General features: G+C 31.0%; 2 protein-coding genes and 1 long non-coding RNA gene across 10 annotated transcripts; 1 reads left to right on the top strand and 2 right to left on the bottom strand.

Annotated features, from left to right (window-relative positions):
• Window positions 1-35,975: 35,975 nt before the first annotated feature.
• On the bottom strand, window positions 35,976-69,628 carry LOC107439937 (uncharacterized). Its single transcript, XM_087164611.1, has 13 exons — window positions 68,465-69,628; window positions 62,040-62,118; window positions 61,268-61,397; window positions 57,800-57,861; window positions 55,201-55,272; window positions 54,180-54,317; window positions 53,475-53,528; window positions 49,764-49,912; window positions 48,461-48,508; window positions 47,734-47,804; window positions 44,870-44,947; window positions 42,390-42,486; window positions 35,976-41,091 (listed from the first exon to the last, which is right to left on the bottom strand). Exons 1-13 carry the CDS (start codon window positions 69,483-69,485, stop codon window positions 40,304-40,306), a joined length of 2,787 nt encoding a protein of 928 aa, XP_087020737.1. The 5' UTR covers window positions 69,486-69,628; the 3' UTR covers window positions 35,976-40,303.
• A 7,117-nt stretch (window positions 69,629-76,745) lies between these two features.
• On the bottom strand, window positions 76,746-103,900 carry LOC107439938 (double-strand-break repair protein rad21 homolog). Of its 8 annotated transcripts, none has more exons than XM_087164609.1 (7): window positions 103,686-103,900; window positions 102,909-103,128; window positions 98,865-98,943; window positions 91,033-91,219; window positions 82,477-82,581; window positions 80,318-80,431; window positions 76,746-77,717 (listed from the first exon to the last, which is right to left on the bottom strand). In XM_087164609.1, exons 2-4 carry the CDS (start codon window positions 103,122-103,124, stop codon window positions 91,056-91,058), a joined length of 459 nt encoding a protein of 152 aa, XP_087020735.1. In that variant the 5' UTR covers window positions 103,125-103,128; window positions 103,686-103,900; the 3' UTR covers window positions 76,746-77,717; window positions 80,318-80,431; window positions 82,477-82,581; window positions 91,033-91,055. The 8 variants fall into 8 exon arrangements, with proteins under 8 accessions (XP_087020735.1, XP_087020729.1, XP_087020730.1 ...); XM_087164603.1 differs by having other exon boundaries at window positions 98,850-98,943; window positions 103,686-103,832; XM_087164604.1 differs by having other exon boundaries at window positions 80,204-80,431; window positions 98,850-98,943; window positions 103,686-103,821.
• On the top strand, window positions 92,145-93,881 carry LOC147809901 (uncharacterized). The gene is made up of 2 exons (XR_015433873.1): window positions 92,145-92,565; window positions 92,760-93,881. It is a non-coding gene; the product is annotated as an uncharacterized LOC147809901 (long non-coding RNA).
• Window positions 103,901-144,179: the final 40,279 nt, after the last annotated feature.

Raw genomic sequence — 144,179 nt, 5'->3', positions numbered from 1 at the left:
ATTGCAACATTTAACCACAGTTAACTTGGAAAATGTTACTTTTTTTCAGTCATGGAATGGAAAGTAAAATATGTTTGAATACATAATTAAAAAAAATTTTTTTTAATTTTTTTCCTCACAGTTTAATAGTCAATTCTAAATTATGAATGTTTATTATTGTGTAACCCGATAAAGCTTTTATTATTATTATAATTAGATCACTTTTTTGATTACTCTTTTCCCCATATTTTTTGAACTTCTTTTTTATCTTAAGTATTTTTTTTTCTTTTCCTCATACTTTCTGCTTTAACTTTTTTTCAGCTCTTTCAATCTCTTTAAATTTTCGTTCTTTTTCTGAAGTTAATGCAAAAAAGTAATTTATTTATTTTTCTTTTGATTTAACCTTCCTCTTTTTTCCAAATTTTTGGCCACTGTAAATGTGTCTTCCAAATTTCTTTTGATTTTCCAGTACCATTTCTAGAATTTCTCACTGGATAATAAATTAGAAAAAGGAGTTTCGAAGTTTGTGTAAAATCCATCTCTCATTGACTTATATCTAGTGGGTCATCAGCAGTACTTACCATTTACTTGTGGAACCGATTGTTTTTGCAAACTAACAATGCCTCAAGAGGACTTATCTCAAAATCAATTTTCAAGATACTTTCATTATCAATGTTAGTTGTCTCAGCTTCAGTGCCAAAATTTGATTAACCAAATGTTCTTTTAGAAATAAATTCTTCAATATTGAGAAAAGCACAGGCTATTGGATATTTGGGAGATTAAACTTTTCTGTCAGTGTTCCTTTAAAAATTTGCCACATAACTTCTGAGATTTCCATCTCAAGCTTCTGAAGAAATAGTGCATCGTTACTCTCGAAGCATGTTTTTTGTTGATAAGCTGTCTCGCTCATTAACTCTTGGTGTCTGCTTTGCATGCATTCGTTAAACTCAACGTTTTCTACATCAAATGGAAAAATATCACATTTCATAAAAGCATTTTAACTTCATCAGTTGATGCCTCAAAATCTTATTTAAAAATGGATGTAAAAATTTTCTCGACATATTGTTTTACAATTCTTTTGTTTTCAAGATCTAACGGGAGATTTCAATGAATTAGGTAGAAAATTGAACCAGAAAATTTGTTTTGATAAACAAAACTTGCTCAGTTTCAAATTGATGTGAGATTTAGACTTATCCAGAACAAGCGAAATAGGGAATTTGATAGCATTTTTAATTAGCCATGAGTAGAAGCATTTACAATATATTTGTAAAATGTTGCTGCCGTCATCGTTTCATTTCATGAATCGCTTTTTCCAATGAAATATATAGCAGGGACTGATTCTGTAATATCTCACAGAATTCTTCAGTAAGGAAAAACTACCAAGGGAGGTACTTTTTCTTTTCTGGGTACTTTAGAATATAAATCCTTATAATTTTTAGGGCCAAAAATTTTTCCCGTTTAAGGGCAGTATTCAACTCCGCATTGTAAATGCAATCACTTTCTAAAAGAATGCCAGGGCTACTTCCCTCCTAAAGATTCTTCTAAAGTTCTTAAAATCAGCATTTCGAATATTATTCTCTAAGGGAAGTTTTGCTTTTTGAAATTATCTTCGCATTGCACTGAGTCATCGGTGGATGTCGCCTTAAAAACCCTTTACCTGGATGATTGTCTTTAAATGGATTTTTCCTACCAGTTCCCGTTTGGACATTAAAGACCGCAATAAGATAAAAATTTGGCTAATTATTGGCACAAAAGCATGCAAAGAAATTTTCCATTCAAGCTTTTATTATTATTTTTAGTCAGTAAACATAGTTTATTAAGGTGTCTAAGGTATGATGTAATAATTATGCACTACATTTACAAAGATAATAAATAATATAAAGATAAATTTCAATTTTAAACGGAATTTTTTGATGTCCTTAAATTAAAATGTTAAGGCTTGTAGCAATAAAAAAAAAATACTGCATTGATTTTTTTTACAAAGTAGTGAATTGTTATTTTTTCCATCTAAGAACCTGTGTCTCTAACTTATTTTAAACTTATTTTAATATAGAGTGAAATAATTTAATATGTTGTGTAACTAAATGGATAATCCCAAGAAACGGAATCGAAAATATAATAACGTCATTGCTTTAAAAAAATAATGGATGATAATAAAAATAGGCATGTTTTGAGCGTCCAATAATAAAAGTCACAAGTTATTCAAGCCTGACAAGTCTTGAGTATGGGCGATTATATTTGAACGCTCGAAACATGTTGACTTTCGCTTCCCTCTTCATATGTTTTGAAGCCAGTTGAGTTTTTATCGTCAATTATACTGTTTTACATTTGGGTCTTGATCATTATTTTGATAAGGATTTTACACTCGTTAAAGTAAGCATATGCATTTTAATATTTTAACATGATTTATGTGGTCTTAAAAATGTAAGAGCATCAATATTGTAAAAGTTATATTTAACTTTAAAAGTTAAAATTTTGAGACCAGATATTTTGAGTTAATGAAATTAAATATTTTATCTTTTAAGCTTTGTGCCCCCATTTCAGTATCTTGTACGAGCTCTGTTTAAAAAGAAAGTATCAGATATATGTAAGAAAACAAATTAATCATAGTAGCAGTATTTGGTGGTAAATGTAGCGTATCGTAATTGAAGAATATGCTGTGCGACATTTTATGGTGAATTTGCGAACGTAAGTTTCAGAATGTATCGAAACGTAAGGATGCTATTTGTTAATCATTTTTATCCAAAGAAAACCATGTAAACTAAATATCTAGCAGAATGAAGCGATTTTTTTTAAAAATGAATCATACAATGTGCAACATATTATTTCAATATCTTATTCTTAAACATAACGTATTTCAATGTTTTTAAAATGGCACTAAACATTCAGCAATTCCTTGAGTTATAGAAAAAGGAAACATCGTAAATTATAGAAAACCTTGTAAATGTGCATTAGAATTACTATACAATCTTTAATTTTATTTTTCAAGTACTTTTTTTTCTTCAAACTTTCTTGCTTAGAAGACTCGATTAAAGCTGTAAAAATGATTATCCCTAAAATTTTGTATTCAGCTATAATAAGTTATGTTAATTTAATTTTAGTATGAAATCCTCGAATAAATATAGCAAAAACAGCATAATCTATATAATATCAGATAAAAAGTTCCAGTATTTAAATTCTAAAAACTTAGAAAATCATAAATAATTTATAAATCGATACAAATTTTCTTTTCAAAGGGGATTAAAATATTATTATATTTTTTTTTTGCTTTTTGGACAGAAATCAGCTTAAAAATTGTCTATTGCCTAGAAACTTCGAGATATTTACTATTAACAAATAATTAAACCTCTCCCATCAGTCACAAACATTATTTCAATTTTTTTTACAGTCAGAGCGTGGTTGCCTAGCAACCTAGTAAAATTACGCATTCCTCTTTTGAATTAGTCAATGGGTTATCTTAATATATTCATTTGCGCAGGCGACTTTTTTTGGCGGTTTTCTGGACTATCGCCAAATATATAAACCTTTATTGCAACCCAATTTACCACCCAATTTTTTTAAAATTTTGTCTACCCCCCCTAATTCAAGTGTCTAGATTCCAAATATGTAAAAAAAAATATATGTTTATTCAGAGAAAGTACGTTTTTGTGTCTGATTTCGTAACTTAATTAATAGTTAGCACTAATTAATTAGCATATTTGAGGTCACCCCCAAGAACCATTAAGATTGACACTTAGTTCGTGAAAATCCGATCATTAGAACGAAAGTTATTCAGGGTGATTCGTTTTTTTTTTGCGGACTGTACACCCCTGATGGCAACCATTTTTATGTACTTTTGAAAGAGTTACATCACAAAAGATATTTTCACGCCACGCAAGTACTTTTTTTGGTATTAGAATATTATATTGTAACAAAGTAATTTTGTTTAAACAAATAAAAATTAGTAACCGAATATGTAAGTGGACACTTTAATTAACATTTCAATAAAAAAAGATTAGTTTTGCTAATTAACTAGCATTGTTTTTAACAAATGAAGCTGAAATGGCGTCTTGGGGACAATTGTAACAATAAGTAAAGGGACGATTGTAACAGCTGAAAATAAATAATCTTATGTTTACAAACCATTACTTAACTCTTTAAGAACCACCAATAGTTTCCTACATCATTTATATTATGTTGCATGTGCATTATTTTATTTGTCACCTTTCACAGCATAAATTAAAATTTTTAACCCCTTAAAGTTAAAAGTTTAACCCTTTAGGTTTCTGCTCATTATTATTTTTACTTATAAAATATCACTACTATTTTGATCAATAAAAAAAATATATCACAACTAGGACTGGGCGATATTAGAAATTATATATCGTGATATATCGTCAGTTTTGCATCGCGATATAGCGATGTATCGCGATATAGTATCTTTGAATTTCATTTACTTTAAGGCACAGAAAGTCAGATTTCTATCAAGACTTCATACGCATATTGATTTAAATCAATTTATAAATTTGAAAATATATATGTTTTGCTAAAGTAAGATATTAAATAAATTGACTAAGATGTACAAATCTTACTTAAAATATTTATTGAAAAAAATGTGTGTAGATACAGAATGAAATATTTGCACTTCTTTATCGTTTATAAGGTATAAGCAGTCTTAATTTAAGCTAACCCCTAAAACACCCTTAATGAAAAAAAATATTGTTATTAAACAAAAGCTGATTTTAAAATTTCAAAACATATTTTAATTAAAATAAAAGTTAGATTGACTAAAAGCCGAAGTTTAAAATTAAAAATGTTCGAATTTTAAACTAAAACGTAAACATAAGATTTGTAATAATTTCTTAAAATTTTCGTTCTCTGAAAGATTTCTCAGTTTAAAAATAAAAAGGGAATTTTATAAAGATATCTAGCTGAAATTATTGAAAGAAAATTTAAAAAATTAAAAAAAAAAATTGTTAAGAAATTCATTATACACTTAAAACAAAGTGTTAAAAATATTTTTCTTTTTTTAAAAAAAAGAAACTTTTTTTAACAAATCAATATTTGCTTGTACTATTATGCGTAAATAATTACAGAATTATTAAGTTCGATCGTAATGTTCAAATTCTGAATGAAGAAGTAAACACAAGTTTTGTTATATTTTCTAAAAATGATCACGCAAATAACAAAAGATTTCTTAGTTTAAAAATAAAAAAATAAATAAAAGTGAAATTTATCAATATATTTACCTAACAGCATAGAAACAAAATTTAAAAAATAAGTTCGTTAAAAAATTATTTGTATGCTTAAAACAAAGAGCTAAATAAATTTTAGAAAAAAATGCTTCTTAAACACTATTTTTATTATTATTTCATATAAATAATTAAATTAAATAAAATAATGACCGAATTATGAACGAAAAACAAAGTAAGGCAAAGTTTCTTAATTAAATTCTTAAAAATAAAAACAAAAGAATTGTGATATTCGGTAATATATTTAGCTAATTAACTAATAATATAAAACGAAAATTAAAAAAAAATAATGATTTTACTCTCTAATAAAACGAAGTAGTAATTGATAAAAAAAAAGAAAAAAGAAATGAATAAAATTCGCAAACTTTTCAAATTCTTTTGAACAAATAAAGTTTATTGACTTATGTCCAAAAAATAAGTTTTGTTTTAACTTTATTTCTAAAAATAAAAACAACTCAAGATTTATAAATTTAAAATCAGTAATAGAAGCCCATTAAATTATTAGAAGTTTTATCCGAAAGGTTTTTAATAAATTAAAAGAAAGTAAAAAAATAACCTAACAAATTTATTTACTTTGTAATTTAATTCCTTATGGGTGCCTTAAATTAGATTTCCGATAATTTTCACATTTAAAAATATAAAAAAAGTTTTGTCAGAAAATAAATAAGAAATTTACCTAATTAATGAAGAAACTTTTCTTTAAAAATTCTTTTCAATAATAGATTGCGTTCGGAACAAGGTTACGACGGCGATCACGAAGTTAATCCCATTGAAAATAATCTACAAGAAACGATTTCAAATCGCGAAGGTGCGAAAACGAACATGTGATATAACGATATAAGGTCTCAAAAGTGATTCTGATTCTACCGCTCATCAGTCAAGGCCGTCTCAACAAAACGAAACAATATCGTCTTCCACAGCGCGAGTTGGCATCGGAACGTAAGAGAAAGTCCTTGCGTGTATCGCTATATCGCTATATCGTTATATCGTCTTCTTCACTCGACGGCTTAAATCAGATTTCTGATGCATCGCTTGGAATGAGAGTTGCTGTATCGGTTTGCCGATATAGGCGTTAAATCGATATGTCGCGATATATCGATTTATAGCCCAGTCCTAATCACAACTATGATAATATGTATAATTAACTATGTTTTAGTTGAATTTATGAACTGTTACAATTGACCCCGTAAGGGGGGACAATTGTAACAACTGCACGACTGTCAAAAATTGTTAATAACTAATATAATAGTATTTAAAATCAGGTATTTATTTTTTTTCTAGTAGAGGATAGTCTACTTTACTCGTCTGTCAATTAATACTAATAATATATTGGATTTTTTTTTAGTTAAAAATAGTTAAGTAAAAAATGCTACAATTGACCCCACTCTCCCCTATCTTTTTATAGTAAAACAGCAATAAATTGATTGCAAATATTTTTTTTCCGAAGAAAAGAACAAGTTTAATAGTACAAACAAAATAACGAAGGGAGAACTTGAAAAGGGAATTTCAAAAATATTAGCGAAGAAAGATGTATTTCTAGTATTCTATTTTAAATTATTACAAGTGAATCATTGAATGTGAATAAATGTATTGAAATAAAGTCTTGCTCAGAGGTTACAAGTGAATTATTACAAGTGAATATATGTACAGTAGGGAACCGATTATCCGGATCGATCGGGACCATCGCTATTCCGGATAACTGATTTTTCCGGTTTTCTGAATCGCTACAAAAAGCCGTTTTTTTTATTGTTAAACCCAACTAAAAATAAAAAATGTTGGAAATAATCTTAAAAAGAAGAAAAAACGATGAAGTAATACACTAATGATTATTTTCCAAAATGATGGTAAGGTAAACATCTTTCAAAAAAGATAGAAAAATCCTAAAATCTTACGAGGAAAAAGATTTTTTTTTTTTTTGAAAATGGCGGAAAAATTTATTGAATTTCGTTCCGGTTTTTTGGTTTTCCGGTTTTCTGATTTCCGGATAACGGGTTCTGTACTGTATTGAAATAAAGCCTTGCTCAGAGGTTGCAAGTGAATTATTACAAGTGAAACAGTGGATTTGAATAAATGTATTGAAATAAAGCCTTGTTCAGAGGCTTAAGTTCTGTTAGAAATTAAACTATTATTTTTATCTTCAAAAACTAAATTACACTGGTTATCATAAATTAAGGAAAATTCACAAAAATCGCGATAACTCAAGAAATTACACATGGAATTTTATGAAACTTACCCACAATATACAACACATAGTAAGGTATTAAACAACATAAAAAGAAATTATCAGACATTAATAGTAGTATAGAAATTAGCACATGTATAAAATAAACAAATTGGAAGTATCGGTTTGCAATAGAAAAAGTACCTTTAATATGGAATATGATTGCCTCTAGAAGCAATACAGCACAAACAGCGATGTGTGATGCTTTCAATTATGCGGTCTATCAGTTCAATAGGAAGTGAGAGCCATTGCTCTTGTAAAGCAGTTGCAAGCGTGGCAAGGGTCTGAGGGGGCGGATTGATGGCAGATACACGCCTCCCTAGAGCATCCCAAACGTGCTCGATAGGATTCAAGTCCGGGGATCGAGCTGGCCACTCCATGCGAGTAATTGTTTCCTGTTGAAGATAATCATCAACAATGCGAGCTCTGTGTGGTCTTGCATTATCGTCCTGTAACAGGAAGCAATCACCAATTGCCCCGGCATATGGGCGCACATAAGCATCAAGGATGTTGTCTCGATAAACCTGAGCATTCACGGTTCCCCTTGGAAAGACATGGAGGTATGTGCGCCCTCCTAAGGATATGCCTCCCCAAACACAGACACTGCCTCTTCCGTATGCATCTCTTTCACGGATGTTTGATGGATGATAACGGGTCCCAGGTTCTCTCCATATCAAATAACGTCTACTGTCACTTTCTAGACTAAACCTGGACTCATCCGTAAAGAGAACAGGCCTCCATTGATCTGACGTCCAGTGGACATGTTGTCGGGCCCACTGCAAACGGTCTCTCCTATGGCGTGATGTGAGCGGCACGCAAATGGCTGGTCGTCTCGCATACAGACCACCTTCGTGGAGCCTTCTGCGCACAGTTGACGTTGACACCAACCTTCCGGTGGCTGCAGCAAGAGAGGATCTAAGATGTGTCGGAGTAGCGGTTCTATTCCTGCGTGCACTTAATGTCAAATATCGGTCATCGGCACTGGTCGTAACAGTTGGCCGTCCTTGACTGAACCTCCTAGATGCCGAATCTGTGGTTTGAAATTGCCTCCAAAGTCTATGAACCACAGATGGACTCACATTTAGCCATCTGGCCACTTCTGATTGACTCTGCCCTGCCTCTAGTCTCCCGATGGCTCTCCATCGTAGTTCTTCAGGCAAATGATGCCTAGAGGTCATTATTACGAATTGGCTATCTCAGATTTTCAATGTCGCAATCACAGTAAAATTTGTGTGCTTTCTCTCAAACTTGGACTTTTATGCTCCAGGCAGATGACGTAAGCCGAGTGCAGCGCCACTAATTTGCATATTGCAATTTTACTCAGCTACTCTTAGTGGACAACATATGCAAATTTTGCACGGTTTGGCTTACTTTTGAAAGAGTTATCGCTATTTTTGTGATTTTTCCTTAATTTATGATAACCAGTGTACTTCATTTTTATACTTTCGAAAGGGCAACCCTGTGAACTACCTCAAAATTTATTTTTTGTATTAATATTATTCTAGGTATTTTAAATAGCACATTGAATGTAGCCTCAAAAGTCAAATATTAAATATACTCTTTTTTTATATTGAGTATGCGAGAAAAACCAAAAGTCGGAGATTAAAATTTTAAAGGTTTGGGAAAGCTCTTGAACTAAAAATAAAATATGAACAAAATAAAATCTTTTTTTTTTTTTTTTTTTTAAATCCTTATTACCGATTTTCACCCAGTCGGATACCTAGAAAGAAAAGTTGTTGATGTTATATTCTAAAATTACCAGTTTATCCAACAAATTTTAGCTATAAACTACTTTGCGCTTTCAAAAAAGCAGAAAAAATGTGAAGTTGTTTTAAAAGAAATTCTAATTAACGAAAAAGATATTTAAGTATTTTAATATCTAAACTATTTTTTTTTATGCTATCTTAAGTGAAAAAGGCAAGGTGAAATTTTTTCTGCATGCAAATGCAAATTTTAGCCTAATTCTTCAGTAAAAACTTTTTAAATACAAAAATTAATTATGTTGCTGTTGCAAATAATATAACGTGACCTAAAAGCCTATTAAATGTCTTCAAAGCTTTTTTATTTAATTCTACTATGAAACCAAGTTAAAAATTGATGGAAGTACAGATTTATCATTTTCCCCCTAAGAATATTCTGTTTCAAAAAAATAATACAATGTTATGCATTATATAAAAGTTACATCGAATCTGAAGATTCCTTAAAAAGATGAACATAAGTGAGAGAAAAATCAAGCCCAAACAGTATCAGTCCCAATCACTCATGTTTTAAGGCAGTGGTTCTTAACCTTTTTAAGCCGCGACCCAAATTTGAGAAATATGTTCATGTCGCGACCCAAAAAAAAGTCAAAATTAGGCTGAGTAAGCCACAATGACTTCTTCTAGGAGGTGTTGGTATTGCTTATTATTTGGTGTATTGCTAACTTTTTTGGTTCGACTCAGCGCGACCCAAGAAATATGCTTCGCGACCCAAAATTGGGTCGCGACCCATAGGTTAAGAACCGCTGTTTTAAGGAACTGTACACAAAAAAATAAAATCAAACAGGCATGAAAACCAAAAACCAAAGGGTTACAGAAACTTTGTCTTTACATTCTTCAATTAAAATTCAAATAACATTCCTAGATTCGATACTACAGAGTGAAAGCCAACAAAATAAAAAAATTAGCAGCCAGTAAAAAAAAAGAAAAAAATACATAACGAATTGACACAGCTGCGGTATCTCCGGTAATAGAGCGTTAGCCTCTTGTTTGAGGCGATTCAGGTTCGAGTCCCAGCGATGGTTAACGATACGAATTTTGCTCCGGCTGGCACAGTGACAACGTAAAATATCTTCAGCGGTATATTTATAGATTAGAATCCCCTGGTCGTTGGCTTAACCATACGAAGTTTTCTTATCCATAACGCACAAATACGGATTAGATGTTCTCCACGAATGCCAGTTTGTCCCAATGCTTGTTCCAGGAGATTCCTTGTCTTCTGCGTTCGGTACAGAAGACGATGCGGTTGAACTTATCGTAATAATCGTTGATAATCGTAAGGTCAAAAATGGGTCGACTGCTTAACGCCGGATATAAAGTAAAATATATGGACAAGCATTGTTCAGATAATTTAATCAGATTTTAGTGACCCCTAGCAGCCCTGTGACATTTAAATACAATTAATAATAATTAATACAAAAAGTACTTATCCATAATATTCCGTCAAGATCTGAGTAGGGCGTTGAGACTTCGGCAAAATTTCCGGCGCATCTAACGCAAAATTTCCATCCATACGAATCTAAAATATGCCAAATAAAAATAAGGAAAAACATTCAATTTTTTAATTTGTTTGTAATTAGAACTTTATAACAAAACTCATTAAGGACAAGGCATATATAATTTTCAATCAGAAATATCTTACTACACCAAAAATATTGTAGTAACTAACCCACTTAAAATAACTTATGCCTTAGAGAAACAAAATTAACAGTCGCAATTGATAACTCGGCAACTTAATTGAATAAATCCAACAATTTAAATTTAACATCGTTAAATCTATCAAATAATTAAATATATGACTCACAAAATTTCCTAATTAAGGAGCGTTAAAATCTTAAATTTCAAAGCTTCAATTTTCTGACATGAAGAAACAATGCGAGGAGAGAAAAATACGTCAGAAAATGCATGTATGTGTATAGATTTTTGCTGTCATTGGTTAAAATAGCATTGACGTCACAACAAATGGTTAACTGGCATTAAAAGGTTTTTTTTTCGAATGAGCATAACAATTCAAGTGATTAAGATTTTTCTTTATTTAAACCACGTGGTCTCAGAAACTTGCGTTTGACAAATTTAAAGAAACTGGAAATTTGATACTCCGCAGAATTTTAACTATGAATGATGAATCCACCACTGGGACTGAAATTAACTTGCAAATTTCAACCAATAAATCTCTGAAATTTATAACCCAATGTAAATCTATTATACTACACTCAAATATATAAATTTAAAATTAAAGATTTTAGAAAATATGCGACGTACCTAATCGTTAGCTCAACTTTTATTAGATCTTTTTTTTTTCTTAAAGAAAGTCGAACCTGTTACATATATATTTTGATTAAACATTTTTTACAGCAAAGGGATTAGGTAAAGATGATTTCAACAAATTTGGCCCATAGTTATAAGAGTATTTTGAAGGTCTAAAATTAAAATTTCAAGAACATAGATATAAAATCGGTCCAGTCCTCGTATCATTTTATAAAAAAATTATTACTTATATAGAGTATGTAGTTTGATTTTTGTTTGAATTAAAGTAATATTTTTCGGTTCTCGTAGCACTAAACACAATATTAATCGTAATTTTTTATTTATTTGTTTATTTTTCGATTTGTTTGTTGCCTTGATCACTTTTTCCTACGTATTTATTAACTCGCTTACCTGCATGTAATGTTGGAATCTTGCAATCGAAATTTCCATCACTTTTATACTAGATAGAGTTCTCAAAACTTTGTGCATGACTACAGACAAAATGTATCACCATTTTACTCCAGAATATCGATCGTTATTTGATATTCAGACCACTTTTCGATAGACTTGAGAGCTCAAACCTCATCTGGAACATACAATTTCATTACTAAACTAATATTTGCTTTTTAGGTATTGCAGTTATTTTTTAATGCAAAACTCATTTTACACAAGTTCCATAATTTATACAGTCAAACCCCGCTATAGTGAACACTGTTTATAATGAACTCCCGCATATAGTGAACGAGATGTTCGGTCCCGTGCCTTGTTATACACGTATAATGTTATTTTTTGTGGATATAGTGAACCAAAAAAAAAGGAAGTTGGATATAATGAACTTTTTTCTGTCTTCGACTGATTGTTTTCTTCGTTTTTTTTGTAACAATTTTGAAATTTCTACTTCAAAATAAATACATATACCAATCCAATGTTTAAAATCATCTATAGAGGGGAATGTAGCGATAAGCATTTTTTTCTTGTTTGCTTCTTTTATCTCACTTTCCATTCCCTAAACAAACCAAGCAGATGTTTCTAACCCAGGCAGATGATCCATCTGTAAGGTGTCAGTGGGATCAATATGCATTTTCTGTCAGAGGGAATGAGTAATTATTCATTATGGTCAAAGGGTTGAACACACTAATATGTGTTGATAAGGCCCTCATTTCAACTCCTTTTTGCTCTCAATTCAGTTAAAAAAAGTCTGCAAACAAGAGTCTCAAATTGAACTATGGCGACCAGAAAATAATGATAAAATGGGCATTATCAGAAAAATTGAAAATGGATGTATTCAAGTTGATATTTGCAGACAATATAAACTATCCAAATCTGCAGTTTGTAACATATGGAAAAATAGGCAATTAGTAATTTATGCTGATGAAAAAAATTTAAATGTCAGAAAAAAGTTGAAAAAAGCAGATCACAAGGATGTTGAAGAAGCATTACTAAAGTGGTTCAATATTCGAAGAAGCCGCAATCTTCCAGTATCTGGACAAATGTCGATGAATTTGCTAAGTGATTTTATGAGACTACTTTTATGTGCTTGATCGAATGGCAAATTAGTCAGGTTTAAAAAGCGGAATAACAGAAATTCAGGAAAAATTATCTGAGAGTCAGGAAGTGTTTCCTTATCAAATGTTGAGGATTGCTCACCAGCTAAAAATTATTTTTTTTCACACACAAGACGAAGAGTAATGAAAAATAACAAATTTTTTAATACTACATAATATTTTTCAGTCATTTATTTTAATAATATTTGAATATTTGAATAATAAAAATGGAAGGAGTTTGGGAACCATTAGTTAATTTGCCTGCGTAACGGATATAGTTGACCCCCGGTTATAGTGAACCAAAATTTCGGTCCCTTGAAGATTCACTATAGCGGGGTTTGACTGCACTTATTTTATTTACGGTCCTAAAATTGCATCGTAAAGTCACAGCTCTTATATTTTAAACACAAATTGGGCATCATTTGGCTTGGAAATTGATGCCTCAAAACAGTTACACTAATGGGTTATTAGCGGCGGTCATATTTAAGAATGATCTGAGGACAATTCAGCTTAACTACCACAATTTATATCCAAAGACAGATGGTAGTAGTAATCACCATACTCGAGTTGGGTACTGATTCACTGTATTGATTCGGTGATTCGAATCACCAACATGCAATTGATTAGAGTCAATAAGTGATTCGAATCAGTAATTTGAATCAACTAATACCGTTGATTCGAATCACTTAGATGTTTCGTTTTGCTAAACTCTACTCCATACTACTTACAAACCGCCCAAACTTGTGTTGACTTCTTTTAAATTTTTTAAACCCCCGGGGACAAAACATATGGGAAGTATATTCCAAAGAACTAAGACAAGATCAGAGATGGGGCAGTACGACCAGACAACTGGCTTTTAACACGAGGAATTGAACCCAAGTCTAAGACGGGGTAAGCTAGTACCTCAACGTTTATTTCTTTTTATTTTTCCGTTTTCATTTTAATGGAAACCATATTCCAGCTTTTTCATTTTCAGTTTATGCATGCATTAAAATCAAATTAAGAACTTACACTAGATGCAACTCTAGAACGGTGAATTCAACTATCAGACGTTAAAAACTCCATTTTAAGACTAATTCTGATAAAACGATATAGAGAAAAGATTTTATTCACTAAATATTTTTTAAATATTTAAAAGTCTTTCGTTAATTTATATGTTTTTAAAAATGCCAAATAAATTTATTCATTTAGTCTCGAGGTTCCGCCAAATGAAGGTCGATTATTTAGGGTTCCACAGTCGAAAAAATTGGAAACTACCGGATTAGAAAACGGCCTTCGATCAGCAAAAAAAACCTTTAATGTAACAAATGCAATTACAATTTCAGAGAATCAAAACCTTTAATAACTTATTTAAAAAAAAGTATTCCTTTGTATTCTTGAAACCTAAAAATGTGAATACATTATGGAGAGAGAAGTAACTAAATTGACTGATTAGTTCTTAACATATTTCAGTCTCCGATTTCTAAAACTCCGTTTTGAGAAAACAGAATTCGAATATGACTTGCATATACCAAACGGAGTCAGCTTATAATTGCTGAAACCTAAGATTGAAATTTTTGAAACAATTATCGCATTGTCTTAAAACCTAACAATTTCAAATTAAATTTCATTTCTTCAATGAGAAACTGCTATATTCATTAATTGCATGCTTAAACAACTGCATTTAATAGACTTCAACGTTAAAACTTAAAACAGAGCACTAAAACAAAGGTGTAATGTTACATTTTTGATTTTGATAAAAATGAGTTCAACATTTATTTAAAATCATTATATCTATAAATATTTTTTAGAGCGAAACAGTGCAAAAACTAATTCAATTGAATAAATCTTAAATTTAACTTAATCGTCATAAATAAAAATCTTATTTCTTTTTAAACTTAGAAAATAAAATGTTCAAGTTTACAAAACTTCAATTTCATCGAAACACGCGTAAGATTTGTTACCAGATTTTTTTTTATTTTAAATTTAACATCGTTAAATCTATCACATAATTAAAGAAACAAAGAACTCACCAAATTTCTTTATTAAAGAGCGTTAAACTGTAAAATCTTAAATTTCGAAACTTCGATTTTCTAAAATGAAAAATCAACGCGATGAGAGAGAAAATACGCCAGAAAATGCGTGTGTATGTATAAGATTTTTGTTGTCATTGGTTAAAATAGCATTGACGTCACAACGAATGATTAACTAGCAGTAAAAAAGATTTTGTTTTCTTTTTCCGAATGAGCATAATTCAGTTGATCGAGAATTTTTTTTATTTTTTTATTTAAACCACGTGGTCTTAGAAACTTGCATTTGACAAATTTAAAGAAACTGGAACTTAGGTACTCGGTAAATCTTAATTATTAGAGCCCGGATTTTGATGACCTAAAAAATCTCAACTAATGCCCTTAAAAAGTGCAAAAAATGCCCTTAAAAAGTGCAAAAAATGCCCTTAAAAAGGACAAAAAATGCCCTTAAAAATGCAAAAATTGCGCAAAAAATGCCATAAATAAAGTAAAAATATTGAATTAAAAAAATGTTTTGCTCTTTAAAATTATTATGAGTCATTTAAAAAATATAAAACAATGCAATACTTGTTCTACGCTCATTAAAGTTTGAAAAATATGTTTTATATCCTAAAATAACAAAAAAAGGAAAATATATTGACACCAAAATATTTTTATTTTGTATAGAAACTTTAATAGATATAACAACTTCCATCTCATAATATTACTAAATATCAGAATTACATTGGATTATTAAATGTTTTTCGATAATTTGAAATGTAAACGAGCGTCTCTTGTCTGAAAGTAAATTTTCATTCCTGCAGAAGCTTCTTTCAACGTCTACTGATGTTATAGGCGTGTACTTGAAAAAGACGGTCTCACTGACAATTCTTCTTCAATTTGAAAAGATTTTGCTTCACCTGTTAATATCCTATAGATTTCTTCATTGTTTGGAAGCCAGTGTAATAATGAAAATTGATAAAAAATAATAAAAATTGGAAAAATTAACAAAAAACTTTAAAAAATGCAAAATACGCCCAAAAATTTAAAGAAAAATGCCCTATAAATCTAAAAAAATGCTTTAAAAGACAAAAAATGTCCAAAAATGCAAATGTCATCAAAATCCGGGCCTTATAATTATGTTAGACCGTAAAATGATAAATCCGCCACGGGGACTAAAATTAACTTTCCAATTTCAAACAATAAATCTCTGCAATTTATAACCCAATGTAAATCTATTATACTACATTTAAGAATATAAATTTAAAATTAAAGATTTATATGCGACGTACCTAATCGTTAGACTAACTTTTATTAGATCTTTTTTTTAAGAAAGTCGAACCTGTTACCTACATACTTTAATTAAACATTTTTTACAGCAAAGGGATTGCATGAAGATGATTTCAACAAATTTGGCACATAGTTTATAAGAGTATTTTGAAGGTCTAAAATTAAAATTTCAAGAACATAGATATAAAACCGGTCCAGTCCGCGTATAATTTTTAAAAAAAATTCTTACTAATATAGAGTATGTAGTTTGATTTTTCTTTGAATGAATGTAGTATTTTACGGTTCTCGTAGCACTAAACTCGACATTTATTGTAACTTTTTATTTATTTGTTTATTTTAGGATTTGTTTCTTGCCTTGATCACTTTTTCCTACGTATTTATTAACTCGCTTTCCAGCATGTAATGTTGGAATCTTGAGATCGAAATTTCCATCACTTTTATACTAGCTAGAGTTCCCAAACTTTTGTGCATGATGACAATGCAAGTTCTAATCGTTTCATGATGGCTACACACAAATTGTGTCGCCATTTTATTCCCAAATATCGTTATTTGAAATTTAAACCACTTTTCGATAGACTAGGGAACTCAAACTTCATCTGAAACATATAATTTCACTAATAAACTAATTAAATATTTTGCTTTATAGGTATTACAATTATTATTTTAATACAAAACTCATTTTGAACAGGTTCCAAAATTTATACTTATTTTATTTACAGTCCTAAAATTGCATCATAAATTCAGAGCTCTTATATTTTAAGCACAAATTGGACATCATTTGGCTTGAAAATAAATGCCTCAAAAGAGCTATACCAATGGGTTAATGGAGACGGACTAGGATTCATATTTAATGATCTGAGGGCATTCAGCTTGACTACCACAATTTATATCCAAAGGCAGATTGTAGTAGTAATCACCACACTGGTGTTGGGTACTGATTCGATTATTCGAATTATTCACTGATTCGAATCAGTAATTTGAATCACCAAGGTGAAGTAATTCTACTGATTCGAATCACCTAGATGCTTCATTTTCCCAAACTCTATTCCATACTACTTTACCAACACCCCAAACATTTAGAAAGAAAGAAACAAATTATATTTTTTGCTTTATTCCATTTTATTTATTTTGGAAATTCAGCCTGTGGTAACATTTAAAACTTTCAATTTGACACATTGAGTTTTACATGTCTGTCATGAAGTCAGAAGTTTTTATCCAAGTACAGTAAAATAATTAATTTAAAGATGTTTTCTCCCAAATATGAAGAAAAAATTTTTTTAATCGATACTAAAATAAGAAATGGGAAAGAAACAAATATACTGTAAAGGAAACATAAATTAGCTATCTGACGGCAACTATTTTTAAAAACTACATTTAAAGTTTTTTTTTTCATTTTGATTAAAATCAATGCAAAAATTGAATTAACACATTTTATATGAAAATTTCGAATATTTACTTTTGTTAACAAAATGTGGTTTAATACGACAAAAAATATATTGTATTTGCAGAAAAATGACCAAAAAGAAATAGAATTTCAAGAATAGCAGAAAATGCGATTTTTACTTTTTTCTAAGCTACATATTTCAAAGTAAACTCAAAAATGCGAAAAAAATATTTTTGAAAAACTTCAATTTACCTAAAAAGTAAATTATACAAACACTACCGGAACTTTCAAACAATGGCATTTGTGAAATGACAAATAAAAATGACTTTCCGAAATTCGAATCTTAAGACAAGATACAACGACTGAATGCTGAATTGTGAAATTCAAAATTCGTAAACAAATTCAATTTAATTTAAAGTTAAATAAATGCGGTAAATGTTAACGATATAAAAACACAATCTGAATAAATTGATTTTTAGCTTTAAAAACAAATCAAACAATATTTAAAATCAGTTAATTTACCTCGTCTTACGATGAATGCTAACACTGCGTAGTTGTGCCTAGATTTATAAAGTGACGAATTCGAAAGTATTTAAAATCTAAGTCACTTAAACAAAACATTAAAACCTAAAGAAAAGGGAATATTAAAAAGTTAACGAATCTTATCTTTAATAAAGACAACCGATTTAATTGTTTTCTTGACTTAAACCTGAAGAAAAGTTGAAATACAAAATAGAAATGGAAACGCGTCATGGAAACGCTTATGTCAAATTCAAAAAATTATATGAACCGTATGAGCTCGCCAATTGGCGGCATGATTGGCTCCCGATTTGAAAAATAATATTTTTTTTTATTCATTGAATTCGTCTACTTTAAAGGTTACAATTTTCTAATCCCCCTCATCAGCAATTTGGATTGTTAAGCGAGAGGATTAACTTAATTGACTTTCTGAATTTAAAAAAAATGGTACTTCTTAATTATAGATATAAACCTAGCTTGCAATCTATATAACTTACTAAACATTGCTATGAATGCAATTAGGTAATAGAAGTGATTTGATTAGTTCTATTCCACAAATATATGCGGCAGTGATTTCAGAGCGAAAGTTCTTTCCTTGTTTGGAATGTTTTCTTCTTTTCCAGTTTTAAGCTTTATTTTAAACTCTCTAGATTAGTGGTTACCAACTGGGCGCCCGCGGCCCACGTCCGGCCCGAGAAGCCTTATTTTGTGGCCCGCGAACTAAAATATAGTAGTTGTTATTTTTTTGCGGACAATTTTTGTAAAAATCTTTATGGGTTTGAAATACTTTTCCTTCGTTAAAAAAAAGCCTAATTTCTTCGTTTCTGTGAAATTTAACATACCAAGAGTGCAAAAAAATTTATTTCTCAGGTAAAAATCTACTTCGTATTTTGATTTGTAATTCAATAATTTTGTTTCGTACAACTTGTTAAAAATCTGACAGTAATATTTAATGTTCCTTCAAACATAAAAGAGTCCTATATTTTTGATAAAGTTGCGGCCCGCCATTTGACTGGTATTTTTAAATACGGCTCCCGGCCTCATGAAATTTGAAAACCCCTGCTCTAGATGGATAAATCATAAAGTGTCACCGCTGTTGTTTTAGGTGTTCAACTTAGAGTTACATTTTGTTTCAAAAACTATAAGACGTAGAAACTTTAAATTACGAAATTGCACAAAAAATTTACAAGAAATAAGATGGAATAAAAGAAAAATAACATTTAACAATTAGTTCCATAATTATTAGCATAGGCGTAGCGAGTGGGGAGGGGCATGTGCCCCCTCAATATTTTGTGCAAATACAAGTTTTTCCTGAATTAATTGCATTATTAAAAACATATATATATATATATGTAATTTTTAATAGCTCGGCAAAACTTTAAATTATTACATCCACTATCCCATTATTTCTATTTAAATCTTCTCCCGCTTATTATTATTTATAAATTCTTTTTTTTTATACTTAATTTGCCATCAATATTTAGTTTAGATTCATCAAAGCTAAAAAGTCACTTATAAAAAGCGAAAGATATTTTTAATTATTGACTTAATAATTGTCTGCTTTAAGAAGGTTTTAGGGTATTTTTGTCCCATGTACTAATTCCTGGGTGCTGGTATAACAGGGCTCGAAAAACAGCCCGTCCGCCCGTCCTCGGCGGTCAAAAATTCCCTGAGGACAACGAATTTCTCGAATGCGACGTCCGCGCGGACGGCCATTTTCCTGTTAATTGACAATCCATATAACTTGCCTTTGTCATTTAAATTATTTCATAAACGAAACACTAAGATACTATTAGTAACCTAGTATTTCTTTTATTACTGTATTATGTAATTCCAGTATTAGTAATCCTAGTAACTACTAATTCATTGTGCAAATTATATAAATGTTTTTAATAAATAAGAGAAAATTATATTTTTATTTATTTAGAAGCGACGGGTTAGTTTAAAAGGAGGACGGGTACAGTCCGCAAAAAAAAAAGATATCACCCTGAATAACTTTCGTTCTAATGATCGGATTTTCACGAACTAAGTGCCAAACTTAATGGTTCCTGGGGGTGACCTCAAATATGCTAATTAATTAGTGCTAACTATCAATTAAGTTACGAAATCAGACACAAAAACGTACTTTCTCTGAATAAACATATTTTTTTTTTACATGTTTGGAATCCTGACCCTTAAAATAGGGGGGGTAGACAAAATTTTGAAAAAAATGGGTTGTAAATTGGGTCGCAATAAGGATTTATATATCTGGCGAAGATTTAAAAATATGCCAAATTACCTCGCCATAGAAGGAGAAATAACTTATAACAACCATAAAGAAACTAAATGATTGACAAGACGGGAAAACATAGTGCTTTTCGTTGCTAAGCAACCAAAAGAATTTTTCGAGTTGCTTTCTGGGCAACGAAAACAAATTGTTTTTGTTTTTTTAATCTCCTTTAAAAAAGGAAATTTAAATCAATTAATAAATTATTTTTGATTCTCCAAGATTTTAGAATCTTGACGTTGAACTTTTTATCTGACATTATTTATTTTTTTAAAGCTGTTTTAACGTCATTTGTGTGACAGTTTTGAATTAAAACCAAATTTTCATAAGTTATTATAAATTTATGAAGAGTTGTAGGGTTAGTTGCTTTAGCTCCTAACGTCGAGTTTCTTAGGTAAGGGAAAGAAGAAAAAAAATGATCAAGCAAATGAGGACCCGAAAATAGATAGCTATTTTGATGCATAATCACAAAATTTTATAGAATTAACGATACTTATTTTCGATAAAATTGTAAAACTTAGTAAATGTTATATGGCATTTTAAAAGCATTTTGATATATATATATATATATATATATATATATATATATATATATATATATATATATATATATATATATATATATATATATATATATATATATATATATATATATATATATATATATATATATATATATATATATATTCTGTTCTTGGATCTTTAGGATGTCAAAACGCAAGAATTTAACAATTTTTAATTACTTTGAGAAAAAATCACGATCTGAAATTAGTGAGGTGACAGCATCTAGTACCAATGTAAGTTTTTCAGTTGTACAGAAATGTGATACTTCCGTTGAAGTAAACGTTTCTAGCATAACAAAATCTGATGTATGTGAAAGTGGCTCTCAACGTGTTACTTTTCACCCATATGACACTGGACTTTTTTCAGAAGATATTACATTATGTTCTTAAACTTAAAATATCAAATCAAAATTTAACTAAACAATGTTGTCTAAATAAAAAGTCAAAATTGTCTAAATTGTCTAAATTGTCTAGCTGTCTAAATTAGGAAAATAATAGTGCTCTATTACAGATTCGAATTTCTTTTAATAGTTTCAGAAAATTATGAACACCCCCCTTGGAAAAATTCTGCGTACGCCACTGACCTCCATTGACTTCAATTGACTGTCATTTCACAAAGATTTCCGTTTTAATCAGTGTCATTTTCTTGGTTCGGAAATGCCACTTCTGTTGGCGTCATGAAAACACGGATCTATGAATGAATGAAGAGGTCTTTAAAAAAATGATCCCAACTAATATAATTATGAGTAAAAACTGATTTACCAATTATGAATGACAAAGCTATTTTAAATAAATAAACAATTACGTTTTTTGTTTACATTTGAATTTAATTTTAATTAATAAAAATTAATTAGCGTTAAAAGATGAGAAGATGTTTGCTTGAGATGCTTGCTTTTTTTTTCAAAAATAAACTTTTTTCTTCTAATTTAACTTACAACTCTAAAAGTAAATCATTGATAGAATCGTCTTCAGTGTGCTCCGATTGCCGCATGAGGTTGTATCGTCAAAAAGAGCTCTCTAAATTAGAGTTTCACATAAATATTTGGAATACATTTTAATATCCTTATTTTTGTTAAATTTTTTGTTTTGATATTTTTTCGCGTTTCCTTATTTGACCTCTTCCGCATTAGTTGCAGATGTTTGCGGGTCACTTGGAGAGGTTTTAAATTGTCTCTCCCAAAGGTTTTCTTCAACACTAAGTCTATGGAAAAAATTCCGTGCCTCCCCAAAATGATAGTAAATAGAGGTGGTCTTTTTTGGTCACTGTAATTTAAACAAATTTATTGAACTAGGAGGCTTTGGCCCCTGCTCGCTGGCGCTCGCTGGCGCTCAAAATCAAAAATTTCTCAAAGAGCACAAAATTTATTGCCTGAAGCTTTTTCAAACACTTGAATATAGACTTATCAAAATGTTGAAGCTATTTCCAGCATTTGAATTTAGACTTATTAGATGTTGGTGAAGGGATTTGAAGTCATTGCAGTTAGGCTTTTTAGATGTTGAAGCTATTTCCAATGCTATATGAATTTAGATTTTGTTGAAGCTGTTCCAAGCATTTAAATCTAGCCCTTTTAGAACTTTTTTCCCCCAGCGGGCCGCGGCAAAATTTTCAAACCTTGACCGGTCTGCGGCGATAAACAGATTGGGGAGCACTGCTTTTAGCTGTTGTTAACACGTTGAGTACCATGTGGGGTCACCGGTGATCGGCCCTGAGCAGGGTTTCCGCTACGGTAGCTTTTTTCGCAAAATGCGAAAAGACCCCTCAAAAATGCTAAAATTCAACAAAGCATTTTCGCATTTTTGCTAAAGGATTTTACTAAATTCCATTAAAAAAAAAGCTTCCGCGAAAAACCATGACGCTAACATCCATGAAAAAAAACTTGATCAAACAAGAAGGAGAACAAATCTAAATATTTAATTTCAGTACATTGTGTGGCACATAGGCTAGCATTAGCCGTGAGCCAAGCAGCGTCTGAGAATGCTTATCTGGTAAAGTTTCAGGACATAATAAAAAGAATTCACTCTTATTTTGAATGCTCCCCTGCAAATACCAGGCGATTGAAGAATGTTCAAGATATCCTTGAACAAAAATCAAGGAAATTCATAAAGTTATCAACAACTCGGTGGTTGTCTTTGGGGAATTCAGTTACAGCTCTGGATTGCAACTGGCAAGCTCTTGTTAGTGTTTTAATGGAAGACAAACGTCCTGTTGCTCAAGGGTTGTTAAAAAATATAACTACTTTTTTGTTTTTAGCAACCACTGCCATCATGAATGATATCATGTTCAACATTAATAAATTAAGCCTCATATTTCAAAAATCTAATTTAAATTTTGAATATGTTCAATCAAGTGTGAAGGCTTGTATTTCAAGTTTAGAAGAAATAAAAAATGGCACCGGCACTCATTATATGAGTTTTTTAGATGATGTGCCTAAGAAGGAAAGTGAAAAATTTGAGTTTCAGGGCCATATAATTTTAGATGGACTGAAACAGGGGGAAAGATTCCGTAATTTGATGCACAATTTTTTAAACTGTATCATTGAAAATATTACTGATAGATTGGGAGATTTGGATAAAATCGAAATGTTCAATATATTTATACCTAGCAGGATGCCCCCATAGTTCGGAAGAATTACAGCATTATGGTGTAAAGGAAATCCGTTGCATTTTAAATTTGTTTTCGGAATCTCCCAGAAAAGATTTTCAGTTTACAGAAACTGAATTGCTTTGTGAATGGGGATTATTTAAACACATCTTAATGCAACGATGTAAAAACATGTCATTTAATGAATTACTTTTATTTTTATGTACCAATGATGTGTCTGAACAGTACCCATTAATAACTTCTGTTATAGAGTATTGTGCAACAATACCAGTGCACACTGTTGACTGTGAAAGGGGCTTTAGCTGCCTTAATTTGATTAAAACTAATATTCGAAACAGGTTGTAAATCAACCATGTAAACAATTATTTAATGATTAATATTGAAGGCCCTGAAAGTGCATTTAACTTTCAAGAAGCATTTGTAAAATGGGCAAACATGAAAGAAAGGAAGATAGTTAATTATAAGCCAAAATGTTTTGATAAATAATAAATGTGTTTTTTTTTTTGTTATAGGTATTCTTTTTGATATTCTTGTACATTAAGCTATTCTTTGTCAGATAACTTACAGTACTTGTTTGATATAAAGTAATTTTATAAGCCTAATGGCATTTTAGCATTTTGCTAAAACTTTTTTTCAGATTTTAGCTTTTTGCTAAAACTTTTTTTCAGATTTTAGCTTTTTTGCTAATGAATTTTTAGACTCAGCTTAAACCCTGGCCCTGAGTTTGTTCGTAGCGCCACAGGGGTCACCGGTGTGCGGCGAAATCAAGATTATTAGAAACACTTCGAGTAAGTTTTTAATGCTTTTAATTTTTTATATTATAATCGTTACTAAAATGGTTTGAAGAAATATTTTATCAAAATATGCAAAGCACACTGAGAAAATCATTTTGGCCAGACGGGCAAACCATGTAAAATTAGCATGGCATTCAACGCGTTAAAGCTATTTCACGAATTTGAATATAGATACTTTAGAAGTTATTAAAGCTATTTCCAGCACTTGAGTTCAGATTTATTCGATGTTATCGAAGCTAATTCAAGCTCTCGAATTTAGACGTATTAGATGTTGTTAAAACTCTTTCAAGGACTTGAATTTTGACTAATGGGATGCCTGCAAATGACGTAGTGTGGGTATCTCGATCCTGATTGGTTGTTGAAATGTGGCATTTGTTTACGTTAGCAACTGTTCTTTCCATTCGATTTCGAGTAAGCCAAGCCTGACAAGTATCAGTTCTCTCAAGAGACACATACTATATTCTTTCACAAAGATTCTTTCTCAAAAATTTCAATTCTTTCTGTATATATTTATACAGAGACTTACAAAGACGTTGTTGAAGCTGTTCCAAACATTTGAATTTAGAATTAGTTGTTGTTGAATTTGGATTTAGATACTGTTGAGACTATTTCATGCGCATGAATTTGAACTTATTAGATGCTATTGAAACTATTTTAAACATTTGAATTTAAAATTTTTAAATGTTGAAGTTATTTCAAGCATTTGAATTTAGAACTAGATGTTGTTGAATTTGAATTTAGATACTGTTGAGACTATTTCATGCGCATGAATTTGAACTTATTAGATGCTATTGAAACTATTTTAAACATTTGAATTTAAAATTGTTAAATGTGGAAGTTATTTCAAGCATTTGCCAAACATTTGAATTTAGAATTAGATGCTGTTGAATTTGAATTTAGATACTGTTGAGACTATTTCATGCGCATTAATTTGAACTTATTAGATGCTATTGAAACTATTTCAAACATTTGAATTTAAAATTGTTAAATGTTGAAATTATTTCAAGCATTTGAAATCATAAGACGTTGTTGAAGCTATTTCAAGCATTTGAATTTAGACTCATTTACTTTCATTTATACATATATTTTGATTAAAAAGCAAACACAGATTCGGTTATAAAAATGATAAAACAAAGGCGTCGTACACATAACTATACGGCCCATTAAATATCAACGAATCAGATACCATTGTCCGTTCAGAATGGGCAGTTCATGGAAAAGTAACTTTCTTACTATAGTGGACTGTGGAAAGAAAATAAACAAAACTGCTTCGTTCGCAAAACATCTAAGTTCAGAATCTACAGACCATAACGGAAGACTGACTGATTCCACGAAATAAACCTGTTACTCCAAACCGTTATAGTCCGATGAAAACAATGAAGAATTAGTTGGGATGTGTGTGTTTGTGGAGTAATAGCTTTTTCTTTTATTGAGTGGAGACATAAGTCTTTTTAGAGTTGGAAGACATTGTTACTGCAGAAGGCAATTACGCTTGATTCACGCAGGCGTTGAAAATGGTTTCCGCTATAATTCGAGAGTTTAAAAACGAAATGATTTTGGTCACTGTCACGCTTCAATCTACCAACTGTGAAAGTTGCCGTTTTGGTCTGAAAAGTAAAAGTATTTGAAAAAACACTTTTTTTCTATATATAAAAAGCTCGGTGTCAATGGATTTATTTTTTATTTTTTTATTTTAATAACCGTCGTTGAACAGCCGACCCAATTTTGGGTTTACGACTACTAATGTTCAACTCCGTAGCCTTGCAATTTTGAACGAAATTCAGAACTCCTGGATCAAGTAATGGAATAAAATTTTGCCTTCGTGGACTTCTGTAAGGGGTTACTAATCCGGATTTGCGTTACATGGAGAGGAAAACCTCGAGAATCTTCCATGGTTAGCCTGACTGCAAGGGGACTTTAACCCATGATCTGTCTACAATAAATAGTTATTGATAATTTGAAAAAGAGGAAATGAGCAGTGTATTTATCTGATGATACCTGGTTGTCAAGGTTTTTTACTTCCTTTTGTTAACTATAATTATTTTATTTCATTTTATAACTGTTGTTGAACAGCTGACCCAATTTTGGATTAACGATTACTAATATTACCCTCCGTAGGCCTTGTAATTTTGAACCCAATCCGGAAGACCATCCAGAACTCCTGGATCAAGAATTGGGAGAAATTTTGCCTTTGTGAAAGACTTCTTAATGGAACTAACCCAGAATTGCGTTACATGGTGCGAAAAACCACGGAAACCTCCCACGGTTAGCCTAACGGCAAGGGGACTCTAACCCATGATCTGTCTACCCCTGAGGATATTTTACGCCAGCACTAAGCTCGGTGCAAGCAAGATGCGGAATTCGTATCGACCAGTCCTCGCAGGGATTCGAACCCGGTTCACTTCATTTAAAGACGAACCCTCTATTCCCTGAGCCATCACGGCTTCGGTGTCAATGGCTTTTATTTTATTTTAATAACAGTCGTTGAACAGCCAACCCAATTTTGGGTTTACGACTAGTAATGTTCAACTCCGTATCCTCGTGATATTGAACCCAATACAGAAGAGAAGGATACACCTGGATCAAGTATTGGGAGAAATTTGCCTCCGTGGTGAACTTCTTAATGGAACTAACCCGGATTTACGTTACATGAAGAGGCAAACCACGAGAGCCTCATAAGGGTAGTCTGACGGAAAGGGTATCCTAACCCATGATCTGTCTAAAATAAAAGGCTATTAATAATTTGAAAAAGAGGAAATGAGCAATGTATTTATCTAAAGATAGCTGGTCTGTGTTATTGGATTAGCCACTTCCCGACGATCAGTGTTATATTTATAGGGCAATTTCCTTCTTTCCTTCCCTTTTATTCAAAAGGCCAAGAATATCAAAATGATTATTTAAAAAAAAAACTTAGAAAAAGGAAAATATATTTTTTTAGGAAAAATTCGCATTCAATTCAAAATTGCAACAAGACCTAGTTATTATTGAAGCTTTTCTTTTAAAAACACATTGTTTTTATTTTAGTTAATGTATCAAACAAATACAAATTAGTTTTGAAAATTGGCTATCAACTCATTTTTTTCCCCTGAACAATTCACGTAATACAATCAATAGAGTTAGAAACCGTTATTTTAACAAAAGAGGAAAATATAATTAAATTTTCTCAAATAATTTTCCACCACTAACAAATTGAAATAGTTTTTTTCCTTCTTCCCTCAGTCTAATCGCCTATTCATAACACGAAAGGAAGTTTAAAATCTTAAACAAGGTTTTTCATTTACTATTCGTAAACAAAGGGGAGCAGAACGCCTGACTGATTCGCGCTCTAATCACTGTTTTAATAGAAAAATCGTTTTATTTACTTTTTCCTTAGCAGACGATTGTTTGACGCTATAATTTAGAGATATTTCAATTAGTTTCTTGATAAGAGACAACTTAATAATGTTCTTTTTTGATGGAATATATAGTGATAAAAAAATATTGTTTTTATAATCGCAGTTAATCATTTTTGTTGAACCCCATACATTGTTCTTTATTTAATAATGTGTGATAAAAATACTATTTTGTTATCATAGTAATTATTTTTGTTGAATCCGATTATTGTTTTTCCCAGAATATTGCGTGGTAAAAAATTAAATGTTGAATTTCATTTATTGTTTTTAATTAAATTTTTGTTTTATTTCAAATGACAAGGTACAAATACAGTCGGACCTCTATTTAACGAATTCGTTAAATCCCGATAATAAGTTCGTTATATTGAAAATTCGTTGAATTGAAAATCACCTGCCGAGATACTTAAACGACACAAAACAGGTTTTAAATTCATTAACACTAGACATAATTAAAATAGCAATGGATACCCCTTTACCTTGTAAACTATTATCTACTATTTATTTAATAAATCTTAACCCTAAAAGAAATTTGCATTTTAAGCAAGAACAGAGCAAAACATTATCCAGTGTTACACTATCATGCTACATACATTTTTAACCAAAAGCTAAATTTAGGAATAAAATTATAGCTGCATTTATTATAGAAGTAATTTTAAACACACATTTCCACATGCGTTAAGTTTAATTGCTTCTGATAAAATCCGTTAATTTTGTCTGAGTTTTTCGTTTGAAATGCAAACAAAAAGGGAAAGAGATTTTACTGCTTTCTCCATAAGTTAAGTGGCTTCGTAAATCAATTCAAGGTCATTTCCCCCATCAAATGAGTTAACAAGTTTGAAATGTTCGGAAATATTTTGGGAAATAGGGAAAGTGGATCTCAAAGAAAAGTTCGTTGAATAGAAAATTCACTTCGCTGTTTGGAAGTTATTTTACGAAGAAATTTCCAAAATGTTCTTGGTTCCTCGGAAAAAAAAATTGCAAAATAGAGAAGTCCGTAAAATGGAAGTTCGTTAAATAGAAGTCCGACTGTATTTAAGAAGATAAAAATACAAAAGTATGTACATGAGATGACAATGCATGACCAAAGTCATTGCTCTAAAAGTTCTTTTGCTTTCCTACACCTTGAGAACTCAGTGTGTCCACTCTGGGTCCAAATCGGAGCAAGTGGCCCCTGCACATTTCTTCTCCAGTATGATAAAGTACACAAAAAGGTGTGGCTGAAAGGAATATGGGTGGTTTTTATTTTATTTTATAACCACCGTTTAACATCCGATCCAATTTTGGATTTACGACTACTAATCTTCACCTCCGTAGCCCTGTAAATTTGAACCCAGTTCAGAAGACAAGGGAACTCCTGGATCAAGTATTGAAAGAAATTTTGCCTTCATGGAGGACTTTTTGATGAAATTTACCCGCATTTGCGTTACACAAAGGGGGGAGATTTCCGTATCCTGATCTGTGGCAGAATGATCACCAAGTCTAGGCAAACCTAGTCAGCGGCTCGCGAGAGACTAAAAAAAAAAATCACAGAAAGGGACCAACTCGAAAGATATATATCGTAAAAACCCACGGGCAAACATCTACATGTTTTTTTTATAAAAAAAATTGCAAGTTTAAAATCTATTTGGCACCTTGGCGATTGTAGTTGGCGCAACAGATCACAATACGGAAATATCACCATGGAGAGGAAAACCATGAACGCCTCCCACTGTTAGCCTAACGGCAAGGGGACTCAAACTCATGATCCGTCTACCACTGAGGATGTTTTTACATAGCGCTGTGGTCGGTGGAAGCCGGTAGTGGAATTCGAGTCGACCAGCCATCGGTTTAATTCGAACTCGAATCACACCATGCAATATTATTACACTTGTATTGTTTTCAATATAACACGCTTTTACAATCTAACTTTGAACGAGATAAACAACTAATAAATTCGGAAGACTTCGTAAGCTTGCTGTAAATGCTACCTAAAGAATAACAAACGGTGCTATTTTACACAAATATAGCCAAATTAGGGATAACACTCAAAGCTTTGTTAACCTTACACTTTATGTTGAGATATGCTCGCGACCTGTTAGAATTTATAATATACAGAAAATTCCTAGGAATGATAAAATTAGGTTTAAATTTAAACCAAATCACAATAATAAACCTAGAATATTAAGTTTCATTAAACATTTCTATTACCTAATATTTATAATAAAAATTAAATATTTCAAAATTAATATAAATGTTATTGGTATTGAAATTCGAACCATCATAATGATTTTTGAAGGACATAGTTTGCAACTGCGAATGAAAATGACATTTTTAATTAAAATAAAAAAAATTATATTTTAATTTTTTAACTGTTCAAAAATTATTGAATTTATTTAAAGACAATATTGAAGAAATGTGCAAATAAATTAATTACTTTACATACAAACTCAAGCAATCTAAATTAGAAAATAAAAACCATAACAGCCAAAGTTGTTGGTGCAATGAAGAGAAAACTTAAAAAAATTTTATCATACTGAAATGATATTGACATTAGTAATCGACACTCAATAAGTATTTAAAACACTGGAGCCTTTAAACAATGAAATAACTTGGACTGAATAAAAATCGAACAACTTTGTTTAAAAAATTCGCAATTGGCGTAGTTCTGAAAACAAATCAATAAATATTCTATAAAAATCATTTCAATGTCTTCTAGAAAACAAAATAAGGACTTACCCATTTTATATGTCACAACTTTTTTGACGTGTCATCAAAAACATATTTTTAAATCAGAATAAAACGGAACTCTCTAAATTCAGTTATTACTTTTAGATAAACAAAAATGAATTTAATAATCACCAACACAAAATTCTTAAAAATTACAGGCTTGAAACACGCACACTCAACCACAAGATTATAACTTCTTCGAATTAGACACTCTTTAAAGGTGATCATTTTTGAAAACATTCTCTTTTCGAATATTCAATTTATGAATGAATCTTCGATTAAACGAGCAACCCTAAATTTTTTTGAACATGAGCGACTATCACAACAAAATTAAAGAATTTTAATGAAGTAAATTTTTTTAAATTACAGATGATTACGTTCAGTTATAAAATAGCATTAACTTTTACACTCAGGTTATTAGTACAACATACATTTGCAGGCTCGTGTGCTCAATTACGGCTTATAAACCTTTGTCAAGCAGAAGAGCAGATAGCACAATAGAGAAGGACATCCAGGGTTACGGAGGGATTCGAACCCGCAACCTCTACGCTTAACAGAGCGTTTGGCGAGCATACCGCTCGGCCCCTTTTACACTCAGTCGTCTCCAAATAAATAAATAAAAATGCTGATGCCAAATCTGATTGATAACTTTTAAAAATCGTTTGCTTTTTGCTATGAAAGATCAGTCCCGCAGTGAACTGATAGCTGAGACACGCTTCCCAGCAGATCACCGAAGTCAAGCATCACTGGCTGTGGTCAGTGTGCGGGTGGGTGACCACTTGGATCAGTCTGCGTAGGGACCGACGGTGTGCGGTATTGGTCCTCGTTAAACTGTTCTGCTGTAAAGTGCTCGACTTTGTGTGCAGGTCGTTGGAATACCAAAGCAGGGGAGTCATCCCTTCTGCAGAGGATCAAAATTGTGATGACATGTCCTCGGATCATCCTCAGGGATGTTTCCCAGACCGTCGCCAATAGCCCATTGTGCAGCTCTAGTGTGACGTAAATAAACAACAACAGCTATGAAATATTAAATAGATGTTCCTTTTTATGATTTTCTACTTCAATATTGACGTTTTCTCTATTCACATTTATGCGAGTTGTAAAATTAAGTTTAACATTTCACACAAATAATTTCAAAGATTTCGCATTTCAAACTAATATAAAAGTGTCTGAACACAATATATTTTTTTCTACTTCCTAATGGCAGGCATGTGAGCTTTTACGTTCTTAACCTCGGAAGATGCCGGAAGTGTTGCTCATTTAACGTTACCCAGTGGTCACCTGTGAACCTAAGTCACGGAAGCGAGCAACATTACCCACGCCACTCTGACACAGATACACGTTCATAGGGTGGGCCACATTCACACAACAGAGTACAATACATAGAAATATCCATGCCCAGAACGGGATTCGAACCCGCAGCCATTGACTTCGCAGTCAGGCACGCTAACCGCTCGGCTGAACACAATATATAATTCAATGCAAAATGCATTACATACTATCAGAAATTTGTCAACACTTCTTTCTGAAAAAAAATCTTTATAGTGCAAGCATAATCAATATTAGTCCAAATGTACGCAAAATGGAATAAATCATTTTATTTAAATTTAAAAGATAACAAAAGATGCTTAGTTTATGGAATTCTTCACTCAAAAATTGAGTTATTTTTCTTCCTCTGCAATATTTTTGAATAAATAAATCTTTTCAAGACTATTTGTGGCCATAAAAGTTGAGAAAAATTTGAAATTTGTAACATTAATCCTACAAAAAATGTAATCATGTACAGTGCACAATATAAAAAAATGGGGCACCCTTAATAACTTTTGATCTAATGGTCGGATCCTCACGTTCTAGGACTCAATCTTAATGGCTGGAGGGAGTGACTTCAAATATGCTAATTCATAAATGCAGACGATATTTTAAGCTGCGGAATCAGACGCAAAAATGTACTTTCTCTGAATAAACGCACCTTTTGTTTTAAAAAAGGATTTGGATTTTTGACCCTCAAAATATAAGGGGTAGCAGCAATCAGGGATATATGGCCCCCATAGTTTGCGCTCGGATCCCTTAATGCTAATTTTACTTCTTACGTATTCTGCCATATCTGGAAAACTTTTTGAGCGAATTGAGAACTTATTGCACACAATTATAAAATTCGTTAATCCAAAGATAATTCCATGCGAAAATAATTTTTAGTAAAATATTTACTATTTTATTTAGTAACAGTCATAAAATGTTTGAATTGTAAGGTATATAGATTTTTGCACAATTTTAAAGTATCTAATTTTACATGGAAAAGTACAAAATTTGAGCGAAATCGGTTAAAAAGTTCCCGAGAAGAAAAAAAACATACCTTTTTTTGACGGATTCGAATTTTCTGACCTCCAAGATATAGGAGGTAGCCGCAATCTAAGTAATTTAGTCCCAACAGTTTGTTCAGAAGAAGGGTTCGAAATTTGGACCCCTTAATGTTAATTTAAATTTTTTGCGTATATCGCTATATCTCGAGAACTTTTTAAGCGAATTAAAAAAAACTTAGAAAATTTACAATTATAAAATTCATTTGATTAAAAATAATTCCATGCAAAAAGCAAATTTTAGTAAATATTTATTATTTTATTTAACAATAATCGAAAAAATTTTGAATTGTAAGGTACACAAATTTTTCCTCATATGTAGTTTTAAAGGGCAAAATACACAATTCGGCCGTAATCGATCGAATAGTTACTGAGAAATCGAATTTTAAATATACGGCTTGTTTAAAATTCGATTTCTCAGTAACTATTCGACCGATTTCACTCAATTTTTGTAATTTGCCATGCAAAATTACGAACTTTAATATGACACAAAAAATTTTTTACCTTTACAATTCAAAATTTTTTCGATTACTACTAAATAAAATTATAAAAAATAATAAATGTTTACAGATTTTTTTTTTTTTTTTTTTGCATGAAATTATCTTTAGACAAGCGAATTTCATAAATTGTTGGCAAGAATTTTTCAATTCACTTAAAAAATTCTCGAGACATAGCAAAAAATCAAATTAACAATGAGGGCTCCAAACTTAGAACCCCTCTCCTGACTAAAATATTGGAGTCACATTTCCCAGATTGCGGCTACCCCCCATACATTGGGCGACATAAATCCGAATCAGTCGGAAAAAAAAATATGTTTATTCAAAAAAAGTACGTTTTTGTGTCTGATCTAATTAATTAGCATATTTGAGATCACCCCCTCCAACTATTAAGATTGAGTCTTACGATGTAAAGATCCGATCATTAGATCAAAAGTTATTCATGGTGGTGCTTTTTTTTTGTTTTGCGCACTGTACATTTGCATTTAAGGATATCTGGCCTTGGGATTTCATGCAAAAAAAAAACTGAATGTAATGGAAGAATGCATTTGTTTTACAACATAAAAACAGTAGCTTAAATTTAAATAAATAAAATTGCGCACCAGAAAATTATAAGTTTTTTAATCCACTTTCTTAAAAAAAAAAAAAAAAGATAAGAAAGTAGTCTATTTTTTTTAAAAATATTTATTTCAGTTTTGTACTTAATTTTTATATTGTATCGTTCAAGATTTAGTTTAGAGCTTTCATATTAATTTAATTAATGTAAATAAATTTAATCAGTGATTTGTTGTAGTGTTTCACCGAATTATCAGTGATGTAATAATTTTTATTAGTCATGTAATGTAGTGGACTGTGAAACACAGAAATTGGTGGTTGTTCCACCAGTGAATGTTATTAATAACACAGTAGCTTTGCTAAATGTCCAAAATATATACTAGGGTCTAGTTATATACTAGTCATTACCTGGTACATATTTGCCCGGTATGCCCTACATCAATGTTTTTTAAAATCAAGTGTCCCTGCCGAGTACGCATTTAACCGTCACTCCGAACACTGATGTTTCTCCTAATCTATCCTCAGCAGATATTAAAATATCGAATAAATGCAATAATATCGACGAATAAATTAATATGAAATCGGATATAACAAATATTTCGGACATTCACGAAAGCAACAATGTGATTGTTGTCATTCACTTGATTTCGGTTATTTCATGGTAACATATACACTTAGTGAGTGATTTGTTGATTTAGAAGCATTAATAAATTTGGATTATGACATTTTAACAGCTCTTTACATGTAATTTTATAAAATTAGAACTTACTAAGCGTTATATATATTAGAGAAAATAATGTTATATAAAATACCCAATGACTGCAGTTATTCTAACAAACCGGACACGCCTGCCTTGCCGCTCACCTCCAGAGACTTGAGATCCTTCCCGATCCAAACTGTGTCTTGTGAGGGGAGGAGTCCCCAGTGAATGCTGAGCATCTGCGGCTCTGCCCCGCAAATACTGGCAACATCTAAGACATATACTTAAATCAGGGTGCGTAGTCAAATCTTTCACCGAAAAATAAGCACATTTTAAGTATTTTTTAAGCACTCAAAAAATATTTTTAAGCTCTCTATACATCAACAAAATGCAAAGTAATTTTCAAAGACTTTACATGATCATGATAAAATAACTAGTTTTTGACAAAAGAACTCTTTTCTTGATTATATTAGCCATTAAAAAACGACCAAGAAATTTTCTGATTTGATTTCAGAGGGTGGAAAATGAAGCTTGACATTGAGAATGTCTTGCAAAATGCAGCAGAGTTGCACATGATAGTGCAAGAATCGCACCGAACCCAGCTCACTATACATACATGCGGAATCGCAAGTATTTCATCAAACCTGTAAAATGATTGGCGCTTTTATACGCTATGAACCGTCGGTACGCTGAAATGGATAGTGGTTGAATGGATTGTGAAAACGTTGAATAGAAGAATGTGAAAAGCACGCATTTGGCGAAAAATGGCAAGGTAAAGAAAAAAAATCTTTTTCGAAAAGGGAAATTAAGCACTTTTTAAAAACACCCAATGAAAAAAGCTTTAAGAGCTTTTAAAAAACGAAAATTAACACCTTTAAGGACTATTTCAAAATACTATGCACCGTGTAAATGCTGGGGAACAGTTGCAGGCACTGCTAACTGACTAATTTTCTGTTTATATTTCTATTGTTGACATTTTATTTAATATTTCTTTTCTCTAATTGTTTTTGTATTTCAAAGTTTCAATGTTCCTAAATTTTTTTATTATTGATTGTTATTCTTTATAGGTCTGTGCGGAGTGTTTTTACACTCTAGCGAATGATGTACACATCAAGTGCTGCTGCTAGAAATAAAAATAAAAACAGTTATTCTAATTTCTTTAGAATTTCATTAAATTTGTTTCATAGTTTTTGCTTTTTAGTATTCAATTATCAAAAATTGATAAATTAAATTGATTGGAAACTTGGTTATACTAGATTGCAATCAAAACTGTTTAAAATTATAATAATATTTCCCTTTTAAAAAAAAAAATAACAGTTGTATTTTTCAATGAAATTTATGAAACAAAATTAGAAAACTGTATACAATGTATTAAAGACCAAATTAAACAATTCATTTAGGTTTATTTTGTGCGTTTCAAAACTTGCAAATAAGCATGCATACAGAGTTTTTTAGAACAAAAATTATTAAAATCAAATAGGCAATATTTACAAAATTAAATTTTGATTTATATAATTTTTTATTTTAAATTCATTGAAGATTCTAAAACAGAATTGAACTATCAGAAAAACATACAAAGTTTATGATAAACTAAATATTAAATAATAATTTGTATTTGATAGCTCATGAATGCACAAAAATAAAAGGTCCAACACATGGAATGATTTTCGAGGCATACAAATGCAATAAGTTCATTAAATCATTATTTATATAATTCGCAATATATTTAGATAATTCTTAGTTTAAAATACTTTTTTTTAATATTGAAATAAAACCTGACATTAAATCTTTAGTTCACGTACGTTTAAAAATGCATTTCAATTAAACAACACATAATAAGTGCAAATTATAACAATAATTTTTCATTCCCAAATACATGAATTATTACACACTATGAAAATAAAATAATAACAAGTCTGGAATAGGTTTAAAAAAACATCTTTACATTTAAATAAAATCTAACATTAAAGCCAACATTCAAATAAATTGTTTAAAAAGCATTTTAACAAAATATTAATTGATTTAGCTTTAATTCTTCGTTTAAGAAGTCAATAAGTTTAAAGTATATTGGAATACATCTTAGTTACAAAACTAGAAAAAAGAAAATATTTTTGAAGAATAGTGACAATTTAAGGGTCCACATAAAGCTTAAAAGTAGCAAAATAATCTATAATTTATTCCTGATCAATTTGAAAATTCACTATTGTTTGCAATCATTGTTTAGATAACTTCTCAACAAAACAAAAAATTCTTATTGAAAATAAAGCCTTGGTTCAAATAAATTGTTTAAAAATATGTTTAAATAAAATACAGCACGTGTTTTTATTTTAGTTACTTGCAGCTTATGTACAGTGAATAAAACTTTTTAATTTTTTTTGTTTTTCTCCCTTTTCTTTTTATCCTTTTTGTCTTTATTGTGCATAATATTATTGTCTTTATATATCTATGCATAAAGGATTTTCAGACCAAACACACATTAATATCATTTTAAGATTTACCAAATCAAAAAGTAGTTTAAAAATCTTTATCTACTAGTAAGAGGATTGAAAAAAAAATTGACTAATACAGAGTGCAATATTTAAATGCAATATTAAATATTTAATTCAATTATGCTAAACATGCAATATTTAAATAACTACATATTAAAATGATCTATAATACCAGAATAAACAATTTTTTCTTGCACATTGAAGATTTCATTGCAAGAAATGTATTTCAAAATAATTTATACTTGTATCCATTAGAAAAATATATCTTTCAATAAAATACAACAGCATTTTCGTAGTACATAATTCTTTTAAGTTTTATCCAGTCTTACTTCACTAGATAAAAGAATATCCGTGACTGTCGTATTCTAGAATAAATCAAATATTCCTTACTATCATATTCTATATCATATAATATTCTTTGATTCAGTATTCTAGAATATGATACTATCATATTATATAATACTATAAATAATAATAGTATGATATTATCAATCAAGAGTATTATCATATTCATGAACGCGGGATCAAAGAATATTTTTAAGTATTGGGTAAAACAATGTTCTTGAGCGGGTTTGTAATTATTGCTGAAAATTGAATCAAAAAATATTCTCAACATAATTTATTAAGGAGATGCCATAAAGACATTTTTCACAAAAACTTTAGTCTAACGGAAAGTAAATTATTATTTTTTATAATTTCTTTTTTTTTAAAGCACTGTTAATAGGTTTGCAATTTGTGTCTTCCCAACTATAATTCATTGGCATCTATTTTAATATGAATTTGTTGCTTTGATTTTAGGCCAAGGTTAAGCCCCCCCCCCCCCAAAAAAAAATCTAAAAAATAATTTAGAAGAATTTTTAAACATCAATGCTCTAAGTTGCATATGATGTCCTTTTATTAAGTAAAAAAGAAAGTTATTGTTATTGCATTTTATAAACTACTACAATAAATATAAAAATATAGTTTTAAACTGAATAACTTAGAATGATTTTCAAATGCCACAGTTTAAAATAGCATATCACATTTATTGATAAGAGTAAAAAAAGTAAAAACAAGAAGAAAAAAATGGATTTCAGATTGTCAATTATTACAGATAAAATAAAAATAATCATTTCAAGTTAAATAACTCAGAATGATTCTCAAACAGTGCAATTCAAAATAGCATACCATACCTAACAAAATTTTGAAATGTTATTTTAGGAAATTTTTACATTAACAAAATAGATGATAAAAGAATTTATTGATTAAGTTACAATTTTAAGTTTACTAAAAAACATTCAATCTTAAATTACAATTAGCTACTCTTTTTCTACTTACAATTATCTCTCTTTCTTTCAGTGTTGCTTTAAAGTAAAAGAATATCAGCAACTAATAAATTCCAGATCTTAACTTTGTTCAATAAAATAAAAATGGCGAATTTATCAAACAAGAATTTACTTGATAAATATTCCAAGTAATGATGAATTAATTAAATAAGTTTCATCTTTTTTTAAAAGATGAAATACACTCGATTGGGAAACCTTGTTCATTGTTTGTCTAACAATTATCGAAAAAACATTTAAAGAACTAAATTTAAATGAGTTTATTTTACAAAATCAATTCAAACAATATCAATGTAGAAAAACTGTGTAAAACATTAACTACATTTTTAATAAAAATAGTGCTTAACAACATGAAGTACAAATAACAGAACAAAAATAGAGACATATTTTTGATTTTATATACAAAAATCTATCTCACTGTCAAAAAACAGAATAATTTAATTTTTTTATGCTATAAAAACATTGCATTGTTTCGACATTGAGGAAGGTTCTTGATTATAAAATCAAAATTATAGCATGTCTGTTCTTGTTACATTAATTGTGGTTCATTCATATATAGAACAAATTATACCCTTTTTTATTTGCTGACATGTTTAATACAGAGTTAAGGCATGTTTCTTTCAACTTAATAGAGTTCTTTTCTTTTGAAAATTGATATAAAGTACTGATATTGTTTTCCAAAGTACTATGTACAAAATATTACCTAAAGATTAAGTTGCAATGATTAAAATTGTTTACAATGTAGAAAAGAAATATGTCTAATACTTAAAAAATAGTTTTTTTCTTAACTTTTTTTTCCTAAAAGATTCTTTTTCTTTAAAGAATTAATTTTTATCATTGATATTGCTTTTTAATTTAAATGCTGCATAGGATTTCCCTAGCACTCTGTATAACTTTAAAAATACAATCACACAAGTTTGCATGAGTAGTCTTCTTGAGCAATAACCAAAACTGTTTATTAAAATTTTCAATTATATATATTTTTAATCATATATCTTTTTACACCAATTACATGAAGGACATATAAACACTGCTTTACTTGTATTTTGTTGGCATTTATTTTTAAATTATATACTTTTTAACATTAATCCTTAAAAAGACACATCATATTACTATATTTTGTTTGTACTTATTTTTAAACAATATACTTTTTAACATTAATACTTCAAAAGACACATCACTTTACAATATCTTTGTTAGTATTTATTTTTAAATTATATACTTTTTTTAACATTAATACATTAAAAGACACATAACTTTAATGTACTTTGTTTGTACTTATTTTTAAAGCAGAGAAATTTTTAACAAAGATACGATTTTCTCAATAATAATAAAATTGCAGTTTTTTTAAAAAGTTAATCTAAATGAAGGAAGAAAAAAATTATATTTCATATTATATTTCATAAACAGTACTAAAGACATTGAATACCAAATGTGTGTTCTGCATAGTTGAAAATGGGCAATAATGGTAATTTAGTTTCAAACACTGAAACTTCAGATTAAAATTTCAGATAACCAATTCCTGCACAAAGTTTTACGTTCAATTTAAAATGTATTATTCTTATCCCAAAGAAATAAAATTACCTGGAATTTCATTAAGTGCATTGAAATGAAAAGCTTAGTAGAAGAATCTGTTTAAAGTTGTAGAGCTGATTTTCTGAAAATTATCAAAATATCACATAAAACATTTATCCACTATGCTTTACATCAGAAAGTAAAATTTATCATTCTTTTTCCACAGAAATAACATTACCGAAAGTACCTTGATTATGTATAACAGTTACCTAAGAAATTGAGGTTTCGAAACACAGTTCAATGACATGGCACTTTTTCCCCTATGAATTGTGCTTTTAAAATATACATTTCAACAAAACAATTCTTTTGACTCCAAATACCTATTTCAATGCATGAGAGAATTGAGCTTATTCTTGACTTTCTTAATAACTTTCTTCATCCGCTGGTAAGTACCAACGGAGCTAGGTAGGTTCTCAAAATCCATGTGAGAAGTAACATTTTTTGAAAAGTTTTCATAATTTGGCAGTTTTGAGTACGAACTGTGCCTTGAAATGGATGGCGTCCCCAGAGAAACCAGTTTGCTGCCAATGCTATCTGTCCTTGGCAGAATTCCACTGTTACTTACAGACTTTCCACTAGTGCTAGCTTTTGAAGAAAAACTACTATCACTTAAATTTGAAAACTCATTCGTGTTTTCCACTGTATCAGAATCCACTGTTTTAAGCGACTGAACAGAATCCTCATTTGCGACCGCAACGGGACTCGACGGGTCCGCGTCGATGCCGAGCGCCATGACCAGTCTTTTCTTTATTTCTTCCAGTTCCACCAAAGAGGGTGACGTGTCACCTCCTGACGAGTCCTCGTTCAGTGTAAAAGGTTCCATGATAGCTCCAAATCTATTCGAGTCGGGATTCGGAATCGGAGAATCGCCACCGGAATCTTGCTCGACCAAAATCACGCAGTCTTCACTGTCGCTTTCAGCTTCGGGAGGATCAGGCTTGTTTTTAGGTGAATTTGGTGAACAAAGCGAAGAGGGTGAAGAGGATGGAGAGAATGGTGAATACTCTGGTGAAGCAATCACAATCTCAGTAGGTGAAAATTCGGGTGGAGGGGGTGGCGCTTTATCTTCAGGTAAAGGAGGCTGGAATTCTTTTAATTCTATTACAGATGGGTCTGGAAAAAAGTTTGAATCACAATAATCAGGAATATGAATGCATTTCCTCACAATTTATCAACACAAATAGGAAAAAAAATGTTATTAGTTCAGCAAAGTCTAAATAGCCAAGTTATAAAACTAATATTCCAGATACAGGGTTGCCACTCAAATCTAGAAAAAAAATTTCCAGGCTTTACCTTGCACACATTATACGCTATATATTAAGAGGAAACACACTATCGCTTTGCTCTTGTTGGAGTTATATTAGGCTAATTATACAAGTTTTAATTGCAAGAAAAACTTAAAGAAATAAGGAACAGCTTAACCTATTAAAAACAAATAATGTTATAGTAAATGAAATAGTTTAGTATAGCAGAAATATCATCCTTAGATAACACATAGAATGCACTTTGAGAGGTCAATACTTTCGAAACTGAGAAATAAAATTCCCTGTATTTTGCCAGTTTGTATTACAGAACTATTTAATAAAGAGTCCACGGAATTCAGATTTTTTTCCCTGTCTTATTTGGTGCACCATCAGTCGTAATATTACATATTTTTGCTACGGGCACTTTCAAAGTTAAAAGCTTTTCCTGAAACTCATGAAAAATATCACATCTCGTTGTAGTTCCCTTTAAAGAACGCAAACGTGCCAGTACCTCGGTTTTTTCAAAGTTCTTATCATACACCTCGTATAAATAACACTAATTGAGCAGTATCATTTATATCAGTGATTTCATCCATAGCTATTGAGCAAAATTTAAATGGTGCAATTTTTTATTCTAATTGTGAAGTCAAAATTTTATCAATGGCTTTGATTCTAGAAGTCATTATTTTTCATGATGTGTACAGCCTAGTTTGCCCATCCTTGATTAATATCCTTCCCCTTTATCCCCCTAACATCATTGGTGAATATCCTTCCCCTTTTGCTACTCCAGATGTAAAATAAATTTTTTCATCATTTTTACAACAAAATATTTTTTTGGTGCAAATTTAATAAGAGCTGACTTTTTAAAAGAGTGAGGCAAAAGAGATATTCTATGGATAGTGATAAGGACATTTGAAATTCTGCATCCAAATATAAATGGAATGTAGGAGAAAGTAGACTACTCCTCCTCAAAACTTTAAGAAACATTTCTGTTGGATATAAACAAGATAACAACAACAGAAGAGATATTTATTTTGAAGATTTTTGGAAGAACTTCAAATGCATTAGTATATATTTTGGCTAGGATGAATAGGAACAAGAATTACATCACAGCAATAAATTTAGAAAATCAGTGAGAATAAATTAAGCATCCTTTAAAAGAATTACCTAAATCTTCATCAATATCCATTGTTTCATCCAGTCTAACTACCTTGGCACTTTGTGTTTTGGGTAAATCTAACTTTCTTTTCCGTGATGGTAATTTCTGTAAAACAAGGTATAAAGTTTAAATACTAAATTAATTATTATAAACTATAAAAAAAATTATCATAAAAAATATTGTCACTCTAAAATAAAAATAGAATATATGATCATTACTAAAGAGTAGCACAATTCTGATATTTTACATATTATAAATGTTTTCCTGTTTTTGAAATCACCAAAAAGAAAAAAAATACAATCTATCTTAATTACTAGAATTTCTCAAAAATTTTTCAAAAGCATTATATAAATGATAATTTAAAAAAAACATTATAAAAATCACAATTATAAGAACATAGCTGCCAACTCAGCTAGATTTTCTTGTAGACTACTGGAATTTGTCTGTTTCTCCCGGCCTACTGGTTTAATAAAAATTCTCCGTTCTTTTTTTTTTTTTACATTTTAGAAAATTCCCTAAAATTGAGTAAGTTTTCTAAAATAAAAAATAAATACTACTAATACATGAAATGTGACTCATTTATATAAATCAGTTTACAACTTTCTTTGTTCTAAAATGTTCAGTTTATTTTTATTCAGAACTCCCTTTTTAAATTAATTAAAAAATTCTTTTGGCTATCTTTGAAGAATTAAATGCCTACTACTATTCAAAATTAGGAGTAAACATAATACATAACATTTCAAGTCTATTTAATGTCAATCATAACTGGAAAACATTGCGTTTTTTCTATTTTAATGACTATAAAAATCCCTAAAATTCCCTGTGTGTGAAATATTTAGTATATTATGCAACAATTATCATGAAATTTATATTTTTTCATAAAATTTTCTGGATTTTTTCCTATGAATGTTGGCAGCTACGCAAGAATAAAATGCGCCATATGAACAATAACTTTATTTGTCACCTTAAAGTAAAAGTAGATTATATAATCAATGGGAAAATCTAATTTAAAGACTAGCAAAATTGTGATATTTTAAAAATGATAAGGGATTGTTTTTTTGAATTATTACACTTAAAGAAACAAACACAGTTTATCTTAATTACCAGCAATACTCAGACATTTTTCTAAGACATTACATAAATGATATTAATTTTAAATTAAAATGAAATGCATCGTAAAAATAGTCACAAAACTTCACACTTAAAATAAGAAAAACTATATAACTAATACTTAAGAATAACATAATTCAAATACTTGATAAATTTAAATGATGTTTTTTTAAATTCATTAGCTTGTTAAAATTGTTTTTCTTTAAAAACCAGCTTATGAGGGAGAGCTTGTTCTTTCCAAATTGTCTAGCATATTTTTCTGTGAATATTGTCTAATAAAATCTTAATAAACATTTACGCTTTTCACCCAAGATTTGTACTGTTCAATCATAGTATAAATGATTTTTTAAAATATTAACTTAAAAAAATAAAATTTAATCCTAATAACCATAACTCTGCTATTTCATTTGAATGTAATACAATAAACTTAAAATGAACTTTATTATTTTTTCATTTTTGTTTTATTATCATGTCAACATCTTTGAATTAAAATCAGAAAATGTTATGCATATTTAGGTATTGAAAATTACAATCCATAGTATTCCTTTTATTTGTTCATTTCTATTACAATTAAAATTCTCAGACTGCCATAAATTAAATAATGATCATCATCAATGGCTCGACAGCCCAGGGTGGGTCTTTGCCTTCTCAAGAAGTTTTTACCAGGCTAATCTTTTTTTTGCTAGTGCTTTCCAATTTCTTAGTTTTTAAGACCAAAAGGTCTTTCTTTAGGCCATCTATCCATCTCAAATTCGGCCCGCCTTTTTTTTGCGTGCAAACTGGTCTGGAATTGAAGACTCTTTTTGTGGTACCGTCTTCGTCCATTCTGATAATGTTGCTTGCCTATTTTATTCTTTGTGTTTTAATAAAGTTAATAATGTCAGGTTCATTACGTGAGTGATAAAGCTTTAGATTTGATCTTCTAAGCCACATACCATTTTTTTTGAATTCCTCCTAAAAAATACTTCTCAAGACCTTTCTCTCAAAGGTACCCAACATAGCCTCATCTGCACAAGATGTGGTTCAGGTTTCATAAGCATACGTTAAAATTGATCCTTATATTATTTAATTAACTCGTTATCACCATACGTGTTTATTAAGTAATATTCGGACAAAAAAGTTCAAATATCAATTTTATATTAGAAAGTAAGAGTATAACAGATTCAAGAATTAAGAATAAGAAAAGCAAATTAGATCTGTTTTACACAACAAAAGGTCGTCAAACAATAAAAATAAATAGTTTTCTAAGAATAATGAAAAACAATTTATAGCAACTATATGCTATTATGCAAAATATCTCCTACAAAAGGCATTTTATGATTTTTTTTAACCATATAAGAAATAAAATAGATAATCAGTTAAACAAAAAATGAATTACTGCTTTTGGCAAGGTCTCTTCTACATAAGTACGCAACTGTGACTCTTGAAATGGAGGAAATCCTAAAACATCAAATTCCTACAGAAATATAAAATAAATTTATTATAAACCAATTGCACAAAAAAATTCATGGTTACAACATGAAATGTAAAATACAGATTGTAATTAACTTAATAGATTTATACATTTTCAGTTATTTTTGTACTATTCCTTAAATTCATAATATAGATAGATCGTGAGAAAGTTAAGGTTTACTTTTTTATAACCAACAAAGATATATAAAGTAAGAAAAACATCAATATTTTACTAATAACAATTATTTTAAAGACAGTATTTGTCAATTGTGATTGACTAAATAGAGTTAAATAAGTAAATTTTATTAGTTTCGTTAGTGATATCTTTTCAATTAATAATAGGAAATAGTTATTAAATTCATTTGAGACAGTAATAATAAATTTTTGAATTCAATACGGGGTTAAAAAATTCAAAATAACAAGAAAAATTTTTTTTATTAGTTAATATAATAAAAAGTTCTCTATAAAAAAAAATCTGGAATCCTTACAAAAGGAGATGTATACAATGAAACTTGTCAATTACCTGTCCTACAAAACTTTTGAATTCTGAAAATTTTTGAGTACATTAACTGGCCATTCAGTCTTATTATACTAATAATTTTTAGCAATTTTAAAGTTTTATTTTTTAACTTTTCAGCACAATAAAAAAGCAATCAAGGCTTTTTAAAGATATTTTTTTTTGATTTTTAAGAAAATTCGGATCAATCACATGACGTTTTAGTTATAAAAATTTGAAAAACTAGATTGAATTTGTAAATATTTAATTAATAATAAAGGATGCAGCTAAGATAGTCAACTGTAAGCAGGGTTGGGTTTTTGCCGTCAAAAACTGGTTTTTAACATGACAGTGGTAAAAACAGTGTTTTTACTGGTAAAAACCGTCAAAAACCTACTGTTTTCTTTCATTTATGGCATATAGTGGACAATATATTATTTTCACATAATTGCCTTAATAAATGAATGTTGTAAATGATTGCTATTGATTTTGCAACCAAATACATGTATTCTTATAGAAGGATAGACTTTCATATAGAAATATTGTTATATACTTATTGAAAAGAGTGATACTTTTATCATTATAGCTTGATTTGCAAAGGATTCAAAATTTTGTACTTCTTAATTGTTAGAAATAAACAAACAAACAAAAAAGCTTGGAACTATTAATGAATTCAAGAACTAAAAAGAAGAATTTAAAATTTGGCATTTCTTAAATATTAGAAATAGGCCAAACAAAACTTTTAAAACTTGTAATTACTAACAAACTCTAAGTCAAGAATGACTTGACATTGTTCAGTAGTGTAATATGCCAAACAAAATTATGCTTGGAAATGTTGAAAATTTTGTTTAGTCTCTAATATTTTACTTCAAATAGTATGTTTTGATATAATCATGTTGGGAAAATGCAAGAATCTGCTCTTAAATATCTTTTAACAACTTTTTTTCTAATTTTATTGTCCAATAATGAATTAATTTTTAATTATAAGCAGTTAAACTCAAATAAAAATACAGTTTTACCCAAACTTTGGGTTTTTGACAGAGGGTTTTTTGACATGATGGTAAAAACTGTCATGTGTCAAAAACTTGCCAACCCTGACTGAAAGGTTTAGAAAAAAGATTGATGGAACTTCCACTAAATGAGAAATTTCGTTTCTTAAGTTTCCACAGTTTAATGAAATCTGTGCAAACAAGAGAAATTGTTATTTAATTTTATGTATTTATTCTACAGCAAAGAATTTTGAAAAAGAATGTAACAGCACTAGTATTTCTAAAAAATATTTTTTAATAGTATTACGTCAATTTTTATAAGAAAAAAATTTACTTCTTTGACACCCAGATTTTAAGTTACACTCGAGGACATTTTCCTGGAAGAATGGCAAGTAGAGCAATTATAAAATTAAATTATTTAAGTCATTTGAATTGGAAATCAGGGCCAATCAAAGAAGGAACGAAGCAATTAAAAAAATTTATTTAAATTATTAAATTAAAGAATAAATTTTTAAATTTAAGGTCTTTTTTATGGCAGTGGGAACCTAGTTTTTTTTTAATTTAGATGGAAAATGACAAAAAACCTTTAAATCAAGGAATTTTGAGAAAAGCACATTTTTCAAGACAGCTCCTTTTACTGTTTCAATTAAGTAAAAATAAAATCACTTTTATGTTAATTGATGAAGCTACTTTTAAAAAATACTTGATGCTGCAATATTGAAAATAGAGCCATGGGGACTCAGGGGATAGAGCGTTCTTCTTACAATGAGGTGAACCGGGTTCAATTCCCAGAGATGGCTGGTCGATACCAATTCCGCACCCGCTCACACCGACCACAGTGCTAACATAAAATATCCTCAATGGTAGACGGTTCATGGGTTAGAGTTAACTGTGGGAGGTTTTCGTTGTTTTCCTCTCCATGTAACGCAAATGTGGATTAGTTCCAGCAAAAAGTCCTCCACAAAGGCTCATTTCTTTCAATACTTAATCCATGAGTTCCATTGTCTTCTGGATTAGGTTAAAAAATACAAAGATACAGAGTTGAACATTAGTAGTCGATTAGGTCGACTGTTCAACGACAGTAATAAAATAAAATACCAAAAATAGAATTATCTTTTTTAGGTTTTCATAAAGAAGTTTTGAATTGAAAAAAAAAAGGAGTAACAGGACAAAATGTTTTTACGAGAAAAATCATGATAATTACTACTTCGGTGTTTCATAAATATATAATAAAACTGAACTGGAATAAAAATAACAATTTCATGTATGAACTAGAAAAAAAAGTGAAAAATTAAGATTTCTTACATCTGTGAGATCTGGAGTTAGAGGAATATTGAATCCTGGGTAATCTATTAGTTTATCGTGATCATACTGTACTAAAAGGCAAAGAAATTAAATGTTAAAATATGTACATTGATTTAATATAAAATCACATATGTATATGCTACATAATAATGAATGAAAAAGAACTTGGAAACTGCAAAATACTTTGGCCTTCATTGGTTGGCCAATATTCATGAATCTCGGCTCTATAATTATTCAAAGGGCCGTTATTCTTCCGATATTGTTCCTCGTAGAATTTTCCGATTCAGCCGATATTTTACAGCCACTTTACAACCAATATCGGTTCTATATAGAATTGTCAGATTCATCTGATATTTTATATCCATAATTTAGCCAATATAGGTTCTATATTAACCAATGTAGGCCGTATATAGGCCATTCTAGGACCAATATTACAAAATCTAGACATCCCAATATTGGTCCCTTTGTACCTGTTCTTATAGGACCTATATAAAGGTCAACTAGGGTCAAGGTAAAATTGTTGGTATGGCAGAGAATAATTATGTGTAGTAAATAACATATATTTCATAATTAACAAAAATATCAAGGTGATTAATAAGCCTAGAGTGTGATTACTATGAAAGATCATTTGCAGGCAATATGAAAAATTAAAGTTTACAATTCTTTAATAGACATAATACATGTTGATTTACATAATAGACAGTGAATAATTTTAATAAATCAATACCTGCACTTTCGCTATTTTTTTCTTTTTTGCATTTCTCGTCAGGTTGAGCTAATAATATAAAATAAAAAATAAACGAAATATTTTATTCAAATTGAAAACATAATCAGTTAACAGAGTCAAAGAAAGAAATAATAATAAAATCAAAACTGTTAATAACTAAAAAAAAAAAAAAAAAAAAAAAAAAAACTAATTGGATTTATTTCAACTCATTCTTGATTATTTTAACTGTGCCTATATCATAATAATGCAGAAATTTATTTTAAATATTATACCTCAAAAATATTAGCAATCAATTCTAATAATGATAAATGTCAAAAAATGCAATAATAGAGAAAATTTATCAATGACATGCACTTGAAAGACACATTCAAAAATGAAGTACCTGAAAAAAAATTTAAAAACTTTTTTGTTAAATTTATATAAACATTAACATCAAGTTCTCACACTAAATTATTAATATATATATATATATATATATATATATATATATATATATATATATATATATATATATATATATATATAGCACAATAAATAAATACAAAAAAAGATAAAGAGAAAAATGAAGAAAATTAATAAGTTTCATTTACATAAGCTCATAAGTTGCAAGTATGTAATATGTTTTAAACTCATAAGATAAGTTCAAAATATAGAGAAAACATGAAAAAAATTACAGAATAATGAAAACAGAAGAAGAAAATTATTAAAATAAAATAACAAAAAAAAATTTAATAAGAAAAAATGAATAAAAATTGGTTGAAAAAAAAAGATATAATCTCTTCATCAGCCCACTTGATTATATCCACAGAAAGGAGTGCTTTCTAATATTGCATCAATATAGCTAAAGCAAAACATATCAATACAATACTGTGAGGGGCAGTCAAAAAAAAATAAGAAACAGAATAGAACATATTAAGTAATAAATAACACATAAAAAGCAGAAAATAAAATGTAAAGAAAAACAGAACAAAACACAAAACAAAATTTATAAGGCACGTACTGAATTCAAATGAACTTACGTGTATGGGAAAATGTTCAAGGATGACTTAAAATATTTTCGTACTAAGATTGCCAGATTACAAAATATGAAAATAGAAGCGCAAATTAAGGTAAAATCGTAAAGAGGTGGATATTGTTTTATAGCGCATTCTTACTGCACATTTTCATTTACACCACCAAGTATATTCTGCAAAAATCTTTCTCCCAAATATTGCAATACAATTTTCCTCTAGTTTTGTAAAAAAAAAATTTAAAAAAACTAGATATGCAAAAAAATGCAACAGAGCAAAAAGTTAATACATACCAATACCTTCAGAGTCATACAATGCAATACCAGAACTTTCGATAGCAGCTTCGGCACGCCAGCCAGGGGGATAGTCTAAAATTCTCATCCGATAAATATACAACGGAATTTGATCCCTTCCTAGATCAAGAGCTTTCCTCAACTCCTCACTGGCAATAACAATTTTAAAAGGAAAATATTACAAAACAGATACAACATTGTTGTAAAAATAAAAACTATGACAAAAGTATATAAATATTCTGTGAAGCCGGGATAACGTGTTTGGCAGGGAGCTGGACTTTGGTTCGTAAGAATGGGAGTTCGAATCCAGTCGGATGAAGACTCCCCTGTCTGGTGCACGTTAAATCTGTCAGGTCAAGAAGTCCTCCATGTTCCCATAACAAACAATACCTCTGGAAGTACTGAATTGGGGATTGATCTTTCTCTGGTTCACAGGGTGCCTAGCCAAATTATTCAACAAAAAATGAGCACCATTTAAGCACTAAAAAAATATTTTTAAACACTTAAGAAAAATATCATAATTAGGCAAGGTAGGAAAATTTTCGACAATCAACGGTTTTATCTTGTTTTAACTGTCATGTAAAAAAAAAAAAAAAAAACCTTTTGACATTGTTTCTGACAATTGTCAAAAATCATGAGATTTTGAATTGTATAAAATGAATGGCGTTTTCATACGCTACGGTTTGACTATACGCCTGAATAGATTGGGGTTTACGCCTGAATAGATTGGGGTTGAATTAATAATGAAAATGTTGCACAGAACAATGTGAACTGTGTCTTTTTGTATAATTCGAAGCGAAAATCAACATAGTAAAGGAAAAATGAAGCACTTTTTAAAAACTCCCAGTGAAAAAAGCACCTTTAAGGGCTTTTAAAAAACGCTACGCACCCTGGGTTCAGGTCAAAATTATAATCAGTGGATGAATAAATGGATGTATGAATGGGTCTGCCCTATAAGTGGGTGTGACGAATGAATGTGGCAGAAGTAGAATACTTTGCCACAGATGGCACCACTGGAGAACAAGAACAATTGCACCCCTTACCTTAATGGCTTACGACAACATAAATAATTTGTGTAAAATTGAAGTAAAATCGTATTTAAAAGCAAGAACATTTTTTAAACCAAAAACAGAACAAACAATTAAAGCCTAATATATAAACTAATAAAAAAATAGCAATAAAAAATTGAATTATGTGAAAGATAAACATCAATAAGATTGCAAAACTTAATTGATTGATAGTAATTTAAAAAGAAAAAAACTTTTTTTATCAACAATAACAAAACCATCCTAAAAAGAAACTAACAAATATATTAAGAATTCATATTTAATTAAAATTAATCCAAATTTATTACATTAAGTCAAATAGAATAACAAAAAAATAATGCTCTTTATCAACAGACAAGTAAAACAGTAAATACATAAATAAACGATAACAGTACCAATTCTATTTTGATAGTATGAACCACAAAAAATGTGTTAGCTTAATTTAATAATGTACATAAAATGGGGAACAAATAATATGAAATAAACAAATAATTGAAATTATTTTAGCTTTATTTATTAAGTCAGTATAGTCTCTCAGCTTTGTACATGATTTCCTCGTGTTGTTCAGTGATGATTTATGCATTATTTTCGTTTCTTATTCACCCTGTACAAGAATTAGCTAGTAACTATAAAAGAAAAAACAACGAAATATGCAAAAAAAATTCATCTATCATCAATATTTTAGACCTGGTCAACGCAGTTCAAACATATATACTAATACAGGGCGAGTAGTCTCATCAATAAATAATCACATTTAAAGTACTTTTTAAGTACCATATACATTAATGAAATGCAAAATAATTTTCGAAGACTGTACATGATCATAATAAAATAACTAGTTTCTGACAAAGAACTCTGCTCTTGATTATATTATCCACCATAAAAAGATCGAGAGATGTTTTGGTTCGATTTAAGAGGGTGGTAAATGAAGCCTGAAATTGAGAATATCTTGCAAAACGCAGCAGAGTTGCGCATGAGAGTATCATACATGCATTGCCGGATTACCCTATAGGCACACTAGGCACGCGCCTAGGGCCTATAAAATTCAGGGGCCTACGAAAAACTTGGGAGAAAAAAATTTGTTGACAAAAATAATTTAGCTTTAAAAACAACAAGTGTATTTTGCACAAAATTATGAAGATACAAATAAAATAATAATATTTTTCGGTAATAAATTATTTTGCAGAATCTTATGATCTAATATATTACTTTTTTGCGATTTTTGGATTCAACGAAATCTTGTATTATGCTGTCGAATTCCAACAATCTTCATTCATTGTTGAACGCAAATAATTTTTTATCAATTTTAATCTGGAGAAAGATCTTTCTCCTTCTGCATTTGATCCAAGAATCGACAAATATATTCTTAATGCAATGTGAACGTTAGGAAAAGTATTCACAAGTTTATCTTTAATTTGAGCCTTCAACATTTCTTGTGCAGATTTATGTTCATATAAATTTGAAAATAGTAAAAATTCATCTACAAAGTTTTTCTCTAAATCGGATGAGTAAATTTTCACCAAATTTTGCGCTTTTAGTTTAATTTCAGATTCTGACAAATTTTTGTGTAATTTCCTTGTAATTCGGGTTCAATAAAACATCGATTAATGACACATCTTAATGATTTTTGGTCGATCCAGAAAACTGGGAAATTCAGACAACCGGGATAGCGATGGTCCCGAGCATCCCAGATAATTGGTTCTCTACTGTATAAATATTTCTTGTAATTAATCTCATTATCAATTTCACTGTTTTCTTTGCTGGTTTGTTGTTGTATTGTTGACGTGAAGTGTTTACATAGTTATCGATCGAACTAATCATAATGGTATTATCGATATCAACTGCAATATCGGCAGTATGCCGGTATTGCAGATAAAGTTCAATAAACAAATTCGTAAATTAAAATCCATATTAATAAAAATGTTAAAAAAAATATGCAAGAAAATTTTAGCATATATTTTGAAAAGAGGGGAGGAGTGGGAGAAGGAGGGCCCAAAAATGGCTATGCCTAAGGCCTACGAAAGGTATAATACGGCTCTGCATACAGGGCATTATCAAATGTTAAGGATCAACAGTACACCGAAATGGATTTGGGAATGAATTGCGAGAACGTTGAAAAGGAACGATGTGAAAAGCATGCTTTTTCAGAATCCGTGGCAAAAATCAATGTGGTAAAGAAGAAAAAAAATCATTTTTGAAAAGGGAAAATTAAGGACTTTTTAAAACAGCCAATAAAAAAAGCACCTTTAAGGGCTTTTAAAAAACAAAAATCAAAAATCAGCACCTTTAAGCACTTTTTAAAAACCCTGCACACCGTGTGAAGAATATAATTCATAATAAATTCATTTGGTTTCAAACTTGCTCACTGCATGAACAGAAAAAGTTGAGTCAATAAAATACAGAGAGGATTCTCAATTTTACAAAAATTGAATTAACAATTCCCTAAAAAGTGAAAAAACTGTTATTATGAATTTAAAAAAATAAGTTTTACTTAAAAGCTGCATTAATACATACTTAAAATTTGCATAAAAAGGTAAAACTGTATCAATAATGGATAGTGTATAAGTTGCATAAACAATTATCTTTATTACGTTAGCAATTTGTTCCAATATAAGATGACACAGTAATAATAAATTAAAAAAAAGTATGTATTCAAAATAATTACCTTATAACTCCAGGCTTAAATTTAGAATGTTGATTTTCATAAACATGATAGCGTCTGAAAAAAAAAGATACTGTGCAATTCGAAAAATGAACATTATCATGAGTGAGTAAGAAATAAATAAATATTGCAGAAACATTAACGTGTAAAAAATTTCAGTAAAATAAGCTAAACATATTGTACAGAGCACAGGAGTCCGTTTTGATTGGAGATGAATGAAACAGTCCTAAAAACTCCAAAAATGTTATAAGTAGAAGTTTCCAGAAACTGTAGAAATTATGATTTTACTGGTAAAAATTATGAAATAAGTTAATGCGCATATAATTTATTTGTTAAAAATTAGCAGAGCTCAGTTGTACTGTAAACTCCTTGCCTTTCTTTTGCTTTTGTAAGTCAGAAACAAAAATTTTAAAATAAAAAAAAATTTAAAAGACAAACAAAAATTAATAAAACAATTAAAAGAACAACAAAATTTCATAACTCTCAATAGTTAGGAAATAAATAAAGTTATTTTAAACAAAATGTAACAGAAATTCTCAAAAATTGCTATCTTGATTAAAATTATAGTAATTATAGATACATTGCAATAAATGACACTTCCTGAGACATAAATATTAATGATGCATCCAAATGTGCAATAGTATGAAAGACCATTCAAATAATATAATATCTAAAATGTCAAGTAGTAATTACTATGGTTTAGCTTACTTATTTGACACAAAAGTTGATTGTTTTTTTCTTCTAGCAATAGCAATTTTTCTCCTATCCCACGGAAGTGGGCATTCATTGATGAGATGATCTCCTTCACAATTAAAACAAACCTTTGTACTTGCTTTACATTCTTTGCTAAAAATAAAATAAAAACTTTTAAAACAAATTTTATGTGCACATAATTCCAAATTCTGTCTTCTTACGGATTAAAACAATTCATTAAATGCTAATTACTAGCAAAAAATACAAAATTTATGAATTTTGCAGCATACCTGCCAACATTGGAGAAATAAAATAACAGAGATTTTACTAGCGAAATTTTTTAGTTTACGAGTAAAGTTTTAATAATTTTTTAGTCTATGAGTAAAGCTAAAAGTTTTGACATAATGCATAATCATGTAAGTCAAAAAGAGAAATTTAAAATTGGAAACAATATAAGCACTCACATTTAGTGAAGAAAAAAATTTCTATATAAATCTTAACCAAAAGAAGATTTTTTAAAGCCATTATTAATAATTACTTAAACTATTAACACTCAACATACTGCAGTACTGGCAATAGCACCATCAGTTGAGGAATAAGAAAATTACTTTTGCTATCAGCGGATATTTTATCGGCAATTTTTTTGTTTTTAAATTTCTTTAACAAACATGGAGAAATTTGAGAATATACGGGTAAACAGGAGATAGTCCTAAAACACAGGAGTCTTTGTTAAAAAACAGGAGACTTGGCAGGTATGTAATAGTGCCCTTAATTGTATTTAAGGCATACAGCAAATGCATTGTATTTACAGCATTTTATAAAAATTAATCCTTTTCAAATTTTGCACTTAAGAGTTTCAAATAAACTAACAAATCAGTTATTGCAAAAGCATGACAATGAGCATACAACAAATGAGTTGAGATTCCTTGCTTCAGCATGAGAATTAGTACTTAAATCCTTTTACAAAACATTTACTTCAAAATAACATTCTATAGGTTATAAAATTTTTTAATCCAGTAGTTAAATTACTTATTACCTTTTGACATCAGTTTCACTTTCTTGGGAAAACTCAGAATTTTGCAAAACTTCATTAAAACTCTGATCATACCTACATTTAATATAAAAAATAGTTTTAATACATAGTAAATATAGCTCCAAAAAAAATTCATAAATGGTATATATGTACATTTTATTAAACAAATTTAAATACTTTCAGGGAGCATAGCCCCTGATTTGGCTGATCTAATCAGGCAGCATCAGGGAGCGTAGTCAAACAAAAAATAAGCATTCCTTAAGTACTTTTTAAGCCCCATATACATTACAAAATGCAAAATAATTTTCCAAAACTTTACATGATCATGATAAAAAAGAACTAGTTTCTGACAAAGAACTCCTTTCTCGATTATATTAGCCACCATAAAAAAATCTAAAGATTTTTTTGGTTTGATAACATAGGGTTCAAAATGAAGCCTGAAATTGAGAATAACTTGCAAAATGCAGTAGTGTTGCATATGAGAGAATCTCACCGAACCCATCTCCGAAGACGCACATGCTGACTCGCAACTATTTTTTCAAACACGTAAAATGATTGGTGCTTGCATACTCTGCCGACCGACGGTATGCTGAAATGGATTGTGGTAAAATGAATTGTGAAAACGTTAAATAGAACAATGTGAAAAGCACACTTTTGCATACTACGAGGCGAAAATTGACATGGTTAAAAATAAATAAATCTCTGTAATATTAAATCTTTAAGCACTTTTTTAAAATGCTACAACCATGATTTTAAGTATTTCTGTATTGAATTTCTCATAGAGGCAATGTATCAAATTGTAATAGCTCTTGTCTATAATGTTTTAACATTTTGTTTGTGCTGAAGCCAGTTCAAAAGATTTATACTTTGTACTTTTTTGTATTTGAATATGTTGATATTCAAATACAAACATATTGTGGGGGAATTAATTATCGACTATGTCAACCTTCATCTATCAAAAGGTACCTCATGATAGAATCAAGTTAACATGTCTTATATACTAGTGAATTGGTATTTATTATTTATAGTGGTAGTTACACCACATTACTCCCGTTCCAGAATTTTATCTGTGATAGAATTCGATGAATTACCACTAGTTGATTAATGCTGTTTATTTATTAACATCAATTTTTGCTCATTATATATTTTTATTTTTTATTTTTTTCTTCCAAGAATTTCGCTCGTTATTTTTTTTTTTTATAGCTTTTCGCTATTTTTTCCCATCATTTTTTTTATAGCTTTTCGCTATTATTATTTTTTTTCTAACATTTCGCTCATTATTATTTATTAACCGGGAGACTTTATTTACTTCACCGGATTCCTTTTTTTTTTTTTTTGAGCAGTATATTTTTTTAAGCAAATCAACTGTTTAATGTGGATTCATCCATCAATATTGACAATTTCTTATCACGTCCGTAGGTCACCAATGTGGGGATTTAATTATCGACTATGTCAACCTTCATCTATCAAAAGGTACCTCATGATAGAATCAAGTTAACATGTCTTATATACTAGTGAATTGGTATTTATTATTTATAGTGGTAGTTACACCACAATATTACAAAATGACTCAAATAATTTTATTTTATTATTAAATATAAATCAATATTATTGTGTAATTAAAATTCTATTTTATTGCTTCAAAATAATATACCAAAGAAATGTTGTAGTTAAATAGTATATTCAGTTTTGAAAGTTCTAATATTAAATGTGCAGTCTCGTCAAAAGTTTTATTCCAAATCCTGATAATTATTTCATAATGAACCAAATAAATTTTTAATGGTGTTATATTAACGGATCACCAATAATTTTGAACCCTGCATTTATAAATTATTTGATAATTACAGGAATGTTTGTGAGCCCAAGTCGAAATTCCGGAAGAGTTCTTGAGTTAAAAAGACAAAACAAAAAAACAGTTTAAATTGAAAAATTAGAAAGAAATTTAAACAAGTTTTTTTTTACTTCCTTTTTCTCAATATTTCTTAGTTTACTTAAAATATATTTAAAATTTTACACATACCTATAACATTTACACATACCTATGATGAACTGGAGAAGTAATTAAAATTTACAAATATGTCTTTCTTTCTTGAGTTTATGATTATAATAACTATTTAAAGATAAAAAATGAATATTAATCATGAATAGAAACTTATAAAGTATCTCTCTGGCTCTCCCTTACAAACAAATAAAATAAACTGTGTTTTTAAGTTCCACCTTTGAAAATTTGATTTCTGGAAACTTCTGTGATCACTGATTTTTTTTAAACGTCTGGACCTTCAATTTCCGGATCGATGTGAGCGAAAAATCTGGAAATCCGGATTTTTTCCGGAGCACACTCAGCTCCGTAATTAATAATTTATAAATTATTTGATAATTATTTCTGCAAATTTAGCTTTAAAAATACCAAACATTATTGAAAAAAATTTGCCGTAATCTTAAAAGAAAATGTTGTTTATACCATTAAAAATCTCATTGCAGAACATTCGATACAATTCTACTCTAAAGACTTTAATTAAACAGTGAAAGTGAAAGTCAGTGAAAAATGTAGTAATTAACAAACATCAGAGAGAAAAGTTTAATTACTTGATTCTAGTCTTACCTAGGAACAGATGAGCTTTCTTTGGGTACTTCACAGGAATTGTCCAGTGAAAATATCTCCCCCTTTAAGAAACAAATAAAAAATTGCTTTCATGTTTAAAAAAATCAGAGCAAAACTACAATTCAGTGAAAGTCATTAGTTCCATTCATAAATATAAAGTAAGTAACAATGTTTATCTTAATTGAACTCTAAAACGATTTGAATGCCAAATCGATGGTTATCATAAATGTAATTTTATGTTGAGTTGTAAAGTAATAAAAGTACAGTTTATGTGTTTGTATGACAGTAATATGTTTAAATAGAAACATTATTTTGATTTATCACATAACAAAGAATAATCCAAAAAGGAACAAAAAACTTAGATACATTAAAAGACAAAAGTTAATATTAACAAATAAAAGAAAAAGTACTTAATGTTTCCCTAGAAAAACATATCGTATTACTAATACATTTATCGCTTAATTACAGTATATGCTGATCACTTCTTCTTCTTTGTCAGCGCAACAGTCTCTTGCAGTCTTTGACTGCCTCAACAGCTGATAAATGCCAGTGTTCTTATCCATGGCAACTCTCTTCCAATCTTTAAGGTTTTCAGGGACAACAATTTGATAATCTACTTAGACATCTTATATCTTATTTGACAAATATAGATAGGTTATCAACATAAAGAGCAGGGTTTGTATTCATTTTATGATTGAACAATTAAGCCCTGATCCAAGTTAGCAAAAAAGGGATAATGTATTTTACAAAAAAAATTGCATGATTCCTAAGACCATAAGATTCTTAAACCCTTAAACCAAAGTTCTTTTATCCTTATTAAAAAAAAATCGTAATTTTCAAAGAGAAATAATTCAATTTAAAATAATTAATTCTTCAGATTAATTTTTATTACTCTGCAAATCAATTTCAAAATTAGTGTAATTTTCATACTTGAAAATGGTGCCAGTCGTAATAATATTGTATTTAAAAAAAAAAATGTTTAAAAATGATGTGCAAATGGCAGAAAAATGATAAATAAGTTTAAAAACAGCCGTAAAAACAATAGTAATAAAACTAGGTGCGTAGCCAAATTATTCAACAAAAAATAAGCACCTTTTAAACACTCAAAAAATATTTTTAAGCACTTTAAAAAAATATCATAATTAGGCAGGGTTGGAAAGTTTTTTTAAATTGACGGTTTTATCTTGTTTTAGCCGTCATGTCAAATAAATAAATAAATCTTTTGGCATTGTTTTTGACAATTGTCAAAAATCATGAAATTTTGAAACATGTAAAACGAATGGCGTTTTCATACGCTATGAACTGACAATACGCCGAAATAGATTGGGGTTGAATTAATTCTGAACACGTTGAATAGAACAATGTGAACTGTTTCTTTTTGCATAATCCGAAGCAAAAATCAACATAGAAAAGGAAAAACCTCATTTTGAAAAGGGAAAATTAAGCACTTTTTAAAAAAGCACCCTTAAAAGCTTTTAAAAAATGAAAATAAACACCTTTAAGCACTTTTTAAAAACGCTACGCACCCTGTAAAAAGATAAAATAGTGTGCTTTGGTTTAACTATAGAATATTTAAGAAGGTTTTTGAACTTTGTTTTCCTTTTGTAATTAGTTTATGTATTTTACTTTTGCATTTTTATATGGTATTCTCTTTTTCTCTCTTCCTGAGCGTTTTTGCAAAGCCTTAGGGTTACAGAGAGAGAGCAAATTTCAGACATTTGTTGTGCCCTCTCGATAGAAAAGGTTTTGTGTTTTTATGACTTCCGGAACCCTGACGACGTCAGCTTTGGTTGTCATTATTTTCTTCTGTAAAAATGATAGTACCACAACGTAATTTTACAATGAAATCACCACATAAAAAACGGATTAAGTATTAAAATACGAAATTCGCTTGCCACAATAAAGTGATATTTACAGTATCAAAATTAATCACGTAAAAAACATCAACAAGGGATTAAGTACTAAAATATGAAATTCGCTTGCCATAATAAAGTGATATTTACAGTATGAAAATTAATCATGTAAAAAACATCAACAAGGGATTAAGTACTAAAAGATGAAATTCGCTTGCCACGATAAAGTGATATTTACAGTTTCAAAATTAATCATGTAAAAAACATCAACAAGGGATTAAGTACTAAAATATGAAATTCGCTTGCCACGATAAAGTGATATTTACAGTATCAAAATTAATCATGCAAAAAACATCAACAAGGGATTAAGTACTAAAATATGAGATTCGCTTGCCATAATAAAGTGATATTTACAGTATCAAAATTAATCATGTAAAAAACAACAAGGGATTAAATACTAAAATATGAAATTCGCTTGCCATAATAAAGTGATATTTACAGTATCAAAATTAATCATGCAAAAAACATCAGAAAGGGATTAAGTACTAAAATATGAGATTCGCTTGCCATAATAAAGTGATATTTACAGTATCAAAATTAATCATGTAAAAAATATCAGAAAGGGATTAAGTACTAAAATATGAAATTCGCTTGTCATAATAAAGTGATATTTACAGTATCAAAATTAAAAAATTAATCATGAAAAATTGTGGGAAAATGACATATAAACTGCTAAAAAATTATCAATAAACAAGTTGATATTATGATAGAATCATTAGGAATAGAGCACATCAAAAAGTGATATCTAAAATTTCAGATATGCAATCCATAATAAGGTCCTACTAAATAACTGCAGAAGAAAGCTATTAGAAAATGATGGGATAGATTTTTGCTAACTGAGGTGGTCAAACAGGGATTACTCAAATTCAAAATTTATGTGCCATTTTAACATTGTTTTAAAAACAATGAATTCTAAAAAAAAAAAAACCTATTGATAATTGCAAGTTAAAACAGTAGAGGGGAAATCTGGAATCATGATGGAATTGAGCACACCAAAAAGTGACATTTGAAAAATCTGAAATTTGCATACCAAAATAACATTCTGTTAATTAAAAATATTAGAACTTAGCAAAAATTTGTTGAAATAAATGGAAAGGGGAAAGAAAAACAATATGGATTTACAATAGAATCGCTAATAAAAAGCCTGTCAAAAATTCGATAACTCAAAATTTAAATTCTCCTGTCATAGATAATATTTAAAAAATATCAGAGATATAAAACCCATGTGAAAAGGGCTGAAAAACTATCACAGAAGGTCGTGAAATTGTGATGAAATCCTTCTGAATCGAATGCGTTAAAGAGGGAAAAAATTAAAGTAAAAAATCAACAAAATAAAGGGGAAAAAACAGAAAAAAATTTAAGAAACATTCATGCCCAGAGGGGGATTAGAAACTGCAGCCATTGGCTATGCAGTAAGGCAAGCTAATTGCTCAGCCACCTGGTCGGCAAAAATGTATTAAATTTTCCTGAAAAAATTATTTAATATTCATAATAAAAAAGAAACATAATTCTTTTAATATGCACTCTAAAATTGAAATAAATAAATGAATTATACCTCTAAATTCCAATTCTCTGATTGCAATTCAGTAGCATCTGTTGTCTTTAAAAATGAAGACAGTGCTTTGACACTACAACGTCCAGTAATCAAATCTGTAGCTATGTCCTTTAAAATCGGTAGATACTTTCTAGAAACGAACAAAAACTTAAAATATTTGTTACATATTCATTATTGAATTTCTATTAAAAGAATATTTATCTTAAATAAAATTTATAATTAATTAGTTGATCATAATTTAGAATGATAATAACAGTAATAATCCATCCGACATGATTATGGAACTTCATGGGGATAAAGCAATCCCCTTGCAATGAGATGAACCGGGTTCGAAGTTATCGTTGTTTTCCTCTCCATGTAACACAAATGCGAGTTAATTTCATTAAAAAGGCAAATTTATCCTAATACTTGATCTAGGAATTCGCGTTTTCTGGATTGGGTTCAAAATTACAAGGCTACAGAGTTGAGCATTAGTAGTCATAAACCCAAAACCGGTTATAAAATAATTTTTATCTCGTTTTAATTTTTTTGTCACCTTAATTCTTTATATATTATTTCTGAAAAGCAGAAATAACAATTTAATGAGCAACTCATCACAACTGTAAATCTACTACAGACCTTAAAAACTCTGTTCCTAAAATTGGTCCTATAAAATTAAAAATTAGATTTCTAAGCAAATTACAGTAAAATATATGTTAGAGAAACAATAATATTACAGGCAAATTATATAGTATTTTAGAAATAAAGCAATAAAAAAAAATGTACTACTCACTCTTCAAACCTTTTGTTGCCAAATTTTATAGATATTTCAGCTGCAGACTCCTCTTTCAATGAGAGCTTTAGATTTTCATGTATTCTAATTAAGGCATATATTTATATACATACATATTAACCACAAACAAAACATGAATGGTAATCAAATTTACAATTACAGGCTAAAAAACTATCTTAGTTATTGTTGCACATTAGGACTGGGCTTTATACCGATGTAAGACAATATATCGATTTAACTCCAACATCGTAATACCGATTTATCCATTTCATCTTCAACAAAATTCCGGAGTGAGCATTTCGACTCTACTAAATCGATTTATTCATGAGAGCAAACGCTAAATCGCCGTTGCTCTCTCCGATGCAGTGAAACACCGGTTTAATCATTGCGAGAATGTACAGAACAGAGTCCAATCTGCCGTAGCATAAGGGAAAGATTAAAGGCCAACTATCAACTCATTCTCCCGGTAACACGTGCATTCAACTTCTTTGGCTATTTGCCAAAATCACATCTGGTGCAGGGGTTGGTATAATTAAATCGGAATGGGCTATTGAATCTCTTCATTCAAAACTTATTCACTAGGTTATATCGATATTTGGCGGTTGAAAAAGAAACTCCGATATAGCAGGGATCGGTGCAGTTGAATCTCCTCATTCAGATTTCAAGTTTATATCGATATTTGCGGAGGATTTTTTGCCACCAAGTGAATGTGATTGTCTTCTCTTTAGAATTCCGATTTTAGGATATCTTGCTCGTGCAGGAAGGAAAATTCCCATCTTCAATTTTACATATCCTGATTTCTGAAATAGGTGTTATATTTTTTCTCTTTTGCATTGAGAATTTTGTTTTTAAACTAATCATTTCAAACTATTTAAAGAAATTTCTTACAAATATAGCGTTAAAAAATTAATATTTCTCAAATATTATATATAAAATCCTTATTAAAAATATTTATTATATAATTGAGAGATTTATCTTTTATGGCACATGAATTACGGGGTAATTTTTGTATCGTTCGCTACCTGCTTGCTCGCACTAACTGAAAACGCCAAATAAAATTGGTGTTTTGATTTACTTAAAATAAATTGTTAAAAAATATTTAGTGACTTGCCCGGAAGGAGTTAACGAGTTTCACCTTTCGAATTAAACTCTTCCTGTGATGTTTTTATTTATTATCATTTTGCAGTGTCTCGCGTGTGTAATACTCGTATAAAATTTAGAGATTTGTCTTTTTTAAGGCACATGCATTACGGAGTTTCTTTCCGTAATATCTTTAAATATCTTACCGGGGTTTCTTTCAGCGTGTATGCTACATTAATTCTTTCGGTACCGTTCGGTTTCTGTTTGCTCGCGCTAACTGAAATCGCTAAATAAAATTGGTGTTTTGTTTCAATTGGAATAAATTGTAAAAAAACGTTTAGGAAATTTACTAATTTTATCTTTCTTAACTGCCTTTTTTTGTGATCTTTTTATTTATTATTATTCTTTTTCGTTAATTTCCCGCGTGTTTTTTATAAATGTTGGGAGATTTATCTTTTTATGGCGCATTACGGGGCTATTTCCATATCGTTTGGAAATAGACCCATAATGCATGCGCCTTTCACCTTTCGAATAAAACGTGTATCGTGATGTTTTTTTTTTTTTTTTTTAAAAAAATTTATTATTATTTTTTTGTAGTTTCTCGCGTGCATAATATTAAGTTTAGAGATTTATCTTTTTAAGGCACGTGCATTACGGGTCTATTTTCGTATTGTTCGGTACCTGTTTTCTTGCGTCAACTGAAATTGCAGTTTTGTTTTACTTGGAATCAATTGTAAAAAAATATTAAAAGAGGAAGTTAACGAGTTTTAACTTTCAAATTAGCCTTTTTTTGTGGTGTAGTTTTTATTTAGTTTCTTGCGTGCTGCTGCCGGAAGTCACCGATGCTTAGCGATTACTTTGGAGCTGATATGGAAAATCTTACCTATCTATTTTACTAAAAAATTAAATTTGGAATAAAAGGAAATTGCATCTTATTACTGGTATACTTCTTTTTTGTCATTGCCGGGTGAATCTATCACTAAATCTGTTCACTTCATTAAATTTTAAATTCTGTGTCCCAAACACATAATTGCTGTTTTGGTAACTAGAGAAAATTGCACCCTCCTTTTTCAGAAAAAATCATTTAGTTGAAACAAACAGATAGCAATGAACATAAGTAAAAAAAAAAAATGTTCATATTTTTGTGAAAATACATGCTATTTCTGTTGAAATTCATCCAAACTTTTTTATCAAAGCTATAACATGTTGTAGAAGTTAAAAATATTTACAGTTTTTGATTATACTGGTTGTTCAAAAATATTTTTTTCATTTTTTTCGTCGTTGGCGATGCTGAATACTAAATAAAATCTTTATTATTATTATTAAAATTACTTTGGAAATAATAAAAAGTCTGAATACCATTTAAAGTTCTCCAGCACTATATTCCTGATACTTTTAAAAATTGTCCACTTACTACAAATTATAAATAGTAATTCACTTCATAAAATCAAGTAAGATAGTTTGATTCATTGCTTAGAAAAAAAATATGAATTTCAAATTTTGAATATATATTATATAGTATTGCTATTACAGCACACTATGCAGACAAAAATTGGAACTTAAAATCCCCTTGCCTCAGTTGTCCGCATTTTGATGTAAATCATACATCTGACAATATAAATGAGGTATTAAAAGAACAATTATTAGATTGGGATATAAACATATAAGAGGCTCAAATATTTTGAAAGCGATTTCTGCATTAAACATACAACATATGCCCTGCTTCGGACACAGCATAAATATAGGTGTGAATAGAGCTTTGCAAAACTCACTACTGCAAAAAGCAGTAGTTAGGGTGAAGAAGCTGCAAAACACTATTGCCCATAGTTGGAAGATGTCGAGAGACTTTAAAAATGCTCAAGAACTGTTGCAGATAGAAGTGAGAAAGCTGCCAAGTGCATGTCCCACACGTTGGTGGAGCACCTCAAAATAGTGCATAAGGTTTTTAGAAAACCAGTTGCCATTGTGCAAGTTATTAAAAGACTATCCAGCAAAAAAAAACACCTAATGCTGGAGGGAAATGAAGTCACTGCTCTGGAAGATTTTGTCAATGCCACAATTTTTATTAATTGTGTTTTTACAATAATAAAATTGAAAGGCTTTCGATGTTGCAGTTTTATTTTATAGTGAAACATTTAAAAATATTACTTCTTTCAAAAATTCATTCATATATTATGTTATTTCTTATTTTGTATTTGCAAAAGAAAAAGGTAAACAATATTCTCCAATACCTTTAGTGAAAAGTTACAGAGTAAAATTAGTAAATTGTAGTATTTAAATAAGCTTTTGAATATCTGCAAAAAATTATTCATAATCAGAACAACTTTGTCAAAATTTCTGTGAACTAGGAGTTGACTGTAAGTGAGTTAAGAAAAAAACAACAATACATTTGAATAAAGGAAGGGGTACTGTGGATTTATTTCTTAGTTTTGTCGTTTAGATTGTTAAATCGATATAACCTAATATCGTGATATAAAAGGGTTGATTATATCGATTTAAGAAATTTCTATATCGTCCAGCCCTATTGCACATACGAATCTTTTTGTTAAAAAAAAAAAAAAAGAATAAGCAATTTACAAAATTAAAAAACGAGAAGAAAAGTTATTTAATTAATTTTTTCCTCATCAACACTTAAAAAAACATACATTATATTACTATGGGCAATATTTTTTCAAAATACGAGAATATATGCAATAAAAAATAGAAGAAAATTTTAATGATTATTTCAAGCAAAAAACATAAACAACTATAATGAAATAAAAAAATCATTTGCACCAAAAGTAGTTTTTTCTCCTTTTTCATTAAAATACAATATAAAATAATTTAATAATTAGCAACCTCAGAAAAGTAATAAAATGTTTTCTGGGAGTTATAAGGGATTCTGAATAGCTCAAGATCTCAAGAAAAATAGATTGTAATTCTCCAGTGTTATAATTGGGGACACGGTTTTTAAAATCTAGACTTTTCAAACTTTTTATTTTATTTCCTGTAACCAAATGTGTTAAAATTCTGTCAATAAGGACAGAAAGTACACAGAATGAAAGAATATCCATGCCTTGCCCGGGATTCGAACTCAGAACCTTTCTGATGCAAGGCCAATTCTCTAATCCCTACACAGTTCAGTCTGCATTTTTCAATATTATAACACTAGAATTTCAAATCTACTTTAGCTTATCATTAATATGTTGTTTTTTGACAAGCATTTTTTAGCAGTTGTTGATACAGATTTCAACACTATTATTTAGCTTCATTGTTTGTTTTTTTTATATCATGACACACTAATTTCTAATAGTGCATTTGTAATAATCACCTTTGGACAAGCGCAATTAGCGACAGTTCTATCGAATTCCAAACGTCTTGTCGAATGGCAGTTATTGCAGCATATTTTCACAATTTATAAAATAGTTTTTAATTAGATTTTATGATTACGACACACTTTCAAATCATGCATTTTAACATTAACTCTCTAATCAACTTATTTTATGTCGATTTGATCGCATTTCAAACTGTCTTTACCTTTGTTTTATTGTTGCAAGACTTTTAATATCTAGTAATTTTTAATACTGTTATTTTCACTGTAATTTTTATTACCGTTTTAATACTGTACATTGGAATTTCCATTGGAGATCAAAATCCCAAGCCTGCATTTTCTATTACCAAAAATTTCATCCTACAATTTAAATTATTTGAATATTTTATCTTAACATATCAAGATGTACGATAAGACAGTGTAATTGCCTTATATTAAACAACATCGCCCATTCCGAAGACAAATTTAGATATAGGGTACTCTGTGTTCAGTCCAGCGCAAGGGAAAAGTCACCAAAAAATTAGACTTCTGCTAACTTTATAAAACACATCGAAATTAAGCTAAATAAAACAAAAATAAATAAATAAATTTTAAAAAAAAGTTGAATTTCCTTGTGCCAGGCTAATAAACGAGCACTGAAGATAGGTCTGGGGCACCTTGAAAAATAATTGAGGCGATTTCCGTATACAGATCTGTGGCAGAAAGGGAGCAACTCGAAACACAGAAAGGGAACGTTGTGAAAGGTATAACTCGTAGCGGACCTAGGGCACACACCTACATGCTTTGTTTCTTTTTATAAAATTTAGAAGTTCAAAATCCTTTTGGCACCTTGGCGATTGTAGTTGGTGACGCATATCACGATACGGGAATATCCCCAAATAATTTTACAGGTTAAGTTGTGACAAAAATCTGGTGTTTCTTAGTAACGTGACCAATTAAAAAAACTCTCAGAATAAGGCAAGCTCTGAGAGTGAAGCTTGTAGCTTATTCTAAGCAATGAACTAGCATGCATTTTAAATCTATTTCAAGTACCAAAATCGGGTAATTGAATGATGTATCTTTAGTTTGTATATGCAAGTACTGAATATTTTTTTCATGCACATTTTATATATTTCAAAGCATTTTATCTAATTCAACTAAAGCTATTAACAACTACCAGGGGTCTGTCCAGACATTTTGTGAAAGGTCCTGTTTTTGTAAAATTGTGAAAAAACTATTCATAATTTGTTAATATAAAATAAGTGCTAAGTCACATTCTTCCAACCAAGATTCTAATTTTGTGAATTTGTGCAAATAGGGTCCTGTTATTGCAACAAATTCAAAAAAAAACTTTTCAAGAAGTTTTTAAATTGTAAATAGATACAAGATACCGCTCAACAATTGCTGCTACTAAATTAGAGATGCAACATACAAATATTTGGTATTTAGCCTATACTGCTCAACACAGAATATTCATTTCGGACAAATAATGGAAACAAAATCACCCACATTTTAAATAACTTCAATTAACATATTTTAAATAACACAACTTAGTAATGTATCACTTTTAATGTGTTATGCATTAAGTAAACTTAAAAAATTCTTAAATTTATAATATTTTACTTAAAAAATTGCCAGAAATTAACTCTTATTTACATACTATTCAGTTAATTAATTTTATGAATAAATATAAATTGATCAATTATACATTTTCAAAAAAAAAAAATTGTATTAATAAGAATGTGCACATGATTTTTGTAAAAGAAGAAATATTTTTTAAGAATACTACATTTGGAATTTAAACTTAGTTGTTTTGAACCGCTTTTCTGCCCCCCAACCCGGGAAGGGTTTATTCGATTAACAAAACAATGAAGATAAACAAATTTGTGAAGGGTCCGATTATAAGATAAATTATTTTGTGAAGGGTCTGTTTCTAGGAAAAGATATTTTGTGAAGGGTCTGTTAACGGACCTAAATTTCTTCTAAACAGACCCCTGACTACTCATTCAAATTTATAATGAACATTCAAAAGTTATACTAAATAAAGCAAGGATATTTTCTTGAGTTAGATGATCTACTTGGTTACTCAAAAAATCAATTTTTTGTAAAAGACTGGCAACAAACTCGTCGTCCCCCGAAACAGAAGGATTTTTAAATGATATGTGTCTCTCATCATTTGTATTATAACTTTCCTTGAATGATGAATTATTCCTATCATTTTTATATCTATCATGTCTTTCTGTGTAATGATAACCTTTTTGCCTAAATTCTAATGATTTATTATAATATGAGGGTTTGTCACTGAAATGCTTGCCTTCATTAGAATTATGAAAATCAAAGGATTTTGTCGATGATTTATTAATATCGGACGTACTGTCATGACGATGTTCAGTCATTTGAGTTGATTTCGAGTCAGGATATTTATGGTGGGTACTATCAATTTTTTTGGGAGAACGGCTACGACTTTTGGCAAAATTTCTACGTTCACTGTACCGATCATTATGAGAGAACTTTGAGTCGAATTGTCTATCGTAATGAATATCTTCTATCGTACGATCATCATGAGATAATTTTGAGCCGATTTGCCTGTCATTATGAAAATCTACTGTACGATCACTATGGGCCAATTTTGGGTCGATTTGCCTATCATGGAAAACTTCACCCGAACGATTATTTTTGACTGACGGTCTATTTTCTTTAGAAAAAATCCTCTTATCATGTAAATTATAAGGATAAGATACTTTTTCAACTGAACGACCACTATTTCGTTCAGGATTGTCACGCTGATCAAAACTTGAAGCATGATATCTGTCTTTGTCTGATTTATGGCGCTCACGATTGTTTTCATCAGTTCTGTAAGCGACATGTCGATCTTCGGAAAAGTTTAGCCTTTCTTCAACAATACCGGTGTGGTTATATAGCTCTCGGTTTGAATTCCTGTTTCTGCTATGAGGGGATTTCCCTTTAACATGGCTGGACGACCTTGATCTATCAGTTTCGTGCTTTTCCGCAACCACATCAGATTTTTCTTTCGAGTATTTATCCTCCAATTTATTACTATTACGAAAAGAACTCATTTCTAAACTGTTTAGTTCCTGATTAATGATATATTCACAGGAAAGAAGACCCTCTTGGCTAATTCATGTTTTGATAACAATCCAAAATATTGCCACCTGCCATTTCAAATACATGAATGCTTACTTTTGTTCCCATCTTGTGCCTTTTACAATTAATTTTAATTTTTAAAGAATAACAATTTTGCTTTTTGCCAACAGTAATTTTGCTTTAATTGTTGTGTCCCAGCAGATCACCGAAGTCAAGCATCACTGGCTACGGTCAGTGTGCGGGTGGGTGACCACTTGGATCAGTCTGCGTAGGGACCGAGGGTGTGCGGTATTGGTCCTCGTTAAACTGTGCTACCGTAAAGTGCTCGACTTCACGCGCAGGTCGTCGGGCTACCGAAACGGAGGTGCCATCCCCTCCGCAGAGGATCAATATTGTGATGGAATGTCTTCGGATCATCGTCCGGGATGTTTCCCAGACCGTCGCCAACAGCCCATTGTGCAGCTCTAGTGCGACGTAAATTAAAAACAACGGCACCCCCGCTTCGGTAGCCCGACGACCTGCACGCGAAGTCGAGCACTTTATATTAGAACAGTTTAACGAGGCTTTAATATCACACACCCTTGGTCCTTACGCAGGCTGATCCAAGTGGTCACCCCCCCTGTCACCAACAGCAGCCAGCGATGCTTGACTTCGGTGATCTGCTGGGAACCGTGATTTAACGATCAATCCACTTCGGGACCTTTCGAATTGGGAAAGGCTTATAAAGATTTACATTGTTGTATCATTACGAGAAATTTTCCGTCTATTCAGTTCTTCTTTTTTTTTCAAAGTTAAATTTGTTCATGAATATAAGTATTCAAATTAATTTATGAGTACTCACATCTAACATTTATTTCTGGAGATCAGAATATCATTATTTTCCCAGTAAAGTTATATAAATTCATACATGGCCCTATATCTCCCTTTAATTGACCCGTAATATTCAAACAGGACCACGTATTTTATTGCAGAATACTAGTGTACCCTACCAGAGGAAATTATTACAGACCAATTAGGGGGATATATATATGTATTCGGGAAATTCGGACCAGTATCAATATATACCGTATTTATACATGCCCCTATATCTCCCCATAATGTTCAAATGGGGCCACGTATTATATTTCAGAAAACTTGTTTCCTACCAGATGTAATTATTCTAGGACAATAAGAAGGCCCACAATGTGGCCCTATATTTTATTTTATATTATACCCGCCGTTGAACAACCGACCCAATTTTGGGCTTATGACTACTAATGTTCAACTCGAGTTGAACATTGCATCGCGTTAAAATGAGTCAATTCGAGCTAATATACTGTATTCAAATATAATCTGACGTAACGGGTGGGGTCCTCGTCCCGTCAGATGGGCAACGTCTTTTAGACGGCCAACACCTGTGCGGTTCGTAGAAGGCAGATAGGGGTCCCCTGAGTGATGCGAATCAAGGTGAGATTCGATCGCAAGAGAAGGGGACTCCGGTGACTCGAGGACCCAGAGAAACACACGATGTCTGCACGGAACGGCGAGTATGAGGATAGCCGGCGGGGAAGGTGGAGCGCATTTCCCCCAGGCTCGTTTCGTCTCGTCCACCACCCCAGCCCTCGCCTGCGCAAGGAAACCTTCCAGCTTGCAGGAGTACAGTCTTTTCGGTTCGAAGTGAACCTTCGGCCCGACGTGACCAATTTTCCAAGTCTACGTCGGACCAAAAGGGGATGCCCGTGCAAACGGGGTCGAAAAGTCCCCTAGAACCTCGTGCTCTAAACGATAGGTGGGAGTGAGCGCAGAGGAGTACCGGGCGAACAGCCAAGGGAAAGCCCCGCGTTTGAACTCCCCCCGACTCGGGCGGGCGGGTCCGGCAATTTGAAAGTCGTTAAAGCCGGCGTTGATTTTGCCGGGTCCGTTCCCGTGGCTGCGTGGTCGTAGTCGACCAAGGGTGCTGACGCACCCCTGAAAACGGGCAGCGACCCTAGTAGTGCGGCGATAGGGCTAAAACCCATGCGGCCGGTCGCTCTCGGATTATTACTGTATTCAAATATAACCCTATATCTCCTCATAATATTCAAACTAGGCCAAGTATTATATTACAGGGTACTATAGTGTACCCTACCCGAGGAAACTATTATAGGTTCAATTAGGGGGCCCAAAATAGGGCCTCTAGGATAATTATTACGTATGTGTATATATATATAAGTGTGTTGAATGGCATTAAAATGAGGTAAATAGAGCTAAATATACTGTATTCATGCACGGTCCTACATATCCTCTTAATATTGACCCACAATATTAAAACTGAGCCACATTTTATATTACAGGGTACTAAAAGGAGAAATTATTATAGGCCAATTTGGAAGCCTAAATGTTGCCTTAAAAGTATAAAAAATATATAATAGTGTGTTAAAAAGCGTATATCTCCCCTTAATACTCAAACTGGGCAACGTATTATATTGCAGAGTACTAGTGTCCCTACCAGAGGAAATTATTATAGGTCAATTAGGGGTGCCACAATGTAGTCTTATATGTTACTATGCATGTATTTATATATAATAGTTTGTTGAACAACGTTAAAATGAGGACATTCGATCTTAGTATACTGTATTCATACATATGGCTCTATATCTTCCTTTAATTCTAACCTATAATATTTTATATAATATTCAAAATCTGTCAGGTATTATAATATACTATAGTACCATAAGAAAGAAAATTATTATAGACAAATTATGGAGCCCACAAAGTGGCACACAATTTAAATTTGTATATGTTTTTGAAAATGCATAAATAGCGGTAAAATAAAGAAATTGTTGCTCACACAAAGTACGCATGTTTGGTCACATACCTTTCTGAGCACCGATTTCTCCATTTTAACTCGATTTTACGCACTTTTAAAACATATACATTCTTACATATTATGTCACATTGTGGGCCCCTTAATTTGCATATAAATATTTCTATTGAAATGGTAGTATAGTTTGTTATAATATAATACCTGACCGAGTTAGAATATTACATTTTTATAAATAGAGATACAGGGCCATATATATACGAACTATAGACCATAATAAGGTACATTGTGGGCCTCCTAATTTGTGTATAATTATGTCCTTTGTTATTGTTGTATAGTATGAAACAATAAAATACCTGACAGAGTTAGAATAGTTCAGGTTAATTTTATGGGGCCATTTATATGTACAGCTTTTATTGTGCCACACCCCCGTATTTCCCTATAATTATTTCCTTTAATTTGTTTATAAATATTTCCTTTGGTAAGATAGCATAGTATGTTATAAGAAAATGCCTGTCAGAGTTTGATTATTAGAGGTTAATAATAAGGGGAGATATGGAGCCTTATATATAGACAGTATATAAGAACAAATTTTCCCATTTTCACACTTTTAATATATTATGCACTTGGAGACTATACTTAGGTACATTGTTGGCTTCCTAATTTGTAGAATTATTTTCTCTGTCATAATAGTATAGTCAGTTATAATATAATACATAACCGTGTTTGAATATGATAGGTTAATATTAGGTTAAGGGAGATATTGTGCCAGGCTCCCTTGTTTTTCTATAATCATTTTATTTTGTCTTGGGCCCCCTAAATTCTTTATAAATATTACTTCTGGTATAGTATGTTATAATATGTCAAAATTTTAAATTATTTTAATAATAAGGGGAAATATGGGGATATGTGTACACTATGTGAGCAACCATTTCTTCATTTTAATGCTATTACATGCATTTAGAAATATATATAAATATATATATATATATATATATATGTAGTATCTAAAATACTAGCTTTATAAAATTAAAAGAATCTTTTGAGACTAAACTCAAAAAGAATTATATCCATCTGCAGATAAGCTTATCTGGTCTCTGAGAACATTAAATTTCTCTTTCACATACTTAACTTGGCTCTTCGCGTATACATTTAGTCCCGTTGAATAGCGATGAAATCTTTATTTATAAAATGAATCCACCCCGCACAATAAGAAGCCAAATTCCCATGAAAATCAAGACTGTTGAGATATTAATTCATCTCCATCTGGTCTTCAGATGTTACAGAACGCCGGTCCTTACAAAGAAGATATAAAAAATGGTCTGGATTATTTGGGTCACATGACATGAAGGAAATTATATGTAACACGTAAAAAAGTGTACACTTATCTTTTAGAAATGAAACTGTAAGCATCTATCCAGGAGCTCTGCTCCGTGTATATATAATTTGTAAATAGATTCCTTATTCTTAATCTCAATAAAAGCATAGAAAATGCATTATGTTGTCACCCTTATATAAAGGATATTAAAAATATTAAAATATGACTGCAAATACTACGAAATGCAATATAATGATGAATGAAAAGCCACGGCTAAAGAGTTTACGAGGAAAATAGAGGAGCACTACATATATATATATACGTCACATTGTGGGCCAGCCTAATTTGCATATTTTTTCCCCTTTGGCAGTGTAGTATAGTATGTTATAATATAACACCTGACGAAGTTTGAAAATTAGAAGTTAGTATTCAGAAGAGATGTGGGGCTATGTTTGTGTACACTATGTGAGTAACAATTTTTCCTTTTTTTTATATAAATTCCTGTATTTTACATTAAGGTGGAAGAAATAAGAGTCTTTGGGAAGAAACCCTGATGACCATAGTTGAGTAGAAAGAAATTTTTGTAGTTCAAGTCCTAATTCACAAAAGTTTGGTACTTACATATTAAAATCAAAATAATAAACAATATAATTTTAAGAAATAAAAATTCCTGTATATTTTTTAAATAATATTGATGATATGGATCAAAATTCTTTACACAGAATAAGGATATTCTTGAGAAATAAAAAAGCTTCAGAAAAAAGTTACTTTTTTTTTATTGCAATTATCCATGTGAATACCGAATTTATGTTTCATATATATATGTTTTGAAATTTAAGTAAGTTAGATTATTATTATTTTTTTTTTGTTGCTTTTGTTCGTCAACACTTAAAAATCGCGTAAATACATTTAGATATATTTGATTTTTAAAACGCGTGAATACGCACTGCGACATTTCATTTTAAAATCACGTAAGAATGACTCACGATGTTTAATTTAAATAGCGTAAATCCGAATCGCAATATTCCATTTCAAAAATGCGTGAATATGAATCACAGTAGGTGATGTTTGTATCGCAGGAATATGATTCACGATGCGACGTGTTTTTCGAATATAAAATTCGGTCGACGGAGGCCTCGGAGATTATGTAGCCGTGTATCCTTAACATAGATATAAAGATCCTTAAGTATGTCGTGTTGTGCGATTCCCCAAGAATAAAAACGATCCTTTGCTTATTAGCTATAAAAATTACATGTAGAAAGTTAAATGCCAAAAGATAAGAAAAACTGAGTCCTTCTTATTTATAAAATAATGTATAGTTAAGCACTGAGGATACTTAAACTTACACCTACGAATTTACATATTGAAGAATTATTGTTAATCAAACGAAAACATTGCACAAAAACGATGATTATTGGCGTAAAATTACACCAACGCAATTATTAGCATTAAGAGCAAAAATGCACAGTATTCTTCAGATAGCCAATCAAATATTTAAAGTTCAACAGCATCATAAAGATTTTTGGGCCAGTATCTTGAAATGGCAGTATTTTTTTAAAAAAAAAAATCTTTGAAAAAATCATTACGTTTATTTTGTTTTAATATCATATATTTTTTATTATTCAAATATTACTAAAGAGGTAGGTACTTTATTTACGTCACTATGGGCTATTAGCGACAGTCTGGGAAATATACCCGAGGATGTGTCGAAGACATGCCATCTCTATCTTGCCATCGGAAATTCGAAGACTTTCCATCTGACCCTCTGCAGAGGATAACTCCCCTGCTTTGGTAGCTCAGTGACCTGAGCATGAAGTCTTGGTAGAACAGCAGCTACGCAGGATGATCAAAGTGGTCACCCACCTGCTTACTGACCGCAGCCAGAGATGCTTGACTTCGGTGTTCTACTGGGAACCGTATTCTCGCGATCTGTCCACTGAGGGACATTACTAAAGAGAAGAGATTAGCTTATTTTTGTGGACAAGGTACTTTGTGGGTATGGTATTGGTAAGCAATAATAATCTTGAATAAGTTAATCTTCGTATTTTTAAGTGCCACATAAATTTTAAAAGAAAACAGAAAAATTTGAATTTAAAGAAATAATAAGTTACAAAAAAATTTCTTCATTCAGTTTAAAAAATTTATAAAATTAAAATTTTTAACATGAAACTTTGAATTCAAATAAAAGAAATTTGAATAATACAATCTGAAAATTCTTAAAATTAAATAACTATGGTGAAAGTAAAAAACAAGGAAGTGGTGCTGCAAATTTTTTATGCAAGCAAGGGAGGGATATCAAATTAGGTTATTTTGGCTCACAAGGGAGGAGTTTAAAACAGGGTGCATAGCCAAATCTTTCATCAAAAAATAAGTACCTTTAAAGTACTTTTTAAGCACTCAAAAAATATTTTTTAACACTCTATATAATAACAAAATGCAAAATAATTTTCAAAGATTTTACATGATCATGATAACATAACTAGTTTCTGACAAAGAACTCTTTTCTTGATTAAAATAGCCATTATAAAATGATCAAGAGATTTTCCAGTTCGATATCAGAGGGTGGAAAATGAAGCCTGAAATTGAGAACATTATGCAAAATGCAACAACAGAGTTGCACACGAGAAGGCAATAATCTCACCGAACCCAGCTCAGTATAACGCACGTGCGGATTTGTATTTCATCAAATTATGTAAAATGATTAGAGCTTTCATACACTACCGACTGGCGGTACGCCGAAATGGATTGTGGGTTTATGAAATGTGAAAATGTTGAATAGAACAGTGTGAAAAGCATGCTTTTGCATATTACATGGCAAAAATAGACAGGGTAAAGAAAAATAATTTACTTTTTCCAAAAATGGAAAATTAAGCACTTTTTAAAAACAAAGCTCCTTTAAGGGCTTTTTAAAAAATGAATATCGAAAGTAAGCACCTTTCAAAAACATGCTACATAATACTTGAACAGTCCTATGACTTCTTGAATGATAATAATCCAATTATTAATTATAAATAATAAAAATTACATAATTAAAAATACTATTCAAAAACTAGTCATAAAAAAATTGAAATCAATTCAAATATTTTTTTTTCTCTAGCTTAGTCTGTTTTAATTATTAAAACAGTACAAAAATGAAACAAATAAAACAATTTTTATTAAAGAAAGACAACAATTTTAACAAATAACACTGATGAAAGTGTATGGCGTAAATTAAACTCAGATCAGCAATAAGATAAAATCGTAAGTAACTTAATGTAACACTTGGTTGTGAATAAATCAAATTTCAATTCACACCAATCAAATCAATTAGTTCAAAAGAGTGCTTCATTTTAGTTAGGAAGGTTAACTAAATCAATAGGAGCTCTTCACTGCTAAGCACAACATAAATGATTCCATTTGGTTTGCAGCACCAATAATAGATTATAGTACTAGATGTCTTGATCTCACGCACACTTCAGCAGTTTTGCAGGACACAAACATTTCTCAATGACAATCACAAAATTGTTTTGAGAAGACAACTATAAAATTCTCACAGCCATGTTAGATCCCAGTTGACTATCACATTCCAACACTTTAGCTGAGAGAGCTTCGTCGTCACTATACTCAATCGATCTGCTGTCACTATTTCTTCTTTAAATTAAAAAAAGAGAAAAGTCAAACTAAAAAAGATTTGATCAAACGAGTTAAAAATCTTTTTTTTCCATTCACACTTTATATACAATTTTTCTAGCAATCATCTGTAGGTAGTGCACATACTATCCTTCATTCCGATATCGAAAAAAATCCTATTTACATAATAATCCAACAGAAACCCACTTTTAACAGGTACAAAAGATAATCTCTATTAGAAAAATAATTTATATTTTTACAGGTAGAAATGTTATCCTCTCGAAGAAAGACAAGTCTTTTTGAGAGGACAAATATCGAGGGAAAAACTACAATGCTGCTGCGTGAAACATTGATCATCCAATCAGTATTCATAGAAGAAAAAGTAGGTTATGTTTTGCTTCTTTAAGTTCATGGTATTTTTAAGTATTTTTTTGCTCAGGCATCGTTTTGTTAAATTGTCTGCTATTGATTCACACGTAGAAACTCTTGCATAACCTAGAAGATGAAAAAATTAATGCATTATTATTCTTTTTTGATGTCAAATTTTTTTTTTTTAAATAAAAGGTAATAAAAATTAGCATCAAAACGGTTTATAATAGGGAAAAACCCCTAGCAGCACATAATGGCATTTGCAGTCATAGGTTTCTTTGAAATTCTTAACACATGCCCTAAAACTTCGTTGCAACATTTATGGAACACCTTAAAAATATTTTTTACCCACATAAGCTGAGCAAATTTACCGTTTGCTCAGCTTATATGGCTAGAAACACCTCATGCTGTCTTAAGTGCATTTACAAGTATGAAAGTAAGAAAAAAGCAGTTGTTCTATAACTGATTCTATAAAGGACAAATAGCTGAGAAATGTTTTCAAACATAGTCAGGCTCTGATATAAAAAATTAATCAGGACCAAAAATATTCATTAAATTAGGGTATAAAAAAGGAACTAAAAAAAAGTGTAATTGGAAATAGTAAACTGCCTATTCAGAAGGTAAAAATGCAGACATTTATAACATTTTCATATTTATCTAGATAAAACTTTTGAAATCAATAAAATTGGATTTTTAAGAATACAGGGTGTTCCAAAATTATCTTTACAACTTTTAAAATTCATAACTTCGAACATAAACAAGATATTTATATTCTGTCTTTTGCATGCATTACTGCAACTAATAAAGTTTTTCTTTCAATAGGCTGAAAAGTTATAAGTGAGGATGTGGACACCACAACAGAAAGCTCAATGCGTCTCATGGCCGTATTCGCTCCACATTTTCTGGACTTGTGCTGGGTCGTCCGGCTCCACTTTTATGCAATATTGATCCGGTGCTCATGAAGCTTGAGTGCCATGCACAAATGGAGGGTCTGGATGGTGGGTTTCTTTGGAAATTTGTCCTGAAGTTCCGTTGAACCAGTGTATCTGACTTCGTCTCCATGAACCATGAGACGCAGTGAGCTTTCTGTTGTGGTGTCCACATCCTTACTTATAACTTTTCGGCCTATTGAAAAAAAACTTTATTAGTTGCAGTAATACATGCAAAAGACAGAATATAAATATCTTGTTTATGTTTGAAGTTGTAAAGATAATTTTGGAACACCCTGTATATTTATAATTTACATTGAAACATATTTTTGATTTGCAGAAATGAGTATTTTTTTTCAATTACAAAAGATATTTAAATGATGACCAAAAGATATTCAAAACAAACAGTTGTTTACCCCTATTATCGATGGAAAATTTATTATTGATTTCTGCAGCAGATAAAATATCTATTTAATTAATTTCAGTTGCACCGATGAACAATCAGTCATCACTTATGATATAATTGATAAAGTTTATCCTTTTCAGTTTTAAACAAGAGGGATAATGAAGTAATTCAAAACAGTATCTTCTTTACTCAAATTAACAAAAATTTTTCCACCCAGCTGTTTATTCAGGTAGTATTATGTATTAAGTAAGACTTTTGCCTTCAATCTAATCTAGGGACATGAAAAATTCTGTAAATAAGGGTCTGTTGAATCAGGATCCTATTATATTACCTAATACTATATTATATAAAACGCTAATACGTACGTATGTATGTATGTATCAATAAAACCGATGATATTTCTTTTCTCGCGCTGGCAACAGTTTTCATTTTTAATTGATTGGATTCGGCGCGCAAGAGCACGTAGTGAGCAACCAGATAACAATAACCAGAGTGAGCATTATCAGGTTGTTCAATTAAGATTCATGCCCTAAAAACATGACACTATTTAATTTAAACTCAATTAGGAAATAATTAATTAATTGAAGTGAGAATGCTTTAAAAGGCCGCTGTTGAAGTGATATTTTTTCTACTGGGAGCTACCTAAACGTCTAAAAAACGTTTAAGTGTTTGTATTGAATGCATTGAATTATTTTATATTTCGCGTTTATTTATGCATTGAATTTTCACGCTTTAAAATGCAGAATATTAGTGAAGCAATATTTGATAATTTATTTTGCTAATATGTTTCTTATTTAGCTAATGTTTTGATTTTTTCACCATGTACAATCTAAATAGCTAATATACTTTTTTAAACAACATTGGTAGAATGTTGTTTAAATCCATGTTGTTACCATGTACAATCTAAATAGCTAATATACTTTTTTAAACAACATTAACAAGAACATTGGTAGAATTCTTCTACATAAGTACAATACTATGTCTTTGATGATAAAATACTATGTCTTTGATGATAATATATTATGTCTTTGTGCTAGAGCATTGTGTTCATTGGCAGGTGAGCGCAGCGAGCCATGGTTCACGGCGTGAACCACGTAGGATTGCGTAGCAATTCTCGGGGGATGGCGAGCATTAGCGAGCAGGGGGCGGAGCCTCCTAGTATAATATATTATACTATCTAGGTATTATATTATCTAACAATAAAAAATATTGTATTATTCAACAGTTTTAAATACAACCAATATTTCAGGTTCAAATTAGGACCCTTTATGAACTACCTTTTGTGAGTTGTGCAGACCAAATTTCCACACATTTTTGTAAGAAAAGATTGAACACTTAGCATCATGAAGCCTGTCACTTGAGCAAAAGTTGAGTGTAGTTTTAACTCTTACCCAACTCTTGAAGTTTGCATGATGATGCTTTCTCCCATGATGAGGATTTCTCCCGGCTGTTGTTGTTGTTTGGCTTATAATTTTTTTCTCCACATGGTTATCATCAAGCATCCCCTTCATTAAAAAAATAATTGATTTTTAATGAATTAAAAAAAAAAAGTAAAATTCTAAAAATGTGTGTCTTAGAGCAGTTTACTTACATATGAAACCAATAAAAGGAAAACTACAAAAATAGATTTTATTTTATAACCATCGTTGAACAGCCAACTCAATCTTTTGGGTTTACGACGACTAATGTTCAACTCTGTAGCCTAGTAATTATGAACCCAATCCAGAAGACAAGGGAACTCCTGGATCAAGTATTGGTAAAAATTGGCCTTCGTGGAGGACTTTTTGATAGAACTAACCCGAATTTGAGTTACATGGGAAGGCCACGAAAACCTCCCACGGTTAGCGTGACGGCAAGGGGAGATAATAGGTTTCGATTGTCCCATCGACAGCAAGTTTTTTTCCCTACAATTTTAATTTATTTCAATTTTAAATTAATAGAATTATTATAACTTTTTAAAAGCATTCATAAAAGTATCTTTAACAAGTGAAAATGCAGAAAAAAAACTCTTAGCAGATATGTTTTGTTTTAGAGAAAAAGTTTGAGACCAATTATCATAATTTTGATCATATTCCGGGTGCCTTAATCTACCGACGGCTCTGCATGTAAAAAGTCATATTTTAACCTGCAGTCTTCTACGCATTGTACAGCCAGTTTTATCAGGTTATTAGATAGGGAAATAGAAACATTCTCTTGATTTTGTCCATCTGTTAAACCCCCAGTTGGTCAAAAGAAAATTTTGTGCAGTATGTTGAATTATGGTAAGGAAACCAGTTATTTTTTTCATTTCATCAATTTCAGATGGTCAAAAATCAAACAGAGGTAAAAGCACCTTTAAGAGCTTTTTAAAAATGCTACACACCCTATAATACAGGGGTGATTGTGCGCTTTAATCAAAATTTCGGAAATTTTCCTGAGTTTAGAAAAAAAAACAAAAAAAAAAACAGTTTAAATTTAAAAATTAGAAAAAAGTTTAAACAAGTTTTTTTTCTCCTTTTTATCAATATTTCTTAGTTTACTTAAAATTTATTTAAAATTTTACAAATATCTATACCATTTACACATACCTATGATGACCTGGAGAAGTAATTAAGATTTACAAATATGTCTTTCTTTTTTGAGTTTATGATTATAACAACTATTTACTGATAAAAAATGAATATTAATCATGAATATAAGCTTATAAAGTATCTCTCTGGCTCTCCCTAACAAACAAATAAAATAAACTGTGTTTTTAAGTTCCACCTTTAAAAATTTGATTTCCGGAAACTTCAGTGATCAATGATTTATGGAAACGTCTGAACTTTCGATCTCCGGAAACTTCGGGAGATCGAAGTTAACTTCCAGAGATCACTGTTAGCGAAAAATCCGGAAATCCGAATTTTTTTTCCGGAGCACAATCAGCCCTGATAATAGCATTATCATTACAGCCCCAGAAACAGTTCAAAATTGAGAACCTTGTTTTACAACCACGGGGATTAAAATACTCTGCTATTTGTGTATTCTACTTTATTTTCTTTTCAGTGCAGAGTTTCTTGGAATAATAAAACTACCACTTTAGGTCAACTTTAACCAACTATTACTAAAAGAAATTCAAGTAATGAACTAGTCTTAGTATCAGTTTACATAAAAATAATTTTTTTATTATTTCTCAATGATTTGGGGTCATTTTTATCATCTTATATTGTATTCATGTCCATAATAAAAAACAGGCATTGTCCTTTAAGACTTCAGTATTTGAGTGATTGGATAGATATGGCTGCGTGATGAACAAAATGCAACATAAAAAAGAATGCATATGCGTGATGAATAAAACATCATAAATAAAATAACACTGAAAACAAATTAAATCATAGCTACACAAGTAAACTCGTACTTGTCTCCAAAAACTTTTTTTAACAGTTCTACAACCTGAACAAAATAATAAAGCCTTTTATATGCTTATCTAAACAAGACTTAGATCTTAACTATACTTATTTTTGTAATAAATTTGAAATAGAATCAACTTTTGATTTAAGAACAATTAACTTCAAAATATATTTTCACATACCTGTGTTTCAAGAAGTAGTTATCAATGAAACGTCACATAGCAGATTGCTTATATATCCAAGGAAAAGAAACTTCAGACAATGCAGCTTTTTTTTTAAACCTGTTCCTAAAGTTACAAAGAAAAAAATATAGAATAATTCAGCAGAGGTAAAAAAACTGACTTTTCAACTGAAAATTTTATTACAAAATTAGATATTCCAAATTTTACGACAAGGCAGATTATAAAGTATGAAAGGGATGTTAATAATTTTGGAATAAATGAATGAATTATTATCAAACCCAGCCGAACAAAACCATTGAGTGAGCAGCATTATTGTTTTTTTCTGGGTAAAAATCTTGATAATTCAGGACAGGGTGTTTTTTTTTTCCTCATAGTGCTTGTAGGATGAGTACAAGAAATGTGTCAATATATAGTATTTCATTTAAAATGTTATTATTGTAATTTTTTTAATATATCATCTTGAAAAAATGAGACTAAATTTATTTTAACAACATTAATTTAAAAAAAAAAATTAAGACACATGGTGAAAATATATGTTTATTTAATTTTTATAACCATTGTTGAACAGTCAACCCAATTTTGGGTTTACAACCAGTAATGTTCAACTTTGTAGCCTTGTAATTTTGAACCAATCCAGAAGACAAGGAAACTCCTGGATCAGTAGGAGTTATGATTCGTTATGGGAACATGAAGGACTTTGTAACACCACAGATTTAATGTGTATAAGTAATCATTTATAATCTAATAAGTAGGTAATCTTCAACCGGCGGGGACTGAACACACAACCTCTTGGACATGGGCTCATTGCCCTACCAACAGGGCTATTCCGTCCTAAAATAATATGTTTAGCTTGTAGAATATATTGTTTTTATTGAACAAAATTCTTTTAATATGTCACCAGGGGTCTGTCCAGGGCAAAAGCCAGGTTAAGCGGTAGTTTCACAAAATAGTTTTAACATATTTTCGAAAAATATTTAAATTTTTTTGAAAATATTTTCTTATTTTACTATATTATTGTGCTGATTTTTTAATAAAATATTTAAATTTCACAAAATTAGGTCTAAAATTTCACAAAATAGGGACCTCTAAAAAAAACCCTAGACAGACCCCCTGGTCACTCTAAGTAGTTTTTGCTCAAAGTGTACCTAATGGCAAATACAGAATGACTAAAAAAAAAAAAAAAATAATAAAAAAAAAATAAAACAACAACAACATTGGATAAGTATTGTTTAATATATTTTAATTAAGCAAAAGAAAACCATTCCGGGTGATTATATATCAATAAATTTTTATATTTACAGTGGCTCCTAAAAGTGTTCATTCACTTATAACTTTTATTGAAATAAGACACTATTCATTAATTAAAATGAGCATTTCAGAAAGAGTATTTAATAATAAGATGTATAATTTATCCTTATCAAAACTGCATGAAATACTTTTAAAACAAAGCAAACTTTTATTTTTAATAAATCAACAATCAAAAAGCAACAAAAAGTCATTCTCCATTATAATGTTTTATTTAACTTTCTTTCAAATTTTTACTTGCCAACTCTGTAATATTTTCTTTTATCCTTTAAAAAGGGCTCATAGTCATAGTAAAACAATAGACAACATAATGTAAAAGTTTCTTTAAAGTTTATTAAAACATATTCTGTTTGATTTTCATCAGGAAAAAAAAAACTAGTTACATTTATTTACAGACTTTTAAAAGCTATTGTAGAAGCAAAAGGAAACTACTAAATGTTAATTTAATGAAAAATTAGAATATTTACTAATAGGCGGAGATTTTTTTTGAAAGTGTGCGATGACTTTTGTAAGATAAAGTTTTTGTTACTTTTTGATTATTGATTTTTAAAAATAAATCTTTGCATTATTTTTAAAATACTCCATTCAGTTTTGTTAAGAATAGAATATACAGTCAATTCGCTATAACTCGAAGTACGATAACTCGAATATTACTATAACTCGATTATTTTATGAGGTCCCGAACCTTTTATCTTCAATTTCATGTTAAGTATTCTCGATTACTCGAATTTTACTCCCTTTAACTCGATTTTTTTTGGATCTTTTAAAGCAAGAAAAAAAACCTAGGTGCTGATATCTTGCTCCTTTCTTTGCAACAATATCTTTCGCACTCTTCATGGAGAAGATAAAGCTGTCCCTCTTGAAGTATGTGAACAGTGGTTAAATGAAACGTTACCAAATTTACTTCAAGGATACAGTTAAAATGATGTTTTCAATATTGATGAAATGGGTTTAATTTTTAAATGTCTTCCAAATAACACTATGATGTTCAAGGATGAAAACAGCTCAGGGAGTAAAATGAGCAAGGAACGTTTGACTGTCCTAGTTGGAGGAAATGGGTCTGGGACAGAGAAATTGCCCTTACTTGTTATTGGAAAAAACCGAAATCCCCGATGTTTCAAGAATGTAAAAACGTATCCTTTGGATTACAAGTCTAACAAAAAGTTTTGGATGACATCAGTTTTATTTGAAGACTATGTAAGAAAATTGGATCGGAAATTCTTCGCTAAAAAAAGAAAAGTGATACTCTTTATGGATAAATGCACAGCACATAGTGATCTACCTAATTTGAAAGCAGTAAACTTGCAGTTTCTCCCGCCAAACACAACAGTAAAGATGCAGCCGATGGACCAGGGTATCATAAAGTGCTTCAAACAGTCTTATCGTAAATCGCTTGTCAGAGAAATGATTCATAAGCATTAATTAAATAATCCGACAATATTTTGAAAGTTCAAAAGCGAAACTAACGATAAGTCGAACTTCCGATACATCGAAGTTTTTCGCCAGTCCTATCAGATTCGAGTTATCGCAAATTCACTGTATTTTTTATTATCAAATATCCATTCTGAAATATTTATTTTAATTAATGGATATTCTTATTTCATTGAAAGTCGTAAGTGAATGAACACTTTTGTGAGTCATTGTATTTGCATTTTTATATTAAGCCATTTTACACTATATTTTATTCTAAACAGTGCTCATTATAAAATGTATTGATCATATTTTCTGTAAACCAATATCGCAAGTCAAATGTTTAAATAATGTTGTTTTGAACTTGCATTAGTATTTTAAGAGATTTAGTATACAAAAATGAATGTCACAAATGCAAAATTGTCTAATTTATTGTTGCATACTCTATAGAAAAAACAATAGACACAATTTTTAAAATTTTAACTCTTTTTTTGTCTTATATGAAGTGAAAATATGTATAGAATTTCAATTTAAACACATGGTTTTAAGTTTAGCATAGCTAACTGTCTTTGTTTTTACAACTAGAAATTTGTACCTTGCACAGGTACATTTTTTTTTCAGCACCTTGTACAGGTGCTGAAAAAAAAAATTCTTTCTTCCTAATGAACACATATGAATAAATTTTTTTTATATTTTATGTTTACACATCATTTGACATGTTTCCTATACATCTTTGTCTTTGCCAGCTTTTTAGAGTAAAAGAAGATCCAGTTTGGAATGCAAGTAACATTTCCGAACTTTCAATATTGTGATTACTATACTATTCGAATTTTGAATAAAAAATCAAATATTTACCAACGAAATAGTAAAACTAAATGTTAACATATAGTCGGTTTTTAAAAATTTTTTTTTTTTTTAAAATTAAAATATGTTGTAAAATGTGAAAATGAAATAAAGAAAATTAGCATTAATGCAACAATTGTATGTTTGTCGCAAACATTGCACTCCTCACCAGGTATAATTAGAATAATTATAATTCTACATAACTAAACAAATGGTAAATGCAATAAAAATGATTTTGCCACTAAAATACACAGCATTGATATCTCTAAAAACAACACTGTTTGTTTTTGCTCTGCTGATTTAGCAGGACTTTACATTCACTTTAAATGCTCTCTAGCAAACTCAATATGTTTAAGCAATTTGTGGTACACTCTTTTTGCCTTTCTTTATAACACTGGCCAGTAGAACTGTTATCATTACAATAATTTGTTATAATATAGATATTTCACCACTAATCTTCCAATTAAATGATCAGGGTAGCCACTAAAATCAGGTTTCAAATTTCCCTGATTTTTCCTGCAAAAATCTTAAAATTTCCAGGTCAGCGCGTTTTTTTGAAGTATAGGTACAAGAAAAGTGTCAATATTAGTTGATTAGTCAATATAATAGTGTAGTATTTCATTTAAAATGTTATTTTTTTAATATATCATCTTGAATAAATGTGGAGGAAACAATATGTTTAGCTTTCAGAAAAAAAAACGCTTTTAATGAATAATTTTTTTTTTCAAGTATTAAATAGTTTTTGCATAAAATGTACCAAATAGCTATGACCCAAAACAACCTAGGATAAGTACTGTTTAATATATTTTTATTAAGCAAAAGAAAATAATTCCAGGTGATTAGAAACCAATAAATTTTTATACAGTGGGTGATCGGTTAATGAACAGATCGGTTAACAAACACTTTCACGAAAGATTTTTATGTTCGGATAACAAACACTATTCGGATAACGAACACTTTCAAGAAAGATTTTTTGTGTTCGGACAACGAACACATTTTCGGACAACGAACACATATTCGGATAATGAACAAAACGAATTCTAAAAAACACTTCTCGGAAAAAAAAGTACTATTAAACGTTTGTTATCATTTGCATACAAAATAAGATCACTGAAAGGAGAATTGTTTAATGCATGGTTACTATTTATAATTACTAAATGAAACTTGAATTAACAATGAATTTAAATTTAAAGGTCATTCAATAATTATTATTATAAAGCTTAAAACACTTCTCGTTTACCACTCTGAGAATCCCAGAGCATTCAACAAAAAAAAATTCCATAATTAAAAACAAACTGCCAGTAAATGTGGAGATCGAATCAGAGGGTATGGGTCACGCAGTATCCTTTCTAAGAATGGCTATTTGAAGTTTGTGCCCCGAGCATCAAGGACTCCCTTGATACCAATGACTTGCCGTTGAAAGCACTGCTGCTATTGGACAATGCACCAGGACATCCAAAGGATCTTGAAGATAATTTGTTGACAGACTTTCCCTGACTGACAGTTCAGTTTTTACCTCCGAATTCGACTTCGCTGATTCAGCCGATGGATAAGGAAGTTATTGCGGCTTTCAAGAAATTGTACACTCGCGCGCTGTTTCATCCGTGTTTTGAAGCAAGCCAATTCTCAACAATGACTTCAAAAAAGTTTTGGAAAGAAAAATTTGACATTCTTGAAGCTATTCGGATCATTCAAAAGGCGTGGTCAGAAGTCACACAGCGACAGTTGATTTCTGCTTGGCGGAAGCTGTGTCCATCCTTCGATCAAGGTGACGGAGGTGATCAGGGAGACACCCCTGAAATTATGGATGAAATTTTGACAACTGCTAGAGATCTGGAATTGGAGGTGAACGAGGATGACATAGAAGAGCTCATAATGGGACATGAAGAATAACGGACGACAGAAGAACTCCAAGAAATTTTGAAGGAAGAACACCAAGAAACACAGCGAAATGTGTCTCCTTCTGAACGAAAGGAAGACGAAAGAGGATACCAATGCCGACATCTGCTGTTAAAGATCTTTTGAAAAAGTGGGAGGATGTCAGAGCAATGGTCTTAGAATGGCACCCAAACTAAGCTAATGTCAGTGGGGTTGGGGATTTTTACAACGACAATGCTATTAATTACTTCCGGAAAATCCTGAAAAAAAAGAGAAAAGCAATCGACATTGGACATGCTCTTCAACGCCCCATAAGCAAAAAATGAAAAGGACTGATTAATATGCAAGACTATATGTATGTATTATTTTTTAAAAAACTTAATAAGAAATTATCAATTTTTTTAAATTTATATTTTAGGGTCTCCAGAACGAATTAATCGATTTCACATAGAAGTCTATGGTGAATCGATGATCGGTTAACGAACAATTCAGATAGCGAACATAGTCTTGGAACAGATTATGTTCGTTAACCGATCACCCACTGTATTTATTATACATTTCAATATAGAGCTATTTTATACTGTATTTAATACAAACAGTGCTCTTTATAAAATTCATTGAAATAATTTTCTTTAAACCAATATCATAAGTCAAATGTTTAAATAATGTTGTTTGCTTCAAATTAGCACTATTATTTTAAAACATACTCAGTATTTGTAAAAGGAAAAATTGTCAATTTCTTGTTGCATATTCTATAGAGAAAAAAAACTAGATAAAATTCTTTAACTTTTATTCTTTTTTATTCTTTCTTAATGGAAATTAGAATATATTAAGAATTCCAATCTAACATGGCTTAAGTTTAGATGAGTTAATTGGTTTTGTTTTTACATCTAGGCAATTCCATGGTGTTGGAAAAAAAATGAACATTAATTTCTTAGAAAAACTATCTAATAAAACAAAAGTTTATAATCATCAAATTTTTACCTTAAATATTTAGTATATCATAACCTATCGAAAAACAATTTGTTTTATGAAAACTCATTGATCAATTTCAAGTTAGAATATAAATAACTTAAAGTAGAGCATAGTTTCAAAAATTTTATTAGGTTACTGAGGTGAAATATATTATTGTAAATTAACCTTGAGGAATATTTATATTGTTTCTCTTCATATTTTACTTCATTTCATAAAGAAAAGGTGAAATAAGAGATCAAAATAAAAAAAGAACAAATATAATGAAAAGTAAAGCAGTGGTCTGACTGAGTGGTGCGTAAAAATAATTAATAATTAATTTAAAATAAAAATATTTATCATTATCAAAATCTTGCTTTAAACAGAAAAAAAAAAATAATTTGATTATATTAATTCTAGTGCTACAGTACAATTTATTATGTATTTTGGTGTTGCACATAAAACATCAAAAGTGTATCTTGAGAATTTTTTTTGTACATCAAAATGAAAAATGTTTCTACATATTTGTGCAAGACAACCTGTTTTGTTATAGTTCACTTTAATTATTATTCTTTCCATTTTCTATTATTAGTGTGATTTAAAAAAAAAAAGTACTTTGTTACAGATTCCCTTACCACGGTTGAAAATTTCAAAAGATATTGCCCTTCATTAAGAGCCTATGACTTATTGAAAACTGATATTTATACGTTAAAAATCATTATTTCTAAATCTTCAATTTTTTACCTTGGAAATGATACTTAGTTTACTTAATACTAAGTTTAAAATTTTGGTCATCTGGTTGCCCAACTTGAAACCTGTCCCTGTACAGTGCAGAACAAAAAAAACAAAGTTTTGTTTTCCTTCTTTCTAATAAACAAATAAATTTTTTTTTTTCCATTCTAAATTTATATATCATGTTTTCCATACATTCCTTGCTTTTGTCAGCTTTTTAGGGAAAAGGAGAAACAATTTTGAACCAAAACCTGTCCTAAACAGTTATCCCAAACTCCTACTTGAAATAGTTATACCTTTTTACCATAGTTACTATGTCACGGGTTCAGACTAATATCTATTGGAGTTCTTACTTTAGAACAGGGGTTGCCAAACTTTTTTGATCATCGACCCCTATATAATTTTTTGAAATGTCCATCGACCCCCACAAAAGTAATTTTCTGTTAATTAAAATAAAACTCTATTAGATACTGTGTTTGTACATTTATTTTATGATTTTAAACATTTATTAAAGTAATAGTACATTGTGTAACAATAGTTTTATGAAAAATACATTAATATTGAAATTTAAATACCTTATTATTAAATAATAAGTAATTTTGCATAAGTAGATATAATAAGTAAAGTAACTAAAGATTTGCTGCTTCTTGATCATTAAGATGGGTGTGCATGGTGTTTTTTTGCAAGGTTCGCTATATTGGGTTCAAAATTGGTCAATTTTAATTTTCGTCAAAATTGGTCAATTTTGAAATTTTCGTAAAAAAATACTAAGTGTGCTATAGTTTTGTCGCGGGCTGTACTAATCCATATTATTAATGCTTACCTTCTTTTTTGTGCATTGATAATTAAAATTGATATCTAAACTAAACGAATGGTTTTATCGAAACAATAACTAATTATCCAAAACTATAAAAGTTTTAATAGTGGCACTGCAAATATTCAACACAGTTTGCAAAGATAGCTGAAACTGCGTATATTTGCATTTGTGACATCAATGCTTGTCACACGTGACATTTGGACAAGCGCACATATGCATATGACTTATAAACTGCGCTGAGTTCGTGCCACTGCGCGGTGGTATGTAAATACCTGTTTCACCCCAATAAATATAAGTTTATTAATTTATGTTTTATAAAGAAACTGATATTGAGTCAATTATAAAAAAAATTCACAAATTTTACATACTTAATTAGGTATGTGTGATTTGCTTATTGAGAACTGTTTTTTTTTCTTTTTCCGACCCACAATCGACCCTTCTGATTCAGATCGACCCCCGCTTTTGTTAAATAGACTCCTGGGGGTCTATATAGACCACTTTGGCGACCTATGCTTTAGACAAACTGTATCTCTTATTCACATCAGTGGGTGTTTATCAACATATTTCTGATATCACACAATAGGGCAGTACACATAGAGTAGAAAAGTAACTCAACTTACTTTGGAATCCATGAAAGATTGATTCAGTGGGAAGAATCTGTTGACAAACCACGCGTAATGAGTACAACATTGGAAATGGAAGAGGAGGACTTTAAGTAGTTGGAGACATTGGTGGGAGCACAAAAATGTATTAACTGATCCATGGATAAGCCTTTTTTGGATTTACTCTTTTGTTTTGTAGATGGTCCTGAAAATAAAAAAGAGGACATGAGCATGTTAACAAATATTAAAACAATATAAAAAAATAAAAAAAATGAAGTTAATTTGCACTTAGGTCAACAAAGAAACATTTTATTTCCATTACTTTTTATTAAATAATTAAATTTTTTTTCTCCCATATAAGATTGAAATCAATTAAATGTAATGAATGAATTAATATTTGAAAAAACTATATTAACATCAAGTGTCATCCACTACAATATTTAAAAAATGCATTTGAACATGGATGAATGAAAAGTATTTTATGAATAATTGAAAATTTGAACAAGTAAATATATATATGGTGAGTGTGAAGTAATAGCAGGAATTGACAAAAAATAAGGCATGGATTCAGACAACTATAAAAGTATAAATTTGGTCCACACGTGCTACTGCGTAATGTTCTTTATTGACTTTATATGACACAGCACATATAAAACAATTAAATATTTAAATGCAGGTAATTAACCATTTTTTTGTTCAAATAGAGCTATAAGTTAGAAATTATCACTCATGTTATCTTTAAAATATGTGATAAACTGAATCGCTAATAGTAAAATTTAAAACAATGACTAGCGCTTAACCCATCAGAAAATTCCATTTTGTTTATCATTCATCGCTATTTAATCAATGAATTAATAGTAGAAAAAAATATATAAACATCAAGTATTATCCACTAGGGCTGGACGATATAGAAATTTCTTAAATCGATATAATCAACCCTTTTATATCACGATATTAGGTTATATCGATTTAACAATCTAAACGACAAAACTAAGAAATAAATCCACAGTACCCCTTCCTTTATTCAAATGTATTGTTGTTTTTTTCTTAACTCACTTACAGTCAACTCCTAGTTCACAGAAATTTTGACAAAGTTGTTCTGATTATGAATAATTTTTTGCAGATATTCAAAAGCTTATTTAAATACTACAATTTACTAATTTTACTCTGTAACTTTTCACTAAAGGTATTGGAGAATATTGTTTACCTTTTTCTTTTGCAAATACAAAATAAGAAATAACATAATATATGAATGAATTTTTGAAAGAAGTAATATTTTTAAATGTTTCACTATAAAATAAAACTGCAACATCGAAAGCCTTTCAATTTTATTATTGTAAAAACACAATTAATAAAAATTGTGGCATTGACAAAATCTTCCAGAGCAGTGACTTCATTTCCCTCCAGCATTAGGTGTTTTTTTTGCTGGATAGTCTTTTAATAACTTGCACAATGGCAACTGGTTTTCTAAAAACCTTATGCACTATTTTGAGGTGCTCCACCAACGTGTGGGACATGCACTTGGCAGCTTTCTCACTTCTATCTGCAACAGTTCTTGAGCATTTTTAAAGTCTCTCGACATCTTCCAACTATGGGCAATAGTGTTTTGCAGCTTCTTCACCCTAACTACTGCTTTTTGCAGTAGTGAGTTTTGCAAAGCTCTATTCACACCTATATTTATGCTGTGTCCGAAGCAGGGCATATGTTGTATGTTTAATGCAGAAATCGCTTTCAAAATATTTGAGCCTCTTATATGTTTATATCCCAATCTAATAATTGTTCTTTTAATACCTCATTTATATTGTCAGATGTATGATTTACATCAAAATGCGGACAACTGAGGCAAGGGGATTTTAAGTTCCAATTTTTGTCTGCATAGTGTGCTGTAATAGCAATACTATATAATATATATTCAAAATTTGAAATTCATATTTTTTTTCTAAGCAATGAATCAAACTATCTTACTTGATTTTATGAAGTGAATTACTATTTATAATTTGTAGTAAGTGGACAATTTTTAAAAGTATCAGGAATATAGTGCTGGAGAACTTTAAATGGTATTCAGACTTTTTATTATTTCCAAAGTAATTTTAATAATAATAATAAAGATTTTATTTAGTATTCAGCATCGCCAACGACGAAAAAAATGAAAAAAATATTTTTGAACAACCAGTATAATCAAAAACTGTAAATATTTTTAACTTCTACAACATGTTATAGCTTTGATAAAAAAGTTTGGATGAATTTCAACAGAAATAGCATGTATTTTCACAAAAATATGAAATTTTTTTTTTTTTACTTATGTTCATTGCTATCTGTTTGTTTCAACTAAATGATTTTTTCTGAAAAAGGAGGGTGCAATTTTCTCTAGTTACCAAAACAGCAATTATGTGTTTGGGACACAGAATTTAAAATTTAATGAAGTGAACAGATTTAGAGATAGATTCACCCGGCAATGACAAAAAAGAAGTATACCAGTAATAAGATGCAATTTCCTTTTATTCCAAATTTAATTTTTTAGTAAAATACGTTTAAGGTAAGATTTTCCATATCAGCTCCAAAGTAATCGCTAAGCATCGGTGACTTCCGGCAGCAGCACGCAAGAAACTAAATAAAAACTACACCACAAAAAAAGGCTAATTTGAAAGTTAAAACTCGTTAACTTCCTCTTTTAATATTTTTTTACAATTGATTCCAAGTAAAACAAAACTGCAATTTCAGTTGACGCAAGAAAACAGGTACCGAACAATACGAAAATAGACCCGTAATGCACGTGCCTTAAAAAGATAAATCTCTAAACTTAATATTATGCACGCGAGAAACTACAAAAAAATAATAATAAATTTAAAAAAAAAAAAAAAAAAAAACATCACGATACACGTCTTATTCGAAAGGTGAAAGGCGCATGCATTATGGGCCTATTTCCAAACGATATGGAAATAGCCCCGTAATGCGCCATAAAAAGATAAATCTCCCAACATTTATAAAAAACACGCGAGAAATTAACGAAAAAGAATAATAATAAATAAAAAGATCACAAAAAAAGGCAGTTAAGAAAGATAAAATTAGTAAATTTCCTAAACGTTTTTTTACAATTTATTCCAATTAAAACAAAACACCAATTTTATTTAGCGATTTCAGTTAGCGCGAGCAAACAGAAACCGAACGGTACCGAAAGAATTAATGTAGCATACACGCTGAAAGAAACCCCGGTAAGATATTTAAAGATATTACGGAAAGAAACTCCGTAATGCATGTGCCTTAAAAAAGACAAATCTCTAAATTTTATACGAGTATTACACACGCGAGACACTGCAAAATGATAATAAATAAAAACATCACAGGAAGAGTTTAATTCGAAAGGTGAAACTCGTTAACTCCTTCCGGGCAAGTCACTAAATATTTTTTAACAATTTATTTTAAGTAAATCAAAACACCAATTTTATTTGGCGTTTTCAGTTAGTGCGAGCAAGCAGGTAGCGAACGATACAAAAATTACCCCGTAATTCATGTGCCATAAAAGATAAATCTCTCAATTATATAATAAATATTTTTAATAAGGATTTTATATATAATATTTGAGAAATATTAATTTTTTAACGCTATATTTGTAAGAAATTTCTTTAAATAGTTTGAAATGATTAGTTTAAAAACAAAATTCTCAATGCAAAAGAGAAAAAATATAACACCTATTTCAGAAATCAGGATATGTAAAATTGAAGATGGGAATTTTCCTTCCTGCACGAGCAAGATATCCTAAAATCGGAATTCTAAAGAGAAGACAATCACATTCACTTGGTGGCAAAAAATCCTCCGCAAATATCGATATAAACTTGAAATCCGAATGAGGAGATTCAACTGCACCGATCCCTGCTATATCGGAGTTTCTTTTTCAACCGCTAAATATCGATATAACCTAGTGAATAAGTTTTGAATGAAGAGATTCAATAGCCCATTCCGATTTAACTATACCAACCCCTGCACCAGATGTGATTTTGGCAAATAGCCAAAGAAGTTGAATGCACGTGTTACCGGGAGAATGAGTTGATAGTTGGCCTTGAATCTTTCCCTTATGCTACGGCAGATTGGACTCTGTTCTGTACATTCTCGCAATGATTAAACCGGTGTTTCACTGCATCGGAGAGAGCAACGGCGATTTAGCGTTTGCTCTCATGAATAAATCGATTTAGTAGAGTCGAAATGCTCACTCCGGAATTTTGTTGAAGATGAAATGGATAAATCGGTATTACGATGTTGGAGTTAAATCGATATATTGTCTTACATCGGTATAAAGCCCAGTCCTATTATCCACAACAAGATAAAAAAAAAATGTATTTGAACTTGAGTGGATAAATAAAAAGTATTTTATGAACGATTGAAAATTTGAACAAGATATAGGGAGAGTGTGAACTAATATTACTAATTGAAACAACAGGAGTTTTGTTAATATGACAGGTTTGGGACATAACAAAAAACTACGTAACTGGCATGAGGAATTTTATGAATAGTTTTCTTACTGATTTTAAACAACTTAAAATCTAAAATTATAACAATAAAATTTTAAATGCAGAAGTACTAATACAAAATATCAAAAGATATGACGGACATCTAGATTTATTTTTTCAAAGAAACTTTTCTTTAACTTCTTTGAAACAACTGTAGTTTAACCGCTTCCATAATTATTCTGAGTTAACTTGGGTACAGTGCTTGCTGGACAGTGGGACTGCTAATGTGTTTTGTGCAATTGTATGTACAATGGTTGCTGAATTTACATAGAGTAAAAAAAAAAAAAGTCGTATTCCTTCATTGAAATTTGAAAAAAATCACTTCGTGTTGTCCCTTGTTTTAAGAACTATCACGCAAAGACTAATATTTAACTTTTTTCATTTGCCTGAAAAAAAAAAAAAACACGGGATAGTAAACTTATTTTAAATTAAAGGTTTCTTACACATAAAAAAAAATTCAAATTTCAACTTAAAACTTGTGCATTATATTTTGTTTTTGTTCTTTGAATTAATTAATAGAATAAAAAATATGTTTATTTTCTGTTCAAAATAGTCGGTAAGGAAGTGGTTAAGCATCTATTTAAAAATAAAAGATATGAGTAATTTATATATAATGAAAAAGCAATTAAATTAATTTTCATTTAGACACTGAGAAAGTTCGAAGCCTACAGCAATATAATTTTGTTAACGGTAACAAAGTGAGCGTAGTTTGACACATTTTTTCAAAAAAACTAAACATATACATTGTCTCTTAACCTTTGAGACTATTTTACATTGTTCTAATTAGATCAATGAAACAAATCAATTAATAAATATATTTAATCAAATAACATGAAAACTAAATATAGTGTGGTTTAGTTTTATATGAGAGAAAAATTGTTTTTAATTAATAAAAAGTGACTAAAATAAAAAATTTTCTTTGTTGACCTAAGTAGGAATTGATTAAATTTTTTTTGGAATTTTTTTTAAATATTATTTGTCATTAAACAATTGAGCTATATTCATGCCATTGGAAAAATGTTCTTACGGACATAAAAAAATAATTTTATTTGGGCTAGATCAGAAATAGAATTTCAAATAGTAAGCATACATTTTCACTAGCCCATTTATACGTCACTATTATACAGAGCTCATTCTAGGCAGAAAAAAGGGCATTATTATTCTAAAAAGGTAATAATTTCTTTCTATGGGCTTTACACGTTCTATTAAAAAACACTGTCAATTAGTAAAAGAATTTTTCTTTTTACTTTACTAAAAGTAGCAAAGCAATTATATTAATTACTAATTTTTATAAATAAATTAACATCGAGTAATAAATATCGAGTTAATGAGCTAATTAGCTTAGTAATTTGTTTAAAATGCATGCATATATTAATAAAATAATAATTGTATGTTTTTAAGTGTCTGTAGTTTTGATTTAATAATTAAAATGATTAATAATAATTATGATTTAATGATAGTGGAATAACTGCAAGCTTTCAAAGACAAGTGCAACAAGGGAGCGTGATGGCTATTTTTCCTTCCCCATATAAATCTATGTATTGACAGCAATGACAAACTAAATAAAAAGAGTTGAAAATAACAAAAATTTAAGAAATCCATTGTAGAGTTTGAGGGAAAAATAAAGAAGGGTTGAGGAAAGAAAAGGCAAAAAGGGTATGGAGTCTATTAAATCAGGGCACTAATTTACTTCAGGGGCAACAGGGTGGATTCTTTTGACTAAAAGGGCAGCAGGGTGCTGCACCCTGTTTACCCTGCCTAGAATGAGCTCTGTATTATATTGTTCTTCATAAAAAGGAATTAAATTATTTAAAATAAAAATTACAGTGCAGAGAATATGCAATGTCACAATTACAAAAAAATATGCTATTCTATGGAAAAAACACAGACTAAAACATGATGCAGAAAATAAAATAGCATATCATCCCAACCCTTCACATTGATAGTTGGGGTCATTACGGACAATTACTTCATCTAGGTAAAGTTAAATTTTTTTGTTCTTGGAGGACTAATGGCCTGATATTAATTTCAAGTCCTGGAGATAAAGAACAAAGTTAATGATTTTATGATTTAGTCTACTTAAATAAACAAGTTTTTAAAATTTTCTTTTCAATTATTTATTTTCAGTTTTGTATCTGCTAGATCATGTCAGAAAGTGTTTAAAATTTTGACTTGCTCAGCATCTGAAATTTCAGTTTATCACTTAGAAAGAAAAAAAAAATTTGTGTTGGCAGCATAGCATGCACAGAACTCCAGTTGCAGAAAAATCACTTAAACTCTTCATTCTGCACATTGTTTCATAACAGTGATTAAATATGCAGATCAGCAAAACATTGAACATCCTAATAAATATTGTTTTCCAGAATATCTTTCAGCATTGAAGATTTTCATGCTCTAGAACACATTCTTAAAGGTTTCGAGGGGGTGACCTCAAATATGCTAATTAATAAGTACAGTCGACAGTTTAAGTTATGAAATCAGACATAGAAACGTACTTTCTCTGAATAAACATGCTTTTTTTCGTCGGATTTGGATTTTGGACTGCCAAAATATTAGTAGCTGCAATCTGGAAAATATAGTCCCAATAGCTAGGTTGGGAGAGTGCTCCAAAATTTGGATCCCTTAATGTAAATTTTATTTTTTCCGTATTTTGCTGTATCTTGAGAACTTTAAACTTTTTACACACAACTATAAAATTTGTTTACCCAAGCAAAAAATAACTTATAAGGTGTGGAAGAAAAAAGGCAATAATTCATTTCTGTTTATGATGTGATAATTTAAGGTCACATGCTTTCTTTTGAATTAAGTGTTGTTTTCAAAGACTCAGACAAGTATATAAGATATATATATTTAACACAACTAAAGAGAAAAAAAGGATAAAAAGAAAAAAAAAGCGAAGAAAATTAATACATTTTATCTACTGTAGATAAGCTGCAAGTATATAGAACTCAAAAAGTAATATAAAAATATAGAGAAAACAAGGAAAATATTAAAGATTAATAAAAAGAGAAGAAGAAAAATTGTTAAAATAAAATATTTGTAGAAAAAAATTAAAAAATATAAATTAAAGAGTTGGAAAACAAAAAATGAAAAGATATCTCTTCATCATTAATCTTTTTCTTTTTTTGAACTTTTTCTATGTTTTTAACACACATATAAAATACACTTTCAAACAAAAGAGACTAAACTAAAAATACTGCTAAATTTGTATCTTTTGGAGGAAAAAAAAAAAAAACTTATTTCAGATTTAAAATTATACCACCCGAATTAAGTAAGCTCAAGTAATCGCATAAATGAAACAAAAAATTTGTTCCAAAATGTTATCAATACCATTTTCTGATTTACCAAGTTTTGTTTTCTCAATTTCTTCTTCAGATAACTCCTCATTCTCAAGCACCCTAGTTGTCAAATGTTTTAAAAATCCCTAAAAAAAAAAAAAAAAATCTGATTTAACTCAAATCACATTACATTGTTTAACATCAAACATAAGATATATACATTCATCTAACATAAGAAATTAGTCAGTGATGAGACGTATATGATTCAAGATTTCTACTTAAAGTATGTGCCATATTAACAAAACATTTGAAATTTGTGTATTATAGGCAACTTGGAATGGATTATCTGCAGTCCTCTGCAACCAAACACTAATTGAATACTTAATTAGCATATAATAAGAGAATGTTTTTTAACACTAGACATACCAACACTTAACATATATCCTATTTCTACCATAGCTGGTCAAATGACCGCACTTTATGTTTCTTGATTGATTGTATGAAATCAGGTTTTTTTTTTAAAGAGAATTTTGTGACACAAGACACACAATTTGTGAAAATTAAATATTATATTAAAAAATCAACACAGAAATATAGTAAAATAAGAAAATTGGCTCTACAAATAAAAATCTTTTATGACTGGTACATTTTTATATATATTTGTCCCATATGTTCAAAAACAATTTTGCAATTGTAAAATTTTGGGCTCAAAATTGTATCCAAATTTAAAAATCCATAAAAATCATTGCCCATAGTCAAATTTCAACTTGAATTTAATAAAAAGCATACATTTAATAGTACTAACACAAAAAGTTATCTTCATTATGAGAACATTTTCGACTGGGTCACACAGAGAAGAGTTTCACAGAGAAAAAAAATAAAGATTTATTAGAATAAAATTAGAATAATGTTTATAATAATAGTTCTAATTTTGACTTCCTGTAAACTTTACAGAACTATACATCTTAAAAAACTCTGCGCAAAAAAAGTCGCTATAATATGGCGTGAGTGACCAGTTAGGCTTACCACGCCGGACAATCTGACCAAACACCTGCTACACATTCGTAGAGCTCTTTTCCCCCGGAAAAGCAATGAACGGGAGGGTTCCATTGAAAATCAAAATGCAGGGATGAGAGTAGTCAGAAAGTAAAAAAGAGGAAATCCAAGAATATATATATATATATATATATATAAATAAATCGCACTTTTTTTTAAATCAAATTTTTGTTTAAACTTGTAATCCATGTGATTATAAATCCCGATATGAGGCTTTTAAATCACGTGCATATGAAACTCTGCATTGAATTTAAAAAATGCGAAAATCCAAATCATGATGCGTAATTTTAAGATCAAGATGCATAATTTTAAAATCGCGCGATATTACAACCGCAAAAACGAATCACGACATTGGATTTTAAGCTCGGGTAGCTACATAGGGTTTTAAAAGCTCGTAAATACAAATCGCGAAATTGGTTTTTTAAATCTCGTAAATAAGAATCGCAATGTTCAATATTTAAATGGCCTGAATAAGAATTGCAACGTTCAACTTTTAAATCAGGTAAATACGAAAATCGATGTTTGATAATAAAATCGCGATTTTAAAAATGCAAAAATACAAAACACGATATTAGATTTTTAAATCTCGTAAATAAGAGTCATAATGTACGATATTTGAAAAGCGTAAATAAGAATTGCAATGCGCAACTTTTAAATCAGGTAAATACGAAAATCGATTATTAATATTAAAATCGCGTGAATAAAAATCGAGATATTTGCAGAGTCGGGGCTCGGGATTTCTAAAAGGATTGTTTGAATTGTTTTTTGTTTACACAATAAATAAAAATTTACAAGATTAATTGAATGAGCAAATAAATATTTTCACCACAAATACACCTCTATTTTTTTCGCTTTTTTTGTTTGCTTTCTCTCCAGGATACAAGAAGCAGCGACGTCTAAATTACGAAAATACGAGCTATCCAGCCGACGGATAAAAAATACGGAAAATCTTATTTTCTATCCGTGAAATCAGAGAAAATAGCTAATATAAGTAAACATGCGGAAGGATTAGCAGCTAGGACGTAGTTTGAATTTTCTGTTTTTCTTTGAAAATCGTAAATAAATATAATAATTTGACTTCAACGACTGAATTTTTTTAAAAAAAAACGGGATATTTATAAATAAATAAATAAAAAAAACGAAACTTTTAGAGAATCTGAGTTTTTGATAAAAAGGCTGAAATTCGAGAGAAAAAAATCTCATCCTTGTATAAAGGTCAACCAGTTTTATCCCTAGGAAATGATTTTCAGAGAAACTTCAGAGGAAGGAATGAGGACTTCAATAATTTCGATAAGCGGAAAATTAAATTACTCATAAGATATTTTAACTTGTGCGAAAAAAAAAAAAAAAATTCGGCGGAAATTAGCGGGAAAAATGGAAAAATCTGAGGAAAAGCGGAAATCCGCGGAAGAATCTCATCCCTGAAAATGGGTAAGTAACCCCAGAGTTTATCTTTTTCACAGGAATTCATTGTTGTTCAACAAATTTTAAGAGGTGGGGGGGGGGGGGAGAATCTCAGAACTTGCTTTTTTAAAAGTATTTTGTAAAACTACCGTTTTTCATTAAGTTGAATTTGTGAAGGTACCACTAAACGGTAGAAAATTTGCCTTAGACAGATTCCTGGAGATATGAATGTTAGAAAGGAAATAAACTTAAAAAACTTTATTATAATTAAACAAAATTGTATATTGCCAATTTTTATGTATCACAAATACGAATAAGAATTTTTAATCCATTGCTCAAAGCATTTTTTCCATTGTACATTTTCCGCACACATTTTTCTTCCAATTATAAAAATTATAATTCTTATAATTAATAATATTTCTTCTAAGAACTTGTGCCGTCTTGATTGTTTTGACATTTTTCTAGGTGAAAACTAACAGTTAGTTAGAAATGGAGTAAAGCTATCAAAATAAAAATATGAGCTACTTATCAAAACATTTAGTTTTTGTCACTTTTTCTTACACAAAAATGCCAATATAAAATTTTAGGTACTTTCTCAAAATTTGAATCCCCCGTTATTCTGATTGAACAAACTACGCAACAGTCTTTGCAGAAATGTGCAACTCATCAAATGCAATATGATGAACACGCATTACATCGTAATTTCTGATCCGATAACCTTATAAAGCAACAAATTGTTCTCCTGGTCAAGTGACCGGTTGTGGTAGAAATAGGTACAAAACAAGTATAATTCAAAACAAACAAAATACAAAAATAATAGAATATTAACTGTATATAATTGTTAGAAGAAGTCATAAAGTTAAATGTGCAAAAATAATAAGATGACAATCACATTTTATGATGCAAAATATCTTAAATGGTCATTTGACCGGTAAAGGTATATTACATGTTAAAGGAATTTCATGAACACTGTACAATACAGTATCTAGATTTAACGTACTTTGATTTAACAAATAATTTTTCTGTCTCGACAAAAAGGGTTCTGAAATGCCCCTATTTAAAGAACAACAATCGCTGGAAAAAATGCGCAATCCTAGTAATGGAAGTTTTACAGATATCTAAAAAAAATTTTTTTTATTCACAGAAAGTACGTTTTTGTGCCTGATTCAGTAAATTAATATTAATAGTTAGCACTAATTAATTAGCATATTTAAGGTCCCCCCCACGAATCATTAAGATTGACACTTAGTTCATGAAAATGCGATTATTAGAATAAAAGTTATTCAGGGTGATATCTTTTTTTTTTGCGGACTGTACATAAATATTCAGATTACTTGATGATATAACATTAATATTTGCTTAAATTTAAGCTATTCTTATAATGTTTATAGTGAAAAAACTGTATTAGCCATTTTTAATTCCCCCCCACCCCAGTTTCTTCTAGTGTTTCACAAAAAAAAAAAAAAAATAAATAAATAAAATTCTTCCAGACAAAATATCAATCCTGTTTTGGAACTTTAATAAATTAACTTAGATAAAAAATAAATATTGAGACTACGTGACTATTGTTGCTAAATTAAAAAAGAAAAAAAAACTATAATTTTAGAGGAATTGTGTCTATGGGGGTGGGGGGCACTCCACTGCACCTTACCTCGGATAAAGTTTTTGAGGGAATTTGATGTCCAGGAATACCAAAAAGCTTCTCCACTCCAGCCGTTTCTTTCCATTTCATCAATTTTTTTGTTGGAGGAGCAGAATCAAAGATGGCTATGATATCTGAGGTATCAGATAGTTGACTTTTCATTTCTTCAGCAGAAATACTCATCCTTTCATCTATTATGAGTTTCCTTTTTCTTCTGGTCCTCATTGTTCTTTAAGAGATAAAATTCAATCTATTTTAATAATTGCAAAAACATGACATTAAAATAATGATTACATATACAGCAATAAAGGGCAAGACTGTGAAATTTATCTGGTGACCGGTCCTTGAATAATGATTTTGCTCCTAAATTGTTATAAATATTATAAGATATTAAAATAAAAATATTATATTACATATACAATTGAACCTGTTTATCTCAAAAACCTCTATATACGAAAATTTTTAAAATTCCCCACATTTACTGTCTAAAGTCAATGTATTTTCCATGCTGGTGTTGAGATTTAATCCATAAAATTCTGAAATATATTCAAATATTTTACAACTAGTAATAACAAAACCATAATTTTGAAAAACTGACAAAACAAAATCCTTCTAGGTTGATATTAATTAGATGAATTCTCAACGTAAGTTGAAAATTATTTCAATAGACATTCCAACATTTTTAAACTAACATTATTATTTGTTTTAAGAGTAAAACATTTGAAGACGCTCTATTTTAAATTTAGCAGTGATTAATATGAAAATAAATTACATTGTAAAACTTACTTTAACTAATAAAACAAATATTTAGTTGGAGTAATCACAAATAAACGCAAGAAATAGTCAAGCCTGAAAATATACAAAATTTTTAAAATTTCCAAATACAAATAAGTGATGATGACTGATGAGCATTTTTGGAACTCTTTGCAGTATGTTGCTTATAGCTCGCTTATCATATAGTTGTTGCTGTTGTTGTTTATTTACGTCGCACTAGAGCTGCAGAATGGACTATTGGCGACGGTCTGGGAAACATCCCTGAAGATGATCCGAAGACATGCCATCACAATTTTGATCCTCTGCAGAAGGGATGGCACCCCTGCTTCGGTAGCCCGATGACCTGCACGTGAAGTCAAGCACTTTACGATAGAACAGTTTAACGAGGACCCATACCGCACACCCTCGGTTCCTACACAGGCCGATCCAAGTGATCACCCATCCGCACACTGACCGTAGCCAGTGATGCTTGACTTCGGTGATCAGCTGGGAACCGTGTCTTAACGATTAGTCCACTGTGGGACAGTTTAAAGATTTACGTCGCATTAGAGCTGCACAATAGGCCATTGGCGACGGTTTGGGAAAAGATCCCTAGGATGATCCGAAAACATGGCATCGCAATTTTAATCCCCTGAAGAGGGGATGGATCCCTGCTTTGGTGGCCCGATGACCTGAGCGCAATATTGCCAAAAGTTAATTCTTATTTTTTTGGAAAATTTATTTTATTTTTTTATTTCCTTTTCAATATTTTAACATGAACAAAGTATTCTTTACCAGAAAAATTATTTGTAATTTTTACACAGCGTTTAATATTTATTTAAAAAGAAATAAAAAAAATAATAAAATTTTATTCATTTTATTTCATATTTTTTTAAAAAATTTCTTTTCCAATATTTCAACGTGAATAAGGCGTTCTTTACCGAAAACTCTGTCCTTAATATAAACTTATGATTTTTGAACTCTTCCAGAAATTATAGTTTATTATACTAAGCAATTTTTTTATGTATGATATGAAACACCCACCCTTGCAAAAATTTAGGTTTTTTTGAGTTTTACACAAGGTTGTTTTGAGGTGTCAAAGTTGATTCGAGGTGTATTCGTAGTTGATTTCAAAAATTAACTTTTCCCCACTTCAAACAAATACGTATATTTGAGGTAAAAATAATTTCACTCAATCTAAACTGAAAGTTATTTCAGAGTTATTTTAGTTATATTATAATAGGTAAAACTGGTTAATTTCATGGTGCAAAAGTTGTTGTAATTAATGGTACAAATCAGGGCCGGATTAAGACCTCTTGAGGCCCTAAGCACTGAAAATATTTTGGTGCCCCCCTCTAACAATTAAAAATACATCTGCTATTAAGTCACGTGTTAATTCTAAATATAAAATCAAAATTTTTTAAAAGAAAATATTTATTCAAATAAAAAAAATTAAAATATGATCAATTGAAAACTTTTCAATTAATATAAAAAAAACTTCTGTTTGTGCACATGCACCATGTGCAAAAAAGCAAACACTTTGAATGACTTATGATCGAAAGTTTGAACTTTTATATACTAAGATTCAAAATACTTTAGAAAAACAGACACATCTTTTTCTAAAAAAAGCATAACTTTTTTTTAAATGGTTCGAATTCTTGACTCTCAAAATATATAGCCATACCACGAGAATATTTTTAAACGAACTAAAAAATTTTAGCGCACAATAATAAAATTCATTTTCCTAAAAATAGTTCCTTGTCAAAAATAATTTTTAAGAAGTATTAATTATTTTATATTATTTTATTTAAGAGAATAGACGAAAGAACTTTAAATTGAAAATTTAGCAAATGTCATTTTAAATGACAAAATACAAAATTTAATGTGTATTAAATCAGTCAAATACAACTGAATTATTCAATTTTAAAAAAGTTATATATTTAACATTTCATTTCTCAAGAACTATTCGACAGATTTCGTTCAAATTTTGTATTTTACCATTTACATTTATGCTCTTTAAAATTATATAAAAGTTTGTATATTTTTAAATTGAAAATTTTTCCGACTATTAATAATAAATAATTTAAAAAAAAACTATTTTTGTCGGGAAAATATTTTTAGGTAAATGAATTTTATTATTAGGTATAAAATTTTTTCAATTCGTTTCAAAAGTTCTCGAGACATTGCGAAATGCATGAAAACTGAAATTAAATAATGGAGCCCAAACTTTCAACCTTAAAAAAAACTTTTGGGACCTTAATTTCCTTATTGCGAATATCATCCATATTTTGAGGGACAAATATCCAAATTTAACAACAACATACATATAGATATGTATATATATAGGTAGAGGAAACACGTTTGCCTGACTTAAAAAAATATCTTCTGCACCATCTAATTAGCATATTTTAAGATTGGCCCTTAAACCATTTAGATTGAGATCTAGAACCTAAGTTAAAATCCGATCATTAAATCAAGAGTTATTCAGGTTTTTTACTTTTTTTTCTTTTACGCACTGTATATAATACAACATACTTTTACAAATAATAATTATTTCTTTTTCCTTATTAAACCTAATATATTAATAATGATCGGAAGAGAAATGAGGGAAAAAAAATTGTGATGAGTAAATTTATAAATGCAACAATTATCATAAATGATCCTATAAAATCTGGATTAAAAATCATAAATGAACTTATTTCATAATAACAACTCACTCTAGATTGCATCTGTGGAAAACAGAACTAATTACCTAATAAAATTATTACTATTTTGTTTAATATTTTGGACATTCTCTTAATTAGGTAACCTGTCAAAGGTACAGAAGAGTTTAGGAGCAATAGATAACTATCAATTAAATCGTAATTTGACTAGTAAAAAAATGACCTTTTAGAAAAAATGATAGAAATCACTTAAAACTACTCCATTAAACCTGTACATAAAATTCTCATAAGTGATAGCAGTAACTTTGGTCTGAAAAAGCTGTCTCAGTAAATAAACACTCTGTCCTCAATAAGTAAATAAATGCAAAAACAAAATACTTTAAATAACTATAAATTCAATTAACAGATTTTCGTTTACAAATTTAGAACATTCGTGTTTTTATAATACAAAACAAAAACATAAGTAGAGCAACAATGAATATAATATAAAAACTAAACTTAATTAATAATCAGTAGAACATAACAAACCATCATTTTTAATTTATTCACTTTTTTTTTTGGATTGTGTGTTAACGATATTTTTTATTCCTGTATGCATACGCGTACATAATACCACATAAGTTTTATAGAAAATAATTTTAGGTTTGGAAAAATACAATCCTTAGATACATAAACAGAAGTATTATATGTAATTTTATTGAACCAGCATTTATCTTAAACCAACCGAAATCTACCTTGCCTACTCAAATTTTATGTACTAAATATTTCACATATTCTTTACAACATTTAAAGACAAATTCATAAAATAAATCGAAATAAAATTTGTATATTATTACTTAAAATTTTTATTTAAAATCAAATAAATATTTAAATTATAACGTCATAGAATAAAATTTATTTCAATAAGATCAATTATTTAAAAAAATTTAGTTACTTCTTAAAACTTATAATACGGCATCCCCTCCTAAGAAATATGTCACATTGTATTTTTAACAAAAACTTGAAATTTTTTTTATTACTTTTGAGTATTATTATGTAATAGAATGTAAAAAAAATTATATAATTTTTAAAAATTGTAATTTTATTTTTTCATTTAGGTTTAATTAATTTTTTATAATTAAAATATTATAATGCTTCAGAAAAATTAAAATCTTTACTTATATTTATTTAGACATAATCAATATTGATCGATAAATAATAATTATTGATAAAATTATTTGAGGGCTACTACCTGAAGCAATATAAGCTGTTCACTATTACAGCATGCTTTCAAAAGCAAGAATAATGCTGATATAATGTTTATATTTAGAATAATGTTTCAGTACAATAAACTTTTTCTGTGCCATAATTTTACCATTTTTTTTCTTCCTTTCATGAAATTTATTTTTTTCTTCTCATATTTCCGTAAAAATATCATAATAATTTTTAGAGTCACAAACAATAGTTTTATTTGTTCCTCATAATTTTTATATACAAGAAATGACATTGTTAAAATAAGGAAAAACTATCGATACTATAATTTCAATAGCCTGTTGAAATATTAACTATTTTAAGGATTAAAATGATAAAATTTAATTACCAATTGCAAATAAACTTTTAAGTTTTTAAGAAAAGATGGTTAGTTATTTTACATATTAAACATTAAATGTTACATTATATGTTAAAATAACCAACTTTGAAATACCTTCTACTAGATCTTAGTACACATTTTAACACAAAAAAAGAAGAAAAAGAACTTTTGAATTTAAAATTTCGGTACAGGCAAAGATGATAAAAGAAAAATTTTGAAAATAAATATTTTCGAAGTGGAGAAACATCAAAGTTAACCATTTTAACAAGGCTATTTATCAAACACCTGACTTTAGCTTTTCCTAAATATAAATTAGTGATTTCGTTTGAACAAAATTAAAGTTATATTTCATTAATCTGTCTTTAAAAACCTGTTCAAAATTTAATAATTAAAATTATTTGCCCAATGAAATGGAAGATTCCTCAAGTATTGTTTATAAAAACATTTTCCTTTTCAATAAACATTGGGAACAAGGAAGGGGAACCAATTTAAATAGAATAAATGGTTACTTACGTCAACTCTAAAATTTCTGCAAGAGTCATGTTTGTCTTTATATGATCGTTGCCCGAAACTTCTCTCTTAAAATAGTCATAAAAATCAAATAGTAAAATAATCGATAAAGTTAAATAAAAATTAAACAATGCGAAAAAGTAAAATAATCTAAACACGAACCAAGTTGAAACAAAATCCTGTAAACTAAGGTGCAAAGTGTTTACCAAAATGTTTAATTTGTGTGTATATACGGGGGTGTGTAAATACGGGAAATTAGTTACTGATTGTAGCTTAAATAAAGTTATTGGTTGAAAATTATGTCAATCAAAAAACTTTTCTTTTCCTAGACCTCCCACTTTCTTCAATCTTAAGTCATCATTTATTTGTAGCTCTACCCCTTTGAAGGGAAGACAATTTGAATTTTCTGAGATATGGCCCTTTCCTCTAAAAAAAAGGGAAGGGGGAACGAGTCGACTAAAGGATGCTTAAAGATATCTGAGATGAAAGGATGTTCTCTGTCTGTAGTAAATCAATTGGTTACACTTGTCTTGTCCTTAAAGTGGTTCTTCTCAGAAAATTTAGCTTTGTATTCTAACGCATATGTTGGGGACATTCACGGTGCTCCTTTTCAAGAGCCTTTGAATTCATGAAATCGAATGCTGGCAATTAACAACTTTTGTTGTTTTACGACGGGATTGTCTGTTACATGCAGAAAGCAAGATCAGGTTAAATTGAACCACGTTTCCCAGCAGTCTGGTGCTTATAATAAAATAGCAGGAACAACAATATTTTCCCCACTCGTTCATGCAGAATGACCAATTTTTATTTTAAGAAAAAGTTAAATGGAAATACCTTAATTAGTTATTTATTTATTTCAATCTGATGTACACACGAGCTGCAAGTAAAAATTAAAAGCAACGATTAAATTTATTTTTAGTGACAGAAATAATATTATTTTCAAAATATTTACATGTTCAAATTATCATCTTAATAAAAGTTGATGAAATTACATATATATATATATATATATATATATATATATATATATATATATATATATATATATATATATATATATATATATATATATATATATATATATATATATATATATATATATATATATATTCTCAATAATAATTTTGATTGGCTCTAACTTTAATCATTATCATTAAGGGGTTTCTTTATTAGTTATTAAACGTATTTTTAAATTCAATTAATAAAAATATCTTTATATCTTTCTTAAATTTGCTATTTATTTTTGATTTGAAATTTTCAGAACTTTTCTTATTTCTTAATTGTAATTTTTACAAATTTTCGTTATAAGATGCACAAAATATAGTTTACTTGCACTAAACCCAATTCAATGATCGAAAATTTGATTTTATTGCTACTTATTTCTTATATTTGATTTTAATATTAAATTAGTTTTAATGGATACTCTTTTTAACGTATTTTTCACCGTCAACGAACATCCGATTCACATTGTGAATTTACACATCTTTTGTGCTCAACTTTTATAACATTTGTATTTATACAAGACGCTAAGGACTAAGGAACCTGTAATTCTTTCCTTATTAAAAGACTAGCTGCTTGCATTCATATTACATAGTATATATTTTAAGTTTTAAAATCTAATTTCAACATTCGCTATATATAGATAAAAAAAATTATAAGTAATGCGAAGTGTGTGGTCATATTTTCGCAAATTTAACCTCTCCTCCACGAAGAAATTTCGAAAAATGATACTTAAACATCCTTTTGTCTTAATTTAGTGAATAAAAAAATTATTTGAAGTAAAATTTTGAAATAAATTTTTGTAACACAACCTTTACGTAATTTGATGACTTCTTTTTGATATGCAATGAGAATATAATTAAAAATATAGTGTAAGCAAATATTTTTGAAAAATGTGCAGCACATAAAAACAAAAACACGCACAAAAACTGCAAACATGCATAATACAGTTTTTTTTTCACATCAAAAATCACATATTTTACATCATCAAATCATTGCATCAAAATGTTGTAAATAAATTTTTTTTTACATAAAAAAATCAAATTGACGAAGTATTAACTTTGCTACAACTGCGAAAAATATTATGTAAACATGAATCGTAGCAGTATGTTATGGAATCATTGTAATGGATAAATAAATAGATCTTTTATCGCATAGAAATTCGCTACCTAATTTAATTATTAGACCAAAATTTTTTGATACATAACATCGTTTGTTTTTTTTTCTTTTATTATGTAAAATTTCGTACTTAGAAAAGCTTGTTATCTACTCTTACAATGAAAGCTCAAAATAATAAATTTAAGTAATGTTTCAAAAAAAATTAAATTATATACTCCTCACATTTAGTCAGGCTTTGTGGTGCCCCCCTATCCCCTGGTGCCCTAAGCACGTGCTTAGTGTGCTTAATGGTTAATCCGGCCTTGTAAGTAGGGGTCTATGGTCCTAACATTTCAGCTGAAGGAAATTTTTATATGTGAATTAGGGGGTGCAGGGGAGGCCTCAATGTTCAATTGCATAGTTGACTGTGAGAGGAATTTTGAAGCGAAATTGTGGCAGGCTTCTCGTGTACGAGTAGTGTGATGGTCAAGACACCGGACAATTAGCCGACGGCTGGGATGAAGGGGCGCAGATTCGATTCCCAGTTTCAGCAACTTTTCAAGAAAATTTCTCTTTTTTTCTTCCGCTTATTTTGCATTATATTATTTTTTCAATGTGTTTTTCTACCTTTGAAAGGGTCCTACATATAGGAAATAATTTTTTTAAATTGGTGAAATGGCGAATAACATTTAAAAACAGGAAAAATTCAGGAAAATTGGTTTATTTCCATTGTTTTAAATTATTTTTACAATATATTCGACAGTTTCTCATGCGTAAGGTGTTCTAATGGAAGAATCATGCATTTTTCTTTGTTAAAGAACGCATAGTGGAATAATAATAAAAAAATAAAATAAAATTTCGGGATGGGGTTCGAATTTCGGAGCCGTCTAACTTCCTTCATTATTAAGTTATAATTTTCAAACTCGGTCCCTAAGTAGGGGTCTATGGTCCTAACATTTCAGCTGAAGGAAATTTTTATATGTGAATTAGGGGGTGCAGGGGAGGCCTCAATGTTCCATTGCATAGTTGACGGTGAGAGGAATTTTGAAGCGAAATAGTGGCAGGCTTCTCGTGTCCGAGTAGTGTGATGGTCAAGACACCGGACAATTAGCCGACAGCTGGGATGAAGGGGCGCAAGTTCGATTCCCAGTTTCAGCAACTTTTCAAGAAAATTTCTCTTTTTTTCTTCCGCTTATTTTGCATTATATTATTTTTTCAATGTGTTTTTCTACCTTTGAAAGGGTCCTACATAAAGGAAATAATTTTTTTAAATTGGTGAAATGGCGAATAACAATTAAAAACCGGAAAAATCCAGGATAATTGGTTTATTTCCATTGTTTTAAATTATTTTTACAATATATTCGACAGTTTCTCATGCGTAAGGTGTTCTAATGGAAGAATCATGCATTTTTCTTTGTTAAAGAACGCATAATGTAATAATAATAAAAAAATAAAATAAAATGTCGGGATGGGGTTCGAATTTCGGAGTCGTCTAACTTCCTTCATTATTAAGTTATAATTTTCAAACTCGGTCCCTAAGTAGGGGTCTATGGTCCTAACATTTCAGCTGAAGGAAATTTTTATATGTGAATTATGGGGTGCAGGGGAGGCCTCAATGTTCAATTGCATAGTTGACTGTGAGAGGAATTTTGAAGCGAAATTGTGGCAGGCTTCTCGTGTCTGAGTAGTGTGAAGGTCAAGACACCGGACAATTAGCCGACGACTGGGACGAAGAGGCGCAGGTTCGATTCCCAGTTTCAGCAACTTTTCAAGAAAATTTCTCTTTTTTTCTTCCGCTTATTTTGCATTATATTATTTTTTCAATGTGTTTTTCTACCTTTGAAAGGGTCCTACATATAGGAAATAATTTTTTTAAACTGGAAAAATGGCGAATAACAATTAAAAACTGGAAAAATCCAAGAAAATTGGTTAATTTTCATTGTTTTAAGTTATTTTTACGATATATTCGACAGTTTCTCATGCGTAAGGTGTTCTAATGGTAGAATCATGCATTTTTCTTTGTTAAAGAACGCATAATGGAATAATAATAAAAAAATAGAATAAAATGTCGGGATGGGGTTCGAATTTCGGAGCCGTCTAACTTCCTTCATTATTAAGTTATAATTTTAAAACTCGGTCCCTAAGTAGGGGTCTATGGTCCTAACATTTCAGCTGAAGGAAATTTTTATATGTGAATTATGGGGTGCAGGGGAGGCCTCAATGTTCAATTGCATAGTTGACTGTGAGAGGAATTTTGAAGCGAAATTGTGGCAGGCTTCTCGTGTCTGAGTAGTGTGAAGGTCAAGACACCGGACAATTAGCCGACGACTGGGACGAAGAGGCGCAGGTTCGATTCCCAGTTTCAGCAACTTTTCAAGAAAATTTCTCTTTTTTTCTTCCGCTTATTTTGCATTATATTATTTTTTCAATGTGTTTTTCTACCTTTGAAAGGGTCCTACATATAGGAAATAATTTTTTTAAATTGGTGAAATGGCGAATAACATTTAAAAACAGGAAAAATCCCCTATAATTTGTTTATTTCCATTGTTTTAAATTATTTTTACAATATATTCGACAGTTTCTTATGCGTAAGGTGTTCTAATGGAAGAATCATGCATTTTTCTTTGTTAAAGAACGCATAATAGAATAATAATAAAAAAATAAAATAAAATGTCGGGATGGGGTTCGAATTTCGGAGACGTCTAACTTCCTTCATTATTAAGTTATAATTTTCAAACTCGGTCCCTAAGTAGGTTTCTATGGTCCTAACATTTCAGCTGAAGGAAATTTTTATATGTGAATTAGGGGGTGCAGGGGAGGCCTCAATGTTCAATTGCATAGTTGACTGTGAGAGGAATTTTGAAGCAAAATTGTGGCAGGCTTCTCGTGTCTGAGTAGTGTGATGGTCAAGACACCGGACAATTAGCCGACGGCTGGGACGAAGAGGCGCAGGTTCGATTCCCAGTTTCAGCAACTTTTCAAGAAAATTTCTCTTTTTTTCTTCCGCTTATTTTGCATTATATTATTTTTTCAATGTGTTTTTCTACCTTTGAAAGGGTCCTACATATAGGAAATAATTTTTTTAAACTGGAAAAATGGCGAATAACAATTAAAAACTGGAAAAATCCAAGAAAATTGGTTAATTTTCATTGTTTTAAGTTATTTTTACGATATATTCGACAGTTTCTCATGCGTAAGGTGTTCTAATGGTAGAATCATGCATTTTTCTTTGTTAAAGAACGCATAATGGAATAATAATAAAAAAAAAAAATAAAATGTCGGGATGGGGTTCGAATTTTGGAGCCGTCTAACTTCCTTCATTATTAAGTTATAATTTTTATACTCGGTCCCTAAGTAGGGGTCTATGGTCCTAACATTTCAGCTGAAGGAAATTTTTATATGTGAATTAGGGGGTGCAGGGGAGGCCTCAATGTTCCATTGCATAGTTGACGGTGAGAGGAATTTTGAAGCGAAATTGTGGCAGGCTTCTCGTGTCTGAGTAGTGTGATGGTCAAGACACCGGACAATTAGCCGACGGCTGGGACGAAGAGGCGCAGGTTCGATTTCCAGTTTCAGCAACTTTTCAAGAAAATTTCTCTTTTTTTCTTCCGCTTATTTTGCATTATATTATTTTTTCAATGTGTTTTTCTACCTTTGAAAGGGTCCTACATATAGGAAATAATTTTTTTAAATTGGTGAAATGGTGAATAACAATTAAAAACAGGAAAAATCCAGGAAAATTGGTTTATTTCCATTGTTTTAAATTATTTTTACAATATATTCGACAGTTTCTCATGCGTAAGGTGTTCTAATGGAAGAATCATGCATTTTTCTTTGTTAAAGAACGCATAATGGAATAATAATAAAAAAATAAAATAAAATGCCGGGATGGGGTTCGAATTTCGGAGCCGTCTAACTTCCTTCATTATTAAGTTATAATTTTCAAACTCGGTCCCTAAGTAGGGGTCTATGGTCCTAACATTTCAGCTGAAGGAAATTTTTATATGTGAATTAGGGGGTGCAGGGGAGACCTCAATGTTCAATTGCATAGTTGACTGTGAGAGGAATTTTGAAGCGAAATTGTGGCAGGCTTCTCGTGTACGAGTAGTGTGATGGTCAAGACACCGGACAATTAGCCGACGGCTGGGATGAAGGGGCGCAGGTTCGATTCCCAGTTTAGTAACTTTTCAAGAAAATTTCTCTTTTTTTCTTCCGCTTATTTTGCATTATATTATTTTTTCAATGTCTTTTTCTACCTTTGAAAGGGTCCTACATATAGGAAATAATATTTTTAAATTGGTGAAATGGCGAATAACAATTAAAAACAGGAAAAATCCAGGAAAATTGGTTTATTTCCATTGTTTTAAATTATTTTTACAATATATTCGACAGTTTCTCATGCGTAAGGTGTTCTAATGGAAGAATCATGCATTTTTCTTTGTTAAAGAACGCATAATGGAATAATAATAAAAAAATAGAATAAAATGTCGGGATGGGGTTCAAATTTCGGAGCCGTCTAACTTCCTTCATTATTAAGTTATAATTTTCAAACTCGGTCCCTAAGTAGGGGTCTATGGTCCTAACATTTCAGCTGAAGGAAATTTTTATATGTGAATTAGGGGGTGCAGGGGAGGCCTCAAAGTTCAATTGCATAGTTGACTGTGAGAGGAATTTTGAAGCGAAATTGTGGCAGGCTTCTCGTGTACGAGTAGTGTGATGGTCAAGACACCGGACAATTAGTCGACGGCTGGGACGAAGAGGCGCAGGTTCGATTCCCAGTTTCAGCAACTTTTCAAGAAAATTTCTCTTTTTTTTCTTCCGCTTATTTTGCATTATATTATTTTTTCAATGTGTTTTTCTACTTTTGAAAGGGTCCTATATATAGGAAATAATTTTTTTAAATTGGTGAAATGGCGAATAACAATTAAAAACAGGAAAAATCCAGGAAAATTGGTTTATTTCCATTGTTTTAAATTAATTTTACAATATATTCGACAGTTTCTCATGCGTAAGGTGTTCTAATGGAAGAATCATGCATTTTTCTTTGTTAAAGAACGCATAATGGAATAATAATAAAAAAATAAAATAAAATGTCGGGATGGGGTTCGAATTTCGGAACCGTCTAACTTCCTTCATTATTAAGTTATAATTTTCAAACTCGGTCCCTAAGTAGGGGTCTATGGTCCTAACATTTCAGCTGAAGGAAATTTTTATATGTGAATTGGGGGGTGCAGGGGAGGCCTCAATGTTCAATTGCATAGTTGACTGTGAGAGGAATTTTGAAACGAAATTGTGGCAGGCTTCTCGTGTACGAGTAGTGTGATGGTCAAGACACCGGATAATTAGCCGACGGCTGGGATGAAGGGGCACAGGTTCGATTCCCAGTTTCAGCAACTTTTCAAGAAAATTTCTCTTTTTTTCTTCCGCTTATTTTTCATTATATTATTTTTTCAATGTGTTTTTCTACCTTTGAAAGGGTCCTACATATAGGAAATAATTTTTTTAAACTGGAAAAATGGCGAATAACAATTAAAAACTGGAAAAATCCAGGAAAATTGGTTTATTTCCATTGTTTTAAATTATTTTTACGATATATTCGACAGTTTCTCATGCGTAAGGTGTTCTAATGGAAGAATCATGCATTTTTCTTTGTTAAAGAACGCATAGTGGAATAATAATAAAAAAATAAAATAAAATGTCGGGATGGGGTTCGAATTTCGGAGCCGTCTAACTTCCTTCATTATTAAGTTATAATTTTCAAACTCGGTCCCTAAGTAGGGGTCTATGGTCCTAACATTTCAGCTGAAGGAAATTTTTATATGTGAATTAGGGGGTGCAGGGGAGGCCTCAATGTTCCATTGCATAGTTGACGGTGAGAGGAATTTTGAAGCGAAATTGTGGCAGGCTTCTCGTGTACGAGTAGTGTGATGGTCAAGACACCGGACAATTAGCCGACGGCTGGGATGAAGGGGCGCAGGTTCGATTCCCAGTTTTAGCAACTTTTCAAGAAAATTTCTCTTTTTTTCTTCCGCTTATTTTGCATTATATTACTTTTTCAATGTGTTTTTCTACCTTTGAAAGGGTCCTATATATAGGAAATAATTTTTTTAAATTGGTGAAATGGCGAATAACAATTAAAAACTGGAAAAATCCAGGAAAATTGGTTTATTTCCATTGTTTTAAATTATTTTTACAATATATTCGACAGTTTCTCATGCGTAAGGTGTTCTAATGGAAGAATCATGCATTTTTCTTTGTTAAGAACGCATAATGGAATAATAATAAAAAAATAAAATAAAATGTCGGGTTGGGGTTCGAATTTCGGAACCGTCTAACTTCCTTCATTATTAAGTTATAATTTTCAAACTCGGTCCCTAAGTAGGGGTCTATGGTCCTAACATTTCAGCTGAAGGAGATTTTTATATGTGAATTAGGGGGTGCAGGGGAGGCCTCAATGTTCAATTGCATAGTTGACTGTGAGAGGAATTTTGAAGCGAAATTGTGGCAGGCTTCTCGTGTACGAGTAGTGTGATGGTCAAGACACCGGACAATTAGCCGACGGCTGGGATGAAGGGGCGCAGATTCGATTCCCAGTTTCAGCAACTTTTCAAGAAAATTTCTCTTTTTTTCTTCCGCTTATTTTGCATTATATTATTTTTTCAATGTGTTTTTCTACCTTTGAAAGGGTCCTACATATAGGAAATAATTTTTTTAAATTGGTGAAATGGCGAATAACATTTAAAAACAGGAAAAATTCAGGAAAATTGGTTTATTTCCATTGTTTTAAATTATTTTTACAATATATTCGACAGTTTCTCATGCGTAAGGTGTTCTAATGGAAGAATCATGCATTTTTCTTTGTTAAAGAACGCATAGTGGAATAATAATAAAAAAATAAAATAAAATTTCGGGATGGGGTTCGAATTTCGGAGCCGTCTAACTTCCTTCATTATTATGTTATAATTTTCAAACTCGGTCCCTAAGTAGGGGTCTATGGTCCTAACATTTCAGCTGAAGGAAATTTTTATATGTGAATTAGGGGGTGCAGGGGAGGCCTCAATGTTCCATTGCATAGTTGACGGTGAGAGGAATTTTGAAGCGAAATAGTGGCAGGCTTCTCGTGTCCGAGTAGTGTGATGGTCAAGACACCGGACAATTAGCCGACAGCTGGGATGAAGGGGCGCAAGTTCGATTCCCAGTTTCAGCAACTTTTCAAGAAAATTTCTCTTTTTTTCTTCCGCTTATTTTGCATTATATTATTTTTTCAATGTGTTTTTCTACCTTTGAAAGGGTCCTACATAAAGGAAATAATTTTTTTAAATTGGTGAAATGGCGAATAACAATTAAAAACCGGAAAAATCCAGGATAATTGGTTTATTTCCATTGTTTTAAATTATTTTTACAATATATTCGACAGTTTCTCATGCGTAAGGTGTTCTAATGGAAGAATCATGCATTTTTCTTTGTTAAAGAACGCATAATGTAATAATAATAAAAAAATAAAATAAAATGTCGGGATGGGGTTCGAATTTCGGAGTCGTCTAACTTCCTTCATTATTAAGTTATAATTTTCAAACTCGGTCCCTAAGTAGGGGTCTATGGTCCTAACATTTCAGCTGAAGGAAATTTTTATATGTGAATTATGGGGTGCAGGGGAGGCCTCAATGTTCAATTGCATATTTGACTGTGAGAGGAATTTTGAAGCGAAATTGTGGCAGGCTTCTCGTGTCTGAGTAGTGTGAAGGTCAAGACACCGGACAATTAGCCGACGACTGGGACGAAGAGGCGCAGGTTCGATTCCCAGTTTCAGCAACTTTTCAAGAAAATTTCTCTTTTTTTCTTCCGCTTATTTTGCATTATATTATTTTTTCAATGTGTTTTTCTACCTTTGAAAGGGTCCTACATATAGGAAATAATTTTTTTAAACTGGAAAAATGGCGAATAACAATTAAAAACTGGAAAAATCCAAGAAAATTGGTTAATTTTCATTGTTTTAAGTTATTTTTACGATATATTCGACAGTTTCTCATGCGTAAGGTGTTCTAATGGTAGAATCATGCATTTTTCTTTGTTAAAGAACGCATAATGGAATAATAATAAAAAAATAGAATAAAATGTCGGGATGGGGTTCGAATTTCGGAGCCGTCTAACTTCCTTCATTATTAAGTTATAATTTTAAAACTCGGTCCCTAAGTAGGGGTCTATGGTCCTAACATTTCAGCTGAAGGAAATTTTTATATGTGAATTATGGGGTGCAGGGGAGGCCTCAATGTTCAATTGCATAGTTGACTGTGAGAGGAATTTTGAAGCGAAATTGTGGCAGGCTTCTCGTGTCTGAGTAGTGTGAAGGTCAAGACACCGGACAATTAGCCGACGACTGAGACGAAGAGGCGCAGGTTCGATTCCCAGTTTCAGCAACTTTTCAAGAAAATTTCTCTTTTTTTCTTCCGCTTATTTTGCATTATATTACTTTTTCAATGTGTTTTTCTACCTTTGAAAGGGTCCTATATATAGGAAATAATTTTTTTAAATTGGTGAAATGGCGAATAACAATTAAAAACTGGAAAAATCCAGGAAAATTGGTTTATTTCCATTGTTTTAAATTATTTTTACAATATATTCGACAGTTTCTCATGCGTAAGGTGTTCTAATGGAAGAATCATGCATTTTTCTTTGTTAAGAACGCATAATGGAATAATAATAAAAAAATAAAATAAAATGTCGGGTTGGGGTTCGAATTTCGGAGCCGTCTAACTTCCTTCATTATTAAGTTATAATTTTCAAACTCGGTCCCTAAGTAGGGGTCTATGGTCCTAACATTTCAGCTGAAGGAGATTTTTATATGTGAATTAGGGGGTGCAGGGGAGGCCTCAAAGTTCAATTGCATAGTTGACGGTGAGAGGAATTTTGAAGCGAAATAGTGGCAGGCTTCTCGTGTCCGAGTAGTGTGATGGTCAAGACACCGGACAATTAGCCGACAGCTGGGATGAAGGGGCGCAAGTTCGATTCCCAGTTTCAGCAACTTTTCAAGAAAATTTCTCTTTTTTTCTTCCGCTTATTTTGCATTATATTATTTTTCCAATGTGTTTTTCTACCTTTGAAAGGGTCCTACATAAAGGAAATAATTTTTTTAAATTGGTGAAATGGCGAATAACAATTAAAAACCGGAAAAATCCAGGATAATTGGTTTATTTCCATTGTTTTAAATTATTTTTACAATATATTCGACAGTTTCTCATGCGTAAGGTGTTCTAATGGAAGAATCATGCATTTTTCTTTGTTAAAGAACGCATAATGTAATAATAATAAAAAAATAAAATAAAATGTCGGGATGGGGTTCGAATTTCGGAGTCGTCTAACTTCCTTCATTATTAAGTTATAATTTTCAAACTCGGTCCCTAAGTAGGGGTCTATGGTCCTAACATTTCAGCTGGAGGAAATTTTTATATGTGAATTAGGGGGTGCAGGGGAGGCCTTAATGTTCAATTGCATAGTTGCCTGTGAGAGGAATTTTGAAGCGAAATTGTGGCAGGCTTCTCGTGTCTGAGTAGTGTGATGGTCAAGACACCGGACAATTAGCCGACGGCTGGGACGAAGAGGCGCAGGTTCGTTTCCCAGTTTCAGCAACTTTTCAAGAAAATTTCTCTTTTTTTCTTCCGCTTATTTTGCATTATATTACTTTTTCAATGTGTTTTTCTACCTTTGAAAGGGTCCTACATATAGGAAATAATTTTTTTAAATTGGTGAAATGGCGAATAACAATTAAAAACTGGAAAAATTCAGGTAATTGGTTTATTTCCATTGTTTTAAATTATTTTTACTATATATTCGACAGTTTCTCATGCGTAAGGTGTTCTAATGGTTGAATCATGCATTTTTCTTTGTTAAAGAACGCATAATGGAATAATAATAAAAAAATAGAATAAAATGTCGGGATGGGGTTCGAATTTCGGAGCCGTCTAACTTCCTTCATTATTAAGTTATAATTTTCAAACTCGGTCCCTAAGTAGGGGTCTATGGTCCTAACATTTCAGCTGAAGGAAATTTTTATATGTGAATTATGGGGTGCAGGGGAGGCCTCAATGTTCAATTGCATAGTTGACTGTGAGAGGAATTTTGAAGCGAAATTGTGGCAGGCTTCTCGTGTCTGAGTAGTGTGAAGGTCAAGACACCGGACAATTAGCCGACGACTGGGACGAAGAGGCGCAGGTTCGATTCCCAGTTTCAGCAACTTTTCAAGAAAATTTCTCTTTTTTTCTTCCGCTTATTTTGCATTATATTATTTTTTCAATGTGTTTTTCTACCTTTGAAAGGGTCCTACATATAGGAAATAATTTTTTTAAATTGGTGAAATGGCGAATAACAATTAAAAACAGGAAAAATCCCCTATAATTTGTTTATTTCCATTGTTTTAAATTATTTTTACAATATTTTCGACAGTTTCTCATGCGTAAGGTGTTCTAATGGAAGAATCATGCATTTTTCTTTGTTAAAGAACGCATAATAGAATAATAATAAGAAAATAAAATAAAATGTCGGGATGGGGTTCGAATTTCGGAGACGTCTAACTTCCTTCATTATTAAGTTATAATTTTCAAACTCGGTCCCTAAGTAGGTTTCTATGGTCCTAACATTTCAGCTGAAGGAAATTTTTATATGTGAATTAGGGGGTGCAGGGGAGGCCTCAATGTTCAATTGCATAGTTGACTGTGAGAGGAATTTTGAAGCAAAATTGTGGCAGGCTTCTCGTGTCTGAGTAGTGTGATGGTCAAGACACCGGACAATTAGCCGACGGCTGGGACGAAGAGGCGCAGGTTCGATTCCCAGTTTCAGCAACTTTTTAAGAAAATTTCTCTTTTTTTCTTCCGCTTATTTTGCATTATATTATTTTTTCAATGTGTTTTTCTACCTTTGAAAGGGTCCTACATATAGGAAATAATTTTTTTAAACTGGAAAAATGGCGAATAACAATTAAAAACTGGAAAAATCCAAGAAAATTGGTTAATTTTCATTGTTTTAAGTTATTTTTACGATATATTCGACAGTTTCTCATGCGTAAGGTGTTCTAATGGTAGAATCATGCATTTTTCTTTGTTAAAGAACGCATAATGGAATAATAATAAAAAAATAAAATAAAATGTCGGGATGGGGTTCGAATTTTGGAGCCGTCTAACTTCCTTCATTATTAAGTTATAATTTTTATACTCGGTCCCTAAGTAGGGGTCTATGGTCCTAACATTTCAGCTGAAGGAAATTTTTATATGTGAATTAGGGGGTGCAGGGGAGGCCTCAATGTTCCATTGCATAGTTGACGGTGAGAGGAATTTTGAAGCGAAATTGTGGCAGGCTTCTCGTGTCTGAGTAGTGTGATGGTCAAGACACCGGACAATTAGCCGACGGCTGGGACGAAGAGGCGCAGGTTCGATTTCCAGTTTCAGCAACTTTTCAAGAAAATTTCTCTTTTTTTCTTCCGCTTATTTTGCATTATATTATTTTTTCAATGTGTTTTTCTACCTTTGAAAGGGTCCTACATATAGGAAATAATTTTTTTAAATTGGTGAAATGGTGAATAACAATTAAAAACAGGAAAAATCCAGGAAAATTGGTTTATTTCCATTGTTTTAAATTATTTTTACAATATATTCGACAGTTTCTCATGCGTAAGGTGTTCTAATGGAAGAATCATGCATTTTTCTTTGTTAAAGAACGCATAATGGAATAATAATAAAAAAATAGAATAAAATGTCGGGATGGGGTTCAAATTTCGGAGCCGTCTAACTTCCTTCATTATTAAGTTATAATTTTCAAACTCGGTCCCTAAGTAGGGGTCTATGGTCCTAACATTTCAGCTGAAGGAAATTTTTATATGTGAATTAGGGGGTGCAGGGGAGGCCTCAAAGTTCAATTGCATAGTTGACTGTGAGAGGAATTTTGAAGCGAAATTGTGGCAGGCTTCTCGTGTACGAGTAGTGTGATGGTCAAGACACCGGACAGTTAGCCGACGGCTGGGACGAAGAGGCGCAGGTTCGATTCCCAGTTTCAGCAACTTTTCAAGAAAATTTCTCTTTTTTTTCTTCCTCTTATTTTGCATTATATTATTTTTTCAATGTGTTTTTCTACTTTTGAAAGGGTCCTTCATATAGGAAATAATTTTTTTAAATTGGTGAAATGGCGAATAACAATTAAAAACAGGAAAAATCCAGGAAAATAGGTTTATTTCCATTGTTTTAAATTAATTTTACAATATATTCGACAGTTTCTCATGCGTAAGGTGTTCTAATGGAAGAATCATGCATTTTTCTTTGTTAAAGAACGCATAATGGAATAATAATAAAAAAATAAAATAAAATGTCGGGATGGGGTTCGAATTTCGGAGCCGTCTAACTTCCTTCATTATTAAGTTATAATTTTCAAACTCGGTCCCTAAGTAGGGGTCTATGGTCCTAACATTTCAGCTGAAGGAAATTTTTATATGTGAATTGGGAGGGTGCAGGGGAGGCCTCAATGTTCAATTGCATAGTTGACTGTGAGAGGAATTTTGAAACGAAATTGTGGCAGGCTTCTCGTGTACGAGTAGTGTGATGGTCAAGACACCGGACAATTAGCCGACGGCTGGGATGAAGGGGCGCAGGTTCGATTCCCAGTTTCAGCAACTTTTCAAGAAAATTTCTCTTTTTTTCTTCCGCTTATTTTTCATTATATTATTTTTTCAATGTGTTTTTCTACCTTTGAAAGGGTCCTACATATAGGAAATAATTTTTTTAAACTGGAAAAATGGCGAATAACAATTAAAAACTGGAAAAATCCAGGAAAATTGGTTTATTTCCATTGTTTTAAATTATTTTTACGATATATTCGACAGTTTCTCATGCGTAAGGTGTTCTAATGGAAGAATCATGCATTTTTCTTTGTTAAAGAACGCATAGTGGAATAATAATAAAAAAATAAAATAAAATGTCGGGATGGGGTTCGAATTTCGGAGCCGTCTAACTTCCTTCATTATTAAGTTATAATTTTCAAACTCGGTCCCTAAGTAGGGGTCTATGGTCCTAACATTTCAGCTGAAGGAAATTTTTATATGTGAATTAGGGGGTGCAGGGGAGGCCTCAAAGTTCAATTGCATAGGTGACTGTGAGAGGAATTTTGAAGCGAAATTGTGGCAGGCTTCTCGTGTACGAGTAGTGTGATGGTCAAGACACCGGACAATTAGCCGACGGCTGGGATGTAGGGGCGCAGGTTCGATTCCCAGCTTCAGCAACTTTTCAAGAAAATTTCTCTTTTTTTCTTCCGCTTATTTTGCATTATATTATTTTTTCAATGTGTTTTTCTACCTTTGAAAGGGTCCTACATATAGGAAATAATTTTTTTAAATTAGTGAAATGGCGAATAACATTTAAAAACAGGAAAAATTCAGGAAAATTGGTTTATTTCCATTGTTTTAAATTATTTTTACAATATATTCGACAGTTTCTCATGCGTAAGGTGTTCTAATGGAAGAATCATGCATTTTTCTTTGTTAAAGAACGCATAGTGGAATAATAATAAAAAAATAAAATAAAATGTCGGGATGGGGTTCGAATTTCGGAGCCGTCTAACTTCCTTCATTATTAAGTTATAATTTTCAAACTCGGTCCCTAAGTAGGGGTCTATGGTCCTAACATTTCAGCTGAAGGAAATTTTTATATGTGAATTAGGGGGTGCAGGGGAGGCCTCAATGTTCCATTGCATAGTTGACGGTGAGAGTAATTTTGAAGCGAAATTGTGGCAGGCTTCTCGTGTACGAGTAGTGTGATGGTCAAGACACCGGACAATTAGCCGACGGCTGGGATGAAGGGGCGCAGGTTCGATTCCCAGTTTTAGCAACTTTTCAAGAAAATTTCTCTTTTTTTCTTCCGCTTATTTTGCAATATATTATTTTTTCAATATGTTTTTCTACCGATGAAAGGGTCCTACATATAGGAAATAATTTTTTTAAATTGGTGAAATGGCGAATAACAATTAAAAACAGGAAAAATCCAGGAAAATTGGTTTATTTCCATTGTTTTAAATTATTTTTACAATATATTCGACAGTTTCTCATGCGTAAGGTGTTCTAATGGAAGAATCATGCATTTTTCTTTGTTAAAGAACGCATAAAGGAATAATAATAAAAAAATAAAATAAAATGTCGGGATGGGGTTCGAATTTCGGAGAAGTCTAACTTCCTTCATTATTAAGTTATAATTTTCGAACTCGGTCCCTAAGTAGGGGTCTATGGTCCTAACATTTCAGCTGAAGGAAATTTTTATATGTGAATTAGGGGGTGCAGGGGAGGCCTCAAAGTTCAATTGCATAGTTGACTGTGAGAGGAATTTTGAAGCGAAATTGTTGCAGGCTTCTCTTGTACGAGTAGTGTGATGGTCAAGACACCGGACAATTAGCCGACAGCTGGGATGAAGGGGCGCAGGTTCGATTCCCAGTTTCAGCAACTTTTCAAGAAAATTTCTCTTTTTTTCTTCCGCTTATTTTACATTATATTACTTTTTCAATGTGTTTTTCTACCTTTGAAAGGGTCCTACATAAAGGAAATAATTTTTTTAAATTGGTGAAATGGCGAATAACATTTAAAAACAGGAAAAATTCAGGAAAATTGGTTTATTTCCATTGTTTTAAATTATTTTTACAATATATTCGACAGTTTCTCATGCGTAAGGTGTTCTAATGGAAGAATCATGCATTTTTCTTTGTTAAAGAACGCATAGTGGAATAATAATAAAAAAATAAAATAAAATGTCGGGATGGGGTTCGAATTTCGGAGCCGTCTAACTTCCTTCATTATTAAGTTATAATTTTCAAACTCGGTCCCTAAGTAGGGGTCTATGGTCCTAACATTTCAGCTGAAGGAAATTTTTATATGTGAATTAGGGGGTGCAGGGGAGGCCTCAATGTTCCATTGCATAGTTGACGGTGAGAGGAATTTTGAAGCGAAATTGTGGCAGGCTTCTCGTGTACGAGTAGTGTGATGGTCAAGACACCGGACAATTAGCCGACGGCTGGGATGAAGGGGCGCAGGTTCGGTTCCCAGTTTTAGCAACTTTTCAAGAAAATTTCTCTTTTTTTCTTCCGCTTATTTTGCAATATATTATTTTTTCAATGTGTTTTTCTACCGATGAAAGGGTCCTACATATAGGAAATAATTTTTTTAAATTGGTGAAATGGCGAATAACAATTAAAAACAGGAAAAATCCAGGAAAATTGGTTTATTTCCATTGTTTTAAATTATTTTTACAATATATTCGACAGTTTCTCATGCGTAAGGTGTTCTAATGGAAGAATCATGCATTTTTCTTTGTTAAAGAACGCATAATGGAATAATAATAAAAAAATAAAATAAAATGTCGGGATGGGGTTCGAATTTCGGAGCCGTCTAACTTCCTTCATTATTAAGTTATAATTTTCAAACTCGGTCCCTAAGTAGGGGTCTATGGTCCTAACATTTCAGCTGAAGGAAATTTTTATATGTGAATTGGGGGGTGCAGGGGAGGCCTCAATGTTCAATTGCATAGTTGACTGTGAGAGGAATTTTGAAACGAAATTGTGGCAGGCTTCTCGTGTACGAGTAGTGTGATGGTCAAGACACCGGACAATTAGCCGACGGCTGGGATGAAGGGGCGCAGGTTCGATTCCCAGTTTCAGCAACTTTTCAAGAAAATTTCTCTTTTTTTCTTCCGCTTATTTTTCATTATATTATTTTTTCAATGTGTTTTTCTACCTTTGAAAGGGTCCTACATATAGGAAATAATTTTTTTAAACTGGAAAAATGGCGAATAACAATTAAAAACTGGAAAAATCCAGGAAAATTGGTTTATTTCCATTGTTTTAAATTATTTTTACGATATATTCGACAGTTTCTCATGCGTAAGGTGTTCTAATGGAAGAATCATGCATTTTTCTTTGTTAAAGAACGCATAGTGGAATAATAATAAAAAAATAAAATAAAATGTCGGGATGGGGTTCGAATTTCGGAGCCGTCTAACTTCCTTCATTATTAAGTTATAATTTTCAAACTCGGTCCCTAAGTAGGGGTCTATGGTCCTAACATTTCAGCTGAAGGAAATTTTTATATGTGAATTAGGGGGTGCAGGGGAGGCCTCAAAGTTCAATTGCATAGGTGACTGTGAGAGGAATTTTGAAGCGAAATTGTGGCAGGCTTCTCGTGTACGAGTAGTGTGATGGTCAAGACACCGGACAATTAGCCGACGGCTGGGATGTAGGGGCGCAGGTTCGATTCCCAGCTTCAGCAACTTTTCAAGAAAATTTCTCTTTTTTTCTTCCGCTTATTTTGCATTATATTATTTTTTCAATGTGTTTTTCTACCTTTGAAAGGGTCCTACATATAGGAAATAATTTTTTTAAATTGGTGAAATGGCGAATAACATTTAAAAACAGGAAAAATTCAGGAAAATTGGTTTATTTCCATTGTTTTAAATTATTTTTACAATATATTCGACAGTTTCTCATGCGTAAGGTGTTCTAATGGAAGAATCATGCATTTTTCTTTGTTAAAGAACGCATAGTGGAATAATAATAAAAAAATAAAATAAAATGTCGGGATGGGGTTCGAATTTCGGAGCCGTCTAACTTCCTTCATTATTAAGTTATAATTTTCAAACTCGGTCCCTAAGTAGGGGTCTATGGTCCTAACATTTCAGCTGAAGGAAATTTTTATATGTGAATTAGGGGGTGCAGGGGAGGCCTCAATGTTCCATTGCATAGTTGACGGTGAGAGTAATTTTGAAGCGAAATTGTGGCAGGCTTCTCGTGTACGAGTAGTGTGATGGTCAAGACACCGGACAATTAGCCGACGGCTGGGATGAAGGGGCGCAGGTTCGATTCCCAGTTTTAGCAACTTTTCAAGAAAATTTCTCTTTTTTTCTTCCGCTTATTTTGCAATATATTATTTTTTCAATATGTTTTTCTACCGATGAAAGGGTCCTACATATAGGAAATAATTTTTTTAAATTGGTGAAATGGCGAATAACAATTAAAAACAGGAAAAATCCAGGAAAATTGGTTTATTTCCATTGTTTTAAATTATTTTTACAATATATTCGACAGTTTCTCATGCGTAAGGTGTTCTAATGGAAGAATCATGCATTTTTCTTTGTTAAAGAACGCATAAAGGAATAATAATAAAAAAATAAAATAAAATGTCGGGATGGGGTTCGAATTTCGGAGAAGTCTAACTTCCTTCATTATTAAGTTATAATTTTCGAACTCGGTCCCTAAGTAGGGGTCTATGGTCCTAACATTTCAGCTGAAGGAAATTTTTATATGTGAATTAGGGGGTGCAGGGGAGGCCTCAAAGTTCAATTGCATAGTTGACTGTGAGAGGAATTTTGAAGCGAAATTGTTGCAGGCTTCTCTTGTACGAGTAGTGTGATGGTCAAGACACCGGACAATTAGCCGACAGCTGGGATGAAGGGGCGCAGGTTCGATTCCCAGTTTCAGCAACTTTTCAAGAAAATTTCTCTTTTTTTCTTCCGCTTATTTTACATTATATTACTTTTTCAATGTGTTTTTCTACCTTTGAAAGGGTCCTACATAAAGGAAATAATTTTTTTAAATTGGTGAAATGGCGAATAACATTTAAAAACAGGAAAAATTCAGGAAAATTGGTTTATTTCCATTGTTTTAAATTATTTTTACAATATATTCGACAGTTTCTCATGCGTAAGGTGTTCTAATGGAAGAATCATGCATTTTTCTTTGTTAAAGAACGCATAGTGGAATAATAATAAAAAAATAAAATAAAATGTCGGGATGGGGTTCGAATTTCGGAGCCGTCTAACTTCCTTCATTATTAAGTTATAATTTTCAAACTCGGTCCCTAAGTAGGGGTCTATGGTCCTAACATTTCAGCTGAAGGAAATTTTTATATGTGAATTAGGGGGTGCAGGGGAGGCCTCAATGTTCCATTGCATAGTTGACGGTGAGAGGAATTTTGAAGCGAAATTGTGGCAGGCTTCTCGTGTACGAGTAGTGTGATGGTCAAGACACCGGACAATTAGCCGACGGCTGGGATGAAGGGGCGCAGGTTCGATTCCCAGTTTTAGCAACTTTTCAAGAAAATTTCTCTTTTTTTCTTCCGCTTATTTTGCAATATATTATTTTTTCAATGAGTTTTTCTACCGATGAAAGGGTCCTACATATAGGAAATAATTTTTTTAAATTGGTGAAATGGCGAATAACAATTAAAAACAGGAAAAATCCAGGAAAATTGGTTTATTTCCATTGTTTTAAATTATTTTTACAATATATTCGACAGTTTCTCATGCGTAAGGTGTTCTAATGGAAGAATCATGCATTTTTCTTTGTTAAAGAACGCATAATGGAATAATAATAAAAAAATAAAATAAAATGTCGGGATGGGGTTCGAATTTCGGAGAAGTCTAACTTCCTTCATTATTAAGTTATAATTTTCGAACTCGGTCCCTAAGTAGGGGTCTATGGTCCTAACATTTCAGCTGAAGGAAATTTTTATATGTGAATTAGGGGGTGCAGGGGAGGCCTCAAAGTTCAATTGCATAGTTGACTGTGAGAGGAATTTTGAAGCGAAATTGTTGCAGGCTTCTCTTGTACGAGTAGTGTGATGGTCAAGACACCGGACAATTAGCCGACAGCTGGGATGAAGGGGCGCAGGTTCGATTCCCAGTTTCAGCAACTTTTCAAGAAAATTTCTCTTTTTTTCTTCCGCTTATTTTGCATTATATTACTTTTTCAATGTGTTTTTCTACCTTTGAAAGGGTCCTACATATAGGAAATAATTTTTTTAAATTGGTGAAATGGCGAATAACATTTAAAAACAGGAAAAATTCAGGAAAATTGGTTTATTTCCATTGTTTTAAATTATTTTTACAATATATTCGACAGTTTCTCATGCGTAAGGTGTTCTAATGGAAGAATCATGCATTTTTCTTTGTTAAAGAACGCATAGTGGAATAATAATAAAAAAATAAAATAAAATGTCGGGATGGGGTTCGAATTTCGGAGCCGTCTAACTTCCTTCATTATTAAGTTATAATTTTCAAACTCGGTCCCTAAGTAGGGGTCTATGGTCCTAACATTTCAGCAGAAGAAAATTTTTATATGTGAATTAGGGGGTGCAGGGGAGGCCTCAATGTTCCATTGCATAGTTGACGGTGAGAGGAATTTTGAAGCGAAATTGTGGCAGGCTTCTAGTGTCCGAGTAGTGTGATGGTCAAGACACCGGACAATCAGCCGACAGCTGGGATGAAGGGGCGCAGGTTCGATTCCCAGTTTCAGCAACTTTTCAAGAAAATTTCTCTTTTTTTCTTCCGCTTATTTTGCAATATATTATTTTTTCAATATGTTTTTCTACCGATGAAAGGGTCCTACATATAGGAAATAATTTTTTTAAATTGGTGAAATGGCGAATAACAATTAAAAACAGGAAAAATCCAGGAAAATTGGTTTATTTCCATTGTTTTAAATTATTTTTACAATATATTCGACAGTTTCTCATGCGTAAGGTGTTCTAATGGAAGAATCATGCATTTTTCTTTGTTAAAGAACGCATAAAGGAATAATAATAAAAAAATAAAATAAAATGTCGGGATGGGGTTCAAATTTCGGAGAAGTCTAACTTCCTTCATTATTAAGTTATAATTTTCGAACTCGGTCCCTAAGTAGGGGTCTATGGTCCTAACATTTCAGCTGAAGGAAATTTTTATATGTGAATTAGGGGGTGCAGGGGAGGCCTCAAAGTTCAATTGCATAGTTGACTGTGAGAGGAATTTTGAAGCGAAATTGTTGCAGGCTTCTCTTGTACGAGTAGTGTGATGGTCAAGACACCGGACAATTAGCCGACAGCTGGGATGAAGGGGCGCAGGTTCGATTCCCAGTTTCAGCAACTTTTCAAGAAAATTTCTCTTTTTTTCTTCCGCTTATTTTGCATTATATTACTTTTTCAATGTGTTTTTCTACCTTTGAAAGGGTCCTACATAAAGGAAATAATTTTTTTAAATTGGTGAAATGGCGAATAACATTTAAAAACAGGAAAAATTCAGGAAAATTGGTTTATTTCCATTGTTTTAAATTATTTTTACAATATATTCGACAGTTTCTCATGCGTAAGGTGTTCTAATGGAAGAATCATGCATTTTTCTTTGTTAAAGAACGCATAGTGGAATAATAATAAAAAAATAAAATAAAATGTCGGGATGGGGTTCGAATTTCGGAGCCGTCTAACTTCCTTCATTATTAAGTTATAATTTTCAAACTCGGTCCCTAAGTAGGGGTCTATGGTCCTAACATTTCAGCTGAAGGAAATTTTTATATGTGAATTAGGGGGTGCAGGGGAGGCCTCAATGTTCCATTGCATAGTTGACGGTGAGAGGAATTTTGAAGCGAAATTGTGGCAGGCTTCTCGTGTACGAGTAGTGTGATGGTCAAGACACCGGACAATTAGCCGACGGCTGGGATGAAGGGGCGCAGGTTCGATTCCCAGTTTTAGCAACTTTTCAAGAAAATTTCTCTTTTTTTCTTCCGCTTATTTTGCAATATATTATTTTTTCAATGTGTTTTTCTACCGATGAAAGGGTCCTACATATAGGAAATAATTTTTTTAAATTGGTGAAATGGCGAATAACAATTAAAAACAGGAAAAATCCAGGAAAATTGGTTTATTTCCATTGTTTTAAATTATTTTTACAATATATTCGACAGTTTCTCATGCGTAAGGTGTTCTAATGGAAGAATCATGCATTTTTCTTTGTTAAAGAACGCATAATGGAATAATAATAAAAAAATAAAATAAAATGTCGGGATGGGGTTCGAATTTCGGAGAAGTCTAACTTCCTTCATTATTAAGTTATAATTTTCGAACTCGGTCCCTAAGTAGGGGTCTATGGTCCTAACATTTCAGCTGAAGGAAATTTTTATATGTGAATTAGGGGGTGCAGGGGAGGCCTCAATGTTCCATTGCATAGTTGACGGTGAGAGGAATTTTGAAGCGAAATTGTGGCAGGCTTCTAGTGTCCGAGTAGTGTGATGGTCAAGACACCGGACAATCAGCCGACAGCTGGGATGAAGGGGCGCAGGTTCGATTCCCAGTTTCAGCAATTTTCAAGAAAATTTCTCTTTTTTTCTTCCGCTTATTTTGCATTATATTATTTTTTCAATGTGTTTTTCTACCTTTGAAAGGTTCCTACATATAGGAAATAATTTTTTTAAATTGGTGAAATGGCGAATAACAATTAAAAACCGGAAAAATCCAGGATAATTGGTTTATTTCCATTGTTTTAAATTATTTTTACGATATATTCGACAGTTTCTCATGCGTAAGGTGTTCTAATGGTTGAATCATGCATTTTTCTTTGTTAAAGAACGCATAATGGAATAATAATAAAAAAATAAAATAAAATGTCGGGATGGGGTTCGAATTTCGGAGCCGTCGAACTTCCTTCATTATTAAGTTATAATTTTCAAACTCGGTCCCTAAGTAGGGGTCTATGGTCCTAACATTTCAGCTGAAGGAAATTTTTATATGTGAATTAGGGGGTGCAGGGGAGGCCTCAATGTTCAATTGCATAGTTGACTGTGAGAGGAATTTTGAAGCGAAATTGTGGCAGGCTGCTCGTGTCTGAGTAGTGTGATGGTCAAGACACCGGACAATTAGCCGACGGCTGGGACGAAGAGGCGCAGGTTCGATTCCCAGATTCAGTAACTTTTCAAGAAAATTTCTCTTTTTTTCTTCCGCTTATTTTGCATTATATTATTTTTTCAATGTGTTTTTCTACTTTTGAAAGGGTCCTACATAGAGGAAATAATTTTTTTAAATTGGTGAAATGGCGAATAACAATTAAAAACAGGAAAAATCCAGGAAATATGGTTTATTTCCATTGTTTTAAATTATTTTTACAATATATTCGACAGTTTCTCATGCGTAAGGTGTTCTAATGGAAGAATCATGCATTTTTCTTTGTTAAAGAACGCATAATGGAATAATAATAAAAAAATAAAATAAAATGTCGGGATAGGGTTCGAATTTTGGAGCCGTCTAACTTCCTTCATTATTAAGTTATAATTTTCAAACTCGGTCCCTAAGTAGGGGTCTATGGTCCTAACATTTCAGATGAAGGAAATTTTTATATGTGAATTAGGGGGTGCAGGGGAGGCCTCAATGTTCAATTGCATAGTTGACTGTGAGAGGAATTTTGAAGCGAAATTGTGGCAGGCTTCTCGTGTACGAGTAGTGTGATGGTCAAGACACCGGACAATTAGCCGACGGCTGGGATGAAGGGGCGCAGGTTCGTTTTCCAGTTTCAGCAACTTCTCAAGAAAATTTCTATTTTTTTCTTCCGCTTATTTTGCATTATATTATTCTTTTAATGTGTTTTTCTACCTTTGAAAGGGTCCTACATATAGGAAATAATTTTTTTAAATTGGTGAAATGGCGAATAACAAATAAAAACAGGAAAAATCCAGGAAAATTGGTTTATTTCCATTGTTTTAAATTATTTTTACAATATATTCGACAGTTTCTCATGCGTAAGGTGTTCTAATGAAAGAATCATGCATTTTTCTTTGTTAAAGAACGCATAATGGAATAATAATAAAAAAATAAAATAAAATGTCGGGATGGGGTTCGAATTTCGGAGCCGTCTAACTTCCTTCATTATTAAGTTATAATTTTCAAACTCCGTCCCTAAGTAGGGGTCTATGGTCCTAACATTTCAGCTGAAGGAAATTTTCATATGTGAATTAGGGGGTGCAGGGGAGGCCTCAAAGTTCAATTGCATAGTTGACGGTGAGAGGAATTTTGAAGCGAAATTGTGGCAAGCTTCTCGTGCGTGTACGAGTAGTGTGATGGTCAAGACACCGGACAATTAGCCGACGGTTGGGATGAAGGGGCGCAGGCTCGATTGCCAGTTTCCGCAACTTTTCAAGAAAATTTATTTTTTATTCTTCCGCTCATTTTGCATTATATTATTTTTTCAATGTGTTTTTCTACATTTGAAAGGGTCCTACATATAGGAAATAATTTTTTTAAATTGGTGAAATGGCGAATAACAATTAAAAACAGGAAAAATCCAGGAAAATTGGTTTATTTCCATTGTTTTAAATTATTTTTACAATATATTCGACAGTTTCTCATGCGTAAGGTGTTCTAATGGAAGAATCATGCATTTTTCTTTGTTAAAGAACGCATAATGGAATAATAATAAAAAAATAAAATAAAATGTCGGGATGGGGTTCGAATTTCGGAGCCGTCTAACTTCCTTCATTATTAAGTTATAAATTTCAAACTCGGTCCCTAAGTAGGGGTCTATGGTCCTAACATTTCAGCTGAAGGAAATTTTCATATGTGAATTAGGGGGTGCAGGGGAGGCCTCAAAGTTCAATTGCATAGTTGACAGTGAGAGGAATTTTGAAGCGAAATTGTGGCAGGCTTCTCGTGTACGAGTAGTGTGATGGTCAAGACACCATACAATTAGCCGACGGCTGGGATGAAGGGGCGCAGGTTTGATTCCCAGTTTCAGCAACTTTTCAAGAAAATTTCTCTTTTTTTCTTCCGCTTATTTTGCATTATATTATTTTTTCAATGTGTTTTTCTACCTTTGAAAGGGTCCTACATATAGGAAATAATTTTTTTAAATTGGTGAAATGGCGAATAACAATTAAAAACAGGAAAAATCCAGGAAAATTGGTTTATTTCCATTGTTTTAAATTATTTTTACAATATATTCCACAGTTTCTCATGCGTAAGGTGTTCTAATGGAAGAATCATGCATTTTTCTTTGTTAAAGAACGCATAATGGAATAATAATAAAAAAAATAAATAAAATGTCGGGATGGGGTTCGAATTTCGGAGCCGTCTAACTTCCTTCATTATTAAGTCATAATTTTCAAACTCGGTCCCTAAGCAGGGGTCTATGGTCCTAACATTTCAGCAGAAGGAAATTTTTATATGTGAATTAGGGGGTGCAGGGGAGGCCTCAAAGTTCAATTGCATAGTTGACTGTGAGAGGAATTTTGAAGCGAAATTGTGGCAGGCATCTCGTGTACGAGTAGTGTGATGGTCAAGACACCGGACAATTAACCAACGGCTGGGATGGAGGAGCGCAGGTTCGATTCCCAGTTTCAGCAACTTTTCAAGAAAATTTCACTTTTTTTCTTCCGCTTATTTTGCATTATATTATTTTTTCAATGTGTTTTTCTACCTTTGAAAGGGTCCTACATATAGGAAATAATTTTTTTAAATTGGTGAAAGGCGAATAACAATTAAAAACAGGAAAAATCCAGGAAAATTGGTTTATATCCATTGTTTTAAATTATTTTTACAATATATTCGACAGTTTCTCGTGCGTAAGGTGTTCTAATGGAAGAATCATGCATTTTTCTTTGTTAAAGAACGCATAATGGAATAATAATAATAATAAAAAAAAAAAAAAATGTCGGGATGGGGTTCGAATTTCGGAGCCGTCTAACTTCCTTCATTATTAAGTTATAATTTTCAAACTCGGTCCCTAAGTAGGGGTCTATGGTCCTAACATTTCAGCTGAAGAAAATTTTTATATGTGAATTAGGGGGTGCAGGGGAGGCCTCAAAGTTCAATTGCATAGTTGACTGTGAGAGGAATTTTGAAGCGAAATTGTGGCAGGCTTCTCGTGTACGAGTAGTGTGACGGTCAAGACACCGGACAATTAGCCGACGGCAGGGATGAAGTTGCGCAGGTTCGATTCCCAGTTTCAGCAACTTTTCAAGAAAATTTCTCTTTTTTTCCACCGCTTATTTTGCATTATATTATTTTTTCAATGTGTTTTTCTACCTTTGAAAGGGTCCTACATACAGGAAATAATTTTTTTAAATTGGTGAAATGGCGAATAACAATTAAAAACAGGAAAAATCCAGGAAAATTGGTTTATTTCCATTGTTTTAAATTATTTTTACAATATATTCGACAGTTTCTCATGCGTAAGGTGTTCTAATGGAAGAATCATGCATTTTTCTTTGTTAAAGAACGCATAATGGAATAATAATAATAATAAAAAAAAAAAAAAATGTCGGGATGGGGTTCGAATTTCGGAGCCGTCTAACTTCCTTCATTATTAAGTCATAATTTTCAAACTCGGTCCCTAAGCAGGGGTCTATGGTCCTAACATTTCAGCAGAAGGAAATTTTTATATGTGAATTAGGGGGTGAAGGGGAGGCCTCAAAGTTCAATTGCATAGTTGACTGTGAGAGGAATTTTGAAGCGAAATTGTGGCAGGCATCTCGTGTACGAGTAGTGTGATGGTCAAGACACCGGACAATTAACCAACGGCTGGGATGGAGGAGCGCAGGTTCGATTCCCAGTTTCAGCAACTTTTCAAGAAAATTTCACTTTTTTTCTTCCGCTTATTTTGCATTATATTATTTTTTCAATGTGTTTTTCTACCTTTGAAAGGGTCCTACATATAGGAAATAATTTTTTTAAATTGGTGAAAGGCGAATAACAATTAAAAACAGGAAAAATCCAGGAAAATTGGTTTATATCCATTGTTTTAAATTATTTTTACAATATATTCGACAGTTTCTCGTGCGTAAGGTGTTCTAATGGAAGAATCATGCATTTTTCTTTGTTAAAGAACGCATAATGGAATAATAATAAAAAAATAAAATAAAATGTCGGGATGGGGTTCGAATTTCGGAGCCGTCTAACTTCCTTCATTATTAAGTTATAATTTTCAAACTCAGTCTTTAAGTAAGGGTCTATGGTCCTAACATTTCAGCTGAAGGAAATTTTTATATGTGAATTAGGGGGTGCAGGGGAGGCCTCAATGTTCAATTGCATAGTTGACTGTGAGAGGAATTTTGAAGCGAAATTGTGGCAGGCTTCTCGTGTACGAGTAGTGTGATGGACAAGACACCGGACAATTAGCCGACCTCCTGGGATGAAGGGGCGCAGGTTCGATTCCCAGTTTCAGCAACTTTTCAAGAAAATTTCTATTTTTTTTCTTCCGCTTATTTTGCATTATATTATTTTTTCAATGTGTTTTTCTACCTTTGAAAGGGTCCTACATATAGGAAATAATTTTTTTAAATTGGTGAAATGGCGAATAACAATTAAAAACAGGAAAAATCCAGGAAAATTGGTTTATTTCCATTGTTTTAAACTATTTTTACAATATATTCGACAGTTTCTCATGCATAAGGTGTTCTAATGGAAGAATCATGCATTTTTCTTTGTTAAAGAACGCATAATGGAATAATAATAAAAAAATAAAAGAAAATGTCGGGATGGGGTTCGAATTTCGGAGCCGTCTAACTTCCTTCATTATTAAGTTATAATTTTCAAACTCGGTCCCTAAGTAGGGGTCTATGGTCCTAACATTTCAGCTGAAGGAAATTTTTATATGTGAATTAGGGGGTGCAGGGGAGGCCTCAAAGTTCAATTGCATAGTTGACTGTGAGAGGAATTTTGAAGCGAAATTGTGGCAGGCTTCTCGTGTACGAGTAGTGTGATGGTCAAGACACCGGACAATTAGCCGACGGCTGGGATGAAGGGGCGCAGGTTCGTTTTCCAGTTTCAGCAACTTCTCAAGAAAATTTCTATTTTTTTCTTCCGCTTATTTTGCATTATATTATTCTTTTAATGTGTTTTTCTACCTTTGAAAGGGTCCTACATATAGGAAATAATTTTTTTAAATTGGTGAAATGGCGAATAACAAATAAAAACAGGAAAAATCCAGGAAAATTGGTTTATTTCCATTGTTTTAAATTATTTTTACAATATATTCGACAGTTTCTCATGCGTAAGGTGTTCTAATGAAAGAATCATGCATTTTTCTTTGTTAAAGAACGCATAATGGAATAATAATAAAAAAATAAAATAAAATGTCGGGATGGGGTTCGAATTTCGGAGCCGTCTAACTTCCTTCATTATTAAGTTATAATTTTCAAACTCCGTCCCTAAGTAGGGGTCTATGGTCCTAACATTTCAGCTGAAGGAAATTTTCATATGTGAATTAGGGGGTGCAGGGGAGGCCTCAAAGTTCAATTGCATAGTTGACGGTGAGAGGAATTTTGAAGCGAAATTGTGGCAAGCTTCTCGTGCGTGTACGAGTAGTGTGATGGTCAAGACACCGGACAATTAGCCGACGGTTGGGATGAAGGGGCGCAGGCTCGATTGCCAGTTTCCGCAACTTTTCAAGAAAATTTATTTTTTATTCTTCCGCTCATTTTGCATTATATTATTTTTTCAATGTGTTTTTCTACATTTGAAAGGGTCCTACATATAGGAAATAATTTTTTTAAATTGGTGAAATGGCGAATAACAATTAAAAACAGGAAAAATCCAGGAAAATTGGTTTATTTCCATTGTTTTAAATTATTTTTACAATATATTCGACAGTTTCTCATGCGTAAGGTGTTCTAATGGAAGAATCATGCATTTTTCTTTGTTAAAGAACGCATAATGGAATAATAATAAAAAAATAAAATAAAATGTCGGGATGGGGTTCGAATTTCGGAGCCGTCTAACTTCCTTCATTATTAAGTTATAAATTTCAAACTCGGTCCCTAAGTAGGGGTCTATGGTCCTAACATTTCAGCTGAAGGAAATTTTCATATGTGAATTAGGGGGTGCAGGGGAGGCCTCAAAGTTCAATTGCATAGTTGACAGTGAGAGGAATTTTGAAGCGAAATTGTGGCAGGCTTCTCGTGTACGAGTAGTGTGATGGTCAAGACACCATACAATTAGCCGACGGCTGGGATGAAGGGGCGCAGGTTTGATTCCCAGTTTCAGCAACTTTTCAAGAAAATTTCTCTTTTTTTCTTCCGCTTATTTTGCATTATATTATTTTTTCAATGTGTTTTTCTACCTTTGAAAGGGTCCTACATATAGGAAATAATTTTTTTAAATTGGTGAAATGGCGAATAACAATTAAAAACAGGAAAAATCCAGGAAAATTGGTTTATTTCCATTGTTTTAAATTATTTTTACAATATATTCCACAGTTTCTCATGCGTAAGGTGTTCTAATGGAAGAATCATGCATTTTTCTTTGTTAAAGAACGCATAATGGAATAATAATAAAAAAAATAAATAAAATGTCGGGATGGGGTTCGAATTTCGGAGCCGTCTAACTTCCTTCATTATTAAGTCATAATTTTCAAACTCGGTCCCTAAGCAGGGGTCTATGGTCCTAACATTTCAGCAGAAGGAAATTTTTATATGTGAATTAGGGGGTGCAGGGGAGGCCTCAAAGTTCAATTGCATAGTTGACTGTGAGAGGAATTTTGAAGCGAAATTGTGGCAGGCATCTCGTGTACGAGTAGTGTGATGGTCAAGACACCGGACAATTAACCAACGGCTGGGATGGAGGAGCGCAGGTTCGATTCCCAGTTTCAGCAACTTTTCAAGAAAATTTCACTTTTTTTCTTCCGCTTATTTTGCATTATATTATTTTTTCAATGTGTTTTTCTACCTTTGAAAGGGTCCTACATATAGGAAATAATTTTTTTAAATTGGTGAAAGGCGAATAACAATTAAAAACAGGAAAAATCCAGGAAAATTGGTTTATATCCATTGTTTTAAATTATTTTTACAATATATTCGACAGTTTCTCGTGCGTAAGGTGTTCTAATGGAAGAATCATGCATTTTTCTTTGTTAAAGAACGCATAATGGAATAATAATAATAATAAAAAAAAAAAAAAATGTCGGGATGGGGTTCGAATTTCGGAGCCGTCTAACTTCCTTCATTATTAAGTTATAATTTTCAAACTCGGTCCCTAAGTAGGGGTCTATGGTCCTAACATTTCAGCTGAAGAAAATTTTTATATGTGAATTAGGGGGTGCAGGGGAGGCCTCAAAGTTCAATTGCATAGTTGACTGTGAGAGGAATTTTGAAGCGAAATTGTGGCAGGCTTCTCGTGTACGAGTAGTGTGACGGTCAAGACACCGGACAATTAGCCGACGGCAGGGATGAAGTTGCGCAGGTTCGATTCCCAGTTTCAGCAACTTTTCAAGAAAATTTCTCTTTTTTTCCACCGCTTATTTTGCATTATATTATTTTTTCAATGTGTTTTTCTACCTTTGAAAGGGTCCTACATACAGGAAATAATTTTTTTAAATTGGTGAAATGGCGAATAACAATTAAAAACAGGAAAAATCCAGGAAAATTGGTTTATTTCCATTGTTTTAAATTATTTTTACAATATATTCGACAGTTTCTCATGCGTAAGGTGTTCTAATGGAAGAATCATGCATTTTTCTTTGTTAAAGAACGCATAATGGAATAATAATAATAATAAAAAAAAAAAAAAATGTCGGGATGGGGTTCGAATTTCGGAGCCGTCTAACTTCCTTCATTATTAAGTCATAATTTTCAAACTCGGTCCCTAAGCAGGGGTCTATGGTCCTAACATTTCAGCAGAAGGAAATTTTTATATGTGAATTAGGGGGTGAAGGGGAGGCCTCAAAGTTCAATTGCATAGTTGACTGTGAGAGGAATTTTGAAGCGAAATTGTGGCAGGCATCTCGTGTACGAGTAGTGTGATGGTCAAGACACCGGACAATTAACCAACGGCTGGGATGGAGGAGCGCAGGTTCGATTCCCAGTTTCAGCAACTTTTCAAGAAAATTTCACTTTTTTTCTTCCGCTTATTTTGCATTATATTATTTTTTCAATGTGTTTTTCTACCTTTGAAAGGGTCCTACATATAGGAAATAATTTTTTTAAATTGGTGAAAGGCGAATAACAATTAAAAACAGGAAAAATCCAGGAAAATTGGTTTATATCCATTGTTTTAAATTATTTTTACAATATATTCGACAGTTTCTCGTGCGTAAGGTGTTCTAATGGAAGAATCATGCATTTTTCTTTGTTAAAGAACGCATAATGGAATAATAATAAAAAAATAAAATAAAATGTCGGGATGGGGTTCGAATTTCGGAGCCGTCTAACTTCCTTCATTATTAAGTTATAATTTTCAAACTCAGTCTTTAAGTAAGGGTCTATGGTCCTAACATTTCAGCTGAAGGAAATTTTTATATGTGAATTAGGGGGTGCAGGGGAGGCCTCAATGTTCAATTGCATAGTTGACTGTGAGAGGAATTTTGAAGCGAAATTGTGGCAGGCTTCTCGTGTACGAGTAGTGTGATGGACAAGACACCGGACAATTAGCCGACCTCCTGGGATGAAGGGGCGCAGGTTCGATTCCCAGTTTCAGCAACTTTTCAAGAAAATTTCTATTTTTTTTCTTCCGCTTATTTTGCATTATATTATTTTTTCAATGTGTTTTTCTACCTTTGAAAGGGTCCTACATATAGGAAATATGTTTTTAAATTGGTGAAATGGCGAATAAATATTAAAAACAGGAAAAATCCAGGAAAATTGGTTTATTTCCATTGTTTTAAATTATTTTTACAATATATTCGACAGTTTCTCATGCGTAAGGTTTTCTAATGGAAGAATCATGCATTTTTCTTTGTTAAAGAACGCATAATGGAATAATAATAATAAAAAAAAAAATTTCGGGATGGGGTTCGAATTTCGGAGCCGTCTAACTTCCTTCATTATTAAGTTATAATTTTCAAACTCGGTCCCTAAGTAGGGGTCTATGGTCCTAACATTTCAGCTGAAGGAAATTTTTATATGTGAATTAGGGGGTGCAGGGGAGGCCTCAAAGTTCAATTGCATAGTTGACTGTGAGAGGAATTTTGAAGCGAAATTGTGGCAGGCTTCTCGTGTACGAGTAGTGTGATGGTCAAGACACCGGACAATTAGCCGACGGCTGGGATGAAGGGGTGCAGATTCGATTCCCAGTTTCAGCAACTTTTCAAGAAAATTTCTATTTTTTTTCTTCCGCTCATTTTGCATTATATTATTTTTTCAATGTGTTTTTCTACCTTTGAAAGGGTCCTACATATAGGAAATAATTTTTTTAAATTGGTGAAATGGCGAATAACAATTAAAAACAGGAAAAATCCAGGAAAATTGGTTTATTTCCATTGTTTTAAACTATTTTTACAATATATTCGACAGTTTCTCATGCATAAGGTGTTCTAATGGAAGAATCATGCATTTTTCTTTGTTAAAGAACGCATAATGGAATAATAATAAAAAAATAAAAGAAAATGTCGGGATGGGGTTCGAATTTCGGAGCCGTCTAACTTCCTTCATTATTAAGTTATAATTTTCAAACTCGGTCCCTAAGTAGGGGTCTATGGTCCTAACATTTCAGCTGAAGGAAATTTTTATATGTGAATTAGGGGGTGCAGGGGAGGCCTCAAAGTTCAATTGCATAGTTGACTGTGAGAGGAATTTTGAAGCGAAATTGTGGCAGGCTTCTCGTGTACGAGTAGTGTGATGGTCAAGACACCGGACAATTAGCCGACGGCTGGGATGAAGAGGCGCAGGTTCGTTTTCCAGTTTCAGCAACTTCTCAAGAAAATTTCTATTTTTTTCTTCCGCTTATTTTGCATTATATTATTCTTTTAATGTGTTTTTCTACCTTTGAAAGGGTCCTACATATAGGAAATAATTTTTTTAAATTGGTGAAATGGCGAATAACAAATAAAAACAGGAAAAATCCAGGAAAATTGGTTTATTTCCATTGTTTTAAATTATTTTTACAATATATTCGACAGTTTCTCATGCGTAAGGTGTTCTAATGAAAGAATCATGCATTTTTCTTTGTTAAAGAACGCATAATGGAATAATAATAAAAAAATAAAATAAAATGTCGGGATGGGGTTCGAATTTCGGAGCCGTCTAACTTCCTTCATTATTAAGTTATAATTTTCAAACTCCGTCCCTAAGTAGGGGTCTATGGTCCTAACATTTCAGCTGAAGGAAATTTTCATATGTGAATTAGGGGGTGCAGGGGAGGCCTCAAAGTTCAATTGCATAGTTGACGGTGAGAGGAATTTTGAAGCGAAATTGTGGCAAGCTTCTCGTGCGTGTACGAGTAGTGTGATGGTCAAGACACCGGACAATTAGCCGACGGTTGGGATGAAGGGGCGCAGGCTCGATTGCCAGTTTCCGCAACTTTTCAAGAAAATTTATTTTTTATTCTTCCGCTCATTTTGCATTATATTATTTTTTCAATGTGTTTTTCTACATTTGAAAGGGTCCTACATATAGGAAATAATTTTTTTAAATTGGTGAAATGGCGAATAACAATTAAAAACAGGAAAAATCCAGGAAAATTGGTTTATTTCCATTGTTTTAAATTATTTTTACAATATATTCGACAGTTTCTCATGCGTAAGGTGTTCTAATGGAAGAATCATGCATTTTTCTTTGTTAAAGAACGCATAATGGAATAATAATAAAAAAATAAAATAAAATGTCGGGATGGGGTTCGAATTTCGGAGCCGTCTAACTTCCTTCATTATTAAGTTATAAATTTCAAACTCGGTCCCTAAGTAGGGGTCTATGGTCCTAACATTTCAGCTGAAGGAAATTTTCATATGTGAATTAGGGGGTGCAGGGGAGGCCTCAAAGTTCAATTGCATAGTTGACAGTGAGAGGAATTTTGAAGCGAAATTGTGGCAGGCTTCTCGTGTACGAGTAGTGTGATGGTCAAGACACCATACAATTAGCCGACGGCTGGGATGAAGGGGCGCAGGTTTGATTCCCAGTTTCAGCAACTTTTCAAGAAAATTTCTCTTTTTTTCTTCCGCTTATTTTGCATTATATTATTTTTTCAATGTGTTTTTCTACCTTTGAAAGGGTCCTACATATAGGAAATAATTTTTTTAAATTGGTGAAATGGCGAATAACAATTAAAAACAGGAAAAATCCAGGAAAATTGGTTTATTTCCATTGTTTTAAATTATTTTTACAATATATTCCACAGTTTCTCATGCGTAAGGTGTTCTAATGGAAGAATCATGCATTTTTCTTTGTTAAAGAACGCATAATGGAATAATAATAAAAAAAATAAATAAAATGTCGGGATGGGGTTCGAATTTCGGAGCCGTCTAACTTCCTTCATTATTAAGTTATAATTTTCAAACTCGGTCCCTAAGCAGGGGTCTATGGTCCTAACATTTCAGCTGAAGGAAATTTTTATATGTGAATTAGGGGGTGCAGGGGAGGCCTCAAAGTTCAATTGCATAGTTGACTGTGAGAGGAATTTTGAAGCGAAATTGTGGCAGGCTTCTCGTGTACGAGTAGTGTGATGGTCAAGACACCGGACAATTAGCCGACGGCTGGGATGAAGGGGCGCAGGTTCGATTCCCAGTTTCAGCAACTTTTCAAGAAAATTTCACTTTTTTTCTTCCGCTTATTTTGCATTATATTATTTTTTCAATGTGTTTTTCTACCTTTGAAAGGGTCCTACATATAGGAAATAATTTTTTTAAATTGGTGAAATGGCGAATAACAATTAAAAACAGGAAAAATCCAGGAAAATTGGTTTATTTCCATTGTTTTAAATTATTTTTACAATATATTCGACAGTTTCTCATGCGGAAGGTGTTCTAATGGAAGAATCATGCATTTTTCTTTGTTAATGTACGCATAATGGAATAATAATAATAAAAAAAAATGTCGGGATGGGGTTCGAATTTCGGAGCCGTCTAACTTGCTTCATTATTGAGTTATAATTTTCAAACTCGGTCCCTACGTAGGGGTCTATGGTCCTAACATTTCAGCTGAAGGAAATTTTCATATGTGAATTAGGGGGTGCAG

Source organism: Parasteatoda tepidariorum, chromosome 5, assembly GCF_982258835.1.
Source record: "Parasteatoda tepidariorum strain Cologne lab strain chromosome 5, Ptep-v5.0, whole genome shotgun sequence".
In the NCBI taxonomy this organism is placed as follows: domain Eukaryota; kingdom Metazoa; phylum Arthropoda; class Arachnida; order Araneae; family Theridiidae; genus Parasteatoda; species Parasteatoda tepidariorum.
The sequence above is the reverse complement of the archived record's forward strand: the minus strand, read 5'-3'. Positions and strand labels throughout refer to the sequence as shown.

What these genes read in the sequence shown, in the direction of transcription:
- LOC107439937 (XM_087164611.1), bottom strand. Translation starts at nt 69,485, where the DNA reads ATGAGTTCTTTTCGTAATAGTAATAAATTGGAGGATAAATACTCGAAA. An exon ending in GTATGACTCTGAAGGTATTG is followed by an intron (nt 48,509 to 49,763) that starts GTATGTATTAAC and finishes TTATATTATTAG; the next exon opens with CTCAACCTGACGAGAAATGC. An exon ending in GGATATTGATGAAGATTTAG is followed by an intron (nt 41,092 to 42,389) that starts GTAATTCTTTTA and finishes ACTTTTTTCCAG; the next exon opens with ACCCATCTGTAATAGAATTA.
- LOC107439938 (XM_087164603.1), bottom strand. Translation starts at nt 103,124, where the DNA reads ATGAGGACCAGAAGAAAAAGGAAACTCATAATAGATGAAAGGATGAGT. An exon ending in CCTCAAAAACTTTATCCGAG is followed by an intron (nt 98,944 to 102,908) that starts GTAAGGTGCAGT and finishes TTTTTTTTTTAG; the next exon opens with GGATTTTTAAAACATTTGAC. An exon ending in ACTTGGTAAATCAGAAAATG is followed by an intron (nt 91,220 to 98,849) that starts GTATTGATAACA and finishes TTTTATTTTCAG; the next exon opens with GACCATCTACAAAACAAAAG.